Source organism: Archocentrus centrarchus, chromosome 11 (genome assembly GCF_007364275.1).
Source record: "Archocentrus centrarchus isolate MPI-CPG fArcCen1 chromosome 11, fArcCen1, whole genome shotgun sequence".
In the NCBI taxonomy this organism is placed as follows: domain Eukaryota; kingdom Metazoa; phylum Chordata; class Actinopteri; order Cichliformes; family Cichlidae; genus Archocentrus; species Archocentrus centrarchus.
In genome coordinates, this window is record NC_044356.1 from 1241609 (window position 1) to 1385787 (window position 144179).

Consider the following 144179-nt stretch of genomic DNA (forward strand, 5'->3'; position numbering starts at 1 on the left):
AGCAAGATCTTTAAATTAATTCTAAATCTTCCTGTGCAAAAATGTCCTCATGCAGTTGTTCATTAGTTTTTTGTTTTGTTTTGGGGTATTTTTGGAGGGGGGGGGGGTGCTACAGTAAAAACCTCTGCTTTTTATAAAGACTGGAACATAAAATGTATTGACACAAACACATAAATCTGAAGAGTAACACAATGAAAACAAACCAGAATCAAACTTGTTTTTTTTTCCACTTTATTTTTTGCTTGCAGACAAAAAAAAGGATCCATGAAAGTCCAGATATAATAAATAAATTAACTACTAAAAACTGTTGACTATTAAAGCAATTTAAAGAAGAAGAGCGGCAGAAACGTTACAGAGACTTTACAGCCCACCTCCACCTGCTGATTGTTCTTTGATGTTTGCATATCCCATCAGAGTCCTAACGAGGTTCAGTAAACAGGAAGAGCACAGAGAAGCAGAATAAAAGCTCATTTTTCCCCCCATATGAAAAGTTAAAAAGCTCCTGTAGGAACTGTGCCTGGTGGTTTATTGTCCCTAAAATATTGTCTTTAATTTTCGAGGAAAACCTGAAGGATATCGTTTAACTAGTTCACCCGTATTTGAGCAAATAAATGCGCTAATAACTATGTCTTCTGCTTTTCCTCTAAAGTGATCCACTGACTTTGGTGGCGAATGCAGAAAGAACGCCATCTGAAAGACATAATTATTACCATGTACTCATTTTTTCATGCATACAGTAAAGAAGAAACCTGTTGTTGAGTGTAAATGTCACAATCTTACCGAGTTGTAGCTTAACTGACTGAGGTAAAGTTGCCTGTTTCCTGAAGTAGAGCACACCTGCCTTTGTGTTGGTTTTTGGACGAGGAGACGAAACAGCGTTTTGGTTCAAACATTTTTCAACTTCGTCAGTTCTGATTTTTTTTTTGTTTTTTTTGGAAAGACCCAGAAAAAAATCTGAGCAGTGACTTAATGTGCTGCACGGCATTGAAGGAAAAATCCACTTTTATCAGAGCTTTTAGTTTTTGCTGTCACCTCCACTTCCACCCTACAGATGCTGCTGCTCCACTCCTGAGTGGACAGAAGCAAAGAAACTCTCCAAAGTCTCTGTGATCTCCACATTTTGTCTGAGCTCTGAACTGGTTCATGGTGTTAGGGATGCATCGATACTGTCCAAGTAAGATGGGGTTTAAGGACGTCCATCTGTCCTCCGCTGCTTGTCTGTTTCCAGGCCACGGGGCAACAGTGTGAGCAGAGATGTTCAACCCTCCCTCTCTCCCTGGAAAACTCCTCCTGCTCTTCTGGCGGATCACTGAGGCATTTGCAAGCCAGCTAAGATATATAACCTCTCCAATGCGTCCTGGGTATGGACATGTCTGAAAAACCTCTCCCAGGAGGTGTCCAGAAGGTTAGATGTCCAAGCCCCCTCAGCCGGCTCTTTTCATTTTGGAGGAGTAGCGGCTTTACTCTGACTCTCTGCTGAATGCCTGAGCTCCTCATCCTATCTGAGGATGAGGAGCTTATATCTGTGATCTCATTCTTTTTGTCACTACTCGGCTCATCACCAGAGCTGAGGGTAGGAACATCTATCAGTCTTCTGCTCCCTCTTGCTTGCACTCACAAACAAAATCACAAGACACCTAAACTCCTCCAAAATCATTCCCAAACTGGAGTGGGTGCACCACCCTTTTCTGGCTGAAAACCATGACCTTAGACTTTGAAGTAGCAATTCTCATCCCAATGCACACTGCAAATCAGCCCAGTGTGACGTGCAGGTCGTAACTCAAGGAAGTCAGAAGAACCACAAAAAAGCAGAGCCGAGATCTGAGACCACCGACCCCCTCCACCCCTCGGCTGAGCCAGAGGAGGAATCCCCCTGAAGGTGGGACACACTCCACTACTCCTCTTAAAGAAGGGGGCCAACACCCTGTTCTGTTCAACGACGTCAGTGGATGATATTTATCTGTTGCAATTATTAGCTGAATTTGTACAGATAGTTTGATTAACCCTTTTACTCCAAATGCATCGGCCGTGGCACAATGTACTTCAAAAGTGCCGCCGTTCGTGGACTTCCGGCAACAAATACCATAATACCCCTATATGGCTATGTTAATTTTTCTGATAGGACAAACGTCATGGAGTTACGGTAAAAAGCCAGCAAAGGAATGCTGATACGCTCTGTCTTAACCAGCTGTTTGCTGCTATTAAGCACAAGTAACGGGCGTTTCAGTGGCGATCGCCTGGCGGTAAAAGCTTAAATAACCTTTTTTTTATTTATTTATTTATAACTTAATTGTTCCCCTCGGCACAGAAAGAGGAGAAAATAACAGCAAGAACTAAAATATCATCAGTTTCTTTATCTCAAGTTTTCAGCTTTTTGTGAATTATTGATGTTTGATCTGAACAATTATTTGGGGGTAAAACTGTGATTAGACTCTGTTTTAAAGTGGATCTGCCCTTTAACGGTGCCTGTCATGTCTTCGGTGTCCTGGTTGTTTTGGGTCAGACTGAACTCACGTTGAAGCTGAATGAAGCCAAACGCCTAAAAACACAGAAATTATTATTTTTTAAATGCAGTTTTTATGGATTCAGATTCCATTATTTGTTTTATGTCCTTTAGACTTTAAGAAATCACCTGGAAAAATACAAAAAGTGAAAAGTCTGCTGTGGATCTCCATCCAGCGCTGTTTCTGTCTTTATTTAAAACAACCATAGAAACAGAATGGCACTAATCTGAGTTTAAAAACCTCTTTCCTTCAGAGGAGCTGAGTGTTTCTGGGCTGGAGGACATTCCCTTGATAAAAATGTCTGATGTTTCCTCCGTGATTCTGAAAAAAGTCCTTTTAATAAAGATGCGAGGTCTCACCTCTTAGAAATGTCGTGGATTTTTTTCTTTATACAAACGTTGATTTATTTATTTATTTTGTATGAAAAACTGAATAAAAGCCGAGTTGCTCTCAGCAGAGTAAAAGCTTGTCATTTGTACAGGAGCAGAGCTGAACTCACGGCGCCTTTTGGTCCTTCATCGTAGTGATTCTCAGCTGCACCGCGACCCAAAGCTCACCTCTGAGGCACAATCCTGCCAACCAAACATCCATCTGAGCTTCTTGCAGCCGTCTTTAGGTCCCGAACCGCCAGCTGAGAAGCACAACGTCCTCTGTCCTCTCCGCACTGGGGGAGTGATGTTAAACCTGAGGAAGTAAAGACAAGGAGAAAAGAGGCCGTTAATCAAAGAGAGAACCACTTCAGAGGCTGCGACTGTGAAGCTGGTTCGGCCTATTGGATATATAGTGGCGTGTGTAACAGTGGTTGCAGCTCTGCTCTTTACTCAAACTTGATTTTTGTTGCATTTTTATCACTTTTGTTTTTGTCAAGTACTGATGGATCCTTCTGTGGGGAGAAGAGCTTTTTTTTATTGAAATGGAACAAATCTGGAAAACAAGACCCTATTCCAGCTGAGACAAAGAGGTGCTTTAGTGTTTGCTCTGCTGGTGCAAAGGCGAAGGCTTAGAAGTGGAGATATTAGCCCTTTCTGCCAACAGTCATCACAGGACATGCCAACTCTCTGCCCAACAAAAGTGATGATCAGTGAAGACTCAAAGTCTAGACTGAGTGCAGTCTCATGTGTTTTACTGAAACATGGTAGAATCAAACATCTCAGACTCTAATGTGGATCTACCTGGTTTCACCCTCATACGGTCACACAGAGATGCTGAAGCCAGTGACAAAAAAAAAAAAAAAAGGTGGAGGTCTGGCTTTGTTTGTGAACCAGAGATGGTGCAATCCTGCACTTCTCACTGTCAGGGAGAGGATGTGCTGTCCTGATATTATTGGCAGTTGGTATGCCACCATATTATGCACCAAGAGAATTCAGTCATATCATTAACAATATTTTTGTACGTTCCACCCGAGGCAACAGCCAAAGCTCCATGTGAAGTTCTCCATGAAACTGTTGCTAGGATACAGACTCAGCATCCAGAGGCATGCTTGATAATTTCAGAAGACTTTAATCATATTTCTCTCTCATCCCACCTGACTGGATTCACAGTCCAGAGAAAACAAAACCCTTGATCTGCTCTACGCCATTGTCAAAGAAGCTTACAGAGTCGTACCACCACAGAACTGATACTGATATGGACTGGGCAAAGTGTTTGGAATGAAAGGATACCACATCATTTGACAGAAATGAATCAACCTAAGAGAGCTGAATTCAAATACAGCCTGAAAATCAAAGTGAAAAAACGATCCGGCAAAATTTCATTGCAGCAACTCAAAATGGTACTAAGTAGTTTGTATGGCCCCAGCGTTGGGGCGATGGACGGTGTCCTAAGGGATCTCCTCCCAGATCTGGAGCAGGGCATCATTAAATAAATGGTAAAATGTGAACAGGACTGGTTCTTATATAGCCCTTTTCTATTCTACCTGAGCACTCAAAGTGCTTAATACAACATGTCTCATTCACCCATTCTCACACACAATCATACAGGCACTCTTTCTAAATGCTTTCTATCTAACATCCACACACACATTCACACTCCAATGAATGCATCAGGAGCAAATCAGGGTTCAGTATCTACCAAGCATGCACTGGAATGCAGACTAGAGCAGCCAGGGATCGAACCACCAACTTTCCGATTAGTAGATGACCTGCTCTACCTTCTGGGCCACAGCCACCTCTGTTCAGTTCCTGGACAGCCTGAGGTGCAACCTGGCGGCGTCGGATGGACCGAAACATAATGTCCCAGAGGTGGTCTATTGGATTTAGGTCAGGCAAGTGTGGGGGCCAGTCAATGGTATCAATTCCTTCATCCTCCAGGAACTGCCTGCATATTCTCACCACATGAGGCCGGACCACCAGGAGGAACCCAGGACCCACTGCACCAGTGTAGAGACTCAGCAGTGGGCACAGGGATTTCATCCTGATGGTATTCAGGATGTCACTGCCTGACCTGTAGAGGTCTGTGCATCCCGCCATGGATATGACTTCCCAGACCTGCCTGACCCACCACCAAACTGATCATGGTGAACGATGTTAGAGGCAGCAAAAACGTTCTCCTTTTATTCTCCAGACCCCTTCATGTCTGTCACATGTGCTCAGGGTGAACCTGCTCTCATCTGTGAAAAGCACAGCGTGCCAGTGGTGCCAAATCTGGTATTTTATGGCAAATACCAACTGAGCTCCATGGTGCCCGTGCACACAGCCCACTAGAGGATGTCATCCAACCCTCATGAAGTCTGTTTCTGATTGAGACATTCACACCAGTGACCTGCTGGAGGTCACTTTGCAGGGCTCTGGCAGTGTTCATTCTGTTCCTCCTTGCACAAAGGAGCAGAACCCAGTCCTGCTGATGGGTTAAGGACCTTCTACAGCCCTGTCCAGCTGTCCTGGAGTAACTGCCTGTCTCCTGGAATCTCCTCCATGCTCTCAGACTATGCAGGAGACACAGCAAACTTTCTGGCAATGGCGCGTATTGATGTGCCATCCTGGAGGACCGATCGATATCCCAGAAGTTTAACTGACTTGATGCTAAACTCTGATTCAAGAGTGTTTTTTTATGAGCAGTGTATTTCCTTATTTGGATTCACTAAACCTAACAACAGGCGAGCGGTCATATGGAGGTGGCTGCTAACTCAGGAAGTCAACCCAGGGTTTACTGAGCTAGCTACAAGCGTGCTCAGGAGAGGCTGAGTTTGCAGCATCTGATCAATCAGAATCAAGGACATGTCTACTAGCAACAAAGGATATAAAACTATATTATTAGAAAAAAATGAGGAGGTCAAACACACAGCGTGTGTGTGTGTGTGTGTAATAAGAAAAGAGCTGCGCAGTGTACAGTCATGGCCAAAAGTTCTGGCACTGAGTTTCACACACTTCAGTTTTTATTTACATAATTTCTTGCATATTTCCATGACACAGTGAAGAACAATTGCAAGCATTTCATAAATCTGATTGTTGTCGGTGCTCCGTGCTGATCACAGTTTGTGGGCTTCTGCTTGTCCACGCACTTCTTGGTGACTGATCACACTGAAAACTCAAAGGCCAAATCTTTGGCTCGGTACAGGAGCAACTTGGTGACACTCTGTGCATTTTACAGCACGATGGAGCGGCAAGTCAAAGTGATAACAAAAAAAAGGGATAACTGCAGATCTTAATCTGATCCAGAATCCATGATCAGTCTTTAAAAAGTGGGCGGACAAGCAGAAGCCCAGAAACTGATCAGCCTGGAGCTCTGATAAAAAAAAACAATCGATCAGGGTGGGCTGAGACGCTAAGATCCAGCCTGCCATAGAGAACAGCAGAAGTTAAGGTCAGCACTGTGAATGACTGCACGTTTGATTTATTTGTCAATAAGACTTTAAAAGCTACGAAATGCTTGTGATTGTTCTCTATATCACAGAAGCATGAAATCATCTGAATAAAAAGGTAAAGTAGCAAAGTGCACCAAACATAAAATCTGTACAACTGCCAAAACATTTGACCGTGACTGTAGCGCACCATGCCAGGCCTCCAGCCAGTGGTTGAGAATTTCACATGTTCGCTATCGAAACTGTTCGCTATTACCAGAAAGCGGGAGCGGCTATTAGCACTAGCAAACAAATTTCTTTTTTTTTTGGCTAGTTCCCTGTATGTGCAGTTAACAGACTGCCAGCACAAGACCACTGCTGGACCCTTCCCTCAAAATAACAGTGTTGTATTTCAGCTGTTAAATGTTCTGATAGCGATAAGAACAGAATTTAAACCTGTACGAACGATTTGCCCACTTGCCAGTTTTAAATGTCACCAGTGCAAAGGGTGTCCTATTTTAGGATCAGAATGCTCACAGAACACAAGCTGTTTGCAGCCAACAGGAAAAAAAATAAAAACTTCTACCTGCTCATCTGAAGCGACCTACAAAGATCTCTTTCATTTTTTACCTGGAATGTTCTGACACTCGTTTTTCAGTAACGACTTTTCCTTAAAGAGTTTTTCTGATTTCAGCTTCTCCAAACAACAAATTTTCTACTGCTTTTTGTTGTCCGCAGAATTTCTGAAACAAACTTTCAATGACGAATAATCAAACTGAGGTAAATAAAAAACCTTTCGCATCCCTGACAACGCTCACCTGTCTGCTCATGTCTGCTCCTCTGCCTGAGGCTGTGATTGGCTGAAATCTTCAGATCCTTCCTGGAGCTCTTCATCATCATCCTCTTCTGCGTCCTTCTCCTCCTCTTCCTCGACGCAGTCGTCGTCTGATCCCTCCTCTCCTTGTTCTTTCACCTCCATCTCTCCCTCGCTGTCTGCGTGCTCGACTGCCGCCGCCGCCTCCTCCTCATCCTCCTCCTCCTCCTCCTCTCCCTCAGCCTCCTCATCGCTGAAGGGCTCCATGCCCTCCTCCACCCTCCTGGCGGTCTCAGAGAACCAATCTCTCACCTGCTCGTAGCTCATGCTGGATTTTGCCACCAGGTCGTCCAGGTCTTTCTCGCTCAGGGCTCGGTGCTTGAAGAAGTAGTCCTTCAGAAAAGCCTTACCGGACTTCACCTGCAGGAGGAAGAAGAAAATGTAAACATTTATAAAAATCATCTTCGCTATCCATATTATCACTACATTTGCTAAACAGTAACTACAGGAGAGGCTTTATTTAAGGTTCCTGTGTAGATCACTTACTATATCAGCTGACTTTTACCACACATGCAGCTCTTGGAGATTTTCCATTCAAAAATTAATAAAAATAATAAACATAATGCTACTACAGTATCTGCACTGGACAGTCCCATGGCACTTCAAGTTATAGTTTTAGATTTTTAGTTTAGTATAGTCATAATGTAAAAAACTTAATTTATTAACTCAATCAAGATGAGTTAATAAAGATGGGATTACTCAGAGTTTCAGAAAATGGCCCGGTCTAACTCAGAAATGATTAACTTTTAAGAAACTTTTGGGAGAATTCTTTACTGTCGTGAGATGGGACAAAAATGGAGATTTCACATCACATCTTAACAAAAACATCCATCTATTTACTTTACTGCTAATACACCTCATGAATAATGGACGGGTCCTCATATACTGCCTTTACTCAATTTGAGCACTCAAAACACTTTCAAGCAGAATTCATGAAGCGCTTTTGTCCATGCCTGAGAACATTTCTAACAGACACCCCCACACACACACACACACACACACCATACGACTGGTGACGATCCTGACCCATGAAGGCCAAATAAAAAAAATTCAAGGAACAGTGTTTATTTTGCTTTTAACATTTTTTGAGTAGCGACCGAGCCAATCAGCTTCCCTCTCTGGTTATTTATCAGATCTGACCCATCAGAAGTAACACACACACCTTGATGGCACCCCCGCTGCCCTGTGGAGAACGCTTGCAGGGATATGGCCGACGCGTCCTCCTGGACCAACCACGGAAACGCTTCTTGGACTTCTTCTGACTCTTTGGGCCGCCATTCAATGCCTCATCCACCTGGGAGAAAAAAGGCCAATGTTGAAGTTACTGTGTAAAAAAAAAAAAAACGCTTTAATGGAGTTTAACTGATGCCGATATGGCGTTTCTGTTAAAAATGTTTGATTTTTCTTGTGGTTATGATAAACAAAGTGTGCGCACCTTCCCACTCTGGTAGAGGTAGTACCACTTCAGGTTGCTGTTCTTGCAGGCGTAGCGCGTATCTCCAAACCAGTTTACGATGTACGTCCTCGGCAGGCCGCTCTCCTTCGCCATCTGATCATACTCCTCGGGCGTTGGCCACTGAGTGCGGACGAAGGCCCTCTTCAGGATGTGGAGTTGCTCCGGTGTCTTCTTCACCACCTTCCTGCTGACAGGTGGTGTGCTCTGTTGCTCCTGAGCCGAGGACGAAGGCGTGGTTGCCGGTTTCACCTTCTCAGCGTCTCCCTCTGTGTCACTGTCCTTCGACTGACCCGTGGACGGCATTTTCCTCCTCTCTGTGAACCAGGCATCCACCTCACGCCTCGTCAGCTTCGTCTCCGCCCGCAGCCGGCTCAGCTCCTCGTCTGAGGGCGTGTCTGACTTTTGGAAGCTGGCCTCCAGGATGAGCAGCTGCTCCGGAGTCTTTTCCTTGAACTTCTGTGGCGTGAAGTCAGGGAAGGCGTGGCGGAATTTGACACGAGGATCGCTGGAGGACCCGGCTGAGCCCGGAGCGCTGGCCGAAGTTGGAGAGGAGTCACTGGCGTCATCACTGGAGTCAATGATGATGGTGGCGGTGTTGTCGCTGTTGTTACTGTCATTGATGCTGACGCTGCTGCTACCACTGCTGCTCCTTCCTCCTCTGCCCCCACCCGATGATGCCGCTGCTGCTCTGCCGGGTGTCACTTCCCTCAGAAGCAAACTGTGATGATCCTTTGAGTTCCTCTGGTTGTAGCGTGTATCGCTGAACCATTTCTTTATTGCTCGCTTGGAGAGTTTGGTGACTTGCATGAGGCGTGATATCTCCGCCTCTGTGGCAAACTGCCGCCGGCTGTAGCTCGCCTTTAGCTCTGCCAGCTGCTCTTTGGACTTTTTCGGTTTGCTTGTGGTCGAGTCCAAACCGAGTGACGCGCTGGCTGACGAAGATGACATCTCTGCATTTGATTCAGATGCCGACGGCTCGGCGGCTTTGGGCTGGCTGCCAGGGACGCCTGCGACAGTGAGCGTGATGGGAGAGGCGACGGGGACCGTGCCACCATTCCCGGCCACCTGAGTGAGGACGAGGCCCGGCTGCCCGACAATCTGACAGGTCTGGAAGATGTTCTGCAGGCCATTTGTGGTGGCGGCGATGTTTGCGGGGATGACGGTGATGGTCTGAGGGACGGTCTGCACTGTGCCATTGAACTTCTTCCTCCGTGCCTCCTCCACCTGCAGAGAGGAGCAGCAGAGAGTCATAGGTAAGGAGTGACATCACTAACTTTCAAAAGGTGCTTGATCATTAGAAAATAGGAGATACATATGAACTTTTGGGTGGCTGTGGCTCAGGAGGTAGAGCAGGTCATCTACTAATTGGAAGGTTGGTGGTTCAATCCCTGACTGCTGCAGTCTGCGTGCCAAAGTATCCTTGGGCAAGATCCTGAACCCCAAGTTGCTCTCCGATGCAACTGTCGGAGTATGAATGTGTGTGAATGTTAGATAGTAAGCACTTAGCTGTAGAAAACAGTGCTCGCATGAATGGGTGTGAATGGGTAAATGCAAACGTGTTGTAAAAAGCACTTTGAGTGCTCAGCTAGAGAAGTGCAATAAATTAGTCCATTTACAATTTAAAGCACTCTTTGTAAAGTTTTGCTTGTATAAACTCTTAGTTATTAAGGTGTGATGGGTAATGTGCAGCATATCTTTCCCATGAAGAGAAACAGAATCAGGATGAACTGTGGGTTTAATGAGGTGCTTTGAAACCACAGGAACTTTTGTAAATCTAGTAATTGTTGGAAGGAGCTCATTTTTTCTGTCTGCACTGCAGCAGACTGGGCCCATTATAGTTATTACAGATATTAGAGTTATTTTTTTAGCTGCTGCAGTGAAGATATTTTCTCAGAATCAGAAAAACTGCATCACCTTGGAGTTCCCATTAGAGCATGAACGCAAAGAGAAGCAAGAGCACAGCTGAGCCGGTGCCAACACTCAGCTTTTTTGGATTCATAATGGGGAGCAGCAAGGTGCTGTTATAGTAAGTCGGTGAACAAGTGCGTGAAGTTTGATGGGTCTAGTTTGAAGAGCATGCATCTATGGTGTGAATCTGAACATCCTAGGTCGCATTGTTTTTGAGTTTTGGCCAACGTGAAAGTTTTTGTGGAACAGATGCCACCAAAGGTGAAAAGGCTCCTCAGGGCTGTTTGGTCTGAAAGCAGCTTTAATGTGATTGTTTCAAGCAGCAGATTTATTAACCATCTACACCACACACAGCATTTGAAAATTTCCTGGAACTTCAAGTTTTTTCTCTCTCAGGAAACTGGAAAAAAAAAAAAAAAATCATCTGCAGCCACAACAAAATCCAACCAGGACGCTTTCCAGACATCTGAATGAGAGCAGCTAAAAAGCAATGAAGCCACATGATCAATAAAGAGGTGGCTGTATACGGTCTGTGTATAAAAATGTATTTTATGGAGTGACCTGATGAAAGAGTCTGAGCCTGCCAGCCAGTCCGAGTTAATAAAACAGTTGCTGCTCATTTTTAAAGGGGAATAAAACCTGACGGAGTGCCGTGGAACACTTTGTCCTGTTTATTATTTTTACAGCCAAGCTAATTTATTTTAGAATGACTCAGGAAGGATTTATTAATAAAAAGTTATAGTTTCTGATCGCACCTGCCACAGTTTGAAGCTGAGGATGATTTTTGTTTTAAGTGACAGTCAACAGAAATGTAATCAGCAGCTGTCTGACAACATCAGGATGTTGTTTCTTTGACACACATGAGGGTAAATCTGAGCTCTGTGGCTGCTGCAGAAATTCCTCCTGGTCCAATCCAGCAGTACCCACAAAGTAAGCCTGCTCGGTAACAGCAGATAATTCTGAGGTAAAGGTGATTATTTAACACAACTGTTTAAACTGTACATAATAATATGTTTACAAATTAAACTTATTTACACAACTATAAATTCAATTCAAATGGAAAACAAATGAATTAATGAAAGAGGCGGAGCACTCAGGGTCGTCCTGTAGGCAGTCTCAGCCGAGCAGAGGGTGCTGCAAACACTGAGCGGCAGTAAAACTTGGAACAATGAGACAACTTTTATTTTGAAAGCAAACTGTCTCCATTTCGAGTTAATGTCGCACTTTTTACAGCTTCGTTACTGCTCGACGGTCAGTCAGCAACTTTTTTGCAAACTGCTGGTGACTGCAGCGACCTGTGAACAACCAAAGCAACCACAAGCAGGTTTTCGGTACCGCACTGTGTATCCCTTTGAGAACAGTTCCAGAAACCGGGCAGAAAGGAAATACACATTTTTCCTTAGTGCCTGTCCTCCAGTCCTGTGTGGCTGGGGTCCTATCACCTGACCCTACAGCATCACATGTCCAAAACGATTGACAAGTTCATGTCACGTGGTTAGCGGTCATGTGACAGCAAAACCTGAATACAGTGAACAGCCAAAATATCCACTGTGTGTATGTGTGTGTGTAGGGGCTCACACACATCACTAAAAGCACTGAGGAGCGTACTGAGAGGGGAGCTACATCACCCGAGTATCCTTCTTAGTCACTGTTGACATTTACAACTGCACTGCTGAACGGCATGCTGGGTAAAGCTCTCGATGGAGGATGAAGAGCGTCGAGATGCCCCAGGAGATGCTCTGAGCTGAACCTTCACTGTGGGTGGGGCTCAGCTCTTCATTTTAACCCTGTAACTCTGACAGCGATTACTTTACTCATCATTGCCAAAGACGGACCACAGGTCACCGTTTCATGTAGGACTTGTGTGTACTTTATTGAGTGCACACAGACTTCTGTCATTTAGTGGTGCAGACCCCCTGCTGACTGATCGGCGCTGTACAGACACCCACCCGTGGCCCATTCTGAACTTTAGATCACGCTGTCAGACGTTGAAGAGCGACATATGTGAGCCTCGATGGTGAAACGATTTCCTGTTACAACGTGCCATCTGTTCATTCTGTGGATGCCTTTGGGAGGGGTGTTTGTAGTAAAGGTTTTACTCCATATTTTCATATCATTTTATATATAAATTAATGAATCCATTAAAGAAAACATCAGGCAGATTAACTAAAATAAAAACAATCCACAGCTGCGGTGGAATTGGAGATATAGCAGGAAATGGATGTTTTCCATTTGGAGCTGATCACTGTGCAGCTACATAAGTGACAGTGTGTGTCTGAAAGACCACAAAAAAATCTTGTGAATAGCCTCCTGCAGCAAAACCAGTTTTAGTTTAGCGACACGTTTGAAGGATTGAGAGCTGTAAAATCTGCAGATACCCGCTCGGTGACTCATCCTTCAGGCTTTCACACAGAAACTCAGGATATTTTATCAAATTAAAGCTGCCTGCAGTGTCCATGTCAGTGACTCTAGCTGCAGCTAGAGTCAGCTTGTGTGTGTTTGTGAAAGCATCTCACAAAGCACCTACCTCCTCCGGCGTCCAACTGACTCCATGTTTGAGTCTCTGAGCAGAAAACCACACCTTGATCTGCTCCTCGCTGAACTTGGTCTGAGACGACAGCCCCATGATCTCTGACACCGAGGGATACGGAAACCTGCGACACAAAAATTGCACAAACATGTTGGACTCATACCAAAAAATAAATACATTTCTGTATTCCTGTGGAGCTTATCTTTAAGGTTTCCTTAACTTAAACCAGCCAAAAAAAGCCACCTCCATACTGAGAAACTGTCTGCGCTACCATCCACCTGTCAGTTAAAGAGGCCACGCCCCTAAATTTAAACCCTAACAAAATCCAGCAACATCCACCCACCATAGAGATATGAAGAGGGGACTTAGGTAGAGCCTGAAACTCTGGGTTTCTTTTGGCAGCAGGCAGTAAATGAGTTTATTTCTGATGTAAAGTTGAAATTTTCATCTGTGGCTCTTCGGGGATTCACTCCTCCAGTGGACATCAAACTACAGATTTTGGTGTCTGATAGCTGATTCACAAATGCCCTTTCAAAATAAGACAGCAGATTGTCCAATAGCAAACTGATGGCAGAAGCATCAGAGCACTGAAAAAATAAACAGGTTAAAATCAGTTGCCAGAGACTCAGGTGTGGTTACCTGTTGTAGGCGCTGACCAGCAGGACGTTGTTGTCCATGGCTGTGTTGTAGGTGGGGATGCTGCTGATGGGGATGAGCAGCTGTGTCTGTGTGCTGTTCTGCTGGCTCTGCAGGGCAGACAAAACCTGGGCCAGCGTCCCTGGAGGCAGCACGCCACTGCCGGCACCGCCACCACCACCAGAGCTGGAGGCGCCCCCTTTAATCTGCAGCACGTTGGGGCTGTTTACCACTATGCTCTGAGGGATGGCGTGGACCTGCAGCGGTGCAGAGATGGGAATGAGGCGAGGGGTGACAGGAGCGGGAGTCATCGGCGCGGGCGACAGCGTGGGCGGCTCTTTGTTGTCATCATCGTCATCGTCGCTTTCCACTTTGATGACATCGTCAACGGCCATCTTGTGCGAAGCGGTGAATTTCTTGGGCTCCGGTCGGCTCTTGATCCTCATGATGGGTGTCTTGCTGAAGGCGATGCCTCTGCGGGATGTCTCCTCCTCCTCGTCATCCTCCACTTTGACAAAGCTGCCGTCGAAGGTCAGGTCGTTGACCGTCTGCTGGAAGATGGTCTCGTTGTTGCGTTTCACCATCGTCCGTGTGAAGTTGTCCTCACCCGGGTGCAGCCGAGCATTGTGGGCCAGCAGCGTGTCATAGCTGAAAGCAGAGGATCATGGGTAAATACCTCTTTCAGTTCAGATATCTGTATCCTGAAGAAAAAATAAAATGAGCTGCTCATAGATGGACATCTGTAGTAACTGGTGGAATCAGTATTTTGAAGCTGAAGGTGATGCCGAGGTTACTTTGGGGGGTGGCTGTAGCTCAAGCGGTAGATCAGAGGTTACCCAGTAATCAGTAGGTTGGTGGTTCGATCCCTGGCTGCTCCAGTCTGTATGCCTTGGGCAAGATACTGAACCCCAAGTTGCTCTCCGACGCAACCGTCAGAGTATGAATGTTAGCTAGAAAGCAGTTAGCCATAGAAAGAACTGCTTGTGTGAATGTGTGAGAGTGTATGAATGAGGCATGTTGCATAAACTGCTCTGAGAGTCTATCTATCTACTCAAAGTAGAGTAGATAAGCACTATATAAGAACCAGTCTATTTACTTCTTCTCAGACACCAGCTGATTCTTGAAAATCCAAAAAAAAAAAAAAAAAAAACTGTGTGGGGTTCACAGAGAAAGGGCCAGGCGCCCCTGTTATACTTGCCTTTATGATCATTCAGGTTTAAAATATCCAAACTTACTGTTTTAAAGCTGCACAGTTGAGGCCTTGTGTTATGTTTTACCTTTTCAACCAATGATGTTCCTCACTGGACACACACACTGCTCATACAGTGAAAAATTTCTTGAGGAGCTAAAGCTGTAAATGGTAAATGGACTAGTTCTTACAGTGGATCACAAAAGTGAGTACACCCCTCACATTTCTGCAGATACTGAAGTATATCTTTCCATGGGTCAACACTGACAAAATGACACTTTGAAACAATGAAAAGTAGTCTGTGTGCAGCTTATATAACAGTGTAAATGTATTCTTCCCTCAAAATAACTCAATATACAGCCATTAATGTCTAAACCAGCGGCAACAAAAGTGAGTACACCCCTATGAGACTACACCCGTACATGTCCAAATTGAGCACTGCTTGTCATTTCCCCTCCAAAATGTCATGTGACTCATTAGTGTTACTAGGTCTCAGGTGTGCATAGGGAGCAGGTGTGTTAAATTTTTTCACATTCACACAAGCACTTCCATGATTAAGTTAGCTAAGTGCTTTATTATCTAACATTCACACACATTCACACTTGCGTCCGAGAACAACTTGGGATTAAGTATCTTGCCCAAGGATGCATTGGCATACAGCCTGGAATAGCCAGGAATCGAACCGTCGACCTTCCGATCAGTGGGTGACCCGCTCTACCTCCTGAGCTACAGCCACTCCGTGTGATCAATGCAGTATGTCTTCGTTTCTTTGTACTTTTCTGTACTCTTTGCCATTTTTTTGCTTATAATCTTTCAGTTGCCTTTCTAAAGAGACATATGGTTAGAGCACACTTCCTTTCCTGTCACACGGCATGAGCGTCGTACCTCTTGGTGTGGTAGTCACACTCCATGCAGACGTAGGAGGTGTTGAGAACAACGTCGGGGTGCTCCGTGTCCACATGCATGGTGAACAGGTTGAGCTCTGATGTTTGGAAGCTGCAGTATTTGCACTCGTAGCCACCCTCCGCTGCGTTCAGGTCCAGGTAGGGGTCTGACACTGTGGCGTCACGCCTGCTGTCAGCCTCCTCGCCTCGCTCCTCCAGCAGACCGGAAGCCTCAGAGGAGACGGTTGCCACACCATTGCTGTCCTCTGGCTCCACCACACACGTCACATCCTCCATCTCCTGGTCCGAGTCCACAGTCTCTTGGGGAGGAACCATGCAGGGGACGGTGGACTTCCTCCTGCTCGCCATCCTGAGTTTGGGTGAGTGCTGCGTTAAGCCGAGTGTTTGAGCTGTCTCAGTTCAAGTCACCCTGTTGTGACTCCATAAAGAAGGATGTCGCCTGTCGAAATGTTTCCTCTGCTGTCCTTAAAACCTGCAGCAGAAAAATGCATCATTACTCACAGGAAATAAACACGATTACTTTTACTGTCATTCTTTCTTTAAGATGATATATTAACAGGGTTAAATAATCATGGTACAAGTCTCTCCACTTCCTTCATCCTGAGGCAGGACTCAAAGGTATGAGTTTCAGCCTTCACCGCTCTCGCCTCTGAGTCGCTTTGTATACGGAGATGTCACAGGTTCTTAATTTTAATTGTGGGTCTGTTGCTTTCACTTTGCTTGCATTGTAAATGCTGAGACAGGTTCAAGCTGATCAAAATGCCTTTATTCCTAGTTTAGTTGGATAATCCTTCATATCTACAGCTGTGGTGGATGATCATGGAATCCTTTCCATGATTAAAAAAAGAAAAAACTTCACAATTTCATTCTAAAATCTTCAGCATCACACTGTGATATTATACAGCAGGTGTTATTGATCTGATTATTGTTTTATTAAGCCCTTAAATTAACCCACCGTCTCTCCCCTCAGGCTGATGTTTTGGTTGGGTCTGTCTGATCAGCTGCTTTTTGCAATTTTGTTTATTAATGGTTAATAAAGTTGGGAGTTTCCGGTAATCCCATTTTTGGTTTCATTGGTTTTGTTTATTAACATCACTTAAAGGGGAAGAGCCTGAGTCCACGTATGGCCTTCTTCCTCTTTTGCTTGTTTGCTTTCCTAGCTCCCTTATTTTGTTCGATCGCTCTGATTTTGTGTTACCGATTCAGTGCAACACAGCGGCATCTGGGATTTTTTTATTCTTTTCAGCCGTGGATTTAGGAAAACTAACACAGGAGTATTCAGAAAACCAGAAAGCATGGTTTTAAATACTGTGAACAAAAGAAGATTACGATAATGATGTTTATGATGGTGTATGATCACAGGATCCTTTCCATGGGCAAAGAAAATCCCCCTTACCACAACCAGCCAAGTGAAGAACAGTACAATGACTTTGGTCACCAGGAGCTCACTTTTTTAACTAGGAGATGCCACAGGAAGGCGGGAAGATGTAAAAGACTGAAAACTATGTCCCACCAAAGCCTGTTTTCTATAGAAATCATCATAATTGTGCTACTGTGCACCCTGGAGTTAAAATCTAACAGAGTGAAACGCCTAATAAACTTTTACTGCAGTATTTCCCAATTTAATATTGCTGTTGCATATCTGAGGTAAATATTTACACTTGTTGCTGCACTACTTCGCTATCTGTAGCCTTTATTAAATTAATCAGTGCTTTCCAATACTTTGATGTTTTTTCTTCATGTAAACAGCTGTAAACAGCCAATAGCTTCAGATCAGAATCACTGATTAGTTCAGTCCTCCTTTGTTCTCCTATTAATCACCTTATGACCCCCAGTGACCCTGCACTGGGGCCCAGGCCCTAGATATGAGCACCAGTTTACTAACCGTTAACAGTACTACTTCTGTGAGAGGTACATTTACTGCAGGGAAAGTACTTCTGTTACTTCTATTCAACGCTGAATGCAGTCCTTTTGCTTTCAGTGCGTTGACACGGCGGTTTGGGGGCTTGGTGTGTACTTCCTGCCCAGCACGCAGACACAAAAACATGTTCCCCAGCTCCCCGAAGGTGTCCCCCGTCCTCTCTCCACATCCTCCCCGCTAACGTTAGCTAGCCTTGCCGCTGCGCGCCGTGCTGGTAAAGTCTCCGATGCTGGCAGCGGGCTCCCTCTGACATTGCTAACAGCCTGCAGTGAGCCCCGGGTGTGTGTACCTGCACAGTCGGTTCCCGTTTTCCTGCATGTCGGAGCAAACAGTTAGCTGTAGCCGTGTCTGATAGTACGCAGTCTTCCGCCTTTTGCCTGCTTTCACCGCGGCTCCCATCTGCTTCAGCCGGACACAAAGCCGCTCCAACGGCCGGGGAACACGCTCGCTACCGCCGGCTAGCTCCGGTTTGGGCCGGCCGCCGCTCCGACTCGCATCGTTCGTTCTCCCGCTTTGTTAATGAGACGGACTGTTTAAGGAAAAAGGCTCCGACAGTTCACCGAACCCGACGATGGCCATTTTTCGTACCGCCACTACAAGCGAGCGACGGCCGTGAAATGCATCCGGTTTGAGCTTTTCAAAATAAGAGCACCGTCACAGCCGGTATTTGTGCAACTGGAAATCGTCTCACACAGCCTGTGGTTGAAGTCAACACTAAGCACACACCAACAATAACAGCTACTCAACTAGGTCCGTTATATTACAATTACAGAACCTACAACCTACCTATTACGCTGCAAATCTCCCTTATGTGAGTGTAATCTGTCACCCTAAAGCATGATGCTGAGACCCAGGTGACCCCACTGGATTGTGTGTGCGTGTGTGTGTGATTGTTAGGAATCACTTAGGCACGGATAAAAAAAGGGTCCAAGGTTTGAATCCTCCGGACAGTCTGGACCCTTTCTGTCTGGAGTTTGAATGTTCTCTCTGGGTTCTCCAGCTTCCTCCCACAATCCAGAGACACGCATGCTGGATGAACTGGGCCACAGGTGTGAATGTGTCTGTGTTTGCCCTGCCACAGAGGGTGACCTGTCCAGGGGCACCAGGCTGCTCGCCCTGTTGCAGGTGGGATCATCTCCAGACAAACCACACTCCAGATTGGATAAGTGGAAGAAAATGGATGGATGGAATATAACAATAATTACTTATGTATTTTCTTATTTAAATTAAGGAAATATAAATCTAAAATGAAAAATCTACATCTGCATAAATCTTTTTACACAAAAACATAATTACATCATAATAAGAGGATCATTAGGATGTAATTAATCTATTAATGCTTTGTGTGAAATTCCACCATGAAATTAAAAAAAATAATATTATTTGACATTATTTTATTCTCTGGGGTGTGTTGTGAGACAAATTAGGAATTATGCAATTGTGCAATCTGGGAGATGATAAAAAGCTAAAAATAGAAGCAAATGAAAGATCGCGATCCTCCCCTATCTGTACAATCATTGTGGCAACAGGCAACCGATAAAAACTTAGAAAATTACTTCATGAAAGAAAACATAATTAGTTAGTAATTATAAACACTTAATAATACTTTGTGAATTATTTCCACATATATTTTATAATGAACTAATATGTTTGATAAAGATAGAGTTAAACAATTAAATCGGCAGTAAAATAAAAGAAAAAAAACATGTGGCTCAGCTGCAGATTAATCTACTCTTACTCTCAGAAGTTTCCTCTCATCAGGTGAACTGAGCGTTTTCCAGGGTACAATCACATCTTCAGTTTAAAAAAAAAAGAGAATTAGCTGCACAGGTTTGAATCTATTTTGGATTTTCTCTGATCCGCAAAGAATACCCCCCCCCCCCCCCCCCCCCCCAAAAAAAAGAAAAGAATAAACAACACAAAACAAACAAACAAACAACAACAACAACAATCAAGCTTCAGGTATGATTCTGGCTTCATGTTTGACCGCAGCCTCTTCTTGGTGATGTCACTGTCAGGTGAACTTTATTTATCCCCAAAGTTGTGACGTAAACATGAATGCGTATAGATGGTCTTTTATTTTGAAGGAAACTCCGTAAAGCGGAAGCGTCAGTCGGCGTGCTGAGGTCAGTTTCTTATATTAATTAATTAATTTCGATTTTTTTTGGTTACACACATATGTGAGCATGCAGGGCACGAGCAGAATCATTGCGTCACATGGACGTCACATGGCTGCGCTCCAACTTTCAGAGTAAGAGAACCAACACACACACACACACACACACACACACACACACACACACACACACACACACACACACACACACACACAATGTTTTAAGAGGAACTATACTGCATCCCTCATAAACACTGAACCTGATCAAGTTTCGGGCACAAAGATTAACTTCATGTTTTTAATACCAGCCTAAAAGAATATTAAGTATCCATTAAAAGAGCCATTTTAACTATTTTAAAAAAGGTAATAAAAAACATTTTCCCTTTGAACCAAGACATCCTGAAAATGTTCCCCTTTACACTTTCACCTTTAAACTAGTTATAAAACAGCCTGAGAAGTTAAAGCAGACCTCCGTTTCCACATTCAGAGGATTATCAAACTAAAGCAGCACTTTAGCTCTGCTTCAGTTAGCCCAGGCTTCCTGTGCTGCTGGCCTCGCACCAGAAGCAGGAAGGACAGATGGCTTCTCTGCAACTTTCAGAGTCAGACCCTTTAGGCCCGGTTCAGGCCCGGCTGAGGCCCGGGGACCTGGTGTTTGACACCTCTGGTCTACAGGTTTGAGTTCACTGTGTATGAAACATGTTCAGTAAATATGGAGGTGAAACACATTCAGAGCAGTCGCTTCGCTCTAATTTTGGCTGCAGGTTTTTACTTTCAGTGGTTTTGGTTTCCGGTCACATGTGCAGCCTTTCAGAGGTCAGCTGAACAGGAAACAAAGACAACAGCTTCATTCACCCTGTGAGACTTTTATTAAAGCTGCTTCACAGTAAAATTCATTTGCACAGCACAGTGATAAATATGATATTACTCTTTGATGAACACTGAACACTCACACGATTCCTGATGAATGAACAAAGACTTTCTATTTGAATGCTTTGAGGTTTTATTGAAATCGAGCTGCTGGACATCAGGAGAAGCGATCGACTTCTTTCTTCATTTCCTGGAAAACAAAAGAGAGAAAGCTGAAAATATAAATCCACGAGGTCGCACGCCTGCCTGCTTCCTGCAGAATTGACCACACTTCACCAAAAAGCACCTGCTGTAATAACGTGATTACATGACACTGAGGTCACATGAAAATAAAATGAGCTCGGCATCTCTGCGTGGGTATCGTACCTGCAGCAGCTCTGCCTTGTTGCAGCGGTTTCTGTGTCTGTAGATGCTCTGAGCGAGCCGAGCGTAAAGCTTCTCCAGCGACTCCACCTCGGCGCCCTTCGTCTTCGCCACGGCTGTCCTCAGGAGCTCCTGAAGAACAAAACAGGTTTCAGGTTGTACCTCTGCAGACACCCAGCGGGCCTCCACAGCAGCTTAGATTTATTAATCACTGCTGGTGGGGGAGGGGACGGCTGCGCTGACTTCCTGTTTGTTTCCGGTCTGAAAGCAGCTCTTCAACCGTCAAAGCTACGAGCACGCGCTCATAAATACCACCAGACAGCTTCCTCAAGTCAGATGTGAGCAGATTACTTTATTTTCAGCTTCCTGAGTGAAGTCTCACTGAGAGGAGGAGGTGGAGAGACGACGAAGATCTTCCTCCTCATCATAACAGGACCAACAAACTGTAGCTTTTTTTTCTCTGTGTTTCAACCCCTGTTTGTGCACTGCATGTAAAGACAGATGTTGCTTCCACATCTGAAAACGTGAAGCCAGAGCCTGTACTGTAAGCCTGCATTTATTCCAGCGGCCAGCAGAGGGCTTCCAGCTGTGCTGCTGCCTGGCTCTGAGAGGTTCTGGGCTCAGTCTGTAGTTTCAGGTCTCACTGAACACAACGCAATCCTCTTTCTGGTTATAATAAAGACAATTTCATGTTTTATTCAGTAAGACCTCAGACTGAGCCTGTGGACTCATTTATTTAACTAAAACCCAAAACTTTATTGAACAGACTGATACGGACGAGCTGAGACTCACCCTCAGTTTGCTGTGGTCGACGATCAGCGGTGGAGTTTCTCCATCCGGGACCTCCTCCGTTCTGTCCCTGCTGAACAGCTGCATCTGCTCCAAGGCCACCTTGTTGGCTCTCAGCTCAAAAGCTTTGCTCTTCTCTGAGGAGGAAGACGAGGAGAAGGGGGGGGTTACACTCTGTGTGTGTGTGTGTGTGTGTGTGTGTGTGTAGACAGCCATCTTTAACTGTCCAACTTTACAGCAGAAATTATCACAGTTACAGCCTGCTAAGAGATGGTTTTGGTCTCCAGCAGGGTGGAGTTTTCAGCTCAGACTAGCTTTGTTGGAAAGCTGCATCGATAAACTGTGCGGGTGCATCACACACACACCTGCGCACGCACGCACGCACGCACACACACACACACACACACACACACACACACACACACACACATACCTGCTGAAATCAAATGAAATCCTGACATTTCACTCACCCAAATTGGAGCTCAGCCTTCCCGGATGGTCTGTTAGTACATTTAACCACACAGAAGCCATATTATTGGTATTAAAACAGGCTCCAGCAGCACAAACACAGTCCAGTTCAGGGACTCCAATGAGCTGAGGCAAAGCCCAGCTAACTCTGACACTTAGCACCATGGATCTGGATTACGTACAAAAACAGTGAATCTGCTCCAACTCACTTTTGCAGCCTCGAGTGGACATCAGAGGAGCTGCAGTTTTTTGCCCTGGAGGTTGTTGCTAGTTAACGCCTCCAGCTCTCAACTCACTGCCTATAGTACCGCAGAGCCTCAGAGTGTGAAGCCTGTCGAAGCCTGTTCAGCAGCAGCACTCTGAAGCTGTCTGATGGAGACCAGTTAGTATGGCGAGGTGCTTGCACTGCTCGTGCTCACACCGTTGTGAGACATACAGACCTAAACTGTCCAAGCTCTCCCAGGTCAGCATGGTTCCCGGGGGTGGAGGACGCCCTCCTGCAGGGTGGGCCAGCTGGAGCAGAACCGGCTCGGCGTGGTGGTACCCATTCGCGATGACTCCATTCTGGGCTCTTGTGACACGGCTTAAGGTGCGATGGTACCTGCTCAGGTGAAGCTGCTCACCTTCACTGCTCTCTGATGGGCTGGATGAGTCAGAACCAGCAGATCCACTGACGCCTCTGGTTCCAGCAGCTCTCATATCCTCTGTGCTCAACTTGCTGGACATGGAGGACAGGGAGGTGAAGGAGGAAGAGTAGGAGGAGGAGGAGGAGGCTGGGATGGGTGGCTCCTCTTTCTTCTTCTTCTTGGGTTTCTTAATGACCCCGTTGCTCCACTTGGACTTCCGGGGTCGCCTGTAAAATTTTTTCTTACCAACTGGAAAAGAGAAGTGAGGAGGGGGGTGTGGGATTTGGAGGGGAGGGGGGGGGGAGGGGGGGGGGGTAAAGGTCATTAGACAGAAACTGCTCACCACTTCAACTCTTCTCTTGACTTTTCACCTTCCTCTCGCTAATGTTTCCTCATCTCTGTGGCTTCCTGTTCTCGCGGCGCTGCCTCTCGCCTGCTTTCACTCTCGCTGTGACATTTTGAAAACAAGCTTTTTGCTGCAGCCCAGCAGATGAACGAAATGCAAAACAGTCTGTTTAAATATCAGACGTCTGACAGCATGAGCAGTAACGAGACAAACCCCAGAGACAAGGAACGGGTCTGTGAAACGTCCTGTTTGTTCTCATTTCTTTAGAGAACTGTTCTAAGGAGCGGGTCCAAAAGTAAAACTGAATTTTAGTTATAATCCAGAGCTGAGGAGGTGAATCAGGTCATCAGTTAGTTGGCTGACAGATTCAGCATTAACAACTGATTCATTATTTGAGTGTTATCTAAGACTTAAAGGTCATATTTTTGGCATTTTGAGTAAGCAGATGAGCTTTGAGAATTTATGAAGAATATTTTTGATCTTTTTTAGGGATGTAGGGATTTCCTCCAAAAATAAAATCTCATCCTCAGTCTGAATCATTTCTGTCCATAAAACAGAGAAAAGTTTAAATACTAGAAGATTTTTTTTGTAACCTGTAACTGACTCTTAGTAACAGGAGGTCTACTTACAATTAGGATCATTAGAACTCAGGATTTTAAATCAGTTTTCAACCCCTTTGTTTGGAATTTATTTCTGAGAGAATTTTCTAACCCCCCCCCCCCCTTTGTGATCCCCATTTAAAAACCGGGACGCATCTGTGTGAGAAACTGACAAAAATGAATCTGTCCCGTGCCGTTTCAGTTTCGTCTCATTCAAGATTGTTCTGTTTGTGATGAACTTACATCGGCGTCCAGGATGTAAGAACGCAGAGCTGCAGACGCCGTCGGCCTCCTCTGGGTTGGCCTCGATGAGAGCTATCACCAAAATAAAAGTCTTAATATGAGAACTGATTGTAAACAAACAGTAGCTGGAGGAGGCGTGAACATCTGGCTGAGGTCTCACCTCTCTGGATGCGCGACTCTCGGATCTCCTCGCAGGCTCTCTCTAAGTCTTCATTCAGCTCATCTCTAATGATGGTTCGGATCACGTCCTTCAGGGCGCACGCACGGTGGCGGATGCTCCGGTCTGACAAACACACATGCAGACACACACAAACAGTAAAATATATTGTTTACTAGGTTTTTACCAGCTCTCCACAGCAAGCAGGTGAATCCAGGCGAGCAATCTGCTTCTGTTTAGTTCCTCTTTTCTCACCAAACTCAACAGAGGCTCAACAGAAGGATTTTTTTCATCCAATAAAAGCTTCATAGCTCTGTTCATAGTGAAAATATCAGCTAAAAAATCTTCTCCAATCTGTGAGCTGGAGTTACCTGCTCGGTTTGTTTCATACAGACAGCAGAAGAAGAAGATAATGAAAAGACAGAAGAGCCTCGAATGCAGGAGAAAACCAAGAGAACAATCAGAGCAACATCAGGGCTGCCGCTGAGTGACTGACGGCTGTCTCACCCATTGGGTCGCTGTCCGGGTTGTAATCGAGAGCGTTCTTCCAGATGAGGTCAGCATCTGCCATGAATTCGCCGACGGTGATGTACTTCTGCTCATCGATGTTGGTGAGCAGCGTGGAGAGGTCCATGGGCTTCTTGATCACCATCAGGTAGTCTGGGACCTGGAGGAGAGGAAGCAGAGGAGGGGCAGGGAGAGTTTCTGCTGACAGTATTTGTTTTGGCCACTTAGGGGCAGCAGAGATTCATACTTTTATCTGATTTAACCATGGAGCAGACAGCGAGCAGCAGAGATGGCAGTTGTCCCACCCCTGCCACCAAAGAGCCAATCAACATTCAGAAGAAGTGACACTGGCCAATCACGATGTAATGTGCAGCTACAGCTGTGCAGCTGCAGTCTTATCTACTCGTTACTGTAGTGAAGACGCAGGTAAGTGGACTTGACTTTTTCTTTTTTATGACTGTATTCATAATGTGAATCGGCACGGCATTTACGTAGCACCGTGGTGGGAGGAGCCAGAGGTGCTGTGCGTACTGGCACTCGTGATCCAGCTGTTAATAAAGCTGTAATGCTGTGACTGTGTACTCTGCAGGGGAAAGCTTTTTAAAATACTTAAAGAGAAACACGGACATCCAAAAATTAACCAGGGTGCTGGATCCAAGCAAAACTCAATACACAAAGAGGAGGTCCGCACACCAAAGAGCTCCTTGGAAAATTTTAATCCATCAACGTTAAACTGGAGACGTTTCAGGCCGGAGTGCCATTCCTCACCGGTTTAATGTTGATGGATTAAAATTTTCCAGAAAGCGTTTTAAAACTCATTTCGGGGCTAAGTCACTAAACCTTTTGAGCATTTTTACCGTAATGAGTAATATCACAAACTAACCACCTCCTATTACCAGTTTTAATTCAATTTTTATATAAACATGTAACTATTCATACTTGTAATTTCAAACTGAATTTCTGTTATTACTGTGGCCCCCCCTGCAGTCCCTTCACTTTGGGAACCACTGGTCTAAAGGTCATATGTGAAAACAGCTTAAACCTCTTTATCACCACCACTCTGGAGTCTTTTCACCACATCTAATCTGCAGTGAATGTGTTGCACACGGCAACCTTTGAAAAATGGATTTTACAACATGTACGGCCTGAAGGTACAAAGGTCAACTGATTCTGTTTGAATGTATCTGTGACCTTTTACACAGAACAGACCCACAAACCTCAGCTTCTCTGTCTTTCAAACTCTCCTCCTCGATGTCGACCGGTTTGGTGAAGGCTTTGAAGCGGCAGTCCAGAATCAGGCGCTCGGTGATGTTTCGCAGAAAGAGGCGGAGCTTTCGCAGCACATCCTCCTCCTGTACCTCCAGGCGGAGGCGCTCCTGCTCTGACAGCTTGCGAGGAGGAGGTGGTGGAGCCAGGGGGAGAATCTCCATGGCCTGAGACACTAAGAGAGGAGGAAGAGGAAAGAATTCATCATGCTAGGGCTAAACAAACGCCACGTGAACCTGGAGTCACATACGTGTTTCTTTCTTGGAGGGAGGTGGCTCGGCCGCCTGGTTCAGAATGAGATCCTGGAAGAAGGCGGTCCTCTCCTGTTGGGTGGGAACTCCAAGGGTGTAAACCTCACCGTAGTCCTCCCGAAACAGACTCTGGATCTGGGAACAGCACAGCTGTTAAAAAATAAAATCCTCTAAGAATGTGTTTTATAAAAGTAAGTGCTTCACTCCTGACCTCTGGGTCCAACTGCTGAAAGGGGACGCTGCACGTGGCGAGGAGGAGGATGGGAGAGAAGGAAGGGATACTGCCCAGCAGGCTGAGGAAGGATGCCCTGAGCGCCGATCCCACTGTCTCCCACCACTGCTGGATGTGGGGGACATAGAGGATGCTGGGAGATGTCCGCTTGGCCTCGCAGAACACCTGATCAGCAAAAAGATCAATGTTTAAATGAGCTGGTTTTCAGCATTTAAATTCAGTGTTTTCTGGTGTTCTAAAACATTAAAAAATATTTTTTCTGCATAAAATAAATAAAATCATTGATGCTGCTGTTTGCAGTGTTGACCACCAGGTGTCACAGCTGAACATTTTATTGGTGCAGATGAGCCTGAACTTTCTTCCTTTGTATGAACCTTCACCTTCATTCAGAAAGCGAAGGTTCAAAGAGTACGACAAGATGAAGTTTTAATAACTTCATCTTTACTGTGTCAGTGTCCAAACATGGCATGAAAAATATTTTAAAACTTAAAAAAAAGGAAAAGCCTTCCAATGAATAATTTCATAATAAAGTAAAATAGTAAAAGTGTGAAAACATTTGAAGCACATCACAAGAAGGAGAACCTCAGTTATGTTCTCCAAGAGATAAAACTGAGGACAGAAGAACCTCTGAAATTTATCAGGACCACCAAGCCACCTGTATACAATTTAAAAATTATTCAATAAAGTTTTAAGTCACTACATGTGTGTAGTCACCTGTGCGCAGGCTTCCTCTGGGGAGGTGCTGCTGACGCCAAACAGCACCGCTGAGTCCAGGCTGTGGACGGTGAAACGCTCCAGAGCGTGCAGGATGGCGGGGGCCAGGTGGGAGGTCTGACCAGCGCCGGGACGCCCGACCAGCAGAATCCGGGGGCGGTGAGATGTCGGGTGTTTGACGGCGCTCCTGCAGGGGGAGGAGGAGAAGGAGAGGGATCAGAAGGGAGAAAATCTGCTGTTTGTTACAAAATATCCAGCAAAAAGACCTGAGAGAGAAAAGATGGAATTCAATGAGGATCAGAAAATATTTTTTCTTCTTATGTGACTTTAGATAATTAGAATTTGAGCAGCAAAAAAAACCTGCAGATGTCATGTTAGCTGATCAAAAGTCTTATAACAAAAAAAAACAGTGTTGAAAAAAATAAATGAATAAAGTTTTTTTTATGCTCAGTGGTTTGACAGAATCTAAAAACCCAGTGGGGTACAGCAGGTATCCAGATGGTTATTTACCATTTTATAGACCATCCCTACTTAGCAGCAGATTACACAGGCACATTTTCTGCTGAGGAAATATGCAATGCGCTGCAGTTTGTGCTGCTGTAACTTTACTGCAGGTCTTTCTTCACTGCCGTTTAACACACTGCCTTCAGCAGAGAATCTACACTGGAATCAAAAGAACCTGTGAAACTTGTGCTTTAATCCAGTTTTAAACTGAAAATCTAAATGTAACCTGCACAGGACCAGGTTACGTGATATGCATCAGTTACCGTGTGGATGACGACCGACCTGGTGAAGTGCAGGAAGTTCTTGTTCTTGGAGGGTTTGGAGATGCTGGGGCCCTCATCTGCTCCACACATCAGCCCATCGTCGAGGATACCTGAGGTCAGATCTGACACAGGAAACAGCAGATAAACGTTTGTAAACAGGAAGTGATGTGTTTGCCCAGCAGATGTTTCTTTGGCATTTGGCTCTGACTCACCTGGTTCCCTCTTCCTCTTCATGCCCTGCTCAGCATGTGGAAACATCTTCTGCAGAGCATCAAGGGTGTCCTGCAGGGCGCTGTGCAGAAGTGGTCGAACCACAGGGGACAGAGGCTTGGCCGGGGAGGCGACGGAGCGGTGCGAGGCGGGCGACATCTTCCTCATGGCTGCCACAAAGTCGCAGCTGTTGACGGCAATGGAGGAGACGTCCAGCAGGAGCTTCTGGGAGGTGCCGTAGATCTGTGGGTAGCGTCGGCGCAGAGCGCACAATGCCGCCTCAGTGCACACCGCCCTGATATCGGCACCGCAGTAACCTGAGAGGGAGGGAGCTTCAGGAAGTTACATAACCAAAAAGAAAAAAAAATCCTGACAGACAAGAAAGCTGGAGTTTTCCTCACCAACACATTTCTCAGCCAGTTGATCGAGAAAATCTTCAGAAGGAGGAGGTTTCCACTGCTGAGTGTGGATTTTCAGAATCTCTTTACGAGCCTGAAACACACACACACACACACAAGCCTCATTTAAGGTTCATCTGCAGTTCCTCTGATGTCCAGCAGAGGCTCCAGCACTGAGTCAGTGCCCACAGACTCTCATGCTAAAATGTCCCCTTCATAACAGCTGCACATCGGTTAGTTTCCTTTAACATTAACCCGTTTGGACACTGGCAGCTGTTACACTTAACAGGAATCTGTTTCTGTGTAATGCTCCCATGCAGATCATGGATGCAGCTTGATAACTCGGTTTGCTAATCTTAGCTGATGACTCCACCCTCTGGTCCAAATATGGTCACTGGTTCCCAAAAAAAAAAGAAACAGCTGACAGTCCAAAACCAACTGATAAAAAAGGGGCTGATAAACCCAGGTGAAGAATGTCAGAACAATCTGACAAATGTTTTTAATGAAGGAGACACAGAAAAAAAACCTGAGAGCAGAAGAGAGCATCAGTGCCTGAAGCTCTCAGCCTCCGCAAGCAACTGAAAAACTACATCGGACTCAAGAAAAAACACTTTGGTAGACGTAGTCACAAAATCAAGAGAGATAAAAAATACAAACAAACTCAAAAACCTCCAAATGTCAAACGAAAGAATCTGAATACAAAGATTTGCAGCTTTAATAAAATATAAAATAAAGAGTCACCTCTCTGTCAGGCAGGCCGAACATGAACTCCCGGTCGAAGCGTCCGGGCCGCCGCAGCGCCGGGTCAATGGAGTCGAGCCGATTTGTCGCTCCGATCACGACGACCTCCCCCCGACTGTCGAGCCCATCCATCAGAGCGAGGAGCGTCGACACGATGGAGCTGCGAGGACGTGGACATACACTTTCCTTTGAGCCTGCTCTGTCTGCCTTCATGTTCAAGCAGCTTTGATAGTTTTATAAATCTGGATTGTTTATGAATGTGCTAAACCAAAGTGACTTCAACTGAGCATCTGCAGGCTAAAGCAGAGGGCAAAGGTCACCATAAGCTGCGGCACAGTTTTCCTCAGGAATCGGGTTCATTTTAAAAAGACCTGAAAACCGATTATTACTGGAAGATGTTTGGAGCGTTTCAGGAGAATGAATCAAAAGTGACGTCAGTGCTTCAACTTTGTATTGCTAAACACCTCAAACTGGGTCTCGAGCACGGACACCTCTGTGGTTAAACCTGGTGACGGAGGCTCACGCTGACAGTGTGGCGGTGTCGTGTGGTTTGTTTGGGGGAGGCTGAAACAGACCTGTGGATCTGGTCCTGTCTGCTGGATCGGATCGGAGCCAGGCCGTCGATCTCATCGAAGAAGATGATGGACGGGCGCATCTGGTACGCCTGCAGGTGACAAACGCACAACAAAAACATCACTTTTAACCATCTCCTTCAGGATGAACACTGAGGGTGAAAATTAATTAAATTACTGTTTCACTGAGGTTGATTTGAAAGTTTTCAAATAATAGATACACCTTCACACATGGGTTACTGTCTACTTTCTAAAGTACTGCAAACTGCAGATACATTAATTACGGCTCAGGCAAGCAGCAGGAAGTAGCCAGCTTTCCTTCCTGCTGAGAGGCAGAAATCTCCTCCTCTGCTCAGGCAGTGTAATTAAAACCCACTGAAATGTGTCCGGTGAATCTTTACCTGCTCAAACAGCAGCCGCAGCTGCCGCTCCGATTCGCCCACCCACTTGCTCAGGACATCGGCCCCCTTCCTCATGAAGAAGGATACCTTCCTGTTGCCGTGGCTGCACTCGTTGGCCAACGCCCGGGCAACCAGCGTCTTCCCCGTCCCAGGAGGGCCGTAAAACAGACAACCTCTGGAGAGAGACACAGATGGAGTGTGTTCACACTGTGATCAGCTTTACCTTTGACCTCTCTGCCTGCTGAACTGATTCTGTCTCATGATTCCTGTGAGCTGCAGCAGGACTAAATATCATCGTCCACACTGACCTTTGTGCACAATGTGAACTCATTATGTTCCTATTTTCAGCATCACTCAGCTGATGGTTTCTTTATCACATATAATCTACTGTATACATGTAACACACGTAAATGCATAAATCTTGTGCATGCATGCGTGCGCGCGTGTATGGTGTGCGTACCTGGGAGGCTGAATCTTGAAGTTGTCAAAGACCTCAGGATAGAGAAGCGGGAAGATGACCATTTCCTTCAGAGCTGAGATGTGACCTGACAGACCTCCAATACTGCCAAAACCCACCTGAGGAAGGAAGGAAGGAAGGAAGGAAGGAAGGAAGGAAGGAAGGAAGGAAGGAAGGAAGGAAGGAAGGAAGGAGGTTAAGGAAAAGGAAAGGAGGGAGATGACAGGAGGTGGGAGAGGGAGACAGAAAATAGCAGGATCACATGGAGGAGAAGATGATAAGCAGATTTTTCAGCGCATCATCTTAAGTGTAGAACATGTGGTTGCAGGAGGCCATATTTAATGTTTAATCTCACCGACTGATCGATGGCCATGGGATCGATGTCTGCCAGAAGCGCTCCTGCAGCGATCTTCTCTTTGCCCGTTCCAAGAAGGTCCCCCGTTTGCAAGCTGAGTGGGAGACAGCTGAGAGGGAGGGACAAGTCTGAGTAACATGAGGAGGAAAACACAGTAATCTAATCTAATCTAATCTAATCTAATCTAATCTAATCTAATCTAGATTAGATTATTAACAGTGATGTATCAGGAAGTTGTTTGATGATGCAATCAGGTTCAGGAAGTGTCTCTGACCTCCCAGGGGCCTTCTCCTCTTCATCATCAGAGTCTTCATCAGACTGTTTGGACCAGGTGCTCTTAGTGGATCTTCAGGAAGAAACAAACACAAAGAGGGTGTCACAGATTTGGGGGGGGGGTTATATTACTGGACCACGTCTGTGCTGTCGGAGCCTTCTGGAGCATTTTCAGTACAATAACATGGATCCTGTGCGCTGCACTAACAGACCGTCCGAGAAGGCTGAGGTCGGGTTCTGCTGAGTGAAATTCTGGGATTTTTGGGGGCTTACTGAGCATTTAGGAGAAAAACAGCCATAAGTGCCATAAAGCTAAAGTTTAAAAGCCAGTGATGGTGATGTTACAGTATATACATCCATCTCTTACAAACAGCCTATGGTGGGTGTACAACCACATCAGACCTCTCATCTCCCTTCAGGCCAGCAGAAAACTAGAAGAATTAAATAGATACAAAATGTTTTTCAGGAGAAAAAACAAACAAACAAAAAAAACAATGTAGAAAGAAATGTGACCTCGTTTTTTTAGGGTGTATTTTCTTCAGCCGACAAAGGTTTCAGGTTATTTAAAGCAGACAGAAAAGGTTGTACAGTAGGACGTGTCAGTGCTCTGACCTGAAGGCTCCTCTGCGGTTCATGTTTGGTCCTGAGGTGCTGATCCTGAAGGTTCCTCCCAGGAATTCTAATCAATACCAGAAAAACAAGAACAAACAATATCATCAGAGCTGGAGATCATCTGGACCTTCACCACTTCTGAAACCTGTGAAATTAATTTTTCTAATGAAATTTTTATGAAGATTCCCATTTTCCCCTGGAGCTGATTTTGATTCCTCGCTGATGTTTGAACATTGTTTAATTAACATGTGCAGATGTAGCTTTCAGTGCTCTGCTGTGAGCAGGTGTTTGGAGCAGCGCCGCCATACTGACCTCTGCTCGGACCTTGGTACAGCGATGAGGCTCGGCTCAGTTTGGCGTCAACATTGCGGCTGACGCTGTCTTCATCTGCAGCTACTCCCTGCCTGCTGTCCTCGTCAGCGATGCCACCTGGAGACACCAGAGAAAATACTTGTTACGGCATCTTCCTCCCTCCTCTCATCATCATTCCTCCACTCCTAAATATCTGCACAAACCTCGGTCGCCTTTGCCGAGCTCTCTCTGTAGTGGGACTGGTGTTTTACTTCTCTGGGCTTTGGAGTAGATCCTCTGCAAATATATAAAATCGTTAGGTGTGGAAAATCCAGTCAGTAAATCATTACTGTGTTTATAAAGGTTTCTACAAGAATCTGGGATTCAAAGTCAAAGTTGTTCTTTAGTCATCTGATTGAAGCAACATTATAACACAGTTAATGTCACCGTTAATGTCTGCTGGAGTTATCGTTTGGAAACGGGCGCCATCGTGGGCGTGTGACCTTCACAGACCAATCAGTATGCACTAACAGAGACTGTGTTATGGGCAAAATCAGCTTATATCAGGAAAAACTAATGGACTTTGAATTCAGACATTAATCAACGCTGAATTAGTTAAAACTAAAATATAATGTGGGCTCGTTCAGCTCCATTCTCTTCTATTTGTGTCCCCAACTGAGTGGCGGCTAATTTCTGTACAGTGGGATATCCCCTCTCTGTGACATCACACAGAGCCAAGAGTAGAAAAAACTGAGCTTAGAGCAGTCTGAAGCCTGAGCTTTAGTTCACTGGGATTACCTGAGGCCTGATTACACTGGCCTCATTATCAGAAGGTTGAATAACATGAACATCCACTGTGATGAACAAACAGGCTCAGTCCTGCTAACGTCTCAGTCTGTCGGATGTAAACATCCACGCCACAGTTCACAGTCCTTTGATTATAAACATCATCATGTGAGGAAAAAAGCACACACATAAACACAAAAATAAGGGCTGGTTCTTGTGGGCTGCTTTCCAATATGGTGGCAGCTGATAGAGATGTTGCCCCCTCCCCATGAGCCGCGAGCAGAGGGAGGGGGGCAGGGTGCAGCCGGGTGCACCGCCCTCATAAAGACCTGATAAGGGACGACAGGGTCTGAGCTGTGGGTTTACAGCTGACACGGGATGTAAACAGTCTTTATTCTCAGTCGTCTGTAGATTATCAGCATAAAACACAGTTTCTGTCTGGTGGCGAGAGCTCCACAAACACAACACAAACAGCTCCACTGTAACACAGTGAAGGCCAGAGACACACACAGCTTATTATATAAACATCAGCACTTTAAGCCTGACATTAAAACACTTTATGCTGCAGTGCAGTCTGGGTACTGAAGGCAAAAATCTTACATCTGCTACAATATCTTATTCTATTTTATGTGTATATGCACATATATGCATGTATGTATATACATATACACACACATATAGACACACACACATATATATATATATATATATATATATATATATATATATATATATATATATATATATATATATATATATATATAATGTGTGTATATGTGTCTATCTCAGCTGTCATAGGGTGAGAGGCAGTGGAAATTACTCTGTATATGATAATGGAGACATTGACAGAGGTCACAGAGGAGCAACATCAAATTCACAGGTGAACACCGTCCATATTTACTGAACATCTGGGGACCCCGTACAGCTGTATCAGCTGCAGACACTGAACAGACTGCTGCCCCACTGTTCGGGCAGATGTCACCTCCTCTGTGATTGGGGTCGTGACCTTCGATGACCACTCGTAGTCTGAGGCTGTTTAAACTCCTTGTGGCAGAAAATTGTTGGGACAGTCCTCGATTATGAAAAAAAATCAGCATTTTTGAGCTCTTTTAATCACAATATGTACAGTATTGTGCAAAAGTCTCAGCCCTGCCCTCATCTATTTAGCCAAGTGTAATTTTTTAAATGGGTCTTGAGCAATAGCTTTTCTTTAGACATTGACTGCTTGAAGAATAAAGGCTGTGATACCAAATACTGACTTTCAAGCTTGTTAGACTTGTTCAAACTCTGTTTTTGTCTTATAGATTATATTTCCATGTGTTTGAACACGGACTGAAAATTACAACCAAAAGCAGCAGTGTGGCTTTGTTCATACTCTGTAAACTGTGACCTCTTTCACTCTGCTTATACCCCACTCTGTATTTAATCATTAATTACTATTAATCTCTGTCTCTCTTCCACAGCATGTCTTTTGTCCTGTCTCTCTCCCCTCACCCCCAACTGGTCGCAGGAGATGACCCCCCCTCCCTGAGCCTGGTTCTGCTGGAGGTTTCTTCCTGTTAAAGGGAGTTTTTCCTTCCCACTGTCATCAAGTGCTGCTCATAGGGGGTCGTTTTGACTGTTGGGTTTTCTCTGTAATTATTGTAGGGTCTTTCCCTTACAATATAAAATGCCTTGAGGCGACTGATTGCTGTGATTTGGTGAAATATTAATAATACATTGAACTGAGTTAAACTCCAGTTTGTCAGAAATAATAACAGGCAGAATTGTCCAGGCAAAGCTGGAGAGAGTACTCAGAGCCGAATGTGAATGAACACAGACTTAAATAAAAGCACTGAGGCTCCTGACATCATACAAGAGACTGAAAACTAAACAGAAACAGGAAGTATATCGAACTGACTCAGAGGCGATCGATAAGGGTGAACGGGCACGATAAATAGTGACAAACACAGAACCACGAAGTGCCACACTCACCCCTTCCTTGTTGTTACTGAGCCACCTCTTCTTCTTCATGCTGTCCATCCTCTTCAGGACCGAGCTGGCAGTGCTGCAGAGACAACAGCACGGACATCATCTGGACTGAATCTCCCATATTACCACAATCATACGAGGTTTTGTTCATGATATATATTTGTGAGATAAAAATCGGTGCAAACACAGCAACAGCCACACATGACTTTGCTCAGCACGTCACACTGAGATCAGGCTTTCAAAGACATCAGTGAAAACCAGCAGAGAAGATGAAACCCAGTTATTTTTTTGGGCGCATGGCTCCAGGTGGTCCTTTCTGATGCTGTCTCAGTTTACATTAAAGGGTCAATGACGGAAAAGCTTTCTGACAGCAAGCTCTGTGCAGGATTTATATAAAAAAGGACTTTTTAAATTTGCATTCTTGTCACTGTGAGCGCCACACACTGCACCTCCTCCTCCTCCTCAGATGTTTGGAGGTGGAGGCAGAAACGTCTCAACGTACAGCGCTGCCTTTGGACAGATATAAAAGCTGTCAGATATACCTAGAAGAATAAAACACAATGCTTTCTGTAACATGTGCAGATTGACTCTTAAAAACACCACAGTACTCAAACTGTCTCTGCACACATAAATTAACTGATCGTTAAATTTAATTGACTTTTTCTTACTTGTTGCTGATGCCGTCAAACATGTTGGAGGCCTCGTACCTGCTCGTCACTTTGCTCATCCTCGTGCTTCTCCTCAGTCTGCCACCTGACACACACACACACACACACACACACACTGATATTAAGACGTGTTTCTAATGTTTTTGTCCACTGCATTTACACCATGAGGACGTCATAATATTAGAGACATAATAAATATATAAAAAGTGTCCTCTCTGGGAAAACCCCTCAAATAAAACCAGATCACCAAATAAAATGATGCTCTTGCATAAATAAACATTCACAGAAATGCTGTTGCATTTTTCTAACTGAACAGAAATGACAGCGGTTAGTTTCTGGTCCTGCACGGTTCCTCCATGAAATGTTTTCCCGTCTTTGTGTGGAAAGTTTAATAAATGACGGCACGCTCTCAGCACAGCATAAACTCTCAGATCTTTCAGGTCTTCGTGCTTCCTGTTAGCATCTCCATCCTCACCTGAGCGGTTCTGGAGCCTCGGAGATTTCCTGTCAACACAAAACGAACCTCAGTGTGAACAAACTGAACGCACAATTCACCCTAAATTTCACATATTTATCCTCTGGCTTGGACACATTTAGATTATCTAGGTGAGAGCTGCCCACTTTGGGAGATATCAGCTGTAGAGACGCCTGCCTTCTCTTGATTATCCTGCACCTGGATGTTGATTTTATTGTGCTCAAAGTGCAAAAAATAAATTTAAAACCTCAGCAGCAACAAGACATGCTTCATGTAGGAACTATTTTCTTTATACTGTCTCCATCCTCCAACCAAAAGAAGCTGGAGCCACATCACAGCTCAGATGTACAAAGGCGGGGGTGCCGTTAATGTCAGCGTCTCTAATATACACCTGTGTCCCTCTGCACGGTGGGACGGGTGGCAGGTGGATTTTCAAACTCATGATGAATTGAACCACCTGACTAATGATTTTCAGCTCTGAGCATGCTCAATAAAACAGCTTTAACTGGTGATTTTTGCCCAACCTCATGATGGTCTGCGCTGGTCTCTCTTCTTCATCCTTGTGAGCTTCTGAGTCAGTCAGATTCGGCCCTTCATCCTCAGCTTTAAATCCCTGAGGAAGATTTGAGAGCCGCTGTCAAACACAACGAGATTACAGGAAACACCTCGAGGCAGTGAAGTACGCCTCATTTCTAAATCATTCATCTCTGACAACTGAACCCAAACGTGCTGGAAATTTTCCACCTTTACATTATAAAGAATCATCAACACACAAAAAACATGCTGCATTTTTCAGTAGTTCAACAAATAAATACAGGCTGATGGAACCTTTGTTAGTTGTTTTGTAAAACGTGGTCAGTTTGTAAGTCTCACATGTGGAAAATATTGTCAAACTAGTGTGTAACTACACTCACTGGCCACTGTATTAGGTACACCTGCTCAACTGCTTGTTAATGCCAATATCTATTCAGTCAATCACATAGCAGTAACTCAAAGCACAGTCAGACATGATTGATGACCTGCTGAGGGTCAAACTGAGCATCAGGATATGATTTAAGTGAATCTGAGCACAGTATGGTTGTTTCAGAACCTGCTGATCTGCTGGGATTTTCCCGCACAACCAGCAAGGTCCAAAACCGAGGAAATATCCAGTGAGCAGCAGCTCTCTGGGAGAAAATGCCTTGCTGAGTTCAGAGGTCAGAGGAGAATGGCCAGACCATCTCGAGCTGATAGGAAGCCAAAAGTAACTCAAATAACCACTCATTAAAACCGAGGTGTGCAGAAGAGCATCTCTAAATGCACAGCATGTTGAACGTTGAAGCAGATGGGCTGCAGAAGACCACACAGGGTGCCACTGCTGTCAGCTCAGAACAAGAAGCTCAGACAGACTCACCAACATTTCACAACTGAAGCTCAAAGAAACATTTCCTGGTGAGTCTCGATTTCTGCTGCTATGTTCAGATGGTTCATGGAGCCATCCTGTCTTGTATCCAGGATACAGGCTGCTGCTGGTGTGATGGTATTTTATTGGCACACTTTGGGCCCCTTAGTATGAACTGAGCATTGTTTAAACACCACAGCCTGCCTGAGTATTGTTGCTGAGCATGTCCACGCCTTTATGGTCACAGTGTATCATCTTTGTAGGCCAAACACGCACATCCAATAATACAAGGGTGCAGGAACAAAAAGAGTATCAATAGAAGAAAAAACTCCACACATCAGAGCGCTCCTGGGATTAAAAATTGAATCCAAAGGGACCGTGCTCTGGTGTGCAGACTTTTTTTTTCTATCACAGTGTACCATCTTCTCATGGCAGCATCCAGCAGGACAACACACCACATAAAGCTCAGATCATCTCAAACTGGTTTCTTGAACATGATGACGAGTTCACTGTACTCAGATGGCCTCCACAGTCAGCAGATCTCAGTCCCATAGACCTTCTTTGGGACGTGCTGGAACGGGAGATTCACATCATGGATGCAGCTGACAAACCTGCAGCAGCTGTGTGATGCTGTCATGTCAACATGGACCAAAACCTTTGGGGAACATTTCCAGCAGCTTGGTGAATTCAGACAGTTCAACGAGTAAGGTGTACCTAATAAAGTGTCGATCATAGAGCAGTGGTTACACTTTAAAGATCCCGGGTTTAATCCCAGGTGGAAGAAACGCAGCAAATCACACAGGAGGAGCTGTGAGGAGCTGTGTGAACACAGCTCAGAGTGTAACTGTGTGCTTTTATCTGAAAATAGAAGAAAAACTACAGTCTAGAACCTTAAAACTACAAATACTCCAACACTGATGACAATGTTTGCAAGTTGTTTAATTTTTACATCAATAATGATGATAGAAATGGAGTCAGGCTTGTTTACACGCAGTTTATACATGTGTTTTTGTTTTTCCTGAACACTGAAGCAAAGCAGCATGTACGGAGTCACGGCTTTAAGCTCGTTTCCTCTGATTTCAATTTAACATCTCCGTTTAACGGCTCTCCACAGAGGGACCCGCTCCCAGCACACTCACATTCACACTGGGCCGCCCGGACTTCTGTGGCCGGTGCGCCGTCCTCCTGCTCCGGGTCTCCGCCTCACACCGGACCGAAGTTCCGCTTCTCCGATCCGCGTCCCCTCTTCCCCGGCCGCGGAGCGTCACCATAGTAACGGCGCAGGCACAAGCTAGCCAGAGGCGGGTGAGAGGTCAGCGTTCACGCCAACGTTAAAGAGCAAAGGTCAACCCTGCGAGCGTCGCGCGGCTGCTCTGTGGATGATCCACCGTCTGCTCCGAGAGCTGCAGCTCACACACACCGAAACAGCTCCGAACAGCCGCCGCTCGTTCAAAGCCGAGAGTTCTGCCGCCGCCTGCTGACGTCAGGTCGTAACGTGCGTGAACAGCGACAACAATAATAATAATAATAATAATAATAGACCTATAAACCCTGTAATAATAATAATAGACCTATAAACCCTGTCAGAGGCTTCTTACTGCTGATTTTCAGCTGTTTGCTTCATCAGGCCGCCTGATTCCTTTGGTTTATAAAAATCCGGTCCAAACTAAAATCCGTCCATCTGTTCATGTGTTGTGCCAAAAAAGTGTTTGTCTGCCAAAAAGTGATTTCCAGTGTTTCCATGTGCATTTATGTGTAATATCTTTGCTAATATTGGTGAATAGGTTGTAGTCAACAAGAATTTTGATAAAATGAAGAAATTACTTACTGTACAAATATCTTTATGACTCTGCGTTTTTGTTTCTAGTACATTATAATCAATCCAGTATTTTTGGCCACTTAAAACATGTATTTGTTTCTGCCCTCTTGGCCAGATCTCTCTGTAAAAAGACATTTTTAAAGTCAATGACAGTTTTAAATAAACCTTGTGACAGGAGTTGCTTTTCACTCAGAATGACTTGATATCATTCATGAGAAATATCTTTGACATGTGGTTTGGAAATGTTAAGCCAAAAAATTATTTACAACAGTCTAAATACAGCCTGTCATTTTTTGGCAAGTACCTGTGGTGTGCCAAAAATTTACTGTACATTACTGTAGCATCACTATTTACATCACACTGATCTGTATGGAGCTTTAGACGCAGAACACGCTGATCGATGACCGATCATCTGTCATGTTGTAAAAGGTCACACTGATGGAAAATGATGTGAATGTTTGAGTGAAGATGAGGCTCAAATAAATTTAAGACTTGAAAACTGAACTAAGTGTTTTTAAAATGACTTAAATGGTGACAACATTTTGAAGGTTCTGGTGTCTGAAATTCAGAGTATGAATCTCTCCACTGAAAATCACCTGATGACAGGTGATCCATGACGGATCAGCAAACCGTGTCCGAGTCCACCTGTAAGTAAGTAAGAAAGTAAACTTTATTTTTATAGCACCTTTCACAGATAAAATTATACAGTGCAAGTAAAATAGATACAAATAGCTGATTAAAAAAAAACAGTAAGTAGAACATTTAACTAAAAGCTTGTCTGAATAAGTGTCTTAAGCTGCTTTTTAAAGGAATTAACAGAGTCGGCCACACAGAGAGACGGGGCAGCCATTCCACAGCCTGGGGGCTACTCCCTGAGAGGAAAGGTCACTCCAAGCTTTAAACCAGGTCTTAGGGACCTTCAGGAGGTTCTGTGTAGAGAACCAGAGTGCGGTCTGAAGAAAAAGGGGTCAGCATTTCAGTGATGTATTGGGGGGGCCTGTCCATTAAAGGCTCTAAAAGTCAAGACTAAAATTTTAAAATCAATTCTAAATTTGCCGATGTAGGGAGGATAAAATCGGTCCACTACAGAAGGCGTAGTAGAGAGGCCCTCAAAGTTTTCCTTCCACTGATTTTCAGCCACAGCCCTAGCCGAGTTCCACTTGTCCTGCCAGTACCCATCAGCTGCCTTCAGAGTCCCGAAGGCAAACCAAGCAGAATGGGACTCTTTCTTTAGCTTGATTGCCCCCTACACCTCTGGTGACCACCATCTGTATCGGGGATTACCAACACAACAGGCAGCAACCACCTTGCAGCCGCAGCTCTGAGCAGCAGTCTCAACAGTGGAGGTGCGAAACATGGTCCATTCAGACTCAGTGGACTCAGCCTCCCTCCACCCTTGGCCACCACCCCGCACACATTGGACCCAACCCCTACGATACCTCCTGCTCGGGGGTGGGCATACAGGAAGGCGGGCCCATGTCTCCTCTTCATGCTGCACCCGGCCAGGCATCATAGGTTATTGCCCGGCCATCAGACGCTGTCCCTTGACCTCCCTCCCCAGACCTGGCTCCAGGGTGGGGTCCCAGTAACCCTATCCCTGGCAGGGTAAACAGTTCCCATGGTGTGTCTTCTATAGAGGTCGCTGGAATCACTCTTTGACTGGCCACTCACCCAGGTCCAATTTGCCATGGGAGACCTACTAGGTGGCAAAGCACCCAGACAACAAAGCTCCTGGGATCACTGTTTGCATCTAGGAATAAAGACAAGTGAATGACTGTTGTATAAGCGCTTTGAGTGCTCAGAGTAGAAAAGCGAACTAGTCCATTTACCATTTACCATGATTAATTTCCAAATATATTGACAGCTCTCTAGTAAGACACTGAAGTTAAAACTATCCAGTTATGAAGCATAACTTTGATCTCAGCCAAGCCAATTTGTTCAGAAACAAATGAAACACTGAAATACACCAAATATCAGCTGTTAGATATCATCTTTATTTTTGTTTTGCGGAAGCAGCGGCGCCCGCTCCGGCAGATGGCGCCCTAGGAGATTGCCTATACGCCCAGAGCCGGGTCTGGTGGTTCTCCAGATTTTCCCGTCGTACTCAGTGGTAAATTTGGTCTCCTTGTTGTTCTTTGCATTCTGTGACTCTCATTTCCCTCCCAGCATTGTGACTAAGGATTCCCCTCCTCAATTGAAAGTCTCCGCTACAGTAGCCAGCCTGTCGCAGGGCTAACACAGAGTCTCTGTGTCAGCCCTGCGACAGGCTGCCGACATGTCCAGGTGTACACCGCCTCTCGCCCTATGACATCTGGGATAGGCTCCAGCTCACCTGTGACCCTAAACTGAAATGGAAGAAGATAAAAGGAAGGAACTCCTCAAGCTGTAAAGTTGGTTAAAAACTGACGACTAAATCACAACTTCACTCAGAACATTTTACAGGTAAAAACACATTACTGAGAACATATTAAACTCCACCATAAGAAGTGATTGTAACAGAAAAATAACAAGTGAAATAAAAATTTTATTTGAACTCATGAATGATATAATTCACAGATAATAAGTTGAGATCATTTCTTCAAAAGAAAAAATATAAAAATATCAACTTTCATTACATTTGCTTCTTTAACATTATGTCTGAAACACTTTGAAAAATAATTTGAAAAATATGACTCATGATTTAACACATAATGACATTTTAGGATTACAGGAGAATTATATGCAGAAAGTCATATAGCATATATTTTGATTTATAAAAAACTTTACTGTAAAAAACCGAATTGATTCAAATTTTGTCTACAGGAACATTTTCTATTGTTTTATACATTCATATATTGTCCTGCAACAGACTTTTAAACATTTTCTTCTGCTTGACTCTGAATCAAACTGCTGCACTAAGCAGGTTTTCAGGCTTCAGGTCTTTCACATTATCCAGTTTATATGAACCTGCAGCAGAAACCTGATCTTAAATGTTTGGCTTTGAGTAAAACCAAAAACACGTTTTCAGGTTGACCAAGCCTCCCTCTAAGTTTAAAAAACCCCTGAACTGAGGTAACCCGCCTGAGCTATGATTTATTAAACCTGATCAAAACAAGCTCATTTAAATTTCACTGTAACAAGGGATCAGTTTAAAGGAGCATTAAGACTCAAAATAATTGAAATCAAAAGAATCTAATTTTTACTGCTGATCCATCAGTTTTCTGATCTGCAAAATACAACAAAATCAAAACATGTGACACCTCATAGTCTCCATGCTGTGCATGCTGGTAAATCCTTTCTGTGCTCTTATGGAAGTTCTTGGCATCTTCAGAACGTCAGCTGGACAGGCTCCAGCAGGACTCTGGCTGAATCCGGGGCCGGGTTGTCGGAGTCATCGGCTGCAGGGATGAACAGCAGTGTTATTTTCTGTGTAGATCAGCACTGAGACCCAGCTGCTCTGGCTTGTTCTTGTATTTTTATTTTTGCAAACCTGCATTCATAGCTGTAGGAACATGTTCATGTTAGGTTTCCTGTGATGAGGACCCAGAATGAGGAAGGTAGTGCTCATAAAAAAAGAGCCGCATAAATGATATATACTGTAAAATTTTGATTGGTTATACATGTTTGCATGTTTTCTTACTTTATACAGTATTGCATCTATGAATGTATACTCATCTAATTAAACATACAGAAAATATAAGTGAAAAAAACAGACAGGGACGGGTCAAAATAAATCATTTAGTTAGCAGTTGTGGACTTGCATCTTGTTTATGGCCTCACCAGGATTCTACTTTCATTAAAACTCCAATTCAGCAACATCATGAAAACACACAGGAGTTTCTCCAGGTGGACTTTTTAACCGGTGCAGCTTTAAATCAAAGATACTTACAGGAAACAGCAGAGTCAGAGCCGGAGTCAGTGGAGCTTCGAGAGTCTGTGAAAGAAAGAAATGTATTCAAGTGGAACATGTGAGGGAAATATGTTAAAAAAATCCTTTAGTAAAAAAACAATATAATAAAATTAATGAATATGACATATTTATGCATCACTGCACAGTGCAAAAAACACACATACACACACCTAAGACTTAAAAAAACCTTCAGTCTGAATGCAGCGTGGCGCCAGGTCACTGTTTTTTATGGATGATGTGGCTGCTGATAGAAGCAGCAGGATGAACTGTGAAGTGCACAGGGCTGTACTCTCTGCTCAGGTTCAGACAGAGCTTCACAAAGCAGATGATAACGAGCCAAAGCAAACTGCAAAAGCAACCCAAGAGTTTCTCAAAGCAAAGAAATGGGATATTCTTCAATGGCCGAGTCAGTCGCCTGACAGCCCAAGAGAGCAGCTTTTCAGTTCCTGAAGACAAAACTGGAGGCAGAGACCCAGAAACAAGCAGCAGCTGAAGGCAACTCAGAGGAGGAGACGCAGCATTTGGTGACATGCATGGGTTCCAGACTTCAGGCAGTCACCGACTGCAAACGATCTTCATTCAAAAATTAAAACAATCTTTATATGCTTGTGTTAGTTTTTTCCAATGACTTCTGAGCCTCTAAAAATTATGTCTGTGTATAAAAATGCTGTAATTCCTAAACACTTATTGCAGTATTTTTGTTGAACCCCTTGAATTAAAGCTGAAGGGCTGCACAACAAACACGTATTGGTTATTTGATCCACTGTGGTGGTGTACAGAAGCAGAACTACAAAAGCTGTGTTTTTATCTACCCTAACTCTACAATCACACACGCAGGTTCAGGCCAATAACTGATTCTGAATTCAAGCATTGGTCTGAACAAAAAACAGACTGTGATCAGAAAACTGATGATGCAGGGATCTGCTGTTCCCTATTATAACTTAAAAAAAAGAAGAATGACAAACGGAAATATAAAAATGATAAAGGTTTCTTACCCCAAACCCTGTTAATGCTCACATTCGATGCCCCATGAATGACTTCACAGCTGTATGCAGACAGGTCAGACCTTAAAACCTCCACCTGCTCTCTTCTCTGGAAGGTGTCGTCTTCATTTGGACGAACTACTGAGCTCATCAGGCCGTCCTCTACAGTTAGGACACTCTCATTCTTCTTGATCCTCAGGACGATGTCTGTCGGGTAGAAGCCTGTGACGAGGCACGTCAGCCTGACGTTTGTGTCCTCCGTGGAGTTCTCTGCAGACAGGTACACCTCGGGCGGAGCTGGAAAGATAAAATGTAAAGAGGTGTATGCGGGGTGGTTCAACACACATGAAACTATACTGTACTTCTATTTGTTAGTGTGTAAGCATATCTTCATGCTGGACATGAGTAATAAACTCCTGGTATGGGTGTTTTCTTTTGGGGTCTTTTGCAGAATGATATGGATTTGCCCATTCTCTCTGCTAATGCCAATCATATTTGGTGTCATTTATTGGATTGGATGATTGAAGTCAGTAGAAACAATTAACAATTTATTTATACAAGTGTTTCTGCCCACAGCAAAAATGCACACGTGTGAGTGTGTGTGTGTGTACCTTGATGGTGATTGAACCTAGTGTTTGGAATCAGCCACAGCATGAAGCAGTTGGCACAAAGCCACCACTCTAAAGTCTAAAATAATAAATATGAAAATACAGAAACCATTTGGTGTCATTCATACAGGTGTTTCTTGGGTGCTGTTCCTCATAAGTCACAAACTTGCTCAGCCAATCAATGCACTCATTCTCCAGGTAGCCCTTGGTGTACTCTGTCAGGACCCGGACACCATCCCACTTCCTCTTGGTGGGTTCTGCCTCCTTAATCGAGGTGACCCAGACCCCATTTTTCTCATCGAAGGACAGGAAGTCGTTTCCATCGTAGCTGTACATGTCCAAGCCACGGACATACTTGAGTGTGCCGTCAGGCTGTGTTTCACCCTCACAGCCGTGCATCCACTGAAGAACATGAAGGTCTGAAAGGCAGGAGAGTGAAATAAATAAAAAAAGAACAATAAATTGGCAAATAAAAATTCAGAGGAGATGAGATGAAGTGTGTGAAGCCAGAGCACCTCATTAACAATTTTCATTTCAGTAAATATGTAAATGAGCAGGGATAACTCTGATTTCAAGTTGAACAATTTTTCTATAAAAAGATTATTTTTTGGTGTAATTCTGATCCTTTCTGCAGGGTTAGGGCTTAGTGGATCTTACCTTAGTCATTTTTTGCAAATTATTTTAAGGTCTGCATTTATGAGTAAGATTGGGCAGCAGCTGGATGGGAGTGTGGGGTCTTTGCCTGGTTTAATAAACAGGCTAATGTTAGCCTGTTAATGTTAATGTGAGTTAATTTTCGGAGATAGTGTGTGATCTTTCTGAATCTGAGTCACCATTCTGAAAAAAGCAGGTGCTAGCTCAGCCCAAAATTCTTTATAAAACTCTGCTGGAAAACCATCTGGACCCAGGGCTTTATTATTCGGAAGATGCTGTAGGGCTTCATGGAATTCAGAGGTGAATTCAGAGCGCAACCTGTTCATCATTTAGATTTGGTATATTTATATTGTTAAGAAATTCTATATACAGTACCAGACAAACGGTGTGTCCAAACCTTTGACTGTATGACTGGTACTGGTACTGTATGCTGAAGCATTTTTCTATAGGGGTTAGGGTTTAGTGGATCTTACCTGAGTCATTCTGCCTCATTCGCTCCATCAAGATTCCGATGTTGACCTTGAACCACTGCTCCTTGCTCTTACGGGACTGTGTACCTCTTTCCCAGTAATCAGCAGGTAAACGCTCTCTCATCCACTCCTGCCTGGGAACTTTTACCCGTTTCTCACTGTCATAGTAGTCAATAATCCTGTCATCCAGCAAACCCATGGCTGTGAACTGGTGGATCCCTGGGAGTCCAACAGGTTTGGAGAGTGCTGTGTAGATGTAAGTGAGTGAACGACTGTCTGAAAGGTAGGAAAACATAGAAGGATAAGACCTTCTCTCAAGCATAACATTATGACCATTGACAGGTGAAGTGAAGAACACTAATTATCTCTTCATAACACTCCTCCATGAATCACCACCTTATTGTGGTGGAGGGGTTTGTGTGTCTCAGTGATCCCAGGAGCTAGGTTGTCCAGGAGCTTTTGTCCCCTGGTAGGATTTCCCATGGAAAATTGTTCCTGAGTGAGGGGCCAGACAAAGACCAACCCTATAGGACAACCCCCTATGAAACACACATCAAAAGAACAGTTTTTCCTGACCAGTTTGTCCTGATCGGGATAGAATTTCCAGGGCTCCACCCTGGAGCCAGGACTGGGAAAGAAGCTCAAGAGAGAGAATCTGGCAGCTTCCTGTGGTGCCCAGTCTGGCACAGCCCAAAGCAGAGACAAGGGCCTGAAAGAGCTGCTTCCCTGCGCTTTTGGGCCAAAGAACAGGTCCTGACTGTTGTTGGTGCGTACGCACCAAATAACAGTTCAGATTACCCAGCTATCTTGGAGTCACCGGGCAGGGTGGACTGTGTTCTGCACCTCCATTGTTAAGGCTGCTGCAAGGAGATGCAGTTGCAAGTTGCTTGGTGCCTGTCGTGGTGGTAATGCCTGACCCAAAGGTGAAGGGAGCCACCAAGCTGAAGAAGGAGTCCTGTTAGGCTTGGTTAGCCTGTGGGACTTCAGAGACAGCTGATGGTACCGGTAGGTCAAGTAGAACACGGCTTGGGCGGTCGATGAAGCAAAAACTCAGGTGTAGGAGGAGTTTGGTGAGGCCATGGAAAAAAGACTTTTGGATGGCCTCAAAGTGATTCTGGCAAACTCAGGAGAGGGAGCAGTGCTCTACTTACACGGTATATGGTGCAGGTGGGGTGCACGGGAAGAAAGCAAGTCTGCAGAGACAGTGTGATGCTTTGGGCAATGTTCTACTGGGAGACCTTGGGTTCTGCCATCCGTGTGGATCAGTGACGTGCAGTCAGGGGAGGCAGGTGAGTCAGTGCCTCCCCTGTCATCACGACAGGTAAAATACTAACAATGATGAGAGAAAATACATTTTACCACTTGATTTTTCCATAAAACTGTCTTATAGAATTATTTCAATACTTTAATGATCAAAATTGCGGAATTTAGGCACTGCCTGTTCAAACACATGGAAGAAATACGGCGAGCCAGGACAGTGCTGTGCCTCACCTCTGGTGGTGCTGTATCACATACGGTAAATGAAGCAGGCGGTTGGCGCATGCCCGTTGCTGTCTCTCTTTATATCGCCAAGATACATGTTTGCTTACACATGTGCTGCACGTGCTGATGTTCCACAGTCTGTCTAATATACTGAATGAATGTTTATTCTTTGTGATCGGTCATAAATGCACGGTGAAGATACACAGGGTGAGGCAGAGAGGGCAGTGCTGTCCCAGCAGCAGGATAGGCAAATTGACTTCATTTTCAAATAAAGGTAAGATAATACATTTTTTTAAATTTAATTAAAAAGAGAACCCCACCCCCACCCCCAAAACAAGTTTGACCTTACAATAAATATTTTGTTTTTCTTGCCATCATTGTTGAACAGTATGGACTTGATTAAAGCATAATTAATCATTAGCATAATTCAAATTGAAATATAAGCTTCTGTTTTGGGTTCATATATGTAAACTTCCAACTTCAGACGAGTCAGTGCCTCACTGCCACACATCATTGATGTGGATATTATGTTGACATGTACCACCTACCTAAAGCATTGCTGCAGACCATGTAAACCCTTTTGTGGAAACTGTATTCCCTGATGGCTGTGGCCTCTTTGGGCACCCTGCCACAGAACAAAAATGGTTCAGGAATAGTTTGAGGAACACAACAATGAGTTTCAGGTGTTGACTTGGCCTCCAAATTCCCCAGATCTCAGTCCAATCAAGCATCTGTGGGACGTGCTGGATAAGCAAGTCCAGTCATGTAAGCCCAAACTCGCAGCTTCAAGAACTTAAAGGATCTGTTGTTAACATCTTGGTGCCGACACCACAGCACACCTTCAGAGGTCTAGTGGAGTCCATGCCTCCATGGGTCAGGGCTGTTCTGGCAGCAAAAGGGGGACCAACACAATATCACACTGGTCGTAAATAGCACCTCAAATTTCTCCTTTGGATATTTGTGACACCTGATATTCTCTAATTTCATCCTAAATAGACAGTACTGTCAATCTGTCCAAGAGTCTATTCAGTTTTTCTGTCTGTCTGTTTTTGTTAATGCTGTAATTAACAGCTGTTCTGGTAGAAATTTATAAAAATGCACTTACTTTTACTTGGTGAAGGAACAAGAACAACAGAAGATCCACCTGTTAAGAAACACAGTGTTAAAATATACAGATACAAAATGAGATAACTTAATACCAATCAATCTCAATAGAGGCAGTTCGAGAGAGAGAGAGCACAGAAGCATACTTGTTGGAGGAACAAGAACAACAGAAGATCCACCTGTTAAAAAAACAGAGGTAAAGAGAGAGTTGAAATATATGGCATCAAATTTTGCATGAACATGAAAGCAAGGATCCATGCAACGTTGCATCAGCTTTTTATCAGGGTGTTGCTGGTGTGCCATAGGGGATATTTTCTTGGCACACTTCACAAAGTTGTCACAAAGCCCAGACCATCTCAAACTGGTTTCTTGAACATGGCTATGAGTTCACTGCAATCAAATGGCTTCCACAGTCACCAGAAGTCAATCCAACAGAGCTCCTTTGGGATGTGCTGGAATGGGAGATTGTCATCATGGAAGCAACCGACAAATCTGCAGCAACTGTGTGATGCTGGTCATGTCAACATAAACAAACTCTCTGAGGAATGTTTCCAACCCCTTGTTTAATCTCTGCCATGAAGTCTATGAACCAGTGCAACCTTGTACTAGCAATATGAACCTAATATGAGGAAATTGCACTACCAGAAGGAAACCTTCAGGCACTCAGGACATCTACAAGTAACTTTGAACCCCACAAGCAAATGGGAACCATGAAGATGCCACGAGGAAAGCTGCAACTGCCAAGTACCTGCAGAGAGTACCTGCAGAGACTACGTGCAGAAAGCAAGTTCTGAAAAGTCAGATGAAGAAGGAGTCCTGTTAGGCTTGGTTAGCCTGTGGGACTTCAGAGACAGCTGATGGTACCGGTAGGTCAAGTGGAACACGGCTTGGGCGGTTGATCAAGCAAAAACTCAGGTGTAGGAGGAGTTTGGTGAGGCCATGGAAAAAAGACTTTTGGCCTCAAAGTGATTCTGGCAAACCATCGGGCAACTCAGGAGAGGGAGCAGTGCTCTACTTACACGGTATATGGTGCAGGTGGGGTGCACGGGAAGAAAGCAAGTCTGCAGAGACAGTGTGATGCTTTGGGCAATGTTCTACTGGGAGACCTTGGGTTCTGCCATCCGTGTGGATCAGTGACGTGCAGTCAGGGGAGGCAGGTGAGTCAGTGCCTCCCCTGTCATCATGACAGGTAAAATACTAACAATGATGAGAGAAAATACATTTTACCACTTGATTTTTCCATAAAACTGTCTTATAGAATTATTTCAATACTTTAATGATCAAAATTGCGGAATTTAGGCACTGCCTGTTCAAACACATGGAAGAAATACGGCGAGCCAGGACAGTGCTGTGCCTCACCTCTGGTGGTGCTGTATCACATACGGTAAATGAAGCAGGCGGTTGGCGCATGCCCGTTGCTGTCTCTCTTTATATCGCCAAGATACATGTTTGCTTACACATGTGCTGCACGTGCTGATGTTCCACAGTCTGTCTAATATACTGGATGAATGTTTATTCTTTGTGATCGGTCATAAATGCACGGTGAAGATACACAGGGTGAGGCAGAGAGGGCAGTGCTGTCCCAGCAGCAGGATAGGCAAATGGACTTCATTTTCAAATAAAGGTAAGATAATATTTTTTTTTTTACATTTATTTAAAAAGAGAACCCCACCCCCACCCCCAAAACAAGTTTGACCTTACAATAAATATTTTGTTTTTCTTGCCATCATTGTTGAACAGTATGGACTTGATTAAAGCATAATTAATCATTAGCATAATTCAAATTGAAATATAAGCTTCTGTTTTGGGTTCATATATGTAAACTTCCAACTTCAGACGAGTCAGTGCCTCACTGCCACACATCATTGATGTGGATATTATGTTGACATGTACCACCTACCTAAAGCATTGCTGCAGACCATGTAAACCCTTTTGTGGAAACTGTATTCCCTGATGGCTGTGGCCTCTTTGGGCACCCTGCCACAGAACAAAAATGGTTCAGGAATAGTTTGAGGAACACAACAATGAGTTTCAGGTGTTGACTTGGCCTCCAAATTCCCCAGATCTCAGTCCAATCAAGCATCTGTGGGACGTGCTGGATAAGCAAGTCCAGTCATGTAAGCCCAAACTCGCAGCTTCAAGAACTTAAAGGATCTGTTGTTAACATCTTGGTGCCGACACCACAGCACACCTTCAGAGGTCTAGTGGAGTCCATGCCTCCATGGATCAGGGCTGTTCTGGCAGCAAAAGGGGGACCAACACAATATCACACTGGTCGTAAATAGCACCTCAAATTTCTCCTTTGGATATTTGTGACACCTGATATTCTCTAATTTCATCCTAAATAGACAGTACTGTCAATCTGTCCAAGAGTCTATTCAGTTTTTCTGTCTGTCTGTTTTTGTTAATGCTGTAATTAACAGCTGTTCTGGTAGAAATTTATAAAAATGCACTTACTTTTACTTGGTGAAGGAACAAGAACAACAGAAGATCCACCTGTTAAGAAACACAGTGTTAAAATATACAGATACAAAATGAGATAACTTAATACCAATCAATCTCAATAGAGGCAGTTCGAGAGAGAGAGAGCACAGAAGCATACTTGTTGGAGGAACAAGAACAACAGAAGATCCACCTGTTAAAAAAACAGAGGTAAAGAGAGAGTTGAAATATATGGCATCAAATATTGCATGAACATGAAAGCAAGGATCCATGCAACGTTGCATCAGCTTTTTATCAGGGTGTTGCTGGTGTGCCATGGGGGATATTTTCTTGGCACACTTCACAAAGTTGTCACAAAGCCCAGACCATCTCAAACTGGTTTCTTGAACATGGCTATGAGTTCACTGCAATCAAATGGCTTCCACAGTCACCAGAAGTCAATCCAACAGAGCTCCTTTGGGATGTGCTGGAATGGGAGATTGTCATCATGGAAGCAACCGACAAATCTGCAGCAACTGTGTGATGCTGGTCATGTCAACATAAACAAACTCTCTGAGGAATGTTTCCAACCCCTTGTTTAATCTCTGCCATGAAGTCTATGAACCAGTGCAACCTTGTACTAGCAATATGAACCTAATATGAGGAAATTGCACTACCAGAAGGAAACCTTCAGGCACTCAGGACATCTACACACAAAAAAATAAAGGTAAATTTTTGTACCCAAAAGGTACTTTTATCAGGAAAGTTCCCTCTAAGTACAGAGATGGACCCTTGGGGTGATTTACTCTGGACCATCAGAGGTACAAAATCACTGGTCAGAGCAAATGGTACAAAAGTGTACCAGTAGAAGTCAGTGTTGGGTGTTTCCTCCCAGATGACAAAAAAGGCGCCAGAAATGTAAAATGGCGGACTCTCCGGTTTTATGCAGCCTGTCCACCGAAGAACTTATTCAAAAAATATCTAAAGCTGGAATAAAAATGAATGAAGACGAGGCAAGAAGATTCAGTGGTAAGTAATCTGACCTATTCATGTTCATGGTCTAACTCAGTCTCCATTCATTTAAAATTTCAGACTAACATGCTAACAGTACCTAGCATGTTGTGTGCACAGGGCGTTACCCAACTTCTCTGCAATTTCAGAATATTAGTATTTTAGTGAAGTACTATCACAAGAGCTAAGTAATTCCATCTTTTTTTGTTTAAGTACTTTGTTTGGGGCTGTGGGGTCTCTTTTAAAGCTCCCTTCAGCTCAGCTACACCATCTATCCTAAAAAAAAAAAACTCAGCGAAATTTACTTGAACTAGAAGCTGCATTTCTAGCTTTTGTTATTTTGGTTAGATTTGAATTACTAGCTGCCTTTAACAATAATAATTGACAATGTGTTTGTGTATTCTACAGTGTATTGATGAGGTTGACAGAATTCACCCTTCAACATCTGCCGTCTGTCATTGTTTCAAAGATGGCTTTGCTGGTGTCTTGCCAAATGTACTTAAGCTTGCACAGGGAAAGTCTGTGCTGGCAAAACAGTACTATGACGCAAGAAAAGATGCCCTGGCTGAAGATCTACCAGGTAGTCACAGTCATCTTGCTAATAAATGTGAAAGTAGATCTGCTGTAGTTACACTCTGTATGATCTTTTTTTCTTTTTCTTTTTTTGCATTTGAGGAATCGACTTAAGGGCTGGACTCATCCTCCTGCCATCCATCTTCAGAGAAAAGATTGAACACTACATCACTTTGGGAAAGGTAGGCATCTGAACTGTAGTAAGATCGTGTTCAAATAAGTGAAGAGGAAAGAAAAATGACTCGAGTAAGGAATTATTTTTACTATATTGATATTTTGATCACCATTTAACATATTTAAAGTTGTATTACTTAATATTTTAAACTTGTAACTTAACACTAAGATTTTAAAATTATTTTACATAAATTAATTGGAACAATGTCTTTTGCTGCTTGGTTATTTATTTATTTTTTATTTTTTTCTTAATTTATATAGAAAGATGCTGCTACACCCTATCCAACCATTCAACTGGTGGATAATAAGTGGAAGACGGTGATGACCAGTGCCGGGCCCAGTCTGGTGAAAGTAGAGTAGATGTTATGTCACTGCACGAGCCTAGGTGAAGCCTTTATAACAGCCTTCAGTATATATTTTGTTTTCAACATTACATTCTTCTGTCTTCTGTTCAGTTCTTGTTTTAAACTGAATGAACTGATTTTAAATTATACATTTTGATAAATAAAGAATATTTTCGTGAATCTAAGGGTTTGTTTTTGTCTCTCAAAGGTACCATTAGCCATGTCGCTCCAGCTGTACCTCATTGGGTACATAATTTGTACCTCTGTAATGGGTACAGTATGGTACCTGTACATAAAGGCACTTATTTGTCACCAGAGGTACAGAAATGTTCTTCTAAAGGTACAGAAAATAAGGTGCAAAATTGTTCCTAGATTTAGAGGTACAATGTTGTACTCCACTAGGGTACAGCTGGAGCGACAAAGCCTTCGTACCTTTTTAGGTCCAATCCTCGTCCCTCTATTTCTTAGTGTGTACAAGTAACTTTGAACCCCACAAGCAAATGGGAACCATGAAGATGCCACGAGGAAAGCTGCAACTGCCAAGTACCTGCAGAGAGTACCTGCAGAGAGTAGGTGCAGAGAGTCCGTGCAGAGAGTACCTGCAGAGACTACGTGCAGAAAGCAAGTTCTGAAAAGTCAGATGAAGAAGGAGTCCTGTTAGGCTTGGTTAGCCTGTGGGACTTCAGAGACAGCTGATGGTACCGGTAGGTCAAGTGGAACACGGCTTGGGCGGTTGATCAAGCAAAAACTCAGGTGTAGGAGGAGTTTGGTGAGGCCATGGAAAAAAGACTTTTGGCCTCAAAGTGATTCTGGCAAACCATCGGGCAACTCAGGAGAGGGAGCAGTGCTCTACTTACACGGTATATGGTGCAGGTGGGGTGCACGGGATAAAGCAAGTCTGCAGAGACAATGTGATGCTTTGGGCAATGTTCTACTGGGAGACCTTGGGTTCTGCCATCCGTGTGGATCAGTGACGTGCAGTCAGGGGAGGCAGGTGAGTCAGTGCCTCCCCTGTCATCACGACAGGTAAAATACTAACAATGATGAGAGAAAATACATTTTACCACTTGATTTTTCCATAAAACTGTCTTATAGTATTATTTCAACACTTTAATGATCAAAATTGCGGAATTTAGGCACTGCCTGTTCAAACACATGGAAGAAATACGGCGAGCCAGGACAGTGCTGTGCCTCACCTCTGGTGGTGCTGTATCACATACGATAAATGAAGCAGGCGGTTGGCGCATGCCCGTTGCTGTCTCTCTTTATATCGCCAAGATACATGTTTGCTTACACTTGTGCTGCACGTGCTGATGTTCCACAGTCTGTCTAATATACTGGATGAATGTTTATTCTTTGTGATCGGTCATAAATGCACGGTGAAGATACACAGGGTGAGGCAGAGAGGGCAGTGCTGTCCCAGCAGCAGGATAGGCAAATTGACTTCATTTTCAAATAAAGGTAAGATAATATTTTTTTTTTTACATTTATTTAAAAAGAGAACCCCACCCCCACCCCCACCCCCAAAACAAGTTTGACCTTACAATAAATATTTTGTTTTTCTTGCCATCATTGTTGAACAGTATGGACTTGATTAAAGCATAATTAATCATTAGCATAATTCAAATTGAAATATAAGCTTCTATTTTGGGTTCATATATGTAAACTTCCAACTTCAGATGAGTCAGTGCCTCACTGCCACACATCACTGATGTGGATATTATGTTGACATGTACCACCTACCTAAAGCATTGCTGCAGACCATGTAAACCCTTTTGTGGAAACTGTATTCCCTGATGGCTGTGGCCTGTTTGGGCACCCTGCCACAGAACAAAAATGGTTCAGGAATAGTTTGAGGAACACAACAATGAGTTTCAGGTGTTGACTTGGCCTCCAAATTCCCCAGATCTCAGTCCAATCAAGCATCTGTGGGACGTGCTGGATAAGCAAGTCCAGTCATGTAAGCCCAAACTCGCAGCTTCAAGAACTTAAAGGATCTGTTGTTAACATCTTGGTGCCGACACCACAGCACACCTTCAGAGGTCTAGTGGAGTCCATGCCTCGATGGGTCAGGGCTGTTCTGGCAGCAAAAGGGGGACCAACACAATATCACACTGGTCGTAAATAGCACCTCAGATTTCTCCTTTGGATATTTGTGACACCTGATATTCTCTAATTTCATCCTAAATAGACAGTACTGTCAATCTGTCCAAGAGTCTATTCAGTTTTTCTGTCTGTCTGTTTTTGTTAATGCTGTAATTAACAGCTGTTCTGGTAGAAATTTATAAAAATGCACTTACTTTTACTTGGTGAAGGAACAAGAACAACAGAAGATCCACCTGTTAAGAAACACGGTGTTAAAATATACAGATACAAAATGAGATAACTTAATACCAATCAATCTCAATAGAGGCAGTTCGAGAGAGAGAGCACAGAAGCTTACTTGTTGGAGGAACAAGAACAACAGAAGATCCACCTGTTAAAAAAACAGAGGTAAAGAGAGAGTTGAAATATATGGCATCAAATATTGCATGAACATGAAAGCAAGGATCCATCCAACGTTGCATCAGCTTTTTATCAGGGTGTTGCTGGTGTGCCATAGGGGATATTTTCTTGGCACACTTCACAAAGTTGTCACAAAGCCCAGACCATCTCAAACTGGTTTCTTGAACATGGCTATGAGTTCACTGCAATCAAATGGCTTCCACAGTCACCAGAAGTCAATCCAACAGAGCTCCTTTGGGATGTGCTGGAATGGGAGATTGTCATCATGGAAGCAACCGACAAATCTGCAGCAACTGTGTGATGCTGGTCATGTCAACATAAACAAACTCTGAGGAATGTTTCCAACCTCTTGTTTAATCTCTGCCATGAAGTCTATGAACCAGTGCAACCTTGTACTAGCAATATGAACCTAATATGAGGAAACTGCACTACCAGAAGGAAACCTTCAGGCACTGGGGACATCTACAAGTAACTTTGAACCCCACAAGCAAATGGGAACCATGAAGATGCCACGAGGAAAGCTGCAACTGCCAAGTACCTGCAGAGAGTAGGTGCAGAAAGCAAGTTCTGAAAAGTCAGCTGAATGGGAAGGACAAGATTTGGGCAGTCAGGGCCTCTACCCTGCCAGTCATCAGATACCATCAGATATACAAATGCCTGTGTGTGTGTGTGTGTGTGATGCACAATCAAACACACTGAAGCCACTGCTCTTCTAACGTGGAGCTAGTGACTATAAAATGTAGACCTTTCTATCTGCCTAGTGAATTTTCTGTCATCCTCATCACAGCAGTGTATATCCTGCCCAGTGCAAATGCCAGAGAAGCCCTAAATCAGTCATACTCATCTCACGGCCCGCGGGCCAAATCCGGCCCGTGATTGGCTGGTGACCGGCCCGTGGCCATTTCTTGTAATTGCTCAAAATTAAAATAATTTACACGTTTTCCCTTTTATTGTGTAACAAATGCTGAATAATTCCCCCTTGTGTTCACAAAGGGAACTGTCTGTAAGACGAGTCCTCTGAATCATTAGTTTGTACACGGCCCTTTAGGTCCCAATGATTTGGGCCTTTAAGGTAGTGAACAGTTTGCGCAGGTCAAGAATCACTGTTGATCTGCGAGGAAAAGACGTGTCCTTAAATGAATATCTTGGCAAAAAATGAGTGAGGTTAGTAAGCGGAGAAAGGTTGACGTCGAAAACAGACAGTTTAATAACAAATGGACAGATGATTTTGCATTCATTTTGCCACCTCATGCCAACGCAAAACCGTTGTGTTTAATTTGCCAAAAGACAGTTGCCGTATGCAAAGTTGCTAACATTAAGCGGCATTACGAGTCAAAACATGCTAGCTTCAGTGCAGCTTTCCCGGTTGGTAGCATTGCACGAAAAGACAAGACTGAGGCCTTAAAGTTGTCTTATGCTACCACATCAACAATCTTGACGACTTCCACTACTGCTGCTGAAAAAGCCACCGCTGCTTCACTGCGTGTAACCTGGGAGCTGGCTAAAAAGGGCAAGCCATTTGTGGACGCTGAGCTTTTGAAAGTGTGCACATTGGGAATCGTGGAGGAGTTGTTTGCCGGTGACAAACACAAAGAGGACATCGTTAACCGCGTGAAGCAGGTTCAGCTTTCGGATTCAACGGTGGCACAGAGACTAGAAACTTTGTATGAGGACAGTTTTTCTACTTTACTTGCTGAACTGAAGTGTGTGGATTACATGTCAATAGCTATGGACGAGTCTACAGATGCAACAGACACTGCACAGCTGTCCGTGTTTGTGAGGTATTTTAACGGGGAGCTTTTCAAAGAGGAGCTGCTGTGCCTTTTTCCCATCAAGAGCAGTGCAACAGGTGAGGCCATGTACAATTCTATGAAAAGTTTCTTTGATAAGAATTCTCTGGAGCTGGATAAAATCAACCTCCTTGTAACTGACGGTGGGCCATCTATGATAGGACGAGAGAGGGGCTTAGCATCACGTCTCATAGCGGACCACCCCACAGTTAGTTCACTACACTGCATCATTCACCAGACGGTGTTGTGTGCCAAACTGTCTGGTGAAATGAAAGGAGTGATGGACACAGTGATCAAAATTGTAAATCACATTCGCTCAACTTCAAGTTTACAGCACCGGCTTTTCAAAATGCTACTACAGGAGCAAGAAGCTCAATATTCAGACCTACTACAGCACAATGATGTCAGATGGCTGAGTAGGGGGCGAGTCCTACAGCGCTTCTTTGCACTGCGCAAAGAAATCACAGAATTTCTTTCCGGTCAAAAAACAAAGAAAGCAGATGAGTTCTCTCAGTTTATGCAAGATCAGGAATCTGTGGCTCTGGTTGCATTTCTGTGTGATATCACTAATCACTTGAACCATCTTAACCTGCAGCTCCAAGGTGGGGATTCGGATGTGGGAGAGCTCTTTGAAAAGTGAGCGCTTTTCAGACAACCTTGGGCGTATTCGTGACGGACATAGCCCTCTATGTCCGTCACGAAAAAACTTCACTTCCCTACCCTGCGTGATGTTCCTACAAATGGGATTGTGCTGTCACGAATGGTAGCACTGTTAAAAAATCTGTCAGAGAACTTCAGATCGCGGCTTCACAACTTCAAAATCCCACAGCAACTGCTACTGTTTGTGCGCAACCCGTTCGCCGTTGCTGTCACCGGGAGCTGCCCAGCAGAGGCAAAAAACGCTGTGCCTGCTATCAGTGAGGGCGCTTTCCAGCTGGAACTGGTCCAGATGCAGGCTAATGATGTCCTAAAAGCCAAGTTCAGAGAGGAGAGACTGTGTGAATTTTGGGCACACTCTGTTCATCAGTATCCGAACTCTAAAAGACTCGCTATATACATTTTGACAATGTTCGGATCCACTTACATATGCGAGTCGGGGTTTTCAGTGATGAATCTAATTAAGGACAAAAAGCGCAATAGACTCACCGACTCACATGTCAACCATATTGCCTTGATCTCTCAGAAACCAAACTTCAGTAAGCTCTCAAAGGAAATGAGATGTTACCTCACATTAAGCATGTAGTCAATAACTAATAGTATGTGATGCATGAAGAGGTTAAAACATAAACATCTGATTACATACCTGTGCTGTCTGTTCCAAACTTTAAAATAACTGAAATATAGTAAAGCAGCTTTTTTAAAAAAATTGTATTTCTGAACTTTTCCTACATTTGGTGGCTTGCACTGTGCAGTTATGTGTTTAATATATTTTATAAACAGCTTTTACACCAAAAGAGCTGAAATATGTTCATTCTATGCCTAAGAATTGTTAATAATCATTTTCATTTTTGAATTTGTCCAATATTTGCCTGCATAATAGGAAACGTTCCAGCTATGCTGTTCAAGATGGTTCAAAATATATCTTGCTGAATTGCAGTGGAGCTAATAAAATGCATCAAAATATGAGCACAAGCTATCAGTCTTTTTTAAAGTTTGCTCATTTTATATGAATGTAGTTTAATGACTGGCCCTCGGCCACTTCTCATTTTCCAAATGTGGCCCTCGGCTAGATCAAGTTGAGTATCCCTGCCCTAAATGTTCTCCACCACTCCATCAGTGAACTGCAATCTGCACATCCAGAGCGAGTTTTCATTGTGGCTGGAGACCTCAGTCAGACCAGGATGAAAACTGTACTCCCTCACTTCCACCAGTATGTGAAATCTGCAACACACTGGATCAGGCTTACTGCAACATCAAAGAGACAGCACCCCACCCCCACCTGGGCTCCTCTGACCATAGATATACATACATTGAAGGGGGGGCCTGTTGCTGTGACATGTCAGCGTGTTCGCCATATTGGACGTGGCAGATCTGCGCTGAAAACGAAGTGAATGGACTGAACTTCATAAAGTGCCTTTCTACAAAGTTCTTCAAGTTAATGCGTCTTATTCACACATTCAAATATGCACTAATATATACTGGGAAACTGACAGGTACCAAAAATAACTTTCTCTGATAATCCAAGCATGATTAGGGTACACCATCAAACCAGTGTGTGTATTTCTAATGTTTTTATGAGTGTTTACAGCTTCCGATGATAAATGTCTACAATAACCAGATCCTGACATGTAGATACAACATATGTGGGTTTTCTGAACTTAAAACAAGCATTTTTATATTCAGTGATATTTTATCAATTTAAGGATTATTAATGACATAAAGACAAAAGAAATTCCATGTATGTCCTGGCTGCTAGCATCTTGCACCCTGCTGTTATGTGCTGGATTGTCTCAGCGGCATCTCTGCATAGCCTGCACCTGGGGTCTTGCCTGGTGCAGTAGACCCCAACCTCTGTCAATCTTGTGCTCAGAGCTCGTTCCTGTGCTGCCATGATTAGTGCCTCTGTGCTGTCTGTCAGTCCAGCTTTGTCCAGTCATTGGTAGGATTTTTCAATATCAGCCACTTCTTCTATCTGCAGGTGGTACATGCCGTGCAGAGGCCTGTCCTTCCATGACTTCTTAGGACTTACCTTACTCTCTGCAGGTACTTGGAAGTTGCAGCTTTCCTAGCGGCCACTTCATTGAGTCGGCCTACAGGATGGAGGTCAAACGTCTGGCGTCCTGGTGCAGCCACAATAACCTGGTACTGAACGCCCAGAAGACAGTGGAGATTATAGTGGACTTTAGGAAGCACACAGCCCCTCTACCCTCCATCATCCTGACTGACACCCCCATCACCACAGTGGACTCTTCTCGCTTCCTGGGAACTACCATCACCCAGGACCTCAAGTGGGAGCCCACCATCACCTCTGTCATCAAAAAGGCCCAGCAGAGGATGTACTTCCTGCGGCAGTTGAAGAAATTCAACTTGCCAGCAAGGACCATGGTGCAGTTCTATACTGCCATCATTGAGTCCATCCTCACCTCCTCCATCACTGTGTGGTACGCTGGAGCCACCACTAGGGACAAACAGAGACTACAGCGCGTTGTGCACTCTGCTGAGAAGGTGATTGGCTGTAACCTCCCATCTCTCCAGGACCTGTACACCTCCAGGACACTGGGGCGTGCAGGTCGGATCACAGCCGACCACTCTCACCCTGGGCACAGACTTTTTGACCCTCTCCCCTCAGGCAGGAGGCTACGGTCCATACGGACCAGAACCTCCCGCCATAAGAACAGTTTCTTCCCCTCTGCTGTTGGACTCATGAACAATTACCCTAAGACTGTTACCACCACCCTCCACAAACGCTGATGACCCTATGTCTATGCACCTGTCTGACTGCACTGATGTACATATTAGTGGAATATAGTCTACATTCTTCTATCTTTTAATTAGTCTCTGCACTGTATATTTTGTAATTTTGTAATATTGTGCTATAGTTATAGCTCTAATATCTCTGTATATTTGCAATTTGTATACTTGTATATTGTCTTATAGTTTTTATACTTATTTGTTTTTTTTCTGTAAGCACGAAGTACCGCAGCAATTTCCTAATGCTGTGAACCTGTTCACCCATATGGCAATAAAAACCTTCTGATTCTGATTCTGATTCTGATTGTTCCCATTTGCCTGTGGGATCTCAAGGTACTTGTAGCTATCTTTGATGTCTGCAATGTTGCCTTCTGGTAGTGCAATCCCCTCAGTTCTGACTACTTTTTCTCTCCTAGTTACCATCTGACTACACTTCTCCAGTCTGAATGACATTCTGATATTGCTGTAGATCCTGGTGGTGTGGATCAGTGACTTGATGTCTCGTTCACTCTTAGCGTACAGCTTGATGTCATCCATGTAGAGGAGGTTGCTGATATTTGTTCCATTCTGGTATCCGTAGCAAGTCTTGTTGATGACCTGGCTGAGGGGATTCAGGCCTATGCAGAACAACAGTGGGGACAGAGCATCTCCTTGGTAAATCCTGCACTTGATGTTGACTTGTGCACTTGGCTTGAAGTTGGCCTATAGTGTTGTTCTCCCACTTAGTTCTTGCCCGGTTGATCTTATATAGTTCTAGGCATTCCAGGATCCATGTGTGCAGCATCGAGTCATAGGCTTTCTGGTAGTCAATCCAGGCGGGGCACAGGTTGGCCAGTCTGGTCTTACAGTCTCGAGTGACTGCTTCATCTACCAGTAGCTGATGTTTTGCTCCCCTGGTCCTCTGCCAATTCCTTTCTGGGCCCCGCTCATGTATTGTGCCACGTGCCTGCTCATCCCTGACAGGAATTTTCATGTTGTGCTGCGGCAGGTTATGGGCTGAAAGTTGGATGGGACTGGTCCCTTCTGGGGGTCCTTGGGGATCAGGCCCGTCCGGCCTTCAGTCAGCTATTCTGAGTGTGTCTTAGCCCCTAGCAGCTGGTTCATTTGTGTTGCCAGGTGCTTGTGGATTGCAGTTAGCTTCTTTAGTCATTAGGTGTGTATCATGTTAGGGCCTGGTGTTGTCCAGATCTTCCAGAAGTGGCCAAAGTACTGAAGTTCTGTGCTTAAGTAGAAGTACATGTACTTGTGTTAAAAACTACTCTGGTAAAAGTTAAAGTACTGGTTCAACTTCTGTACTTAAATAAAAGTAAAAAAGTACCGGCTCTGAAATCTACTCGAAGTAAGGAAGTAAAAATAGCTCTATGGAGGACGTTTCTACCTGTTTCTTACATCTTTCTCCATCTGAGTGAAGTTATCGCTCATTCTTTGCTCTCCCTGAAATACAGCAGCTGTTCTTTTAGCTAGAAGACACACTGTGTGACAAATTGCACACACTTTTTGTGCTTTATGTTTTCTGTCACTCATTTTCCTCACAGTTCCGGCGTGCAGCTTCTATGTAAATTGCAACTTCCTCCAGCCTTGTTGGGGGTGCTTTTCTCATATTGTTCCCCTGCCACTGAGAGTACACCTTGGATGGTTCGGTGGAGAACATCTGGTTTATTCTTCTGGCTTCTATCTGTCTCGTATACCTTTTCGGGCAACTAGCCAAGGCTGTGAGTCTTTGCTTGGCAGTTTCTAAGGCCTCAGGTATGGACAGCCTGTTGTGTAGTTGTGGTAGGCATAAGTAGACACAAGATGAGAACTGGGAGATGCGAGTGCAGCACTACGGACTATATATATATATATATATATATATATATATATATATATATATATATATATATATTTGTACTCTGCACTACACTGTATGACTGCTGCTGTTCCTCCAAAAAGAATCTGAGCCTATAGCAACGCAATTTTATTCTAATGCGCACTGTATGCTGTAATTTTGAATGACAAAGTCTGTCTATGTCTATGAATTTCAGGGCCTGAATATATTAATAATGGATTCTGAATTCAAACATGGGTCCAAAAAAGATAAAAAAACAACAGAAGTTTGACAAAAACAATAATAAGTTTCTTACCCCAATTAATGCTCACATTCGATGCCTCATGAATGACTTCACAGCTGTATGCAGACAGGTCAGACCTTAAAACCTCCACCTGGTCTCTTCTCTGGAAGGTGTCGTCTTCATTTTGACGAAATCCTGAGCTCATCAGGCCGTCCTCTCCAGCTAGGATATTCTCATTCTTCTTGATCCTCAGGACGATGTCTGCCGGGTAGAAGCCTGTGGCGAGGCACGTCAGCCTGACGTTTGTGTCCTCCATGGAGTTCTTTGCCAACAGGTACACCTCAGGTGGAGCTGGAAAGAGAAAATGTGAAGAGCTCAACACACAACAACTATCTCTGTACCTAGACTGAATCAATCACAACTATTACTGAAAACAGACACACTGCTGACACTAAAACCAGCAACACATTTCTAATGACACATTCCAAACCCTGTTTTATGGACAAGCATTTCAAGTAAAAATATTACTGGATATTACAGGTTACAAGTCAAGTATTCTTTAAAGATAACCCCAAAGAGCTGTGGCAGACTTGTGACATGCTAGCATTTAGTTTAGTTTTTGAGTTCTACACAAAAGTGTTTAGCATCTGTAGTCTCTGAGTTTTGCACGTGTCTGCTGTTTCTTCAGCAGCATCTGATCACACCGCCAGGGTACCGATGGACGATGATGTCGGGCCAATCAAAGAACTTTAGAGCTCATTTTCTCACTGATGCATGAAATTCTTGCCATGCTATCGTTTTGTGTTGCATGGTGTGCATGGGCACACACACACACAGGTTTGTGCCTGGACTTCTGCATGGTTTGAAATCAGAGTGGGTGTGTGTGTGTGTGTGTGTGAGTGTGTGTGTGTGTGTGTGTGTGTGTGTGTGTGTGTGAGAAAGAGAATGGTTATATTACAGTGACATTACATAGAGTGACCAAGCACTTGGAAAGGCACTCGTTCATTTATCTCCTCTTTGTAATTTTGTTTCCACTGGGTAAATATTATTAAACCATAATTACACACAAAGCCACCACTTTAAAGTCTCATAATAATAAAAATACAGAAAACATTTGGTGTCATTCATACAGGTGTTTCCTGGGTGTTGTTCCTCATAAGTCACAAACTTGCTCAGCCAATCAATGCACTCATTCTCCAGGTAGCCCTTGGTGTACTCTGTCAGGACCCGGACACCATCCCACTTCCTCTTGGTGGGTTCTGCCTCCTTAATCGAGGCGACCCAGACCCCATTTTTCTCATCGAAGGACAGGAAGTCGTTTCCATCGTAGCTGTACATGTCCAAGCCACGGACATACTTGAGTGTGCCGTCAGGCTGTGTTTCACCCTCACAGCCGTGCATCCACTGAAGAACATGAAGGTCTGAAAGGCAGGAGAGTGAAATAAATAAATAAAGAACAATAAATTGGCAAATAAAAATTCAGAGGAGATGAGATGAAGTGTGTGAAGCCAGAGCACCTCATTAACAATTTTCATTTCAGTAAATATGTAAATGAGCAGGGATAACTCTGATTTCAAGTTGAACAATTTTTCTATAAAAGGATTATTTTTTGGTGTAATTCTGATCCTTTCTGCAGGGTTAGGGCTTAGTGGATCTTACCTTAGTCATTTTTTGCAAATTATTTTAAGGTCTGCATTTATGAGTAAGATTGGGCAGCAGCTGGATGGGAGTGTGGGGTCTTTGCCTGGTTTAATAAACAGGCTAATGTTAGCCTGTTAATGTTTATGTGAGTTAATTTTCGGAGATAGTGTGTGATCTTTCTGAATCTGAGTCACCATTCTGAAAAAAGCAGGTGCTAGCTCAGACCAAAATTCTTTATAAAACTCTGCTGGAAAACCATCTGGACCCAGGGCTTTATTATTCGGAAGATGCTGTAGGGCTTCATGGAATTCAGAGGTGAATTCAGAGCGCGACCTGTTCATCATTTAGATTTGGTATATTTATATTGTTAAGAAATTCTATATACAGTACCAGACAAATGGTGTGTCCAAACCTTTGACTGTATGACCAGAAGGTGCTCGGTGTTGGCTCTCACTGCGGTATTGTATCACTTCCTGTTCCTGTTTCGGAGCACAGTGTTTTGCTGTCTGTTAGCTGTTATATCTGTATAACTTGATTTATCTGGATAATAACATATTTTAGTGTAATCTTCACCTACTTTAAATAGCATACTCTTTGCTGAATCACCTGTATTCACATTACTCACTTTATTTGTTTTTAGAAATTCGCTAGCTTAGCTCAGCTAGTAGCTTAGCCCTTAGCCGACTCACTACCAGCATGGCTTCTTCTCCTGTCTCTCCTGCACTTTCCTGCTCTGGGTGTCACATGTTTAGTTACTCCTCGGCCTCCTTTAGCAGTAACGGTACTTGTAATAAATGTAGTCTGTTTGTAGCTCTGGAGGCCAGGCTTTCTGAACTGGAGACTCGGCTCCGCACCATGGAAAATCCTACATCTAGCCAGGCCCCTGTAGCGGGTGCGGACCATGGTAGCTTAGCCGCCGTTAGCTCCCCCCCAGCAGATCCCGAGCAGCAGGGAAAACAGGCCGGCTGGGTGACGGTGAGGAGGAAGCGTAGTCCTAAGCAGAAGCCCCGGGTACACCACCAACCTGTTCACATCTCTAACCGTTTTTCTCCACTCGGCGACACACCCGCCGAGGAACAAACTCTGGTTATTGGTGACTCTGTTTTGAGAAACGTGAAGCTAGAGACACCGGCGACCATAGTCAAATGTCTTCCAGGGGCCAGAGCAGGCGACATTCATGGAAATTTGAAACTGCTGGCTAAGGCTAATCGTAGATTTGGTAAGATCGTTATTCACGTCGGCAGTAATGACACCCGGTTACGCCAATCGGAGGTCACTAAAATTAATATTGACTCGGTGTGTAACTTTGCAAAAACAATGTCGGACTCTGTAGTTTTCTCTGGGCCCCTCCCCAATCAGACCAGGAGCCACATGTTTAGCCGCATGTTCTCCTTGAATCGCTGGCTGTCTGAGTGGTGTCCAAAAAATGACGTGGGCTTCATAGATAACTGGCAAAGTTTCTGGGGAAAACCTGGTCTTATTAGGAGAGACGGCATCCATCCCACTTTGGATGGAGCAGCTCTCATTTCTAGAAATCTGGCCAAATTTATTAACCCTCCTAAAAACTGACTACCCAGGGTTGAGACCAGGAAGCAGAGTTGCAGTCTTACACGCCTCTCTGCAGCTTCTCTCCTCCTGCCATCCCCCCAAAACCCCATCCCCATAGAGTCGGTGCCTGCTCCCAGACCACCAAAAACCAAAGCTAAAATCAGCAAAAAGCTATTTAAGCATAAAAATTCAAAAACAATAAATAATACAGCTTCATCAACTGCACCAAAAAATAAAACAATTAAATGTGGATTGTTAAACATTAGGTCTCTCTCTTCCAAGTCCCTATTAGTAAATGATTTAATAATTGATCAACGTATTGATTTATTCTGCCTTACAGAAACCTGGTTACAGCAGGATGAATATGTTAGTTTAAATGAATCAACACCCCCGAGTCACAGTAACTGTCAGAATGCTCGAAGCACAGGTCGAGGAGGAGGATTAGCTGCAATCTTCAATTCCAGCTTATTAATTAATCAAAGACCCAGACAAAGTTTTCATTCTTTTGAAAGCCTGACTCTTAGTCTTGTCCATCCTAATTGGGAAAATCAAAAACCTGTTTTATTTGTTATTATCTATCATCCACCTGGTCCCTACTCAGAGTTTCTGTCTGATTTCTCAGATTTTTTATCTGATTTAGTGCTCAGTTCAGATAAAATAATTATAGTGGGTGATTTTAACATCCATGTAGATGCTGAGAATGACAGCCTCAACACTGCATTTAATCTATTGTTAGATTCAATTGGCTTCACTCAAAATGTAAAGGAGCCCACCCACCACTTTAATCATACTCTGGATCTTGTCCTGACATATGGCATAGAAACTGAAGACTTAACAGTATTCCCAGAAAGCCCCCTCCTGTCTGATCATTTCTTAGTAACATTTACATTTACTTTAATGGATTACACAGCAGTGGGGAATAAGTTTTATTACAGTAGAAGTCTTTCTGAAAGTGCTGTAACTAAGTTTAAGGATCTAATTCCTTCATTGTTATGCTCTTCAGTGCCATGTGCCAACACAGTGCAGAGCAGCTACCTAAACTCTGCTCCCAGTGAGGTCGATTATCTCGTCAATAGTTTTACATCCTCACTGCGTATAACTTTGGATACTGTGGCTCCTCTGAAAAGGAAAGCTTCAAATCAGAAGTGCCTGACTCCGTGGTATAATTCACAAACGCACAGCTTAAAGCAGATAACCAGAAAGCTGGAGAGGGAATGGCGTCTCACTAAATTAGAAGATGCTCATTTAGCCTGGAAAAAGAGTTTGTTGCTCTATAAAAAAGCCCTCCGTAAAGCTAGGACATCTTACTATTCATCATTAATTGAAGAAAATAAGAACAACCCCAGGTTTGTTTTCAGCACTGTAGCCAGGCTGACAAAGAGTCAGAGCTCTGTAGAGCCGAGTATTCCTTTCACGTTAACTAGTAGTGACTTCATGGATTTCTTTACAAATAAAATTTTAGACATTCGAGAAAAAATTATTCATAACCATCTCAAAGATTATTCTTCATGTTCGGCTGCTTTCAGCACTGCTGGTATTTGTTTAGACTCTTTTGCTCCAGTTGATCTTTCAGAGTTAACTTCAATAGTTACTTCCTCCAAACCAGCAACATGTTTGTTAGATCCCATTCCTACTAGACTGTTCAAAGAAGTCTTTCCAATTATTGATGCTTCAATCTTAAAAATGATCAATCAGTCTTTATTAGTTGGCTATGTACCACAGACCTTCAAGGTGGCTGTAATTAAACCTCTGCTTAAAAAGCCATCACTTGACCCAGCTGTCTTAGCTAATTATAGGCCAATCTCCAACCTTCCTTTTCTCTCAAAGATTCTTGAAAGAGTAGTTGTAAAACAGCTAACTGATCATCTGCAGAGGAACGGTTTATTTGAAGAGTTTCAGTCAGGTTTCAGAATTCATCACAGTACAGAAACAGCATTAGTGAAGGTTACTAATGATCTTCTTAGAGCCTCTGACAGTGGACTCATCTCTGTTCTTGTCCTGTTGGACCTCAGTGCAGCTTTTGATACTGTTGACCATAACATTTTATTACAGAGATTAGAGCTTGCTATAGGTATTAAAGGTACTGCACTGCAGTGGTTTGAATCATATTTATCTCATAGACTCCAATTTGTTCATGTAAATGGGGAGTCTTCGTCACACCCTAAGGTTAATTATGGAGTTCCACAGGGTTCTGTGCTAGGACCAATTTTATTGACATTATACATGCTTCCCTTAGGCAGTATTATTAGAAAGCACTGCATCAATTTTCATTGTTATGCAGATGATACTCAGCTTTACCTATCAATGAAGCCAGATGACACACGTCAATTAATTAAACTGCAGGAATGTCTTAAAGACATTAAGGCCTGGATGACCTCTAATTTCCTGCTTCTAAATTCAGATAAAACTGAAATTCTGGTTCTCGGCCCCACAAATCTTAGAAACATGGTGTCTAACCAGATACTTACTCTGGATGGCATTACTTTGGCCTCCAGTAACACTGTGAGAAATCTTGGAGTCATTTTTGACCAGGATATGTCCTTCAATGCACATATTAAACAAATATGTAGGACCGCTTTTTTGCATTTGCACAATATTTCTAAAATTAGAAACATCCTTTCTCAGAGTGATGCTGAAAAGCTCATTCATGCATTTATTACTTCTAGGGTGGACTACTGTAATTCATTATTATCAGGCTGTCCTAAAAGCTTCCTGAAAAGCCTTCAGCTGATCCAAAATGCTGCAGCTAGAGTACTGACAGGGACTAGAAAGAGAGAGCATATTTCTCCCATATTGGCTTCTCTTCATTGGCTCCCTGTTAAATCTAGAATAGAATTTAAAATTCTTCTCCTCACATACAAGGTCTTGAAAAATCAGGCACCATCTTATCTCAAAGACCTCATAGTACCATATCACCCCAACAGAGCACTTCGCTCTCAGACTGCTGGCTTACTTGTGGTTCCTAGGATACTTAAGAGTAGAATGGGAGGCAGAGCCTTCAGCTTTCAGGCGCCTCTTCTGTGGAACCAGCTTCCAGCTTGGATTCGGGAGACAGGCTTAAAACTTTCCTTTATGATAAAGCTTATAGTTAGGGCTGGATCAGGTGACCCTGAACCATCCCTTAGTTATGCTGCTATAGGCCTAGTCTGCTGGGGGGTTCACATAATGACTGTTTCTCATTCACCTTATTTACTTTGTTTATACTCCACTCTGCATTTAATCATTAATTGATATTAATCTCTGGCTCTCTTCCACAGCATGTCTTTCTCTCCCCTCAGCCCAACCGGTCGCGGCAGATGACTGCCCCTCCCTGAGCCTGGTTCTGCTGGAGGTTTCTTCCTGTTAAAAGGGAGTTTTTCCTTTCCACTGTCGCCAAGTGCTTGCTCATAGGGGGTCGTTTTGACTGTTGGGTTTTCTCTGTATTATTGTAGGGTCTTTACCCACAATACAAAGCGCCTTGAGGCGACAGTTTGTTGTGATTTGGCGCTATATAAATAAAATTGAATTGAATTGAATTGAATTGAATGACTGGTACTGGTACTGTATGCTGAAGCATTTTTCTATAGGGGTTAGGGTTTAGTGGATCTTACCTGAGTCATTCTGCCTCATTCGCTCCATCAAGATTCCGATGTTGACCTTGAACCACTGCTCCTTGCTCTTACGGGACTGTGTGCCTCTTTCCCAGTAATCAGCAGGTAAACGCTCTCTCATCCACTCCTGCCTGGGAACTTTTACCCGTTTCTCACTGTCATAGTAGTCAATTATCCTGTCGTCCAGCAAACCCATGGCTGTGAACTGGTGGATCCCTGGGAGTCCAACAGGTTTGGAGAGTGCTGTGTAGATGTAAGTGAGTGAACGACTGTCTGAAAGGTAGGAAAACATAGAAGGATAAGACCTTCTCTCAAGCATAACATTATGACCACTGACAGGTGAAGTGAAGAACACTAATTATCTCTTCATAACACTCCTCCATGAATCACCACCTTATTGTGGTGGAGGGGTTTGTGTGTCTCAGTGATCCCAGGAGCTAGGTTGTCCAGGAGCTTTTGTCCCCTTGTAGGATTTCCCATGGAAAATTGTTCCTGAGTGAGGGGCCAGACAAAGACCAACCCTATAGGACAACCCCCTATGAAACACACATCAAAAGAACAGTTTTTCCTGACCAGTTTGTCCTGATCGGGATAGAATTTCCAGGGCTCCACCCTGGAGCCAGGACTGGGAAGGAAGCTCAAGAGAGAGAATCTGGCAGCTTCCTGTGGTGCCCAGTCTGGCACAGCCCAAAGCAGAGACAAGGGCCTGAAAGAGCTGCTTCCCTGCGCTTTTGGGCCAAAGAACAGGTCCTGACTGTTGTTGGTGCTTACGCACCAAATAACAGTTCAGATTACCCAGCTATCTTGGAGTCACCAGGCAGGGTGGACTGTGTTCTGCACCTCCATTGTTAAGGCTGCTGCAAGGAGATGCAGTTGCAAGTTGCTTGGTGCCTGTCGTGGTGGTAATGCCTGACCCAAAGGTGAAGGGAGCCACCAAGCTGAAGAAGGAGTCCTGTTAGGCTTGGTTAGCCTGTGGGACTTCAGAGACAGCTGATGGTACCGGTAGGTCAAGTAGAACACGGCTTGGGTGGTCGATCAAGCAAAAACTCAGGTGTAGGAGGAGTTTGGTGAGGCCATGGAAAAAAGACTTTTGGATGGCCTCAAAGTGATTCTGGCAAACTCAGGAGAGGGAGCAGTGCTCTACTTACACGGTATATGGTGCAGGTGGTGTTCACGGGAAGAAAGCAAGTCTGCAGAGACAGTGTGATTCTTTGGGCAATGTTCTACTGGGAGACCTTGGGTTCTGCCATCCGTGTGGATCAGTGACGTGCAGTCAGGGGAGGCAGGTGAGTCAGTGCCTCCCCTGTCATCATGACAGGTAAAATACTAACAATGATGAGAGAAAATACATTTTACCACTTGATTTTTCCATAAAACTGTCTTATAGAATTATTTCAACACTTTAATGATCAAAATTGCGGAATTTAGGCACTGCCTGTTCAAACACATGGAAGAAATACGGCGAGCCAGGACAGTGCTGTGCCTCACCTCTGGTGGTGCTGTATCACATACGATAAATGAAGCAGGCGGTTGGCGCATGCCTGTTGCTGTCTCTCTTTATATCGCCAAGATACATGTTTGCTTACACATGTGCTGCACGTGCTGATGTTCCACAGTCTGTCTAATATACTGGATGAATGTTTATTCTTTGTGATCGGTCATAAATGCACGGTGAAAATACACAGGGTGAGGCAGAGAGGGCAGTGCTGTCCCAGCAGCAGGATAGGCAAATGGACTTCATTTTCAAATAAAGGTAAGATAATACATTTTTTTTAAATTTAATTAAAAAGAAAACCCCACCCCCACCCCCAAAACAAGTTTGACCTTACAATAAATATTTTGTTTTTCTTGCCATCATTGTTGAACAGTATGGACTTGATTAAAGCATAATTAATCATTAGCATAATTCAAATTGAAATATAAGCTTCTATTTTGGGTTCATATATGTAAACTTCCAACTTCAGATGAGTCAGTGCCTCACTGCCACACATCATTGATGTGGATATTATGTTGACATGTACCACCTACCTAAAGCATTGCTGCAGACCATGTAAACCCTTTTGTGGAAACTGTATTCCCTGATGGCTGTGGCCTCTTTGGGCACCCTGCCACAGAACAAAAATGGTTCAGGAATAGTTTGAGGAACACAACAATGAGTTTCAGGTGTTGACTTGGCCTCCAAATTCCCCAGATCTCAGTCCAATCAAGCATCTGTGGGACGTGCTGGATAAGCAAGTCCAGTCATGTAAGCCCAAACTCGCAGCTTCAAGAACTTAAAGGATCTGTTGTTAACATCTTGGTGCCGACACCACAGCACACCTTCAGAGGTCTAGTGGAGTCCATGCCTCCATGGATCAGGGCTGTTCTGGCAGCAAAAGGGGGACCAACACAATATCACACTGGTCGTAAATAGCACCTCAAATTTCTCCTTTGGATATTTGTGACACCTGATATTCTCTAATTTCATCCTAAATAGACAGTACTGTCAATCTGTCCAAGAGTCTATTCAGTTTTTCTGTCTGTCTGTTTTTGTTAATGCTGTAATTAACAGCTGTTCTGGTAGAAATTTATAAAAATGCACTTACTTTTACTTGGTGAAGGACCAAGAACAACAGAAGATCCACCTGTTAAGAAACACAGTGTTAAAATATACAGATACAAAATGAGATAACTTAATACCAATCAATCTCAATAGAGGCAGTTCGAGAGAGAGAGAGCACAGAAGCTTACTTGTTGGAGGAACAAGAACAACAGAAGATCCACCTGTTAAAAAAACAGAGGTAAAGAGAGAGTTGAAATATATGGCATCAAATTTTGCATGAACATGAAAGCAAGGATCCATGCAACGTTGCATCAGCTTTTTATCAGGGTGTTGCTGGTGTGCCATGGGGGATATTTTCTTGGCACACTTCACAAAGTTGTCACAAAGCCCAGACCATCTCAAACTGGTTTCTTGAACATGGCTATGAGTTCACTGCAATCAAATGGCTTCCACAGTCACCAGAAGTCAATCCAACAGAGCTCCTTTGGGATGTGCTGGAATGGGAGATTGTCATCATGGAAGCAACCGACAAATCTGCAGCAACTGTGTGATGCTGGTCATGTCAACATAAACAAACTCTCTGAGGAATGTTTCCAACCCCTTGTTTAATCTCTGCCATGAAGTCTATGAACCAGTGCAACCTTGTACTAGCAATATGAACCTAATATGAGGAAATTGCACTACCAGAAGGAAACCTTCAGGCACTCAGGACATCTACAAGTAAGTTTGAACCCCACAAGCAAATGGGAACCATGAAGATGCCACGAGGAAAGCTGCAACTGCCAAGTACCTGCAGAGAGTACCTGCAGAGAGTAGGTGCAGAGAGTCCGTGCAGAGAGTACCTGCAGAGACTACGTGCAGAAAGCAAGTTCTGAAAAGTCAGATGAAGAAGGAGTCCTGTTAGGCTTGGTTAGCCTGTGGGACTTCAGAGACAGCTGATGGTACCGGTAGGTCAAGTGGAACACGGCTTGGGCGGTTGATCAAGCAAAAACTCAGGTGTAGTAGGAGTTTGGTGAGGCCATGGAAAAAAGACTTTTGGCCTCAAAGTGATTCTGGCAAACCATCGGGAAACTCAGGAGAGGGAGCAGTGCTCTACTTACACGGTATATGGTGCAGGTGGGGTGCACGGGATAAAGCAAGTCTGCAGAGACAATGTGATGCTTTGGGCAATGTTCTACTGGGAGACCTTGGGTTCTGCCATCCGTGTGGATCAGTGACGTGCAGTCAGGGGAGGCAGGTGAGTCAGTGCCTCCCCTGTCATCACGACAGGTAAAATACTAACAATGATGAGAGAAAATACATTTTACCACTTGATTTTTCCATAAAACTGTCTTATAGAATTATTTCAACACTTTAATGATCAAAATTGCGGAATTTAGGCACTGCCTGTTCAAACACATGGAAGAAATACGGCGAGCCAGGACAGTGCTGTGCCTCACCTCTGGTGGTGCTGTATCACATACGATAATGAAGCAGGCGGTTGGCGCATGCCCGTTGCTGTCTCTCTTTATATCACCAAGATACATGTTTGCTTACACTTGTGCTGCACGTGCTGATGTTCCACAGTCTGTCTAATATACTGAATGAATGTTTATTCTTTGTGATCGGTCATAAATGCACGGTGAAAATACACAGGGTGAGGCAGAGAGGGCAGTGCTGTCCCAGCAGCAGGATAGGCAAATGGACTTCATTTTCAAATAAAGGTAAGATAATACTTTTTATTAAAATTTATTTAAAAAGAGAACCCCCCCCCCAAAAAAAACAAAAAAAAACAAGTTTGACCTTACAATAAATATTTTGTTTTTCTTGCCATCATTGTTGAACAGTATGGACTTGATTAAAGCATAATTAATCATTAGCATAATTCAAATTGAAATATAAGCTTCTATTTTGGGTTCATATATGTAAACTTCCAACTTCAGATGAGTCAGTGCCTCACTGCCACACATCATTGATGTGGATATTATGTTGACATGTACCACCTACCTAAAGCATTGCTGCAGACCATGTAAACACTTTTGTGGAAACTGTATTCCCTGATGGCTGTGGCCTCTTTGGGCACCCTGCCACAGAACAAAAATGGTTCAGGAATAGTTTGAGGAACACAACAATGAGTTTCAGGTGTTGACTTGGCCTCCAAATTCCCCAGATCTCAGTCCAATCAAGCATCTGTGGGACGTGCTGGATAAGCAAGTCCAGTCATGTAAGCCCAAACTCGCAGCTTCAAGAACTTAAAGGATCTGTTGTTAACATCTTGGTGCCGACACCACAGCACACCTTCAGAGGTCTAGTGGAGTCCATGCCTCCATGGATCAGGGCTGTTCTGGCAGCAAAAGGGGGACCAACACAATATCACACTGGTGGTTAATAGCACCTCAGATTTCTCCTTTGGATATTTGTGACATCTGATATTCTCTAATTTCATCCTAAATAGACAGTACTGTCAATCTGTCCAAGAGTCTATTCAGTTTTTCTGTCTGTCTGTTTTTGTTAATGCTGTAATTAACAGCTGTTCTGGTAGAAATTTATAAAAATGCACTTACTTTTACTTGGTGAAGGAACAAGAACAACAGAAGATCCACCTGTTAAGAAACACAGTGTTAAAATATACAGATACAAAATGAGATAACTTAATACCAATCAATCTCAATAGAGGCAGTTCGAGAGAGAGAGAGCACATAAGCTTACTTTTTGTAGGAACAAGAACAACAGAAGATCCACCTGTTAAAAAAACAGAGGTAAAGAGAGAGTTGAAATATATGGCATCAAATATTGCATGAACATGAAAGCAAGGATCCATCCAACGTTGCATCAGCTTTTTATCAGGGTGTTGCTGGTGTGCCATAGGGGATATTTTCTTGGCACACTTCACAAAGTTGTCACAAAGCCCAGACCATCTCAAACTGGTTTCTTGAACATGGCTATGAGTTCACTGCAATCAAATGGCTTCCACAGTCACCAGAAGTCAATCCAACAGAGCTCCTTTGGGATGTGCTGGAATGGGAGATTGTCATCATGGAAGCAACCGACAAATCTGCAGCAACTGTGTGCCTGGTCATGTCAACATAAACAAACTCTGAGGAATGTTTCCAACCCCTTGTTTAATCTCTGCCATGAAGTCTATGAACCAGTGCAACCTTGTACTAGCAATATGAACCTAATATGAGGAAACTGCACTACCAGAAGGAAACCTTCAGGCACTGGGGACATCTACAAGTAACTTTGAACCCCACAAGCAAATGGGAACCATGAAGATGCCACGAGGAAAGCTGCAACTGCCAAGTACCTGCAGAGAGTAGGTGCAGAAAGCAAGTTCTGAAAAGTCAGCTGAATGGGAAGGACAAGATTTGGGCAGTCAGGGCCTCTACCCTGCCAGTCATCAGATACCACCAGATATACAAATGCATGTGTGTGTGTGTGTGTGATGCACAATCAAACACACTGAAGCCACTGCTCTTCTAACGTGGAGCTAGTGACTATAAAATGTAGACCTTTCTATCTGCCTAGTGAATTTTCTGTCATCCTCATCACAGCAGTGTATATCCTGCCCAGTGCAAATGCCAGAGAAGCCCTAAATGTTCTCCACCACTCCATCAGTGAACTGCAATCTGCACATCCAGAGCGAGTTTTCATTGTGGCTGGAGACCTCAGTCAGACCAGGATGAAAACTGTACTCCCTCACTTCCACCAGTATGTGAAATCTGCAACACACTGGATCAGGCTTACTGCAACATCAAAGAGACAGCACCCCACCCCCACCTGGGCTCCTCTGACCATAGATATACATACATTGAAGGGGTGGCCTGTTGCTGTGACATGTCAGCGTGTTCGCCATATTGGACGTGGCAGATCTGCGCTGAAAACGAAGTGAATGGACTGAACTTCATAAAGTGCCTTTCTACAAAGTTCTTCAAGTTAATGCGTCTTATTCACACATTCAAATATGCACTAATATATACTGGGAAACTGACAGGTACCAAAAATAACTTTCTCTGATAATCCAAGCATGATTAGGGTACACCATCAAACCAGTGTGTGTATTTCTAATGTTTTTATGAGTGTTTACAGCTTCCGATGATAAATGTCTACAATAACCAGATCCTGACATGTAGATACAACATATGTGGGTTTTCTGAACTTAAAACAAGCATTTTTATATTCAGTGATATTTTATCAATTTAAGGATTATTAATGACATAAAGACAAAAGAAATTCCATGTATGTCCTGGCTGCTAGCATCTTGCACCCTGCTGTTATGTGCTGGATTGTCTCAGGGGCATCTCTGCACAGCCTGCACCTGGGGTCTTGCCTGGTGCAGTAGACCCCAACCTCTGTCAATCTTGTGCTCAGAGCTCGTTCCTGTGCTGCCATGATTAGTGCCTCTGTGCTGTCTGTCAGTCCAGCTTTGTCCAGTCATTGGTAGGATTTTTCAATATCAGCCACTTCTTCTATCTGCAGGTGGTACATGCCGTGCAGAGGCCTGTCCTTCCATGACTTCTTAGGACTTACCTTACTCTCTGCAGGTACTTGGAAGTTGCAGCTTTCCTAGCGGCCACTTCATTGTTCCCATTTGCCTGTGGGATCTCAAGGTACTTGTAGCTATCTTTGATGTCTGCAATGTTGCCTTCTGGTAGTGCAATCCCCTCAGTTCTGACTACTTTTTCTCTCCTAGTTACCATCTGACTACACTTCTCCAGTCTGAATGACATTCTGATATTGCTGTAGATCCTGGTGGTGTGGATCAGTGACTTGATGTCTCGTTCACTCTTAGCGTACAGCTTGATGTCATCCATGTAGAGGAGGTTGCTGATATTTGTTCCATTCTGGTATCCGTAGCAAGTCTTGTTGATGACCTGGCTGAGGGGATTCAGGCCTATGCAGAACAACAGTGGGGACAGAGCCTCTCCTTGGTAAATCCTGCACTTGATGTTGACTTGTGCACTTGGCTTGAAGTTGGCCTATAGTGTTGTTCTCCCACTTAGTTCTTGCCCGGTTGATCTTATATAGTTCTAGGCATTCCAGGATCCATGTGTGCAGCATCGAGTCATAGGCTTTCTGGTAGTCAATCCAGGCGGGGCACAGGTTGGCCAGTCTGGTCTTACAGTCTCGAGTGACTGCTTCATCTACCAGTAGCTGATGTTTTGCTCCCCTGGTCCTCTGCCAATTCCTTTCTGGGCCCCGCTCATGTATTGTGCCACGTGCCTGCGCATCCCTGACAGGAATTTTCATGTTGTGCTGAGGCAGGTTATGGGCTGAAAGTTGGATGGGACTGGTCCCTTCTGGGGGTCCTTGGGGATCAGGCCCGTCCAGCCTTCAGTCAGCTATTCTGAGTGTGTCTTAGCCCCTAGCAGCTGGTTCATTTGTGTTGCCAGGTGCTTGTGGATTGCAGTTAGCTTCTTTAGTCATTAGGTGTGTATCATGTTAGGGCCTGGTGTTGTCCAGATCTTCCAGAAGTGGCCAAAGTACTGAAGTTCTGTGCTTAAGTAGAAGTACATGTACTTGTGTTAAAAACTACTCTGGTAAAAGTTAAAGTACTGGTTCAACTTCTGTACTTAAATAAAAGTAAAAAAGTACCGGCTCTGAAATCTACTCGAAGTAAGGAAGTAAAAATAGCTCTATGGAGGACGTTTCTACCTGTTTCTTACATCTTTCTCCATCTGAGTGAAGTTATCGCTCATTCTTTGCTCTCCCTGAAATACAGCAGCTGTTCTTTTAGCTAGAAGACACACTGTGTGACAAATTGCACACACTTTTTGTGCTTTATGTTTTCTGTCACTCATTTTCCTCACAGTTCCGGCGTGCAGCTTCTATGTAAAGTGCAACTTCCTCCAGCCTTGTTGGGGGTGCTTTTCTCATATTGTTCCCCTGCCACTGAGAGTACACCTTGGATGGTTCGGTGGAGAACATCTGGTTTATTCTTCTGGCTTCTATCTGTCTCGTATACCTTTTCGGGCAACTAGCCAAGGTTGTGAGTCTTTGCTTGGCAGTTTCTAAGGCCTCAGGTATGGACAGCCTGTTGTGTAGTTCAGTGACGTGCGGTGAGGGTCGTGACTGGTGAGGCACTGACGTCATCACATCAGATTTACAAACATATAGCTTATTCACCATTTGATTGGCAACAGTTGTTTTGTTTAACATTAACATAGTCTGAAGCAAAGCTTTTAGCTCCGGTGTTGGTCTTCCTTTAATTATTATCTTCTGCTTCGATTGAAAGTCCAGTTTAGAAAATTCTTTCAGTTGAGTTATGTAATCTTCCATGTTGAACATAAGGCCAAGCAACAGGAAAAACTAACTGGCCTTGCTAACTGTTTATGGTAGCTTGCCGCCGAGGAGTCGTAGAGTCCCTGGGATCACCAGCGCCCCCTACCATGAGGCACGAGAACTGCGTGCCTCACCTAGTGTCTCTTCGCAGCAGTTTCATGATCGCTCAACACAAGAATGCATTACACACATACAGTTGTTAATGAAAAAAACAAAAAAAAAAAACTGTGCATTATATACACCAGCTAAAATATAGAAATTTAGTTCATATAGTAAAAGTGTTAGAACATTTTAATAGCCACATGCAAAGGGAAAGTAATCCGGTCTCACTGCATAGCATGCCAGCACAGTTAGTAGTCATTGGCAATGACTATACTGAGCCGCACCACGGATTGCGCAATCCGTGGTGCGGCCCGCCGGGCTGGTGCCTCACCGTTCGTCTCTTAGTATTTGACCGGCAAATGCGAAAATTCAGCGATTTTGAAAAAACTAATCTAAAAATGGTGTAGTTAAATGGAAAAGAACTTTAAAATACAAATCACTGAATGAATATAACCATTTAATTTATTCTCTGGAGCTTGAAAAAGGCGACTGGACTTCTTTTTGTTTCTTGAAGACGTTTCACCTCTCATCCGAAAGGCTTCTTCAGTTCTCAACCAAATGGTGGAGAGACCCAGGTATTTAAACCCCTGTGGGCGTAGTCCCCTGGAGGTGGTTATGACCCTCTATTGATCATGTGCGTGAACACATGTGCCCAGGTGTGAAGGGGGCGTGGGTCATATTTAATCAGTGGTTTCAGTTGAAACCAATTTAGGACTCCGCTCCATTGTTTCCTGTGGCCTATTGAGGTCACTGGAACAAAGGTGTGAATGGGGGTTGAGACGTCTGGGAAGGGAGCTCAGGACAGCACTGTAAGCGGGGGAAAGTTGGTGACGTAATCCACCTCCTCTGTTCAATGATGGTTGTTCACAGTGGACATAGATGGCTTCTTTCACTCCTCTTTCAAACCATCTGTTTTCCTTGTCCAAAATGTGAACATTGGCATCCTCAAAAGAGTGCCCTTTTTCCTTCAGATGCAGATGTACTGCTGAATCTTGTCCTGTCGAGGTGGCTCTTCTATGTTGTGCCATTCGTTTGTGAAGAGGCTGTTTGGTTTCACCAATGTAGAGGTCCGAGCACTCTTCACTGCACTGAACAGCATACACTACATCGCTGATCTTGTGTTTGGCGGGTTTGTCCTTGGGATGAACCAGTTTTTGTCTTAGGGTGTGACTTGGTTTGAAGTATACTGAGATGTCATGCTTGGAGAAAATTCTTCTGAGTTTCTCTGACAAGCCCGACACATATGGGATGACAATGTTGTTCCTCTTGTCCTTCCTATTCTCTGTAGTTTGTGTTTGGCCTTCATTCCTGTGCATCTTAGCTGATTTGATGAAGGCCCAGTTGGGGTAACCGCATGTTTTGAGGGCTTTCTTAATGTGTGTGTGTTCCTTATGCTTCCCTTCTGCCTTAGAGGGAACACTTTCCGCACGGTGTTGTAGGGTCCTGATCACCCCAAGTTTGTGTTCCAGAGGGTGGTGGGAGTCAAAGAGGAGATACTGGTCTGTGTGTGTGGGCTTCCGGTAAACTTCAATGTTGAGGCTTCCATCTTCCTCGATAAGCACCGCACAGTCCAGGAATGGTAACTTGTTATCTCTGGTGTCCTCCCTGGTAAAACGTATGTATTTATCCACTGAGTTGATGTGACGAGTGAAGGCTTCTACTTCATGGGTTTTGATTTTGACCCAGGTGTCATCTACATATCTGTACCAGTGGCTAGGTGCCATCCCTTTGAAAGAACCAAGAGCTTTACTTTCCACTTCCTCCATGTAAAGGTTGGCTACAATGGGAGACACTGGGGAGCCCATGGCACATCCATGCTTCTGTCTGTAGAATCCATCATTGTATTTAAAATATGTTGTGGTAAGGCAGAGATCTAAAAGTGCACAAATCTGATCTGGGGTGAGGCTGGTTCTGTTCAGTAAGGAATCGTCTTCCTGTAGTCGTCTTCTGACGGTCTCCACTGCCTCAGTTGTGGGTATGCAAGTGAAAAGTGAAACCACATCAAAGGACACCATGGTTTCATCTGGATCCAGTACAAGATTCTGGACCTTGTTAGTAAAATCTGTAGAGTTTTCAATGTGGTGGGGTGTGATGCCAACAAGCGGTGATAAGATGGTGGCGAGGTGTTTGGAAATGTTGTAGGTGACCGAGTTTATACTGCTGATAATGGGTCGAAGTGGGACTCCTTCTTTGTGGATCTTTGGGAGTCCATAAATGCATGGAGTGGCTTCTCCAGGGTACAGGCGGTAGTAAGTGGGGCGGTCAATGGCTTTTTCCTTTTCAAGTTGTTGCAGGCAGCAAACAACTTTTTTCTTGTAGTTGCTTGTGGGATCACGTCTCAAGACCTCATAAGTATTGTTGTCACTGAGGAGTGTAGTAATTTTGTTGTGGTAATCCGATGAATTCAGCACAACCGTGCACCTCCCCTTGTCGGCTGGCAGTATGGTGATGTTTTGATCCTTGCTTAGGGCTGTGATGGCCTTCTTCTCCTGAATGGTGAGGTTGGATGGAGGAAGTCTTGCACTGGAGAGAGTGGCTGAAACTTTCATCCTGATCTGTTCTGCTACAGGATGAGAAAGTTTGTTATTTCTTATAGCGGTTTCTGTTGCTGTGATGAGGTCTACTATAGGAAGCTGTTGTGGGGCTATGGCAAAGTTGAGTCCTTTGGCTAGCACATTTTCTTCTGGTTTGGTGAGGACCCTGTCTGATAGGTTCTTCACCCACTTTCCTTGGTTTCCATTGCTTATCGTGTCGTCCTGTTTGTTAACAGATGAATGGTATGCCTTGGTTTGCAGAGTTTGAAATTTATGTAGTTGTCTTTCCTTGCCTTTGATGTGTTGTGCGAGCTGGGCTTTGTCCACAAATGTAGAAACTTCTTCTGCGATGGTGTGAGGTAAGAGTGATGAGAGTTTCTGCTGAGTCTGGTGGATTTTGTTCTGGAGTGCATCTATGGTGAAATGGACCTGTCTTATCCTTTCACTCAAAAGGTGGTTCTGTGCTCTCCATAGAATTTGGTCAGCTCTATGTCCTTTTACTGTGGACCCAAGTGCTAGCCAAAGGACTCAACTTTGCCATAGCCCCACAACAGCTTCCTATAGTAGACCTCATCACAGCAACAGAAACCGCTATAAGAAATAACAAACTTTCTCATCCTGTAGCAGAACAGATCAGGATGAAAGTTTCAGCCACTCTCTCCAGTGCAAGACTTCCTCCATCCAACCTCACCATTCAGGAGAAGAAGGCCATCACAGCCCTAAGCAAGGATCAAAACATCACCATACTGCCAGCCGACAAGGGGAGGTGCACGGTTGTGCTGAATTCATCGGATTACCACAACAAAATTACTACACTCCTCAGTGACAACAATACTTATGAGGTCTTGAGACGTGATCCCACAAGCAACTACAAGAAAAAAGTTGTTTGCTGCCTGCAACAACTTGAAAAGGAAAAAGCCATTGACCGCCCCACTTACTACCGCCTGTACCCTGGAGAAGCCACTCCATGCATTTATGGACTCCCAAAGATCCACAAAGAAGGAGTCCCACTTCGACCCATTATCAGCAGTATAAACTCGGTCACCTACAACATTTCCAAACACCTCGCCACCATCTTATCACCGCTTGTTGGCATCACACCCCACCACATTGAAAACTCTACAGATTTTACTAACAAGGTCCAGAATCTTGTACTGGATCCAGATGAAACCATGGTGTCCTTTGATGTGGTTTCACTTTTCACTTGCATACCCACAACTGAGGCAGTGGAGACCGTCAGAAGACGACTACAGGAAGACGATTCCTTACTGAACAGAACCAGCCTCACCCCAGATCAGATTTGTGCACTTTTAGATCTCTGCCTTACCACAACATATTTTAAATACAATGATGGATTCTACAGACAGAAGCATGGATGTGCCATGGGCTCCCCAGTGTCTCCCATTGTAGCCAACCTTTACATGGAGGAAGTGGAAAGTAAAGCTCTTGGTTCTTTCAAAGGGATGGCACCTAGCCACTGGTACAGATATGTAGATGACACCTGGGTCAAAATCAAAACCCATGAAGTAGAAGCCTTCACTCGTCACATCAACTCAGTGGATAAATACATACGTTTTACCAGGGAGGACACCAGAGATAACAAGTTACCATTCCTGGACTGTGCGGTGCTTATCGAGGAAGATGGAAGCCTCAACATTGAAGTTTACCGGAAGCCCACACACACAGACCAGTATCTCCTCTTTGACTCCCACCACCCTCTGGAACACAAACTTGGGGTGATCAGGACCCTACAACACCGTGCGGAAAGTGTTCCCTCTAAGGCAGAAGGGAAGCATAAGGAACACACACACATTAAGAAAGCCCTCAAAACATGCGGTTACCCCAACTGGGCCTTCATCAAATCAGCTAAGATGCACAGGAATGAAGGCCAAACACAAACTACAGAGAATAGGAAGGACAAGAGGAACAACATTGTCATCCCATATGTGTCGGGCTTGTCAGAGAAACTCAGAAGAATTTTCTCCAAGCATGACATCTCAGTATACTTCAAACCAAGTCACACCCTAAGACAAAAACTGGTTCATCCCAAGGACAAACCCGCCAAACACAAGATCAGCGATGTAGTGTATGCTGTTCAGTGCAGTGAAGAGTGCTCGGACCTCTACATTGGTGAAACCAAACAGCCTCTTCACAAACGAATGGCACAACATAGAAGAGCCACCTCGACAGGACAAGATTCAGCAGTACATCTGCATCTGAAGGAAAAAGGGCACTCTTTTGAGGATGCCAATGTTCACATTTTGGACAAGGAAAACAGATGGTTTGAAAGAGGAGTGAAAGAAGCCATCTATGTCCACTGTGAACAACCATCATTGAACAGAGGAGGTGGATTACGTCACCAACTTTCCCCCGCTTACAGTGCTGTCCTGAGCTCCCTTCCCAGACGTCTCAACCCCCATTCACACCTTTGTTCCAGTGACCTCAATAGGCCACAGGAAACAATGGAGCGGAGTCCTCCATTAAATATGACCCACGCCCCCTTCACACCTGGGCACATGTGTTCACGCACATGATCAATAGAGGGTCATAACCACCTCCAGGGGACTACGCCCACAGGGGTTTAAATACCTGGGTCTCTCCACCATTTGGTTGAGAACTGAAGAAGCCTTTCGGATGAGAGGTGAAACGTCTTCAAGAAACAAAAAGAAGTCCAGTCGCCTTTTTCAAGCTCCAGAGACTACTATGACCTGGATGACTGAGAATCTACACAGACATTTAATTTATTTTTTAATTTTATATTTCCACGATGACAGGTGAGGCCGTGCCTCACCTGCCTCCCCTGACTGCACGTCACTGGTGTAGTTGTGGTAGGCATAAGTAGACACAAGATGAGAACTGGGAGATGCGAGTGCAGCACTACGGACTATATATATATATATATATATATATATATATATATATATATATATATATATATATATATATATATATATATATTTGTACTCTGCACTACACTGTATGACTGCTGCTGTTCCTCCAAAAAGAATCTGAGCCTATAGCAACGCAATTTTATTCTAATGCGCACTGTATGCTGTAATTTTGAATGACAAAGTCTGTCTATGTCTATGAATTTCAGGGCCTGAATATATTAATAATGGATTCTGAATTCAAACATGGGTCCAAAAAAGATAAAAAAACAACAGAAGTTTGACAAAAACAATAATAAGTTTCTTACCCCAATTAATGCTCACATTCGATGCCTCATGAATAACTTCACAGCTGTATGCAGACAGGTCAGACCTTAAAACCTCCACCTGGTCTCTTCTCTGGAAGGTGTCGTCTTCATTTTGACGAACTCCTGAGCTCATCAGGCCGTCCTCTCCAGCTAGGACACTCTCATTCTTCTTGATCCTCAGGACGATGTCTGCCGGGTAGAAGCCTGTGGCGAGGCACGTCAGCCTGACGTTTGTGTCCTCCATGGAGTTCTTTGCCAACAGGTACACCTCAGGTGGAGCTGGAAAGAGAAAATGTGAAGAGCTCAACACACAACAACTATCTCTGTACCTAGACTGAATCAATCACAACTATTACTGAAAACAGACACACTGCTGACACTAAAACCAGCAACACATTTCTAATGACACATTCCAAACCCTGTTTTATGGACAAGCATTTCAAGTAAAAATATTACTGGATATTACAGGTTACAAGTCAAGTATTCTTTAAAGATAACCCCAAAGAGCTGTGGCAGACTTGTGACATGCTAGAATTTAGTTTAGTTTTTGAGTTCTACACAAAAGTGTTTAGCATCTGTAGTCTCTGAGTTTTGCACGTGTCTGCTGTTTCTTCAGCAGCATCTGATCACACCGCCAGGGTACCGATGGACGATGATGTCGGGCCAATCAAAGAACTTTATAGCTCATTTTCTCACTGATGCATGAAATTCTTGCCATGCTATCGTTTTGTGTTGCATGGTGTGCATGGGCACACACACACACAGGTTTGTGCCTGGACTTCTGCATGGTTTGAAATCAGAGTAGGTGTGTGTGTGTGTGTGTGTGTGTGTGTGTGTGTGTGTGTGTGTGTGTGTGTGTGAGAGAGAGAATGGTTATATTACAGTGACATTACATAGAGTGACCAAGCACTTGGAAAGGCACTCGTTCATTTATCTCCTCTTTGTAATTTTGTTTCCACTGGGTAAATATTATTAAACCATAATTACACACAAAGCCACCACTTTAAAGTCTCATAATAATAAAAATACAGAAAACATTTGGTGTCATTCATACAGGTGTTTCCTGGGTGTTGTTCCTCATAAGTCACAAACTTGCTCAGCCAATCAATGCACTCATTCTCCAGGTAGCCCTTGGTGTACTCTGTCAGGACCCGGACACCATCCCACTTCCTCTTGGTGGGTTCTGCCTCCTTAATCGAGGCGACCCAGACCCCATTTTTCTCATCGAAGGACAGGAAGTCGTTTCCATCGTAGCTGTACATGTCCAAGCCACGGACATACTTGAGTGTGCCGTCAGGCTGTGTTTCACCCTCACAGCCGTGCATCCACTGAAGAACATGAAGGTCTGAAAGGCAGGAGAGTGAAATAAATAAATAAAGAACAATAAATTGGCAAATAAAAATTCAGAGGAGATGAGATGAAGTGTGTGAAGCCAGAGCACCTCATTAACAATTTTCATTTCAGTAAATATGTAAATGAGCAGGGATAACTCTGATTTCAAGTTGAACAATTTTTCTATAAAAGGATTATTTTTTGGTGTAATTCTGATCCTTTCTGCAGGGTTAGGGCTTAGTGGATCTTACCTTAGTCATTTTTTGCAAATTATTTTAAGGTCTGCATTTATGAGTAAGATTGGGCAGCAGCTGGATGGGAGTGTGGGGTCTTTGCCTGGTTTAATAAACAGGCTAATGTTAGCCTGTTAATGTTTATGTGAGTTAATTTTCGGAGATAGTGTGTGATCTTTCTGAATCTGAGTCACCATTCTGAAAAAAGCAGGTGCTAGCTCAGACCAAAATTCTTTATAAAACTCTGCTGGAAAACCATCTGGACCCAGGGCTTTATTATTCGGAAGATGCTGTAGGGCTTCATGGAATTCAGAGGTGAATTCAGAGCGCGACCTGTTCATCATTTAGATTTGGTATATTTATATTGTTAAGAAATTCTATATACAGTACCAGACAAATGGTGTGTCCAAACCTTTGACTGTATGACCAGAAGGTGCTCGGTGTTGGCTCTCACTGCGGTATTGTATCACTTCCTGTTCCTGTTTCGGAGCACAGTGTTTTGCTGTCTGTTAGCTGTTATATCTGTATAACTCGATTTATCTGGATAATAACATATTTTAGTGTAATCTTCACCTACTTTAAATAGCATACTCTTTGCTGAATCACCTGTATTCACATTACTCACTTTATTTGTTTTTAGAAATTCGCTAGCTTAGCTCAGCTAGTAGCTTAGCCCTTAGCCGACTCACTACCAGCATGGCTTCTTCTCCTGTCTCTCCTGCACTTTCCTGCTCTGGGTGTCACATGTTTAGTTACTCCTCGGCCTCCTTTAGCAGTAACGGTACTTGTAATAAATGTAGTCTGTTTGTAGCTCTGGAGGCCAGGCTTTCTGAACTGGAGACTCGGCTCCGCACCCTGGAAAATCCTACATCTAGCCAGGCCCCTGTAGCGGGTGCGGACCATGGTAGCTTAGCCGCCGTTAGCTCCCCCCCAGCAGATCCCGAGCAGCAGGGAAAACAGGCCGGCTGGGTGACGGTGAGGAGGAAGCATAGTCCTAAGCAGAAGCCCCGGGTACACCACCAACCTGTTCACATCTCTAACCGTTTTTCTCCACTCGGCGACACACCCGCCGAGGAACAAACTCTGGTTATTGGTGACTCTGTTTTGAGAAATGTGAAGCTAGAGACACCGGCGACCATAGTCAGATGTCTTCCAGGGGCCAGAGCAGGCGACATTCATGGAAATTTGAAACTGCTGGCTAAGGCTAATCGTAGATTTGGTAAGATCGTTATTCACGTCGGCAGTAATGACACCCGGTTACGCCAATCGGAGGTCACTAAAATTAATATTGACTCGGTGTGTAACTTTGCAAAAACAATGTCGGACTCTGTAGTTTTCTCTGGGCCCCTCCCCAATCAGACCAGGAGCCACATGTTTAGCCGCATGTTCTCCTTGAATCGCTGGCTGTCTGAGTGGTGTCCAAAAAATGACGTGGGCTTCATAGATAACTGGCAAAGTTTCTGGGGAAAACCTGGTCTTATTAGGAGAGACGGCATCCATCCCACTTTGGATGGAGCAGCTCTCATTTCTAGAAATCTGGCCAAATTTATTAACCCTCCTAAAAACTGACTACCCAGGGTTGAGACCAGGAAGCAGAGTTGCAGTCTTACACGCCTCTCTGCAGCTTCTCTCCTCCTGCCCTCCCCCCAAAACCCCCTCCCCATAGAGTCGGTGCCTGCTCCCAGACCACCAAAAACCAAAGCTAAAATCAGCAAAAAGCTATTTAAGCATAAAAATTCAAAAACAATAAATAATACAGCTTCATCAACTGCACCAAAGAATAAAACAATTAAATGTGGATTGTTAAACATTAGGTCTCTCTCTTCCAAGTCCCTATTAGTAAATGATTTAATAATTGATCAACGTATTGATTTATTCTGCCTTACAGAAACCTGGTTACAGCAGGATGAATATGTTAGTTTAAATGAATCAACACCCCCGAGTCACAGTAACTGTCAGAATGCTCGAAGCACAGGTCGAGGAGGAGGATTAGCTGCAATCTTCAATTCCAGCTTATTAATTAATCAAAGACCCAGACAAAGTTTTCATTCTTTTGAAAGCCTGACTCTGTCTTGTCCATCCTAATTGGGAAAATCAAAAACCTGTTTTATTTGTTATTATCTATCATCCACCTGGTCCTTACTCAGAGTTTCTGTCTGATTTCGCAGACTTTTTATCTGATTTAGTGCTCAGTTCAGATAAAATAATTATAGTGGGTGATTTTAACATCCATGTAGATGCTGAGAATGACAGCCTCAACACTGCATTTAATCTATTGTTAGATTCAATTGGCTTCTCTCAAAATGTAAAGGAGCCCACCCACCACTTTAATCATACTCTGGATCTTGTCCTGACATATGGCATAGAAACTGAAGACTTAACAGTATTCCCTGAAAGCCCCCTCCTGTCTGATCATTTCTTAGTAACATTTACATTTACTTTAATGGATTACACAGCGGTGGGGAATAAGTTTTATTACAGTAGAAGTCTTTCTGAAAGTGCTGTAACTAAGTTTAAGGATCTAATTCCTTCATTGTTATGCTCTTCAGTGCCATGTGCCAACACAGTGCAGAGCAGCTACCTAAACTCTGCTCCCAGTGAGGTCGATTATCTCGTCAATAGTTTTACATCCTCACTGCGTATAACTTTGGATACTGTGGCTCCTCTGAAAAGGAAAGCTTCAAATCAGAGGTGCCTGACTCCGTGGTATAATTCACAAACGCACAGCTTAAAGCAGATAACCCGAAAGCTGGAGAGGGAATGGCGTCTCACTAAATTAGAAGATGCTCATTTAGCCTGGAAAAAGAGTTTGTTGCTCTATAAAAAAGCCCTCCGTAAAGCTAGGACATCTTACTACTCATCATTAATTGAAGAAAATAAGAACAACCCCAGGTTTCTTTTCAGCACTGTAGCCAGGCTGACAAAGAGTCAGAGCTCTGTAGAGCCGAGTATTCCTTTCACGTTAACTAGTAGTGACTTCATGGATTTCTTTACAAATAAAATTTTAGACATTCGAGAAAAAATTATTCATAACCATCTCAAAGATTATTCTTCATGTTCGGCTGCTTTCAGCACTGCTGGTATTTGTTTTGACTCTTTTGCTCCAGTTGATCTTTCAGAGTTAACTTCAATAGTTACTTCCTCCAAACCAGCAACATGTTTGTTAGATCCCATTCCTACTAGACTGTTCAAAGAAGTCTTTCCAATTATTGATGCTTCAATCTTAAAAATGATCAGTCAGTCTTTATTAGTTGGCTATGTACCACAGACCTTCAAGGTGGCTGTAATTAAACCTCTGCTTAAAAAGCCATCACTTGACCCAGCTGTCTTAGCTAATTATAGGCCAATCTCCAACCTTCCTTTTCTCTCAAAGATTCTTGAAAGAGTAGTTGTAAAACAGCTAACTGATCATCTGCAGAGGAACGGTTTATTTGAAGAGTTTCAGTCAGGTTTCAGAATTCATCACAGTACAGAAACAGCATTAGTGAAGGTTACTAATGATCTTCTTAGAGCCTCTGACAGTGGACTCATCTCTGTTCTTGTCCTGTTGGACCTCAGTGCAGCTTTTGATACTGTTGACCATAACATTTTATTACAGAGATTAGAGCTTGCTATAGGTATTAAAGGTACTGCACTGCAGTGGTTTGAATCATATTTATCTCATAGACTCCAATTTGTTCATGTAAATGGGGAGTCTTCTTCACACACTAAGGTTAATTATGGAGTTCCACAGGGTTCTGTGCTAGGACCAATTTTATTGACATTATACATGCTTCCCTTAGGCAGTATTATTAGAAAGCACTGCATCAATTTTCATTGTTATGCAGATGATACTCAGCTTTACCTATCAATGAAGCCAGATGACACACATCAATTAGTTAAACTGCAGGAATGTCTTAAAGACATTAAGGCCTGGATGACCTCTAATTTCCTGCTTCTAAATTCAGATAAAACTGAAATTCTGGTTCTCGGCCCCACAAATCTTAGAAACATGGTGTCTAACCAGATACTTACTCTGGATGGCATTACTTTGGCCTCCAGTAACACTGTGAGAAATCTTGGAGTCATTTTTGACCAGGATATGTCCTTCAATGCACATATTAAACAAATATGTAGGACCGCTTTTTTGCATTTGCGCAATATTTCTAAAATTAGAAACATCCTTTCTCAGAGTGATGCTGAAAAGCTCATTCATGCATTTATTACTTCTAGGGTGGACTACTGTAATTCATTATTATCAGGCTGTCCTAAAAGCTTCCTGAAAAGCCTTCAGCTGATCCAAAATGCTGCAGCTAGAGTACTGACAGGGACTAGAAAGAGAGAGCATATTTCTCCCATATTGGCTTCTCTTCATTGGCTCCCTGTTAAATCTAGAATAGAATTTAAAATTCTTCTCCTCACATACAAGGTCTTGAATAATCAGGCACCATCTTATCTCAAAGACCTCATAGTACCATATCACCCCAACAGAGCACTTCGCTCTCAGACTGCTGGCTTACTTGTGGTTCCTAGGATACTTAAGAGTAGAATGGGAGGCAGAGCCTTCAGCTTTCAGGCGCCTCTTCTGTGGAACCAGCTTCCAGCTTGGATTCGGGAGACAGACACCCTCTCTATTTTTAAGATTAGGCTTAAAACTTTCCTTTATGATAAAGCTTATAGTTAGGGCTGGATCAGGTGACCCTGAACCATCCCTTAGTTATGCTGCTATAGGCCTAGTCTGCTGGGGGGTTCACATAATGACTGTTTCTCATTCACCTTATTTACTTTGTTTATACTCCACTCTGCATTTAATCATTAATTGATATTAATCTCTGGCTCTCTTCCACAGCATGTCTTTCTCTCCCCTCAGCCCAACCGGTCGCGGCAGATGACTGCCCCTCCCTGAGCCTGGTTCTGCTGGAGGTTTCTTCCTGTTAAAAGGGAGTTTTTCCTTTCCACTGTCGCCAAGTGCTTGCTCATAGGGGGTCGTTTTGACTGTTGGGTTTTCTCTGTATTATTGTAGGGTCTTTACCCACAATACAAAGCGCCTTGAGGCGACAGTTTGTTGTGATTTGGCGCTATATAAATAAAATTGAATTGAACTGAATTGAATTGAATGACTGGTACTGGTACTGTATGCTGAAGCATTTTTCTATAGGGGTTAGGGTTTAGTGGATCTTACCTGAGTCATTCTGCCTCATTCGCTCCATCAAGATTCCGATGTTGACCTTGAACCACTGCTCCTTGCTCTTACGGGACTGTGTGCCTCTTTCCCAGTAATCAGCAGGTAAACGCTCTCTCATCCACTCCTGCCTGGGAACTTTTACCCGTTTCTCACTGTCATAGTAGTCAATTATCCTGTCGTCCAGCAAACCCATGGCTGTGAACTGGTGGATCCCTGGGAGTCCAACAGGTTTGGAGAGTGCTGTGTAGATGTAAGTGAGTGAACGACTGTCTGAAAGGTAGGAAAACATAAAAGGATAAGACCTTCTCTCAAGCATAACATTATGACCACTGACAGGTGAAGTGAAGAACACTAATTATCTCTTCATAACACTCCTCCATGAATCACCACCTTATTGTGGTGGAGGGGTTTGTGTGTCTCAGTGATCCCAGGAGCTAGGTTGTCCAGGAGCTTTTGTCCCCTGGTAGGATTTCCCATGGAAAATTGTTCCTGAGTGAGGGGCCAGACAAAGACCAACCCTATAGGACAACCCCCTATGAAACACACATCAAAAGAACAGTTTTTCCTGACCAGTTTACCCTGATCGGGATAGAATTTCCAGGGCTCCACCCTGGAGCCAGGACTGGGAAGGAAGCTCAAGAGAGAGAATCTGGCAGCTTCCTGTGGTGCCCAGTCTGGCACAGCCCAAAGCAGAGACAAGGGCCTGAAAGAGCTGCTTCCCTGCGCTTTTGGGCCAAAGAACAGGTCCTGACTGTTGTTGGTGCTTACGCACCAAATAACAGTTCAGATTACCCAGCTATCTTGGAGTCACCGGGCAGGGTGGACTGTGTTCTGCACCTCCATTGTTGAGGCTGCTGCAAGGAGATGCAGTTGCAAGTTGCTTGGTGCCTGTCGTGGTGGTAATGCCTGACCCAAAGGTGAAGGGAGCCACCAAGCTGAAGAAGGAGTCCTGTTAGGCTTGGTTAGCCTGTGGGACTTCAGAGACAGCTGATGGTACCGGTAGGTCAAGTAGAACACGGCTTGGGCGGTCGATGAAGCAAAAACTCAGGTGTAGGAGGAGTTTGGTGAGGCCATGGAAAAAAGACTTTTGGATGGCCTCAAAGTGATTCTGGCAAACTCAGGAGAGGGAGCAGTGCTCTACTTACACGGTATATGGTGCAGGTGGTGTTCACGGGAAGAAAGCAAGTCTGCAGAGACAGTGTGATTCTTTGGGCAATGTTCTACTGGGAGACCTTGGGTTCTGCCATCCGTGTGGATCAGTGACGTGCAGTCAGGGGAGGCAGGTGAGTCAGTGCCTCCCCTGTCATCATGACAGGTAAAATACTAACAATGATGAGAGAAAATACATTTTACCACTTGATTTTTCCATAAAACTGTCTTATAGAATTATTTCAACACTTTAATGATCAAAATTGCGGAATTTAGGCACTGCCTGTTCAAACACATGGAAGAAATACGGCGAGCCAGGACAGTGCTGTGCCTCACCTCTGGTGGTGCTGTATCACATACGATAAATGAAGCAGGCGGTTGGCGCATGCCCGTTGCTGTCTCTCTTTATATCGCCAAGATACATGTTTGCTTACACATGTGCTGCACGTGCTGATGTTCCACAGTCTGTCTAATATACTGAATGAATGTTTATTCTTTGTGATCGGTCATAAATGCACGGTGAAAATACACAGGGTGAGGCAGAGAGGGCAGTGCTGTCCCAGCAGCAGGATAGGCAAATGGACTTCATTTTCAAATAAAGGTAAGATAATACTTTTTTTTAAATTTAATTAAAAAGAGAACCCCACCCCCACCCCCAAAACAAGTTTGACCTTACAATAAATATTTTGTTTTTCTTGCCATCATTGTTGAACAGTATGGACTTGATTAAAGCATAACTAATCATTAGCATAATTCAAATTGAAATATAAGCTTCTGTTTTGGGTTCATATATGTAAACTTCCAACTTCAGATGAGTCAGTGCCTCACTGCCACACATCATTGATGTGGATATTATGTTGACATGTACCACCTACCTAAAGCATTGCTGCAGACCATGTAAACCCTTTTGTGGAAACTGTATTCCCTGATGGCTGTGGCCTCTTTGGGCACCCTGCCACAGAACAAAAATGGTTCAGGAATAGTTTGAGGAACACAACAATGAGTTTCAGGTGTTGACTTGGCCTCCAAATTCCCCAGATCTCAGTCCAATCAAGCATCTGTGGGACGTGCTGGATAAGCAAGTCCAGTCATGTAAGCCCAAACTCGCAGCTTCAAGAACTTAAAGGATCTGTTGTTAACATCTTGGTGCCGACACCACAGCACACCTTCAGAGGTCTAGTGGAGTCCATGCCTCCATGGATCAGGGCTGTTCTGGCAGCAAAAGGGGGACCAACACAATATCACACTGGTCGTAAATAGCACCTCAAATTTCTCCTTTGGATATTTGTGACACCTGATATTCTCTAATTTCATCCTAAATAAACAGTACTGTCAATCTGTCCAAGAGTCTATTCAGTTTTTCTGTCTGTCTGTTTTTGTTAATGCTGTAATTAACAGCTGTTCTGGTAGAAATTTATAAAAATGCACTTACTTTTACTTGGTGAAGGAACAAGAACAACAGAAGATCCACCTGTTAAGAAACACAGTGTTAAAATATACAGATACAAAATGAGATAACTTAATACCAATCAATCTCAATAGAGGCAGTTCGAGAGAGAGAGAGCACAGAAGCATACTTGTTGGAGGAACAAGAACAACAGAAGATCCACCTGTTAAAAAAACAGAGGTAAAGAGAGAGTTGAAATATATGGCATCAAATTTTGCATGAACATGAAAGCAAGGATCCATCCAACGTTGCATCAGCTTTTTATCAGGGTGTTGCTGGTGTGCCATGGGGGATATTTTCTTGGCACACTTCACAAAGTTGTCACAAAGCCCAGACCATCTCAAACTGGTTTCTTGAACATGGCTATGAGTTCACTGCAATCAAATGGCTTCCACAGTCACCAGAAGTCAATCCAACAGAGCTCCTTTGGGATGTGCTGGAATGGGAGATTGTCATCATGGAAGCAACCGACAAATCTGCAGCAACTGTGTGATGCTGGTCATGTCAACATAAACAAACTCTCTGAGGAATGTTTCCAACCCCTTGTTTAATCTCTGCCATGAAGTCTATGAACCAGTGCAACCTTGTACTAGCAATATGAACCTAATATGAGGAAATTGCACTACCAGAAGGAAACCTTCAGGCACTCAGGACATCTACAAGTAACTTTGAACCCCACAAGCAAATGGGAACCATGAAGATGCCACGAGGAAAGCTGCAACTGCCAAGTACCTGCAGAGAGTACCTGCAGAGAGTAGGTGCAGAGAGTCTGTGCAGAGAGTACCTGCAGAGACTACGTGCAGAAAGCAAGTTCTGAAAAGTCAGATGAAGAAGGAGTCCTGTTAGGCTTGGTTAGCCTGTGGGACTTCAGAGACAGCTGATGGTACCGGTAGGTCAAGTGGAACACGGCTTGGGCGGTTGATCAAGCAAAAACTCAGGTGTAGGAGGAGTTTGGTGAGGCCATGGAAAAAAGACTTTTGACCTCAAAGTGATTCTGGCAAACCATCGGGCAACTCAGGAGAGGGAGCAGTGCTCTACTTACACGGTATATGGTGCAGGTGGGGTGCACGGGATAAAGCAAGTCTGCAGAGACAATGTGATGCTTTGGGCAATGTTCTACTGGGAGACCTTGGGTTCTGCCATCCGTGTGGATCAGTGACGTGCAGTCAGGGGAGGCAGGTGAGTCAGTGCCTCCCCTGTCATCACGACAGGTAAAATACTAACAATGATGAGAGAAAATACATTTTACCACTTGATTTTTCCATAAAACTGTCTTATAGAATTATTTCAACACTTTAATGATCAAAATTGCGGAATTTAGGCACTGCCTGTTCAAACACATGGAAGAAATACGGCGAGCCAGGACAGTGCTGTGCCTCACCTCTGGTGGTGCTGTATCACATACGATAAATGAAGCAGGCGGTTGGCGCATGCCCGTTGCTGTCTCTCTTTATATCGCCAAGATACATGTTTGCTTACACATGTGCTGCACGTGCTGATGTTCCACAGTCTGTCTAATATACTGGATGAATGTTTATTCTTTGTGATCGGTCATAAATGCACGGTGAAAATACACAGGGTGAGGCAGAGAGGGCAGTGCTGTCCCAGCAGCAGGATAGGCAAATGGACTTCATTTTCAAATAAAGGTAAGATAATATTTTTTTTTTTACATTTATTTAAAAAGAGAACCCCACCCCCACCCCCACCCCCAAAACAAGTTTGACCTTACAATAAATATTTTGTTTTTCTTGCCATCATTGTTGAACAGTATGGACTTGATTAACCCCTTAACTGGCAGCAAAAAAAATCACCTGAAACAACTACATAACACCCTCTGGTTATTATTGGCTCTGAACAACCCATTTCATAGCCTATTAACCGGCTGCGTCTGGTCCGCGGGCCGAATGAAGTGCATTTATATGGCAGGCTAGACCCGCCCATTTTGACTGACACCTCATTCGGCCAATCATGTTAAGAAATGGGTTTCCCAGAGCCAATAATACTCAGAGGGCATCACGTAGCTTTGTCAGGTGATTTGGTGCAGCCAGTTACATGATTGGCCGAATAACGTGTCAATAAAAATGGGAGGGTCTAGCCTGCCATATAAAAGGGACTACAAACGGCCCGTCACCGGGCCCTTGCCAGTTAAGGGGCTACAGCATAATTAATCATTAGCATAATTCAAATTGAAATATAAGCTTCTATTTTGGGTTCATATATGTAAACTTCCAATTTCAGATGAGTCAGTGCCTCACTGCCACACATCACTGATGTGGATATTATGTTGACATGTACCACCTACCTAAAGCATTGCTGCAGACCATGTAAACCCTTTTGTGGAAACTGTATTCCCTGATGGCTGTGGCCTCTTTGGGCACCCTGCCACAGAACAAAAATGGTTCAGGAATAGTTTGAGGAACACAACAATGAGTTTCAGGTGTTGACTTGGCCTCCAAATTCCCCAGATCTCAGTCCAATCAAGCATCTGTGGGACGTGCTGGATAAGCAAGTCCAGTCATGTAAGCCCAAACTCGCAGCTTCAAGAACTTAAAGGATCTGTTGTTAACATCTTGGTGCCGACACCACAGCACACCTTCAGAGGTCTAGTGGAGTCCATGCCTCCATGGGTCAGGGCTGTTCTGGCAGCAAAAGGGGGACCAACACAATATCACACTGGTGGTAAATAGCACCTCAGATTTCTCCTTTGGTTATTTGTGACACCTGATATTCTCTAATTTCATCCTAAATAGACAGTACTGTCAATCTGTCCAAGAGTCTATTCAGTTTTTCTGTCTGTCTGTTTTTGTTAATGCTGTAATTAACAGCTGTTCTGGTAGAAATTTATAAAAATGCACTTACTTTTACTTGGTGAAGGAACAAGAACAACAGAAGATCCACCTGTTAAGAAACACAGTGTTAAAATATACAGATACAAAATGAGATAACTTAATACCAATCAATCTCAATAGAGGCAGTTCGAGAGAGAGAGAGCACAGAAGCTTACTTGTTGGAGGAACAAGAACAACAGAAGATCCACCTGTTAAAAAAACAGAGGTAAAGAGAGAGTTGAAATATATGGCATCAAATATTGCATGAACATGAAAGCAAGGATCCATCCAACGTTGCATCAGCTTTTTATCAGGGTGTTGCTGGTGTGCCATAGGGGATATTTTCTTGGCACACTTCACAAAGTTGTCACAAAGCCCAGACCATCTCAAACTGGTTTCTTGAACATGGCTATGAGTTCACTGCAATCAAATGGCTTCCACAGTCACCAGAAGTCAATCCAACAGAGCTCCTTTGGGATGTGCTGGAATGGGAGATTGTCATCATGGAAGCAACCGACAAATCTGCAGCAACTGTGTGCCTGGTCATGTCAACATAAACAAACTCTGAGGAATGTTTCCAACCCCTTGTTTAATCTCTGCCATGAAGTCTATGAACCAGTGCAACCTTGTACTAGCAATATGAACCTAATATGAGGAAACTGCACTACCAGAAGGAAACCTTCAGGCACTGGGGACATCTACAAGTAACTTTGAACCCCACAAGCAAATGGGAACCATGAAGATGCCACGAGGAAAGCTGCAACTGCCAAGTACCTGCAGAGAGTAGGTGCAGAAAGCAAGTTCTGAAAAGTCAGCTGAATGGGAAGGACAAGATTTGGGCAGTCAGGGCCTCTACCCTGCCAGTCATCAGATACCATCAGATATACAAATGCATGTGTGTGTGTGTGTGATGCACAATCAAACACACTGAAGCCACTGCTCTTCTAACGTGGAGCTAGTGACTATAAAATGTAGACCTTTCTATCTGCCAAGTGAATTTTCTGTCATCCTCATCACAGCAGTGTATATCCTGCCCAGTGCAAATGCCAGAGAAGCCCTAAATCAGTCATACTCATCTCACGGCCCGCGGGCCAAATCCGGCCCGTGATTGGCTGGTGACCGGCCCGTGGCCATTTCTTGTAATTGCTCAAAATTAAAATAATTTACACGTTTTCCCTTTTATTGTGTAACAAATGCTGAATAATTCCCCCTTGTGTTCACAAAGGGAACTGTCTGTAAGACGAGTCCTCTGAATCATTAGTTTGTACACGGCCCTTTAGGTCCCAATGATTTGGGCCTTTAAGGTAGTGAACAGTTTGCGCAGGTCAAGAATCACTGTTGATCTGCGAGGAAAAGACGTGTCCTTAAATGAATATCTTGGCAAAAAATGAGTGAGGTTAGTAAGCGGAGAAAGGTTGACGTCGAAAACAGACAGTTTAATAACAAATGGACAGATGATTTTGCATTCATTTTGCCACCTCATGCCAACGCAAAACCGTTGTGTTTAATTTGCCAAAAGACAGTTGCCGTATGCAAAGTTGCTAACATTAAGCGGCATTACGAGTCAAAACATGCTAGCTTCAGTGCAGCTTTCCCGGTTGGTAGCATTGCACGAAAAGACAAGACTGAGGCCTTAAAGTTGTCTTATGCTACCACATCAACAATCTTGACGACTTCCACTACTGCTGCTGAAAAAGCCACCGCTGCTTCACTGTGTGTAACCTGGGAGCTGGCTAAAAAGGGCAAGCCATTTGTGGACGCTGAGCTTTTGAAAGTGTGCACTTTGGGAATCGTGGAGGAGTTGTTTGCCGGTGACAAACACAAAGAGGACATCGTTAACCGCGTGAAGCAGGTTCAGCTTTCGGATTCAACGGTGGCACAGAGACTAGAAACTTTGTATGAGGACAGTTTTTCTACTTTACTTGCTGAACTGAAGTGTGTGGATTACATGTCAATAGCTATGGACGAGTCTACAGATGCAACAGACACTGCACAGCTGTCCGTGTTTGTGAGGTATTTTAACGGGGAGCTTTTCAAAGAGGAGCTGCTGTGCCTTTTTCCCATCAAGAGCAGTGCAACAGGTGAGGCCATGTACAATTCTATGAAAAGTTTCTTTGATAAGAATTCTCTGGAGCTGGATAAAATCAACCTCCTTGTAACTGACGGTGGGCCATCTATGATAGGACGAGAGAGGGGCTTAGCATCACGTCTCATAGCGGACCACCCCACAGTTAGTTCACTACACTGCATCATTCACCAGACGGTGTTGTGTGCCAAACTGTCTGGTGAAATGAAAGGAGTGATGGACACAGTGATCAAAATTGTAAATCACATTCGCTCAACTTCAAGTTTACAGCACCGGCTTTTCAAAATGCTACTACAGGAGCAAGAAGCTCAATATTCAGACCTACTACAGCACAATGATGTCAGATGGCTGAGCAGGGGGCGAGTCCTACAGCGCTTCTTTGCACTGCGCAAAGAAATCACAGAATTTCTTTCCGGTCAAAAAACAAAGAAAGCAGATGAGTTCTCTCAGTTTATGCAAGATCAGGAATCTGTGGCTCTGGTTGCATTTCTGTGTGATATCACTAATCACTTGAACCATCTTAACCTGCAGCTCCAAGGTGGGGATTCGGATGTGGGAGAGCTCTTTGAAAAAGTGAGCGCTTTTCAGACAACCTTGGGCGTATTCGTGACGGACATAGAGGGGAAAAAACTTCACTTCCCTACCCTGCGTGATGTTCCTACAAATGGGATTGTGCTGTCACGAATGGTAGCACTGTTAAAAAATCTGTCAGAGAACTTCAGATCGCGGCTTCACAACTTCAAAATCCCACAGCAACTGCTACTGTTTGTGCGCAACCCGTTCGCCGTTGCTGTCACCGGGAGCTGCCCAGCAGAGGCAAAAAACGCTGTGCCTGCTATCAGTGAGGGCGCTTTCCAGCTGGAACTGGTCCAGATGCAGGCTAATGATGTCCTAAAAGCCAAGTTCAGAGAGGAGAGACTGTGTGAATTTTGGGCACACTCTGTTCATCAGTATCCGAACTCTAAAAGACTCGCTATATACATTTTGACAATGTTCGGATCCACTTACATATGCGAGTCGGGGTTTTCAGTGATGAATCTAATTAAGGACAAAAAGCGCAATAGACTCACCGACTCACATGTCAACCATATTGCCTTGATCTCTCAGAAACCAAACTTCAGTAAGCTCTCAAAGGAAATGAGATGTTACCTCACATTAAGCATGTAGTCAATAACTAATAGTATGTGATGCATGAAGAGGTTAAAACATAAACATCTGATTACATACCTGTGCTGTCTGTTCCAAACTTTAAAATAACTGAAATATAGTAAAGCAGCTTTTTAAAAAAAATTGTATTTCTGAACTTTTCCTACATTTGGTGGCTTGCACTGTGCAGTTATGTGTTTAATATATTTTATAAACAGCTTTTACACCAAAAGAGCTGAAATATGTTCATTCTATGCCTAAGAATTGTTAATAATCATTTTCATTTTTGAATTTGTCCAATATTTGCCTGCATAATAGGAAACGTTCCAGCTATGCTGTTCAAGATGGTTCAAAATATATCTTGCTGAATTGCAGTGGAGCTAATAAAATGCATCAAAATATGAGCACAAGCTATCAGTCTTTTTTAAAGTTTGCTCATTTTATATGAATGTAGTTTAATGACTGGCCCTCGGCCACTTCTCATTTTCCAAATGTGGCCCTCGGCTAGATCAAGTTGAGTATCCCTGCCCTAAATGTTCTCCACCACTCCATCAGTGAACTGCAATCTGCACATCCAGAGCGAGTTTTCATTGTGGCTGGAGACCTCAGTCAGACCAGGATGAAAACTGTACTCCCTCACTTCCACCAGTATGTGAAATCTGCAACACACTGGATCAGGCTTACTGCAACATCAAAGAGACAGCACCCCACCCCCACCTGGGCTCCTCTGACCATAGATATACATACATTGAAGGGGTGGCCTGTTGCTGTGACATGTCAGCGTGTTCGCCATATTGGACGTGGCAGATCTGCGCTGAAAACGAAGTGAATGGACTGAACTTCATAAAGTGCCTTTCTACAAAGTTCTTCAAGTTAATGCGTCTTATTCACACATTCAAATATGCACTAATATATACTGGGAAACTGACAGGTACCAAAAATAACTTTCTCTGATAATCCAAGCATGATTAGGGTACACCATCAAACCAGTGTGTGTATTTCTAATGTTTTTATGAGTGTTTACAGCTTCCGATGATAAATGTCTACAATAACCAGATCCTGACATGTAGATACAACATATGTGGGTTTTCTGAACTTAAAACAAGCATTTTTATATTCAGTGATATTTTATCAATTTAAGGATTATTAATGACATAAAGACAAAAGAAATTCCATGTATGTCCTGGCTGCTAGCATCTTGCACCCTGCTGTTATGTGCTGGATTGTCTCAGGGGCATCTCTGCACAGCCTGCACCTGGGGTCTTGCCTGGTGCAGTAGACCCCAACCTCTGTCAATCTTGTGCTCAGAGCTCGTTCCTGTGCTGCCATGATTAGTGCCTCTGTGCTGTCTGTCAGTCCAGCTTTGTCCAGTCATTGGTAGGATTTTTCAATATCAGCCACTTCTTCTATCTGCAGGTGGTACATGCCGTGCAGAGGCCTGTCCTTCCATGACTTCTTAGGACTTACCTTACTCTCTGCAGGTACTTGGAAGTTGCAGCTTTCCTAGCGGCCACTTCATTGTTCCCATTTGCCTGTGGGATCTCAAGGTACTTGTAGCTATCTTTGATGTCTGCAATGTTGCCTTCTGGTAGTGCAATCCCCTCAGTTCTGACTACTTTTTCTCTCCTAGTTACCATCTGACTACACTTCTCCAGTCTGAATGACATTCTGATATTGCTGTAGATCCTGGTGGTGTGGATCAGTGACTTGATGTCTCGTTCACTCTTAGCGTACAGCTTGATGTCATCCATGTAGAGGAGGTTGCTGATATTTGTTCCATTCTGGTATCCGTAGCAAGTCTTGTTGATGACCTGGCTGAGGGGATTCAGGCCTATGCAGAACAACAGTGGGGACAGAGCCTCTCCTTGGTAAATCCTGCACTTGATGTTGACTTGTGCACTTGGCTTGAAGTTGGCCTATAGTGTTGTTCTCCCACTTAGTTCTTGCCCGGTTGATCTTATATAGTTCTAGGCATTCCAGGATCCATGTGTGCAGCATCGAGTCATAGGCTTTCTGGTAGTCAATCCAGGCGGGGCACAGGTTGGCCAGTCTGGTCTTACAGTCTCGAGTGACTGCTTCATCTACCAGTAGCTGATGTTTTGCTCCCCTGGTCCTCTGCCAATTCCTTTCTGGGCCCCGCTCATGTATTGTGCCACGTGCCTGCTCATCCCTGACAGGAATTTTCATGTTGTGCTGAGGCAGGTTATGGGCTGAAAGTTGGATGGGACTGGTCCCTTCTGGGGGTCCTTGGGGATCAGGCCCGGCCGGCCTTCAGTCAGCTATTCTGAGTGTGTCTTAGCCCCTAGCAGCTGGTTCATTTGTGTTGCCAGGTGCTTGTGGATTGCAGTTAGCTTCTTTAGTCATTAGGTGTGTATCATGTTAGGGCCTGGTGTTGTCCAGATCTTCCAGAAGTGGCCAAAGTACTGAAGTTCTGTGCTTAAGTAGAAGTACATGTACTTGTGTTAAAAACTACTCTGGTAAAAGTTAAAGTACTGGTTCAACTTCTGTACTTAAATAAAAGTAAAAAAGTACCGGCTCTGAAATCTACTCGAAGTAAGGAAGTAAAAATAGCTCTATGGAGGACGTTTCTACCTGTTTCTTACATCTTTCTCCATCTGAGTGAAGTTATCGCTCATTCTTTGCTCTCCCTGAAATACAGCAGCTGTTCTTTTAGCTAGAAGACACACTGTGTGACAAATTGCACACACTTTTTGTGCTTTATGTTTTCTGTCACTCATTTTCCTCACAGTTCCGGCGTGCAGCTTCTATGTAAAGTGCAACTTCCTCCAGCCTTGTTGGGGTGCTTTTCTCATATTGTTCCCCTGCCACTGAGAGTACACCTTGGATGGTTCGGTGGAGAACATCTGGTTTATTCTTCTGGCTTCTATCTGTCTCGTATACCTTTTCGGGCAACTAGCCAAAGCTGTGAGTCTTTGCTTGGCAGTTTCTAAGGGTCAGGTATGGACAGCCTGTTGTGTAGTTGTGGTAGGCATAAGTAGACTCAAGATGAGAACTGGGAGATGCGAGTGCAGCACTACGGACTATATATATATATATATATATATATATATATATATTTGTACTCTGCACTACACTGTATGACTGCTGCTGTTCCTCCAAAAAGAATCTGAGCCTATAGCAACGCAATTTTATTCTAATGCGCACTGTATGCTGTAATTTTGAATGACAAAGTCTGTCTATGTCTATGAATTTCAGGGCCTGAATATATTAATAATGGATTCTGAATTCAAACATGGGTCCAAAAAAGATAAAAAAACAACAGAAGTTTGACAAAAACAATAATAAGTTTCTTACCCCAATTAATGCTCACATTCGATGCCTCATGAATGACTTCACAGCTGTATGCAGACAGGTCAGACCTTAAAACCTCCACCTGGTCTCTTCTCTGGAAGGTATCGTCTTCATTTTGACGAACTCCTGAGCTCATCAGGCCGTCCTCTCCAGCTAGGATATTCTCATTCTTCTTGATCCTCAGGACGATGTCTGCCGGGTAGAAGCCTGTGGCGAGGCACGTCAGCCTGACGTTTGTGTCCTCCATGGAGTTCTTTGCCAACAGGTACACCTCAGGTGGAGCTGGAAAGAGAAAATGTGAAGAGCTCAACACACAACAACTATCTCTGTACCTAGACTGAATCAATCACAACTATTACTGAAAACAGACACACTGCTGACACTAAAACCAGCAACACATTTCTAATGACACATTCCAAACCCTGTTTTATGGACAAGCATTTCAAGTAAAAATATTACTGGATATTACAGGTTACAAGTCAAGTATTCTTTAAAGATAACCCCAAAGAGCTGTGGCAGACTTGTGACATGCTAGCATTTAGTTTAGTTTTTGAGTTCTACACAAAAGTGTTTAGCATCTGTAGTCTCTGAGTTTTGCACGTGTCTGCTGTTTCTTCAGCAGCATCTGATCACACCGCCAGGGTACCGATGGACGATGATGTCGGGCCAATCAAAGAACTTTAGAGCTCATTTTCTCACTGATGCATGAAATTCTTGCCATGCTATCGTTTTGTGTTGCATGGTGTGCATGGGCACACACACACACAGGTTTGTGCCTGGACTTCTGCATGGTTTGAAATCAGAGTGTGTGTGTGTGTGTGTGTGTGTGTGTGTGTGTGTGTGTGTGTGTGTGTGTGTGTGTGTGTGTGTGTGTGTGTGAGAAAGAGAATGGTTATATTACAGTGACATTACATAGAGTGACCAAGCACTTGGAAAGGCACTCGTTCATTTATCTCCTCTTTGTAATTTTGTTTCCACTGGGTAAATATTATTAAACCATAATTACACACAAAGCCACCACTTTAAAGTCTCATAATAATAAAAATACAGAAAACATTTGGTGTCATTCATACAGGTGTTTCCTGGGTGTTGTTCCTCATAAGTCACAAACTTGCTCAGCCAATCAATGCACTCATTCTCCAGGTAGCCCTTGGTGTACTCTGTCAGGACCCGGACACCATCCCACTTCCTCTTGGTGGGTTCTGCCTCCTTAATCGAGGCGACCCAGACCCCATTTTTCTCATCGAAGGACAGGAAGTCGTTTCCATCGTAGCTGTACATGTCCAAGCCACGGACATACTTGAGTGTGCCGTCAGGCTGTGTTTCACCCTCACAGCCGTGCATCCACTGAAGAACATGAAGGTCTGAAAGGCAGGAGAGTGAAATAAATAAATAAAGAACAATAAATTGGCAAATACAAATTCAGAGGCAACAAGATGAGGTATGTGAAACCAGAGCATGAATCAAATCATTAAACTTCTTGATTTAAGCACATAAGCAGGGAAAACTCTGATTTCAAACTGAAGCAATTTTCTTTTTTTTTTTTCTTTTTTTTAATAAACCTGTCCTGTCTGGCAGCTTGAGCAAGCAGAATGATGGTCTGAATGCTCTATTGTTCCAAACACATTTACTGTCAAGAGTAGCTCTATAGAGTCTCTATAGGCTCCTCTAGTCTTTCTTTCTTTCTTATTTACATTCATATCACTTTCGCATTGCAGGAGCTGACAGTTGTGGAGGGGCAGATTAGGTTGATTAGAAGAAGAAGAAGAAGAAGAAGAAGAAGAAGAAAAAAAGGGGGTGTTTGGGGGAATAGAAAACGATGCAAACAACCTAAGAGCACAAGTAAAACATGATGTGTCACAAACTACTGCATCTGTAACAAAACACATTCAAGAAACAAACAGCACCTGAAAGAGAGAAAAACGAAAATGGATGCAGTTTGCTGTGGCAAAGGGCAAGAGCCTCAGGAAACCAGAGGCAACAGGGAGCCTACCTTGTCAGACGCCGGCTATCCCAGCACAAACTTGGACCATTCTGCAAACTATTGGCTAGGAAGCAGTGATAAAGCCTGTCCCAGCTGTCACAGGGTGAGAGGCGGGTTACGCCCTGTACAGGTCACCAGTCTGTCACAGGGCTAACACAGAGAACTAAACCCCAGTAACTGCATGTCTTTGGACTGTGGGAGGAATCCGGAGTACCCGGAGGAAACCCACACAGACACGAGGAAAACATGAAAACTCCTCACAGAAAGGCCCGGGCCAAGGTGGAAGCGAATTGTACAGTACCAGACAAACGTGTATCCAAATTTTTGACTGATACTGTATGCTGAAGCATTTTTCTATAGGGTTAGGGTTTAGTGGATCTTACCTGAGTCATTGTGCCTCATTCGCTCCATCAGGATTCTGATGTTGACCTTGAACCACTGCTCCTTGCTCTTACGGGACTGTGTGCCTCTTTCCCAGTAATCAGCAGGTAAACGTTCTCTCATCCACTCCTGCCTGGGAACTTTCATCTGATTCTCACTGTCATAGTAGTCAATAATCCTGTCGTCTAGCAAACCCATGGCTGTGAACTGGTGGATCCCTGGAAGTCCAACAGGTTTGGAGAGCGCCATGTAGATGTAACGGAGGGAATGACTCTCTGAAAGTCACACAGGTAGGAAAACACATCTGACTCGTGTTTAGGATGAGCTCTTATCTATTTACTGATTACTCTGAAGATAAGGTGGTGAGTCAGGTATGGGTAAGAAAAAGCTTTACATGCTGACCAAAACTGCGTTTCTGCTGTGTAAAGATGACTGTCACATACTTGACTAAACATAAAGCAGTCCTGTCTGTCTAAAAAGATCATGAACAGGCTACAAACACTCCAAAATTCCACATTAAGTGTGTGTGTATAATAATAATTAAAAAAGAAAAAACACTGTCAATGGAGGTCCAACATGAGGTTCGAGATGAAAACAGGAGGAGAGTTTTAACGCAGCTGCACTGACTCGCTGATAATGGTTAATGCAAACCATGACATTTGGAGAAAAGAGGAACTTAAAACTAATCATTTATATCCAACTTCAATTTCCCTCAGTAGATAAAGTTTTCCATCTGCTGTCTGCATCCATGAGCTCACCTTAAACTTCGTTTAGTCCAGTTTAGTTCTAGAAACTCAGGTCAGACTCATTGTCACTAAAAGCTTCACATAATCTCCAATAAGATGCCAGCATTAACATCAGTGTGAACCAACATATGATTACTCACTCATATTCACCATTTTACATATGACAAATAACATACTAACATCTAACTGGTAAAGACTTCTGCAGATTCATGGGGGGATGGGAAAATAAGAAGTATTGGACCACTCCCTCATCTCAGGATGAACTAACCCGGAGTTTCCGTGGGTACAGTTACAGATTGTGAACATCTGAGCAATAAACTGGTTTTTTCCTCTTTGTTTTTACGCACCATGTGTGCACAGCACTGTCAAAGCGTTAAAATGGGTCAAATTAACGATCCATCACAAAGTAAAATAAAACCATCGTATGAATTTTAAACAGCGTCACTTTTTACTTTCACTTTGAAGCCGCCTGCAGGACAGTAACTCACCGCTGTTTACCGTCAGCGCATTTCCCAAAAGGACAAGAACTGCGATGAGGAACATCCTGGGTCCAAAGCAGAACCTCTTCTCGTTCAGAAAGCCGCTTTTTTCAGCCTGTTGGAGCGGGTTTTCTCTCCGTGTCTGCCTGAGACGAAGGACTGCTCGCCTGCTGCCTCCTCCTCCTGAGTGCATGAGATCAGCTGGATAACGGTTTCTTTTGTCCCCCAACTTCATTTTCTACAAGTTCACATGCAACGGTGCAAACCGTGGAACTTTATATCTACTTAAATTTTTATTTTATTTTTTAATTCTTGGAAATTTTAGAGCCATTTAACTCTTTTAGTTCCAATTTATCCAACTAAAGACTACATTTTAAAAATTAGTTTATTATAATTTTATTTTTATTTTGCACCTTTGTGCCTACTTATAGGAAGTAGCCTGTTCCTACTGAGAGAAAAGGTAGGAAGGAAAAAAGATGATTAGAAATGACAGAAGAATGGCAGCACGTCATGTCTCCTGTGTGTGGCGCTATTCTCTCACAGCTGTCTACTCATCTATCAGACTCAGTCTAAAGCAGACCTGGGTTCAGTGTTTGAGGGCTCATGATGGGTCTGTGATGCACTTAAACGGGGAAATTGGTCAGTAAATTTGTCTCATTCAAGTGGTGAAATGTTTGTGTCTATCATTTGATGATGGATCAGTTCCTGTGTCAGTTCTTATAGTAATTATAGTACTATAATTAGCTGTAATTATAGTGGCATAGAAACTAGCCAAATGACCCTGTTTTAAAGTTTACATAGCCGAGATCTTAATACCGTGTATCGCCTCCTTTAACATCAATGACAGCTTGAAGTCTTGTGGTAGAGGGGATGAGGCACTTTATTTGCTCAGATGTAAAACTGCCTATTCTTCTGGGCAAAACACCTGCACTTCCTGTAAATTCTCAGGCTCTGTCGCATGAACTGCATGTTTGAGATCTTGGCTCAATGACACCGAGGGCAGGAGACTCCAGGACCTTCACTTTTTTCCTGTTGTATCCAATGAGGTTGGCTTAGCCTTGTGATTTGGATCATTATCATGTTTGCACATCCAAGTGCGTCCCATGTGCAGCTTCCATGCTAATGAATGCACATTTTCTTTCAGTATGTTCTGATAACATGTTACATTCATCTCACCATCAATTTTGACCAGGTTCCCTGTGCCTGTGTGGCTCACACAGCCAAAACATCAGCGAACCACCTCCTTGTATCACAGCGGGGGTGATGAACTTTTCATCAAAGGCCTTGTTGACTGACTCCTGTCCAGATGTAGCATTTATGGTTGTGTCCAAAACCTTCAATTTTGGTCTCATCACTCCAAATAATTTTGTCCCAGAAGTTTTGAGGCTTGTCTCTGTCCTGTTTGGCATATTGTAAGCCGGCTGCTCTGTGTGCCTCCTTACTGTGCACCTTGAAACAGCCACACCACTCAGAGTCCTGTACATCAGCTGAAGTTATTTGTGGATTTTTTGTTGCATCACAAACAATTTCCTGGCAGTTATGGCTGAAATATTTTGTTGGTGTACCTGAACATGGCTTGGTTTTAACAGAATTCCTTATTTTCAACTTTAATTAGAGTCGAACACTGTTGATTGTCATTCTCAAATCCTTGGATATCTTTTTATGTCCTTTTCCTGTTTTATAAAGTTCAGATATCTTCTCCTGCAGAGCCTTTGTCTCTTCTCTAAAAGGTGTTGTCATTATTTGACCAAACTCCTGAGCTCATCAGGCCATCGTCTTCAGTTAGAGCACGCTTGTTCCTTCAGCTCTTTTAGGTGAAAACTTGTGGCGTGGCACATCAGAACATTTGTCTCAACCCTGGAGGTCTCTGCACACCCGTATACCTCAGATGGAACTGAAGAGAAAATGTACAGTGATATGTACAGGGTGGCTCAACTCACACATGATAACTGTGATGTTCCCTTAATACACTCATTCGTAGGGCATCACAACCACAACTGTGAATTCAAACAGGAACAATGCTGATGCTGAAACTTGTAATGCACTTGCAGTCACACATTTTTCCAAACTTTTTTGGTCGGTATAAACATACACAGTAAAAGAATGGATCACAGATTTTCTCTAAAACATTCTGTGGAAGAGAATGATGCATCAGTCAGAAGCATTTCAACATCCAATATGATCAGCTTTGTTATTTTGATGAACTGGCCCTTTATATAGATCAACGCCACTTTGCATGTGAGAGGAAACAGCATTTCTGTTTCAGCTGAACAACACAATAATAACACTTTTAACACCTTTAATTTAATAACACCACATTTAATATATATATATATATATATATATATATATATATATATATATATATATATATATATATATATATATATATATATATATATATATATGAACTGTGGGCTCAGTGGAGGGCCACCAGCTGCCCTGGGGCCCCTGAGGAGATGCTGGAAACACACAGTGTGTGTGGAATGGAATGTTCAGAACTGATGTTATAATGTAGCTACTCTGCAACATTCTATAGAACCTGTCTCATAAAGAGAGATTCTTTAGGTTGGAATGATTCAATGAACATCAGATACTTTTGAGAGCTACAACAGCAAGCAGTTTTTTAAGTAACTTTTTACAGTATAGGACAGATACATCTCTGAAGTTTGTTGGTAAGTATTTACAGAAGCAGCTTTGAGGTCATTTAGATTTATACAGTGGAACATTTCAATAATACACTTGACTCTTTTCATCCACAATTTATGTTTCTACATAAATATTTTCTTGAAATATTGTTGTTGGCTGTTTGCCTTCAACTTGAACAAAAAGTGTCAAAAGTTCAGTTTGAATATATATGTATATATATGTATATTTATATGTATACATATATATACATATACAACAAGCTGTCCATACCTGAGGCCTTAGAGACTGCCAAGCAAAGACTCAGCCACAGAGAAAATAAACCAGATGTTCTCCACTGAACCATCCAAGGTGTACTCACAGTGGCAGAAGAACAATATGAGAACAGCACCCCAACAAGGCTGGGGTGCTGTTCGAGGGCTACAAAAATGACAACCGGCATAAAAGCGAGGAGAAGAAAGAGGAAAAATGAAGATCAAATGAAAATTTCAGGCTTCCAATTAACAAAAAACTCCCAGCATGAATGGTAAATACCAGCCTTCATGTATTTTGATACACAAATTGAAAATTTTATGCAAATTTTAGGGCTGCAACGATTCTGTGAGTATTTCAATTTGATTTAAAAAAATCCTCGACACAAATAAGTTCAGTAACAAGTTGCAGAGTTTTTTTGAGTTTACTCAACAAACAGAGAACTTTATGTTGGCATTTAGTTGACACAACATGTACACAGTTCAAAATCTTAAGTTGACAGAACTTTATCATTCAGACTTTTGAGTTGGCTCAACTTATTTATTTCTCTCGGGTCAGAGTTGCCCAACTTTTCTCCAAGGTGAAATGCTGAGTTGGTGCAGATTATTATAGTTGTTGGGTCAACTTAAAGTTTCTCATGGAGGTCCAGTCTGTTATACTATTTAAAACATGACGTTAGCTCAGTTTGTTGCAGTTGTTGGTCTCACTCATTGTTGTTCTCTCACAGCAAGTTGGCCTCACATAATATTACAGTGTGATTACTCCAAAAAATTAAAGACACAAACATTTCATTTTAAAAACCTTTATTTACTTTACAAATTTGAAAAACACCAAGAAAAAAACAGATTAAGAACAGACAGTTAGTTAGTTCTTCCTCGATCCTCTCGTCCTGCTGACATACTGACAGAACACACTTTTCTAGTTTGCATTTTTAATGCAAACAAAGAGGAAAATAACAACAATAACACAGTTTAATAACACAACATGATAAATTGTAGTGCTAAAAACGTCACTTCAACAAAAGTTAACAAGAAATAAGTTCAAATATTCAAAAAGTTAAATTGTAAAATGTTCTAATAAAGCTATCAAGTAAACAGTAAACAAGCTTCAATAACAATGAAAAGTTAAAGTAAATTATAAGTCAAACAGACTTAAGTCTATAGAAGACAGATCTGCATGCAGAGGAGGGATCTGTCAGCCTCAGCTGTGAAAGCAGATCAATGGCTGTGGGTTCAAAGGGTTGAAGTTCACAGGCCACTGATGTGGATGGAGGCGACTCCACGACAGTAGCCAGTGCAGGAGTCTGAAGGAGGAAATGAGGGCTCCTGAGGCTTTGTGGCAGGAAGGAGGGGATCGAGGTTTTCCAGCACTGATAGAAGATCCTCTCCAGTGTCACCAAAGAAGCTCTCCTCTCTCTGGGGTTGAATGGGTCCAGCTTTAGATTCTGCAGCACAAACAAAAATGCAGTGAGTCTCCTGAGACTTTTAAAAACTCCTTCAAGACAAGATGTTGGTTCTTAAACCTGCAGTGAGCAACATTTAATGGAAATATTGAATAAATTTGATATGAAAGTCAGAGCGAGGTCAGGTCTGTACGTCAGTTGTGTTGTTTTGGAGGACACTTGTTTTGTGATGGTGCTAAAGTTGACAGTGTTGTGAACATGTAAAACAAGCTTCTCTTGTTTTAATTTGAATGTTCAGAGTCACTCAAACTGCTGAATGAGTCTCAGTGAGGCGTAAAAATATGTCACAAATATATTTGTCATCTGTTGAAATGCACAGAATTTATAGTCTTGGATCTGATCCAGTAAGATTCCATTTGTTTTCATCACATTCCACATGAAGAAAATCCCTGTGATTCCCAGAAATCTGCTCTTACCTGTGCTGCAGGTGGACCTGCGGCTCCTCCTCCTCTTTTTGCCCTAAAAACAAACACATCAGACTTTTCATGAGCTGATACAAGTTGTGCAGTGACAGTGTTTCCTCAGCTTCAGTGCACTGATGTGGACATGTATGACGTATATGTTTTCACTTTGGACATACGTAGCTGTCCTTGTTGGACCGGTGTGGATGCTTTTGAGCCCGGAGCATTCTTTGCTGCTCGGCCTGCTCGTAGTCTGTGGCCTGCTGGTCTTCTGACAGCGACTTCCACTGTGGACAGAAGACCACACTGTCAGCATCCACACTGCTGCTACACATAACTGCAGGACAGCTGGGACACAAACACCAGTATGAAACATTTATAAATCTATGCAGAGTTACACACTTACCCTCTCTCCCATGACCGCATTCACTGCTGCGCTCCCACTGATCTTCATTTGTGCCTTCACCTTCGACCTCTGCTCTTTCAGGAAGATCATGAGGGCATTTGGAGGCTTCTTAATGTACTCGCCTTCCTGCTCGTCCTGACGCTTCCTCTTTCTACAGGCATAAAACACAGAGTAAGAGTACGTGTTACCACTGTGTACAACTGTGAACAAAGTATTTTAAAACTATGAGTAAAGCTGTATAGCTGAATCAAAGCTCCATTAAAGGAGGCTCATTACAATAATTAATGCAGGCACCTGCAGATAAATGACAGATAGCTGCAGATCATGAGCCACTCCCACTCAAAAAGAGTCTAAAAGCAGCAGAGCAAACTTACTTTGGAGTGGGTGTGTTGAGTGGAGCAGCAGATGAGGTGAAGTCACACACAAACACACCGTTCCTACACCGATACAGAGACAGATGTGCGATAAGAGAGTTTATGAAGATACAGATGTTCAGCAGCTGTGTTCACATGTGTGTTTGTGTGTTTTACTTACAGTACTCCAACAAGACGCAGGTACTGCAGCATGCTGTCAGGAATCTGCAGTATGGAAACACAAAAACCACAGAACAGGTGATCACACAAGATGCAATAGTATCACCTGTCCACCAGATGGCAGAATTTACTTGTGTATTTCTTTATTTGTTTAAGAGGGACAACACATATTGACAAACATCTGTAACAATGTAATAATGCCAGATTATAGCCTTAAGGCTAATTTCCATCCGTAGTCCTCCTAACAAAACTAATATCACCTCATTTAAAATATACGTACATGCTTAAAAAAATTTACATCACTACATCATCATCATTAAAAAAGACATATTTCAACATCATTACATACCAAAAAACAAAGCAAACAAAATTTCATCCACATTTCATCATAGGTAAATAAATAAATATAAATATTTCATTTCCCTAATTTCAATCAATGAAATAATTAAAAAAAAAATTTTTTTTCATTATCATTACATCATCATCATTAAAAAGGACATATTTCAACATCACTACATACCAAAAACAAAACAAAACAAAATTTCATCCACATTTCATCATAGGTAAATAGATAAATATAAATATTTCATTTCTCTAATTTTAATCAATAAAATAATTACAAAAAAAACAAAAAAAAAAACACTGCGTCTCTTTGAGACGCAAGCACTGAAAGTGAACATGTGACATCTATGAGATGAAAGCACATGTGGAGGACTGAAAGGTGAATGATCATAATGTGCCTGAATGTTTCTGCTGAGGCTCACAGAAGGTCAGTAACGTGTGAGAACAGGAGCTTACTGGGTCTGCAGGAGCAGCAGGAGGAGCAGTGGCTGATGTGGGGATGGTGTGGACAGGCCACTGATACAGCAGGGTCCGTGGAGGGATGGAAGAAGTTCAAAATCCATAATACTGACACTTAGTGCAGCATTTCAAAGAGCACATGATGCTATCAACACCTATGCCCTGCCAGTTGATACACAAACAGTATCAGAAACGTCAGTGATACATGGTGATATGTTATCAACATGCAGTGTGAATTTTACATTTTTATAGGAGAAAATTCTGAAACTAAATTGCTTGTAAAAATTAAAAAAACATAAACTAAAACCAGGATGGCCAAAATGAAGTTTATTGAACTACGTCAAAATAATCCACAATCTGATTAAACCAAAAGATAGAAAAACATTTTTATTTTAAAATTCCAGAAACGCAGAACCCGATTTTTCATAAATCTTCTCCCTGGCAGGAGTTTTTGAAAAGCTGTCTTCAGTGATCCTTAAACAGCATTTATGTGTGGCTGAAAGGCCCAAATGCACTGAAACAGCTTCGTTTACCAAAACACCCACGTATGTATGGATGGAGCTGTTACTATTTTCCCTAACAATAAGCCCTGGATCACCAAGGAGCTCAAGGAAGCCCTCAACAAAAAGAAGAGGATCTTCTGCATTGGCACTGAACATGAAAAAAAGAGATCAACAAAGAAGTTAAACGAGCTATAAAAATTGCAAAACGAAATTATAAAAATAAGATTGAAGAACAATTTACACACAAGAATCTTCATTCAGCTTGGCACGGGCTCAAAAACATGGCTGCTGTGAATACCGTTACCATCCATGACACTATCCAGGTAGATGGAAGCAGCCCTGAATCCCAATCATCCTTTTTGATTACAATGGAATTTTCCTTTTGTACCGTATTTTTTGGACCATAAGGCGCACCGCATTATAAGGCGCAATATCAATGAAAGGGTCTATTTTCATACATAAGGCGCTCCGGGTTATAAGGCGCATGATAAAACATATGTAGAGCGAAACAAGGTCAGGTAAGTCCAACTTTATCCAACTCATTCACAATAACTAATATTGTTCAGTTGTAACAAATACAGAAAAATACACAAATTTTAAATCATTCATCTTCCACAAATCCATCAAATTCCTCATCTTCAGTGTCTGAGTTAAACAGTTGGGCGATTTTGGCATCAAGTTCCTTTTCGTCATTATCCGAGTCAGTCTCGTTGTTGTTACTGTTTTGTTTTGGTTACGGAACACAGCAACCATTTAATTGTTAATAAAAGGGCAACTTTTGTTGGCAATCTCTCGCCATCTCCTTCAACGTCTTAACAGACGCTACAATATGTTCTTTATTAATGAGGGTAAGAACAAGTCATTTCTTCATTTTATATAGAAGCCCTTCATAAATCCTGTGCACCTGTCTATTTACCGATATCAGCAAAGAAAAAATATTAGTATAATAGTAAATAGTAAAAATAATAGTAAACCACAGAAAACGATGATGGATTTTATTCTACATGGTCCTGGGCCAGTGGCCCAGTGTTTTCTTGTTGTTTTATTTTGGTCTGTGGTTCTTTTCTAGTTATGTTTGGTGTCAAGTCTTCGTTTCTGTGCCCTTGTCCCACTTCCTGTTTTATTTTGGTATGTCTGGTTTCTTGTGTAGTGTATTTGGTTTTGCTTCCCCTTGTCTCGTCCCTGTAGTGTTCAGCTGTGTTACCTGCTGTTTCCACTTTCCCTGTTATCCCGTGATGTATTTAAGTCCTGTGTTTTCTTTGCTTGTTGTCGTGTCCTTGATGTTGCTGTGCCAGTGTGGTCCTGTCTTCCTTGTGTTATGCTCTTCGTCTCACCCCCAGAAGGATTTTGTGTTTTGTTTCTTTTCTCTCTCAATAAACACCTCTTAAGTAATGTCTTTTTCCGGAGTCCTGCATCTGGGTCCATCTCTGCCCGTCACACCGCCCGACATGACACCTGGCCTATTTTCATCTATATTTGTGGTAATCTGGCGATCAGCGGCCGGTGTTGTGCCAAAAAGTGATCGTCTGCCAAAAAGTGATTTCCGGTAATTGCCAGAAAATGATTGCCTGTATTTAAACTGTTGTAAATTACTTGTTGATCTATAATCTGTGGGAAATATGTCAAACATATCTCTCGTGAATGATATCAAGTCATTTTGAGCGAGAAACAACATTTCTGTTACAAGGTAGAAGCTGCCATCAGTTTTTGGCAGTGACTTTTATATAGTCTTTATTTATCAGGGTAAAAACTGTAATTTATCTTAAAAATGTCTTATCAAAGAAAAATCTGGCCAAGAGGGCAGCAGAAAACCCAACAAATATAACATTACACTCTATAAAGATATTTAAAGTGACTAAAGAGGACTGGATTTATTATAATGTGTAATAATGAGTCATAAACATACTTGAAAAACAGGTCATTTCTTAATTTTATATATAAGCCCTTCATAAATCATACTGACTACACCCTAGTCACCAATATAAGCAAAGACATTATACATAAAAGCACGTAGAAACATCGGAAATCACTTTATGGCAGACGATCACTTTTTGGCACAACACCGGCCGCTGATCGCCAGATTACGCACAAATATACGGGCCAGCATAGATGAAAATAGGCCAGGAACATGTAGAATAAAATCCATCATCGTTTTCTGTGGTTTACTGTGTACAGTTTCTATTTTTGGAACAATGCTTCCACTTCTTGTTGAAATTATCTCAGGCGGCTTTGGCTGCTTTCCACACCTACTGTGTCGCACTCACAGCTTGTTCCTTTCTAATATCATCAGTAGAGTCATTTTGTGACTTGATGATGGACTGTTTTAGAGAATTCAATGAGGCATTTGAACTGATCTGCCAGACCAGAGGAAATATCCCTACAGACCACGCAGTGGTGTGGATTCCTCGGCCATCGGCGGTCAGACGGCAGCGCTCAACTATTTGAAAAGCCTACGCTGGGTGTTACGCCCCTGTTGTACGCTTTGGACGCTCTGGAAAATGTCGATATTTGTTAAACGTCCCTTACCAAAGTCGCACTAAAACATTTGACAGATTTTTGAGCACAGTGTACCACATAAAATTGTTTCAAGGTCAGTAAGGACAACAAGAATTCACACATAAGGCGCACCGGATTATAAGGCGCACTGCCGATTATAGTCCGAAAAATACGGTACATACAATTTTGTGCCTTCATAATCTTTCACTGAGTTGAGATCGGCAGCATTGAATTTTTCCTTCTCTTTTAGACTGAAGACAGTTCCCAGGATGAAAAGCTCATATCATTTAATATGTTCTTGTTCTTTCATGGTTTCCTCCTTGTTGCAAGGTGTGTCATGGAGACCCCCAGTATCACAGATAATTTGAAAATTAGGTTCTTACAAAGTAGATTTTCTTTTTAGTTGTTTATTAATACATTGTGCACACCTATTGCACAGAAAGTACAGAAAACATATTTATGCGCTGGCGTCGGCAACATGCGCACTGAAACGTGAACATGTGGAGGAATGTTATGTTCAGCATTGAATCCACGGCAGTTGGATCGAAGTGTGGAGAAAACGCAGAGTTCCTGTGCTGATTGCTGCACTTTTGGTGGAGGCAGAGTGATGGTGTAGGGTGGCATCCATCTCCCTCACTGGAAAAACAAGGCCTGCCCTCATTAGAGGCAATCTCAATGCAGAGAGATATCGAAATGAGATTCTGCAACCAGTGACAATCCCATAGCTGCACAGTCTGGGACCCAACTCTATCCTCCAAGATGCCCCACAGAGCGGGGTTTATCAGAATTTGGGAGTGAAGAGGATGGAATGGCCTGCCTGCAGGCCTGACCTTAACCCCCACTGAACACTGTGGGATCAGCTTTGTTGGCCGTGCTGTTTGTGCCAGAGTGACCAACACAACCACACTGGCTGAACTGAAAGAAATGCTGGATGAAGAATGAGATGTCACCCCGCAGCAGTAGCGTGTGACCAAGTTGGTGACCAGCATGAGGAGGAGGTGCCAGGCTGTTGTGGCTGTGTATGGTTCATCCACATGCTGCTGAGGCCTCTCTCTGTTAAATGAATGAATTGTTAAATTGCCAGTATATCTTATTTCTTCAGATTTCAATCCTCCAATCCAATAAATGAAACCAAATGTCACATTCTGCAGGTGCAGGCAAAGCAGAGGACCCCAAAGCAGGACTCAGAGGCAGGAGCTAAATTTAAGCTTTGGCTTTATTTGCAAGAGGATACGTCATAAAGCTGGACTGGTTGGAAGCTGGCAGCACAAGACATAAAAAGAACCTAAATTACAAACTATGAACGTAGCATGAAACATGAAGCACACAGCAGGGCAGTGACAACGACACTGACCACACAGAGACGAGGACGCGACAAGGAACAAGTGAGAACACAAACAATAAATACACAGAGGGATGCTGAGGGAATGGGCAACAGATGAAGAGCACAGCTGAACACAATACACAGACGAGACGAGGGGAAGCAAACTAAACATAGGCACACAGGAAAAGAGACTGTCAAAATAAAACAGGAAGTACCCAAATCTAGTATATGCAGACTTAACACACAGGGAGACTGGCACACAGAGGGAACCAAAACATGACCAAAACAGAAACTTAAAAACACACAGGGAAACACCGGGAAGTCAATCTAAACACAAGACATGAGCACAAAACAGATACAGGAAAAAGGACAGAACAAGAGGACATGGGAAGCAAAACATAAGACAGATAACCAATAACAGAAAACCATGGTAACCTAAAATCCTAATTCATAACTCCAAAACATAACTCAAAGAAGCAAGGCGCACTGGGCCAGCGGCGACACCACTGGATGAAGCCAGCAGGAATCCATCATCCACAAAAAAAGCAGAGATGAGATTCTGTGGCCACCAAGGCGGAAACCTTCCACCACCTGGCTACACTTAAACACCAAACAAGAGTCAAGAGAAGAATAAGATCTGACAAGTTTTTCATGGACAGAAACCACATACTCAACTCTGCTGCTCAGCCCACAAATTCATTTTTCTCACAAACGTGGCTCCATTTAAGGGGAAATAAACAAGCTTTCCAACAGCACAGGATTTTTTCCCAAGATGCTGTTACAGCAAAGAAATGATTGACCAAATACAAAGTTCCTTACTTTTTGTGCCAAGTTTATTTACATGTAATAAAATGCTCACACACATTATTCCAGCTGTTTGCATGATTAGTTAAATGCTGTCCTGTTATTTAAAGCCAAGAGGAATGGGGTTAGATAACCACACAGACACAAGAAGTGACCATCACAGAGGAGGACCTGGAACTCATCAAGGAGAGAGAAACCAACATCGGACAACTTGAGGTGATTCTTGGCTCACTATTTCTAATCATCACCATTAGCCTGTAGTCCTGGAGTGGACACACTTGGTTCCGTTGATTCCAACGTGAGTTTTTTGGTTTCGTTTTTGTTTTTTGCCTGTCTTTATCCTTCAGTCTGATATCATGAAGGTAAACCAGACCTTCGAGGACCTGGCTGTGATGATTCATAACCAGGAAGAGATGATTGGTGAGTAGTAACAGGAAGGTTGTTATTCCCATGACTCAGTTTGTGAAATAACCACTAATCAGTTACAATATTACTATTCTGTCACCCTTGCTGAAAAACAGACGTTCATTCACAGTTCAGATCAGCTTATTTAATTAATTTACTAAGTTACTGACCTAAAAATAAATTAATTAGTGATAATGATATTTCTGGGCAGCGCAGTGGTTAGCACTGCTGCCTCACAGCGAGAATGACATCTACAAGGTCTGGGTTTGATTCCACCTTGGCCCCCGCCTCTCTGTGTGGAGTTTGCATGTTCTCCCTGTGTCTGCGTGGGTGTCCTCCCACAGTCCAAAGACATGCAGTTACTGGGGTTAGGTTCATTGGTCACTCTAAATTGTCCAAAGGTGTGAATGATTTTCTGTCTCTCTGTGTTGACCCTGCGACAGGCTGGTGACCTGTGTACAGGTGTACTCTGCCTCTCGCCCTATGACAGCTGGGAAAAGCTCCAGCTTGGAATCACAAGAAGAGCAAGAAAAGGTTTACCTGTACCAAGATGAGCAGAGCACAGATCTACAGAGGGTGAGTCAATGTGGGAAATGTAGTTATCTGAACCAATCAAGCCTGTTTATTTGTTTCAGAAACTGAATCAAATGATTAAAGAGAAAGTGGAGGTCTGGGTTGGTGCAGGGGAGCAATTTAAGAACAGAGATTCCTAAATTATTCTCACTGATACATTTCTTCTTATTAACTGCACTAACACTAGCTGTCACTGTTTTGCAAATGTAAAAATATTGTTGGAAATTATATATATAAACAAAACATAACTTGTTCAGTTAAATGGTGATATTTAGGACTGCATTGTTTTGAACATGTTGTTGTGGCCCCTTCTGATGTCTGCTGTGTGGAGACAGCTGTATGTCCAGCTGTGGCTCCTCACCTAAACAGGAGCTCGGTATTCTGTTGGTAATGCCAACAGTGATGAAACCACACATGAAATGTTAAAAATGTTACCAATATAAGTCAAATTCAAGTCTACAAAAATTCAGTTAAAACCTTGAGACTCATAAATAATGACACTTTTGAATGAAATGTTTTTACATTGATTTCTCTGAATGGTGACAGTATGCTTAAACATTTCCTCTTTTTTGTTCTGTTTTATCCTCCTACTCTGTACAGGTTGACTTTAATTGGCTTAAAATTTTGGGAAAGCAAAGAAAAAAAGACTATTATTGTGATTCTGGCTATTAAATCTGTTAACTGACACTAATCTCACTGAAAGAAATGTGGATCTGATTGTCTTTAATCATTTTTTTAATGATGATGCCAATTGGTCAATAAATGGAAGAAGTCACATTCTCATATGAATCCTTTAATTTTGCCCAAGTCCTTAAAATTGAGACAGGAACATGTGCATGCTGTTCCCAAAGTTATACAGCTCTTGGGTCAGTCCCCAGGAGAGCTCTGAAACACCCATGCAGGAAGCAAAAATGTGAAACTTAATGTAGGAAAACATATTTTGGAAATTGTTTTTTAGCTCTAGTACAGACCTGCTGAATCAAGAAATCAAAAACAAACTTCAAAAACAAATATGAATATTTCTGAGGACAGCTTTGTGTCTGTTATAATTTGGTTTCTAAGGGAATGAGGATTCTGATATGTACTGTGGGCTCAGTGGGGGCCCACCAACTGTTTTCTGCCCTGGGGTCCCAGAGGAGGCTGATGTGGCCATGATGAAGACTGTGTGGATGAGGAGATGCTGGAAACGGGAGTTCAATGTAATGTTTTGAACTGTTGCCATGTAACCTAGCAGCTCTCTATAGAACACACAAACACCTTCTTTTCAGAACTCCTAAAGAAAGAATTTTTTTAAATCAGCATCTTTCAGCTTTCACCAGAAGCATCACTGAGCATTTAATTCGATTCAATTCGATTCAATTCAATTCAATTTTATTTATATAGCGCCAAATCACAACAAACAGTTGCCTCAAGGTGCTTTATATTGTAAGGCAAAGACCCTACAATAATACAGAGAAAACCCAATAGTCAAAACGACCCCCTATGAGCAGCACTTGGTGACAGTGGGAAGGAAAAACTCCTTTTAACAGGAAGAAACCTCCAGCAGAACCAGGCTCAGGGAGGGGGGGTCATCTGCTGCAACTGGTTGGGCTGATAGGAGAGAAAAGGCATGCTGTGGAAGAGAGCCAGAGATTAATAATAACTAATGATTAAATACAGAGTTAAGTATAAACAAAGTAAATAAAGTCAATGAAAAGAAACAGTGCATTATGGGAACCCCCCAGCAGCCTAACAGCAGTTAGACTGTCTAACGCATCATAATGTCTTGAGTCACTTGGACACTTTACCTCATCTGCCATCACTTTATCCATACAGTCCATATACATTTTATTTATTACACTCACCCATATAATGCATACTGTGTATGCTGTGTACCTTACCAGCTACAAATGTATATAATGTTTTGATATCTGTATATAGTGTTTTGATGTGTGTGTATATGTGTGTTTATGTATATGTGTGTACTGTCCTGCCCCAACGCCTTGCCAGGGTCGACAGCTGGTTAACTCCTCTCCAACAAACCACACAGATGACAGGTTCCAGTTAACTCTTTATGGTAAGTTGAAGTAGGGTAAAACTGTGAAACAAAATACAATACCATTCAGAGGGCGATTTGACAGTGCTATAGAAAATAGCTTAGAAGCTAGATTAGCTTAACCAACAAATAACAAATATAGAACTCTACTAAAGGTTAGCAGGGCTCTAAACTAGGTGGATTAACATTTATCTTGTTTTATATGCATATAATTAATACATCATACCGACGATGCCTTCAAGGGCTGACTTGAGACTCAACAGACAGAAATCGCGCATCAAGCTTGTTTTCCCGCACAACAATGTCCACTGCTCATGACGTCATCAGTCGATGCCGCAAGCATAAAAACACTACCCTTGTTCCCCAGTAGATGGCAGCAAAGGAACATGAAAAACTTATAAACACCAAATTTCTCAGCAAAGACAACAGGAAGACAACATCAAACAGAACACTCCCCGCCTGATACCCAGGGGGTTTCACACTTTTCTTTCCTTTACCTACGTTATGTTAAACATCAAAATAGGCTCAGTTATGCATTCATTTAACCTTAAGAAACCTTCTCTTTACTTAACACTTGAAACATTGCACACTTATTAATCTGGGGAAATCAGCAGGACCAGTTCATTAACAGGTCTGAGAAGCAGTTTGGTTCCGTCCTTCCTGACGATTCTCAGCTGAACCTTGCGTACTCGTCCATCTTTGCTGGGGTACACCTCTGTGATGATGCCAAGAGGCCAGTCATTCCTTTTGCAGTGAATGTCCTTGAGAAGCACTACACTTCCTTCTTTGAGATTGGGGTGGTCGGATGACCACTTCCTGCGGGGCTGTAGTGTCGCCAGGTACTGCTTGCGCCACCTGTCCCAGAAAGTGTTAGACAGGCTTTGAACTCTGCGCCACTGCTGCTTGTGTAAGTCCTTGTGGTCAAACTCGCCAGCTGGAGGTGGGCAGGGGCCTACCTTTTGAGTCAGCAGTGATGCGGGTGTGAGGATAAAAGGATCTGTTGGGTCAGTAGACACAGGCACAAGTGGGCGGTTATTCACAATGGCCGTGACCTCAGCCAAAAGGGTTGTGAGCACCTCGTGTGTGAGCTTAGATCTTATTTGCATGAGCACTGAATCCAAGATGCGGCGTGTGACACCGATCATTCTTTCCCACACCCCTCCCATATGAGAGGAGTGTGGGGCATTGAAGGTCCAACTGCAGCCCTGCTCAGAGAGGAATCTCTCCAGTGTCTTCTCATCAGCATTTGAAGGGATTTTGAGGTCTTTGGAGGCGCAGATGAAATTTGTGCCCCTGTCTGAGCGTAGGTGTTTCACTGGCCCCCGTATGGCCTGGAACCTTCTGAGTGCATTAATGAAGCTGGATGAATGTAAAGACTCGATGACCTCGATGTGAATGGCTCTGACAGATAAGCAAGTAAAGAGAACTGCCCACCTCTTGCTCTCAGCGTGTCCTCCCCTTGTGCGACGTGCAGCAACAGCCCAGGGCCCAAACACATCCATGCCAACATTAGTAAAAGGTGGCTCAGTGCTGAGTCTGTCGGGTGGCAGGTCAGCCATCTTTTGAACTTCACAATTTCCTCTGAGTTTGCGGCAGACAAAGCATTCAAAAATTACTTTGTTTACGACTCTTTTGGCACCCAGTATCCAATAGCCAGCAGATCGGATGGCGCCCTCAGTAAAGTGGCGTCCTTGGTGTTGTGACTGTTCATGAAAGTGACGCACAATGAGGGTGGCTACATGGTGACCTCCAGGCAAGAGCAGCGGTCTCTTCTCACTGGGTTCTAGATCGGCAGCTGTGAGACGTCCTCCGACTCTCAGCAAGCCTGCTTGGTCAAGAAAGGGATCCAAGGACCAGAGAAGACTGCCCTTTGGAATGTTTGTGTTGGATGAGAGGCACTCTAGTTCTCTCTCAAAGGTCTCCTGCTGGACTGTTCTAATGATGACTGTTGTGCTCTGGTTGAGAACATCCACTGTTGCAGGTGTGCAGCAAAGATGCCATCCCTGACACTGTTCGCTATTCTTGTCTTTCCTGAAACACTGAAGGATGTGAATCAGCACACCATCAGCCCTTGTGAGAGAACTCCAGCGTGAAAAGCGACTGAAACGCTGTGAACCAAGAGTTTTGAACACTGTCGTAGACAGTGTGGTCACTTGCGGCCGGATTTCAGGATCTCGTTCTGGCTGTGAGAGTTCAAAGGACTGTTCAACAGGCAGCATGTCAACATGCTGAGACAAGAATGCTGATCGCGAAGGCCGTTGAGGTTGCAGCAGAAACATCTTCACGTCACGGAGACTATGCTGTAGTCACGCGAGACTTTGTGAATCTCGGCAGTATCGTTAATGGCGGCGTGACTCTATCAGCAAACATTTGCGTGATTAGCCTTTTTTTTTTTTTTTTCGCCAATTTATAACTAGACAGGCTTAAAACTAAAAAATATAGGTAGTTTCTTAGCCTAACTTAAATTATTTTCAACAATCTGGAGGACGGTGAAGAGGACCTGGATAGTTTGCTGCGGTACATCGACGGGTGTTTTGAGCGAGTCGTCATGGGGAAAACAGACAAGACGCCGACTCCCTCCACCAGCAAAGCAACGCCGTCCACAAAAAGAAGCCGCCCAGAAGATTCCCCAGAGGCAACTTCGCCACCCACCACCAATATTGTGGACATTCTGGAGTCCATTAATAACAAATTGTCCAGCTTTGACGCCCGCTTGGCCCTGGTTGAAATCCTTCACAAGGAGTTTCAGGCCCTGCGGGAGTCAGTCGAGTTCAGCCAGCATCAGGTGGAAACACTGGCTGCTGAAAACGCTGTCCTCAGAGAGTCGGTGAATTCCCTCACCGAGGAAACGACCCGGCTCTCAGAAGAAAATAAGAAAATTAAAGAATCGATTATCGAGCTTCAGGCCCGCAGCATGAGAGAAAATCTTGTGTTTTCAGGTATCCCGGAGAAGGCAGAGGAGGACCCGGAGGCTACAGTGAAGGAATTTATCCAAACTCACCTGAAGCTCCCGGAGGACGCCGTGAAGACCATCGCCTTCCATAGAGTCCACCGCCTGGGAGGGAAGCGACCCGGAGCACGCAGACCCAGACCGATCGTGGCCAAATTCGAACACTTCAAAGAAAAAGAGCTGGTGAAGAGCCGCGGCCGGGAGCTGAGAGGGACGGACTTCAGCGTCAACGACCAGTTTCCAAAGGAGATTCTGGAGCGACGCAAGGCTCTATTCCCCATCCGGAAGAAGCTCATGCAGGAAGGCTCCCGGGCTGTCATCGCCGTGGACAAACTGTATGTAAACGGACAGCTTTACCGAGACAAAAACACCACGCCATGGCTCTGCTGATCGATCAGGTGATCTGTGTCCATATTAACGTTCTTTTCTGAGTTTTTTTTTTTTCTCAACCATCTAAACAGTACCATTAAATAGTCTAAATCTGTCTAAGCAGTACCATTAACGCCGACGAGTCAGCATAGTACCGTGATCGTTTGTTTGTTTGTTTGTTCTGTTTTGTTTTCCCCTCATCCAATTTCATTCTTATGTCACTTAGGTCACTTTTTACACGTCTTTTTTCTTTCTGCACTCAGCAATATGTTTACGTCACTTACAATGCTACAGTTTACTACACTAACATACAGCGCAGATGCACACACACCAACATACAGCGCACATACACACGCACACATCAATATAAAGGGCACACGCCAACATACAGAACATATGTACACACACACACACATCCTTAGTGAGCACACAACAGTCCATCAGTTAGTTTAAATATGAGCACACTCAGATTTGTCTCATGGAATGTGCACGGGGCTGGTTCGAGGGAAAAGAGACTAAAAATTTTTAATCGGTTAAAAGACTTAAAAGCAGATGTTGTTTTTCTACAGGAGACACATGTGTCCAAAACATCTGTGCTCACTCTTTCCTCTCCACAGTTCCCTCACACGTACTCAGCCTGCTATAACTCCAAACAAAGAGGTGTAGCTATATTGATTAACAAGAAGATAAACTTTAACATTAGCAACAGTACAATAGACCCTGAAGGTAGATTTATAATACTTAATTTATCTATACAGAATACAGATTTATGTATTGCTAGTATATATGGACCAAATGTTGATGACCCCTCCTTCTTTCATGCTTTGTTCACTTCACTCTCAGATCACTCTGACACCACACTTGTAATAGGAGGAGACTTCAACCTGGTACTTAATGCAGATATTGACAGGCTCAGTACAGCAGCGAGTCAGAGGAACTGGCAGTCTGCAGACATTCTTAAACAGTACATGAAGGATTTTGGACTTTGCGATGCTTGGCGTTCACATCACCCTACTTTGAGAGATTATAGTTATTTCTCACCAGTACACAAATCTCATTCCCGCTTAGATTACTTTTTAGTTAGCAGCTCCATAATGATGGATATCACAGACACTCAGATTCACCCTATCACTATTAGCGATCATGCACCGGTGTCTATGTCTCTGACACAGAAAAGAGTCACATCACCAATCAGGAACTGGAGATTTAATACATCATTACTTAAAGAAGAAGATTTTATTAATTATTTCAAAAAGGAATGGTCAGCATACTTAGAATATAATGATATTCCAGGAATATCACCATGTGTTCTTTGGGAAGCAGGAAAGGCAGTAATGCGGGGCAAAATAATATCTTACTGCTCGCATAGGAAAAATAAAGAAAAAGCACTTGTGTTAGAATTAGAACAAAAAATTAAATCTTTAGAAACTGCCTATGCCGCTTCACCACAAGAACATACAATTATCAGCCTGAGGAAACTGAAACTGGAGCTAAATGAAATAATTGATAAAAGGACACAATTTATGTTGCAGAGGCTGCGTTTGGAAAACTTTGAGCATGGAAATAAATCTGGAAAATTCCTGGCCAAGCAATTAAAACTGAATAAAGAAAAAACAGCTATTTATTCTATTAAAGATTCAACTGGTAACATTACTCATGACCCACAACAAATAAATAACTCTTTCAGAGACTTCTATGAAGCCTTATATTCACCACAGATTAACCCATCTGATACTGAAATTGAAGAATTTCTTAATAATATAAATCTACCAAAACTAAATGACAGCCAGGCTGCAGCTCTGGATTTACCTCTTTCATTGTCTGAACTTAGTGAAGCCCTACAGCATCTCCCAAATAATAAAGCCCCAGGCCCAGATGGTTTTCCAGCCGAGTTTTATAAAGAATTTTGGTCTGAGCTAGCTCCCATTTTTTTCAGAATGGTAACTCAGATTCAGAATGACCACATCTTATCTCCAACCTTAAACTCTGCTAACATTAGCCTGCTTCTTAAACCAGGCAAAGACCCCACACTCCCATCCAGCTACAGGCCAATCTCTCTCATTAATGTAGATCTTAAAATAATTTGCAAAGCCCTTGCCAAAAGATTAGAAAGTATTACTCCATTTATTGTACATCCAGATCAAACAGGCTTTATCAAGGGTCGGCACTCAGCCAATAATACACGTCGACTGATAAATATAATAGACTATTGTTCTATTAACAAATTAGAGACGACAATCGTGTCTTTAGATGCAGAAAAGGCATTTGATCGGGTAAATTGGAAATTCTTACTAGCAGTTCTGCAAAAATTTGGATTCGGTTCATCCTTTATAAACTGGATCAGAACACTACACAGCTCTCCGAATGCGCGTGTTAGGACAAATGATCTCATTTCACAAAGTTTCAGTCTGCAGAGGGGCACTAGGCAGGGCTGCCCACTCTCTCCCTCTCTTTTTGTAATTTTCATTGAGCCGCTAGCAGCAGCAATCCGTCAAAATGCAAATATTAAAGGGATTCAAACTGAAAATATGGACCATAAACTTAGCCTTTATGCTGATGATGTATTACTTTTCCTTGGGAATTCACAAGGCTCTCTTTTGAAGACTATCACACTGATAGATAAGTTCTCATCTATATCTGATTACTCTATCAATTGGAGTAAATCAACAGTTTTGCCTCTGAATTGTAATTTCCAGAGAACCTCTAGGACCCCACTAAAGTCAGGAAATATTAGATATTTAGGCATAAATTTTTCCGCCAGGCTCTCAGACTTGGTACGATTAAATCATATCCCCTTATTAAAAACAATAGAGGATGATCTCACACGTTGGAACAGTTTACCTATATCACTCATGGGGAGAGTTGCTGCCATTAAAATGATGGTTTTACCAAAAATTAATTATCTATTTTCATTGATCCCTAATAAACCTTCTATTCCTTGGTTCAAGTCACTAGATTCAAACATCTCAAAATTTTTATGGAAAAACAAACCGTCAAGAATAAGCTTAAAAACTTTACAAAAGCCAAAACACAGTGGAGGTCTAGAATTACCAAACTTTTATTACTATTTCTTAAGCAGTAGATTGCAGTATATTTCAAAGTGGATCAAATCCAATTCATTAGACAACCCATGGCTGGATCTAGAACAGGAGTTTTGTGGAAAAATAAAAATCTCAGATTTACCTTTCATTAGTTCCAGTATTAAACATCATAACTGCTATAAAGTCCTTAGTATAAATACCTCTCTGACAGCCTGGTGGGAATTTTTAAAAATAACTAAGTCTTCACTCATCCCCTGTAAACTAACACCCATTTGGAACAATCCAGATATTTGTCAGAAAAAGAAAATGCTGAATTTTCCGTTATGGCGTGATAAGGGTATAAATAACTTAGAACATATTATCCAAGATGGAAATTTTATCACGTTCCAAGAACTTATATCAAAATATAGAATTGGCAACGGTAGATTTCTGGAATATCAACAAGTTAAGTCCGTCCTACAGGGAAGATTTAACCTTAATCAATTGAATCTAGAAATGCCTACTTGGGTAACAGAATTTCTTAACCTCTGTACCCCAAAATTGTTATCAAAATTATATAAATTATTAATAAAAACTGATGATTCAGTTTCCCTCCCAATTACAAAATGGGAGCGTGATCTTTCTGTCAACCTGGATCAAAATTTATGGACAGAAATGTGTTTAAATATCTTCAAAATGACTAAAAGACCCCAAATACAACTTGTACAATATAAGATTCTCCATAGAACATACTACACTGGACAAAGGATGTTCCAAATGGGCCTTACACACTCAAACATATGCACCCACTGTACAAGCAATTCAGAGGATAATCATCTACACGCTCTGTGGTCTTGTGTACCAGTTCAGAGATTTTGGCAGAGGATTTGTGAAGATCTATCCACATGGTTTAGCTGTCATATCCCAACTTCCCCCAGACTATGCATCTTAGGTGATGTCAGTGAATTAATTATGGAGTTAAATATATCACACATAGTTCTTACTGCCTTGTGCATCGCTAAGAAGATGATCCTCATGAACTGGAAGACAAAAAATAAACTATGTATTACTCATTACAGAAATTTATTAGTAGATCATGTTAGTTTAGAGAGAATGTCTGCTTCTTCTAAAAACAAATTGGAGGAATTTGACTCTCTTTGGTTCCCACTGCTCAGCTCCATTACTTAGTGGGGGTGGTGGGCTGCGGGCTCTGCTCCTGATGTGCTTTGTGGGGGGGTGGGGGGGGACTCCGGGGGCCTGGGTAGCTGGTAGCCTCCTGAGGCTGGGTTCCTGGGGCGACCTTCTGGTGATGTCTGTGTGCCTGTCCTGGTTGATGGTGGTGGGGGCTTGGATGGTGCTGCCTTCGGTCCTGGGGTGTGGGCGGGGTGCTTGGGGGGGTGGTGCCGGCCCTCGGTCGGTTGGCTGGTCTTCCCTGTATGGCTTGGGGGCTGGGGTCTGGGGCCCCGGCACTGGGGCCGCGCCGGCTCCCGGTGGGCCCCCCCTGGCGCGGGGGGGGCCTCTGCTGTCCCGGCCGCGCCGCCGGGTGGGGTGGGTTGGCCTGACGTCGGGATGTCCGGTCTACGCTTTTGGGGCCCTGGGGTGCCTGCATTGCAGGGGGGTGGGGTGGGGGATGGGGCCGCGGTGGGGTGGTTGGGGGGGACTGGGCACTGCATTTCCATGCCCAGGCCAGTATGTCCTGTCGCCTGTTTGTGTCTATTGTTGAGTGAATGGGCATCTAGGAGGAGCGGGCCGCCCTCTGCGGTGGGGGCGAGGGCGCCAACCTCGGGTGCTGCAGTGCTCCGGGATGCTGTCACCGCGGCCCCGGGCTCACCTCCCCCTGCCCTGTGCTGGGGTGTGGGAGGTCGGGGTGCCTATTGAGCCAGCGGACAGCTGGCTCTCTTCTTCCAGGATTTTTCCTGGTCATATGCCCCCCCCCCCTCCCCCTCCCCATACACAAACACACACACACACACACACACACAGAATACACATCACTCACAGATGTAGGATGGAGAGGCCACGTGGAGAGCTGCACCACCACTTGCCTCTCCGTTTTAATTGCACTTTAGTCATTATAACTCACAACACATACACACTTACACCCTGATACACATAGGACCTTTGGGGCAGGCATGTTACTCAGAGGTTGATGAGATGGGCCGCTGAGGTGGCCCCACTCGGATCCTCGTCACTGTCTGTCTCCAAATTTTATTTGCACTTTAGACATGGAGGGTTTTGGGGGGGCAGTGTGGGCAAGCGCTGACGACCAACAGTTGGCGCTTGTGGCATAACTGTCCCCTCAATTTTAACTGCACCCTATACACCTCATTCACTCACAAACATTAACACATAGACCTACAAGTTGGGGAGGAGGAGGGGTGGATGGGTCATCTTACACCCCGATTTCTTGCGTCTCGCCCAGGGTAGGGGTCGGGTGGTTCCTTGGGGACCGGGCTGGTGGCGTCCTGCGGTCTCTGTTGGCCCTGGGGTGGTTTCCACTTGCCCCGCCTTCAGAGGGTGGGTAGCTATGGATGAATGTGTGTCTTTGTGTATTTGTCACCGTCTCCGTGAGTATGGGTGGGTGAGTGAATGTGTATGTATGGCATATCTGTGTGTGGGTAAGTATGTATGGGCATGTATGAGTATCTGTGTATAAATGTGTACACGGGTGTCTGGGTGTGTTTGTATGTATGGCTGGACCTGGGTCTGGGCCTTGTGCCTTGCCTCCTGGCCACTCCTTGCTGGTTGCCTCCTCCCCCCTACCCCCCTGGGATGGGGGTGCCTCGGGGTTCCTGGGTGGGGCTGGGTGTTCTGGCGTGGGTACTGGCCTGCCCCCCTTGGGGGTGCGGTGCGGGGCTGCGTTGGCTTCTTCGGCGTGGGGGGGGGCTCTGTGGAGGGTCGGGCGGTCCTTGGGTGCCGTGGGCCTGGGAGCCCTGCCGCCGGCCAGTGCAGGGGGCTGGCCGCTGGGGGGGGGCTGGCTTCTCATCGCCTTGGGTTCCCTGGAGCCCTCGCTCCTCGACTGGGGGGGCTCCGTCTGAGACCACCCTCTCCCGTCTGCTGGGGTAGGTGTGCGGTTGTCTTTGGACTGAGTGGCCGGGGGTCTTCCTGGCTCTTGGTGGGCTGCTGGTGGCCTGGGGTTCCGGGGGCTTTCCGTACCTGCCTCTGGCTTCTGATGGGTGGAGCTGCAGCGTTTTGCCCTCATTGGTAAGTACGTTCCATGACACAGACACAAACATGACACAGACACAAACGCCCACTCAATCACAACTCAACAAAATTGTTGGTGTGCGTAACATGCTTTGTTAGTTTTGTTTTTCACACACAAATTTATTTTTGCAAGTATTGATAGTATTTTTTTATATGTTAAAGTGATGAAGTATCTGATTAATAGACTTGTGCTCTTTCCCCTTTTTTTTTTTTTTGCTCCCTTTCTCTCTCCCTTTTTCTTCTCTTTATTTTCCTCTTCTTCAGCCTGTCAGCTCTGGCTGTTACATAGTATGTGGAAAAATAACTCAGATAAATAAATTAAGGGTTAAAACATCAACAAGAAGAGCCTATTGAGAACCTATAGAGCTCATCTTGAAATAGCAAATATGTTTGGCACAACAACGCATTCAGATCACAGTTCTGCTTGCAAGATCTACCAGACATGACAGGCTTAAAAAAAAAAAAAAAAAAAAAAAAAAGAATGCTGGTCCAGTAAACCACATTGTGTCTTTCAGGCGGTTTGCTGGAACCGACCGTGTTGCAATGTCTGCAGGATTGTGTTGAGTGTCTACATACCTCCACTGTTGTGGCAGTGTGCTTCGCCTGATGCGCTGAACTCGGTTGCTCACGTACACATAGAATCTTCTTTTCTCATTGAAAATGTACCTGAGTACAATTCTGCTGTCTGTGTAGAATGTGACTGCATCAAATTTGATGTCGATTTCAGATATGATGGCTTCAGCCAGATTCACTGCCATGACTGCTCCACACAGCTCCAAACGGGGTATGGTGTGTTTTGGGCGTGGCGCGAGTCTCGCTTTGCTTGCGATCAGTCCTGTACGGCATTGACCATCTGCACCTACAGTTCTTAAATAAGCAACTGCAGCAACTGCCCTTTCTGATGCGTCTGAAAAGACACAGAGCTCAATTCGTTCAGCTGCAGACAAGGATATGCGGGTGTAGGCTCTGGGAATTCTTAATTTTTCCAGTTCTTGAAGAGAATCTCTCCAGCTGTCCCACAATTTCTCCTTTTCTGCAGGCAGAGGAGCATCCCAATCAGGAGAGTCGGTGGCGAGTTGGCGAAGCAGAGCCTTTCCTTGAATTGTCACAGGAGAGACGAATCCAAGAGGGTCATATAAGCTGTTCACTGTGGAGAGGACTCCCCGTCGGGTGAATGGCTTCCTCTCATCCTCCACCCGGTAAGTGAAACAATCTGAGTCCAGGTCCCAGTGTAGACCAAGGCTCCTTTGCACCGGTAGACTGTCAGCAGCCAGGTCGAGGTCCTTTAAGTCAGTGGCACGATCTTCACAGGAGAAAGCCTGCATGACCTCTTTGTTGTTCGAGGCTAGCTTGTGCAGTCTGAGATTGGAGCCTGCCAGCATGCTTTGAGTCCTTTTAAGCAGACTGATCACCTGTTCAGCTGTAGGTAGGGATTTCAGTCCATCATCCACATAAAAATCTCTGCCCACAAACCGCTGTGCATCTTCTCCATATTCACTCTGACCTTCCAGAGCTGCACGCCTGAGACAGTAAATAGCCACAGCTGGGGAGGGGCTATTTCCAAACACATGAACATTCATGCGGAATTCTGCGACCTCTTTCTCTGGGTCATTGTCCTTGAACCAAAGGAACCTGAGAAAGTTGCGGTCCTCGGGCCTGACCTTGAAGCAGTGGAACATCTGCTGTATGTCCACAGAGAAGGCGACATTCTCTTTTCTAAAACGAAGGAGAACGCCCACCAGGCTGTTGTTGAGATCTGGTCCGGTTAGGAGCACTTGGTTTAGAGACAGGCCATTGTGCTGTGCGCTGGAGTCAAACACGACTCTTATCTGAGAAGGCTTTTTCGGGTGATAAACTCCAAAGCACGGTAGGTACCAGTGTTCCTCTCCGGGTTTCAGTAGGGGAGCTTTTTCCACGTGCCCGCTCTGAAAGATCCTTTCCATGAACGTAATGAACTGCTGTTTCATTTCAGGTCTCCTTTTGAAGGAGCGCTGCAGCGAATTGAGGCGTTCCAGCGCCTGGGCACGGTTGTTGGGCAGCCGTGGTCGGGGAGCTCTGAAAGGAAGAGGAGCCACCCAGCTGTTTCCCTCGTCCTTGTAGACTCCATGGTCCATGATGCTCAGAAACTGCATGTCCTCTATGGACGGTGCCTCTGTGTCATCATCCTTTGTTGTCTGAAACGCATCACTGTCCAAAGTGTTCTGTATTGCCTTTGCATGACTGCCTCCATGCAGGATGAAGTGTGAGAAGGGTTCAGTGACACAGTATCTCTCCTTCACCGTGTAGCTGTTTGGGCATGGCTGAAAGAGAGAAGGGCGTCCGTTTCTCAGCACATTGGTGTAGTAGGAGTGGACAAGCGGCAGCTTGTGCATGTCCCCAATACACACATCACCCACAATCACCCAACCCAGATCCAGTTTTTGGGCGTAGGGTGCATTGTGTGGGCCGTTCACCTGTCTTCTCACCTTGTGGGCTCTGATTATGTCCCTGCCTAACAACAGCAAAATGGGGGCTTGTGGGTCGAGATTGGGGATGTGCTTTGCGAGATGTCTCAAATGGGTGTGGCTGGAGGCGACCTCGGGTGAGGGAATTTCCCTCCGATTGTTTGGGATTTCGTTGCATTCAATCAATGGTGGCAGTGACAGCACAATGCTGCCATCCACAGGTTCCACCATGAAGCCACATGCCTGTCTACCTTCAGTCTCTATTGTTCCCGCACATGTTTTCAGGGAGTATGGTGAGGGCTTTCCTGAAATATTGAAAATACTGAAAAACTCTGTTCGTGCAAGTGATCGGTTACTTTGATCATCTAAGATGGCATACATACGGACTGCAGCATAAGAGTGGTTGGCTGGGTATACCTTTACCAGACATATTTTCGAACAGGAGCGCCCTGAGATGTCCTTTCCACACACCTTGGTGCATGTGGCCGAGACAATTCAATTCAATTCAATTCAATTTTATTTATATAGCGCCAAATCACAACAAACTGTCGCCTCAAGGCGCTTTGTATTGTGGGTAAAGACCCTACAATAATACAGAGAAAACCCAACAGTCAAAACGACCCCCTATGAGCAGCACTTGGCGACAGTGGAAAGGAAAAACTCCCTTTTAACAGGAAGAAACCTCCAGCAGAACCAGGCTCAGGGAGGGGCAGTCATCTGCCGCGACCGGTTGGGCTGAGGGGAGAGAAAGACATGTTGTGGAAGAGAGCCAGAGATTAATATCAATTAATGATTAAATGCAGAGTGGAGTATAAACAAAGTAAATAAGGTGAATGAGAAACAGTGCATTATGTGAACCCCCCAGCAGACTAGGCCTATAGCAGCATAACTAAGGGATGGTTCAGGGTCACCTGATCCAGGGTCACCTGATCCATAGTACTCATTGAGCCAATTCCATACAGCCCTGAGTCCATGTTCTGAGTGATTCACGTGAACAGTTCTTATGCGTCTAGCATGTTCGGATGAGTCCTTGCCTAACCATTTTACAAGAAGGTCAAGCTGCTCACTAGCTGAGAGGCTGAGGTCTCTGATAGAATTCATAAAGGATCCTTTCCAAGCTCTAAAGCATTCAGGACGGTCATTAAACTGCACAAGCCCAGTGGAGATAAGCTCACGCCGGGCCATAAATCTGACAAGGTCTGATATTCCTCTGTTTTCATCAAACTGAGCATGTACAGGGCTTCTTTGTTGGTGAGCAACACTGGGTAGTAAGTGGGAATTGTCTAATGGTTGGTTATATGCAGTGTCACTGTAGTCATTTCCTAAAGGCTTCTGCATTATTTCAGGGCGAGGTGTCGTTTTAGGCACATAGTCAGTGTGCTGTGATTGTGGCATTATGTGGTTCTGCTGATGGGGTAATTCACTCGCGGTGTGGTAAGAGGCAATGGGATGGGCATATTCAGGGGTCTGAATGTCTGGGATGCTGGCGGGAGTGTTTTCTAATAGCTCTGCTGGAGAGTATTTATCTGCTCCCTCAACATAGTCCTTTGTGCGTACCTTTGAGTTCTCGGTTAGCACATCAATGTCGCTGAAAACCTGCTTGAATTCTTCTTGCACTGCTGCCTCTAGGACGTCTGCTTTGGCCGCTGTAGCTGCAGCTTGTTTTTCGAGGCGGACTCTATTCAGTGTCAGCTTTAATTTCAGTTCATTCTCTTTTGCAGCGAATGTCACTTCAGTCCTAGCAGCCACTGCTTCTGCCCACGCCTGAGCAGCAGCTAACTTGCTAGCAGAGGAGCTTGAAGACCTTTTAGATGAGCAGGCTGCGTCTGATCTGGTTTTTATGGATCGTGTGGTCAAAGCTTTTTCCGACATCTTGACGCTGATTTTAATCGTACTTGCTTGAAAAGACAATCCAGTTACTGTGATTCTGTCAGGTCCGTCACTCACACGGTGTCGTTCTGTCCTCCAGTTGCGAAGATCAGCCCGCCAGAAGACGTCGTTTTACTGTACTGTCCTGCCCCAACGCCTTGCCAGGGTCGACAGCTGGTTAACTCCTCTCCAACAAACCACACAGATGACAGGTTCCAGTTAACTCTTTATGGTAAGTTGAAGTAGGGTAAAACTGTGAAACAAAATACAATACCATTCAGAGGGCGATTTGACAGTGCTATAGAAAATAGCTTAGAAGCTAGATTAGCTTAACAAACAAATAACAAATATAGAACTCTACTAAATGTTAGCAGGGCTCTAAACTAGGTGGATTAACATTTATCTTGTTTTATATGCATACAATTAATACATCATACCGACGATGCCTTCAAGGGCTGACTTGAGACTCAACAGACTTCAAGATGGCGCCGGTGTGTGTGGCTTGCCGTCAGCTGTTACCTGTTTTGCTTATTTTCGCTTTGTTTCTCTTCAGTAATGTCTCCACTTTTTTGGTTTATGACCGCCAATTCCTTCTAACTATCAAAGTCATTGTTGAAGAGCAATATCGACTACTTCCAGGACGTCAGGAGTTTCGAGTCCCACCTGTGCTGGAGACTGTACCTCTGTACCTTCGCCGCAGCCCACTTTGTCTTCATGCAAACAAGAAACGCCACAGGAAACGAGGGAAACGAGGTGGTGTGTCAGCGAAGTTTAAACACTCCCCGATGGTCAACCCCCGCGACTTTCTGAACCGTCTTGCCCCGGACCCCAAGTGGACCATATCCTGGCGATCACTGGAACCCGCTTATCGGTGGATTGTACCTGTGGCTCCGCGACCTACTGTCCAGCTTCCTCGGCATCCCTCACCCCGTCTCCGTAGAGGTGGAGTGGATCACCGGAATCTTCGCCCCCTGGGTCGTGCATCGCAGCCGGATAGCAACTCTGTTTTAGCCAGGCTTGCCCTGGTTAATGCTAGGTCTCTAGCCAATAAGACTTTTATCCTGAATGACTTCTTCACCTCTCGAGGCTTGGATTTTCTCCTAGTGACGGAAACTTGGCTAAGCTTGGGTGAGTTGAGCCCGTTTTCTGAACTTGTCCCTCCAGGCTGTCATTATTTCAGTTCTCCTCGGTTAACGGGCCGAGGCGGAGGGCTAGCTACTGTCTATAAAAGCAGCTTCAGCTGCCGGCAGCTAACAGCTGATGTTTACTCCAGCTTCGAACTGCAGTTATTTGAAATCAAGCTGTCCACCCCTGTACTGTGCGCACTGGTTTACCGACCACCGAAATACAACAAGGATTTTATCCAGGACTTCTCTGAATTTTTGGCAGGAATTATGCCGAAATATGACAGTGTTTTAATCCTAGGTGATTTTAATATTCATGTCTGCTGCTTAAATGCGCCCATGACTAATGATTTCTTAAATGTCTTGGACTCTTTTAATTTTGCGCAGTTAGTTAAAGGCCCGACACACGAACATGGACATACTCTGGATCTTGTACTGTCTAGTGGCCTGCCTCTCTGTGACATTGAAATTTGTGAAGTTAATTTTTCTGATCACATGCCTGTAATATTTGAGATTTCACTTTCATGTCAGTCAGCCAAACCTGATGTGCCTACACACCGATCTCGTATGGTTAATTCAGTTACTGCTGATCACTTTATTCGTTGCTATCAAAATAGCTACAATGCAGTACTTCTTGATTGGCCCAGCCAGCTGAACACTGACGACTTACTTTCTCTGTTCTATTCCACCTGTTCAGCAATCCTTGACACCATTGCTCCTCTCAAAATCAGGAGACCAAAACTTAAAACTGAGCCTTGGCTGAACAGTGGCACCAGAGAACTCAGACAGATGTGTAGAAAAGCCGAACGTAAATGGAAAAAGGATAAACTTCAAGTGTCTTTTGATGCGCTCAGAGAATCTTTACTGAACTATCAGAGAGCTGTAAGAGCAGCAAAAACAAAGTATCTCTCTGAGATTGTGTCTAATAACTGTCACAGACCACGCATTTTATTTACTGTTATTAATTCTGTTCTAAATCCTCCCGGTGCTCCTCCTCTTGTTGCGTCTAAAGCTGTGTGTGAAAAATTACTAAGATTTTTTGTTGATAGGATAGCTAATATTAGGTCTCATATTATCCCTCCTGTCACCGACCCATCTGTTCACACAATAACCGCTACTACCTTTGACCACTTTGAGCCCGTGTCTCTCTCACTGCTGAATGAAGTAGTCAACCAGTTGAAACCCACAAGATGTCCTTTAGATATTATTCCATCTCGCCTACTAAAGGATGTTTTTTACACAGTGGGAAAGAGTGTGCTGTCTATTATCAATAGCAGTCTTAATTCTGGTTGTGTCCCTGCTGATTTTAAACACGCTGTGGTAGAACCTATTCTTAAAAAACAAAACCTTGACCCAACCATTTTATCCAACTTCAGACCAATTTCTAAACTGCCATTTCTTTCAAAAGTCTTGGAGAAAGTTGTCCTCCTTCAGCTCCAGACCTTCTTAGACCAAAATGGTGTTATTGAAGTATTCCAGTCTGGGTTTAAAGCATATCACAGTACTGAAACCGCACTTTTAAAAGTTTTAAATGACCTTTTAACTATTACTGATTTGGGGGACTCTGCCATTTTAGTACTCTTAGACCTTAGTGCTGCCTTTGATACCATAGATCATGGTATCCTTTTATCTCGACTGGAGCACTTTGTTGGTATTAAAGGGACTGCACTTAAATGGTTCAAATCCTATTTAACGAACAGAAGTTTTACAGTTAGGCTGGGAGAGATTTCTTCCTCTGAAAGCCTGCTCTCATGTGGGGTGCCCCAGGGGTCCATTCTTGGCCCAGCCCTCTTTTCAATTTATATGCTCCCCTTGGGTTCAGTCTTTAAAAAACACTGCATCCCCTTCCACTGTTATGCAGATGACTCGCAGATCTATCTGCCACTGAAAAAAAACTCAGTGAGTCCTTTGAAGGCCTTACTGGACTGTCTGGAGGAAGTTAAAACATGGATGGCTCAAAACTTTCTTAAATTAAATGAGCAGAAAACCGAGGTCATTGTGTTTGGTACCCCTGACCTCTATGACCTTGGCCCCTTAAAGATATATAATAAACCCTGTGCAAGGAACTTGGGGGTGATCCTTGACACAAATCTTAGTTTTGACAAGCACATTAATACCGTCATCAAATCTAGCTTCTTCCATCTTCGTCTGCTTGCAAAGGTGAAGCCATTTCTCTGTTCCACGGATTTTGAGAAAGCTATCCATGCTTTCATTTCATCTCGACTCGATTACTGTAACAGTCTCTATTCAGGTGTCAGTCTGTCGCTACTTCGTCGTCTGCAACTGATTCAAAATGCAGCAGCACGATTACTAACCGGCACTCATAAACGAGACCATATATCCCCCATACTTGCATCCTTACACTGGTTACCAGTCAGTTTTAGAATTGATTTTAAGGTTTTATTATTTGTTTTTAAGGCGTTGCATGGGTTAGCACCTACCTACCTCTCTGATCTTATAAGCCTGCACACTCCCATCAGATCACTGAGGTCTGCTGAGCAAATGCTCTTAACTGTACCGAGGTCAAGATTAAAACATAGAGGTGATCGGGCTTTTGCAGTCGTTGCTCCGAAATTATGGAACAAGCTGCCCCTTCACATCAGGACCTCCCCTACAGTTGATATCTTTAAATCTCGTTTGAAAACCCATTTTTATTCTTTGGCTTTTAAATCAAAATGAGTACTGGATACATTACTGATGTTGTTTTCTTTTATTTTTATTTTTGTTTTTATAATTTTATGCTTCCTGTTTTAACTATATCTTTTACATTGTGTTTTAAGTTATTTTATTTATCTTAAATGTACAGCACTTTGGTCAACTGCTGTTGTTTTTAAACGTGCTTTATAAATAAACTTGACTTGACTTGACAGACAGAAATCGCGCATCAAGCTTGTTTTCCCGCACAACAATGTCCACTGCTCATGACGTCATCAGTCGATGCCGCAAGCATAAAAACACTACCCTTGTTCCCCAGTAGATGGCAGCAAAGGAACATGAAAAACTTATAAACACCAAATTTCTCAGCAAAGACAACAGGAAGACAACATCAAACAGAACAATGTGTGTATTAACATTGATATATTCAATTCAATTTTCAATTTAATTTTATTTATATAGCGCCAAATCACAACAAACTGTCGCCTCAAGGCGCTTTGTATTGTGGGTAAAGACCCTACAATAATACAGAGAAAACCCAACAGTCAGAACGACCCCCATGAGCAGCACTTGGTGACAGTGGGAAGGAAAAACTCTCCTTTAACAGGAAGAAACCTCCAGCAGAACCAGGCTCAGGGAGGGGGGGTCATCTGCCGCGACCAGTTGGGCTGAGGGGAGAGAAAGACATGCTGTGGAAGAGAGCCAGAGATTAATATCAATTAATGATTAAATGCAGAGTGGAGTATAAACAAAGTAAATAAGGTGAATGAGAAGAAACAGTGCATTATGTGAACCCCCCAGCAGACTAGGCCTATAGCAGCATAACTAAGGGCTGGTTCAGGGTCACCTTATCCAGCCCTAACTATAAGCTTTATCATAAAGGAAAGTTTTAAGCCTAATCTTAAAAATAGAGAGGGTGTCTGTCTCCCGAATCCAAGCTGGAAGCTGGTTCCACAGAAGAGGCGCCTGAAAGCTGAAGGCTCTGCCTCCCATTCTACTCTTAAGTATCCTAGGAACCACAAGTAAGCCAGCAGTCTGAGAGCGAAGTGCTCTATTAGGGTGATACGGTACTGTGAGGTCTTTGAGATAAGATGGTGCCTGATTATTCAAGACCTTGTATGTGAGGAGAAGAATTTTAAATTCTATTCTAGATTTAACAGGGAGCCAATGAAGAGAAGCCAATATGGGAGAAATCTGCTCTCTCTTTCTAGTCCCTGTCAGTACTCTAGCTGGAGCATTTTGGATCAGCTGAAGGCTTTTCAGGGAGCTTTTAGGACAGCCTGATAATAATGAATTACAATAGTCCACCCTAGAAGTAATAAATGAATGAATTAGCTTTTCAGCATCACTCTGAGAAAGGATGTTTCTAATTTTAGAAATATTGCGCAAATGCAAAAAAGCGGTCCTACATATTTGTTTAATATGTGCATTGAAGGACATATCCTGGTCAAAAATGACTCCAAGATTTCTCACAGTGTTACTGGAGGCCAAAGTAATGCCATCCAGAGTAAGTATCTGGTTAGACACCATGTTTCTAAGATTTGTGGGTCCGAGAACAAGAATTTCAGTTTGATCTGAATTTAGAAGCAGGAAATTAGAGGTCATCCAGGCCTTAATATCTTTAAGACATTCCTGCAGTTTAACTAATTGATGTGTGTCATCTGGCTTCATTGATAGGTAAAGCTGAGTATCATCTGCATAACAATGAAAATTGATGCAGTGCTTTCTAATAATACTGCCTAAGGGAAGCATGTATAATGTAAATAAAATTGGTCCTAGCACAGAACCCTGTGGAACTCCATAATTAACCTTAGTGTGTGAAGAAGACTCCCCATTTACATGAACAAATTGGAGTCTATGAGATAAATATGATTCAAACCACTGCAGTGCAGTACCTTTAATACCTATAGCAAGCTCTAATCTCTGTAATAAAATGTTATGGTCAACAGTATCAAAAGCTGCACTGAGGTCCAACAGGACAAGAACAGAGATGAGTCCACTGTCAGAGGCTCTAAGAAGATCATTTGTAACCTTCACTAATGCTGTTTCTGTACTGTGATGAATTCTGAAACCTGACTGAAACTCTTCAAATAAACCGTTCCTCTGCAGATGATCAGTTAGCTGTTTTACAACTACTCTTTCAAGAATCTTTGAGAGAAAAGGAAGGTTGGAGATTGGCCTATAATTAGCTAAGACAGCTGGGTCAAGTGATGGCTTTTTAAGTAGAGGTTTAATTACAGCCACCTTGAAGGTCTGTGGTACATAGCCAACTAATAAAGACAGACTGATCATTTTTAAGATTGAAGCATCAATAATTGGAAAGACTTCTTTGAACAGTCTAGTAGGAATGGGATCTAATAAACATGTTGCTGGTTTGGAGGAAGTAACTATTGAAGTTAACTCTGAAAGATCAACTGGAGCAAAAGAGTCTAAACAAATACCAGCAGTGCTGAAAGCAGCCGAACATGAAGAATAATCTTTGAGATGGTTATGAATAATTTTTTCTCTAATGTCTAAAATTTTATTTGTAAAGAAATCCATGAAGTCACTACTAGTTAACGTGAAAGGAATACTCGGCTCTACAGAGCTCTGACTCTTTGTCAGCCTGGCTACAGTGCTGAAAAGAAACCTGGGGTTGTTCTTATTTTCTTCAATTAATGATGAATAGTAAGATGTCCTAGCTTTACGGAGGGCTTTTTTATAGAGCAACAAACTCTTTTTCCAGGCTAAATGAGCATCTTCTAATTTAGTGAGACGCCATTCCCTCTCCAGCTTTCGGGTTATCTGCTTTAAGCTGTGCGTTTGTGAATTATACCACGGAGTCAGGCACTTCTGATTTGAAGCTTTCCTTTTCAGAGGAGCCACAGTATCCAAAGTTATACGCAGTGAGGATGTAAAACTATTGACGAGATAATCGACCTCACTGGGAGCAGAGTTTAGGTAGCTGCTCTGCACTGTGTTGGCACTGAAGAGCATAACAATGAAGGAATTAGATCCTTAAACTTAGTTACAGCACTTTCAGAAAGACTTCTACTGTAATTAAACTTATTCCCCACTGCTGTGTAATCCATTAAAGTAAATGTAAATGTTACTAAGAAATGATCAGACAGGAGGGGGCTTTCAGGGAATACTGTTAAGTCTTCAGTTTCTATGCCATATGTCAGGACAAGATCCAGAGTATGATTAAAGTGGTGGGTGGGCTCCTTTACATTTTGAGTGAAGCCAATTGAATCTAACAATAGATTAAATGCAGTGTTGAGGCTGTCATTCTCAGCATCTACATGGATGTTAAAATCACCCACTATAATTATTTTATCTGAACTGAGCACTAAATCAGATAAAAAGTCTGAGAAATCAGACAGAAACTCTGAGTAAGGACCAGGTGGACGATAGATAATAACAAATAAAACAGGTTTTTGATTTTCCCAATTAGGATGGACAAGACTAAGAGTCAGGCTTTCAAAAGAATGAAAACTTTGTCTGGGTCTTTGATTAATTAATAAGCTGGAATTGAAGATTGCAGCTAATCCTCCTCCTCGACCTGTGCTTCGAGCATTCTGACAGTTACTGTGACTCGGGGGTGTTGATTCATTTAAACTAACATATTCATCCTGCTGTAACCAGGTTTCTGTAAGGCAGAATAAATCAATATGTTGATCAATTATTAAATCATTTACTAATAGGGATTTGGAAGAGAGAGACCTAATGTTTAACAATCCACATTTAATTGTTTTATTTTTTGGTGCAGTTGATATTTTACGTATTTAGTGCTTATGTATATGTGTATAGTTTTTCTATTCTATTCTATTTTAGTTCATTTGTTTTTACTCATCCTTTTCATTTTTCTCTGGACTGAGCTGCTGTAATGCCCAAATTTCCCTGTTTTTAAAGTTTATCTTATCTTATCTTATAGCAGCATAACTAAGGGATGGTTCAAGGTCACCTGATCCAGCCCTAACTATAAGCTTGATCAAAAAGGAAAGTTTTAAGCCTAATCTTAAAAATAGAGAGGGTGTCTGTCTCCTGAATCCAAGCTGGAAGCTGGTTCCACAGAAGAGGGGCCTGAAAGCTGAAGGCTCTGCCTCCCATTCTACTCTTAAGTATCCTAGGAACCACAAGTAAGCCAGCAGTCTGAGAGTGAAGTGCTCTATTAGGGTGATATGGGACTATGAGGTCTTTGAGATAAGACGGGGCCTGATTATTCAAGACCTTGTATGTGAGGAGAAGGATTTTAAATTCTATTCTAGATTTAACAGGAAGCCAATGAAGAGAAGCCAATATGGGAGAAATCTGCTCTCTCTTTCTAGTCCCTGTCAGTACTCTAGCTGCAGCATTTTGAATCAGCTGAAGGCTTTCACTCAGACCTTCAGCTGAAGGTCAGGGTTATAACATGTTCACAACACTGTAAATTTTAGCACCGTCACAAAACAAGTGTCCTCCAAAACAACACAACTGACGTACAGACCTGACCTCGCTCTGACTTTCATATCAAATGTATTCAATATTTCCATTAAATGTTGCTCACTGCAGGTTTGAGAACCAACATCTTGTCTTGAAGGAGTTTTTAAAAGTCTCAGGAGACTCACTGCATTTTTGCTTGTGCTGCAGAATCTAAAGCTGGACCCATTCAACCCCAGAGAGAGGAGAGCTTCTTTGGTGACACTGGAGAGGATCTTCTATCAGTGCTGGAAAACCTCGATCCCCTCCTTCCTGCCACAAAGCCTCAGGAGCCCTCATTTCCTCCTTCAGACTCCTGCACTGGCTACTGCCGTGGAGTCGCCTCCATCCACATCAGTGGCCTGTGAACTTCAACCCTTTGAACCCACAGCCATTGATCTGCTTTCACAGCTGAGGCTGACAGATCCCTCCTCTGCATGCAGACCTGTCTTCTATAGACTTAAGTCTGTTTGACTTATAATTTACTTTAACTTTTCATTGTTATTGAAGCTTGTTTACCGTTTATTTGATAGCTTTATTAGAACATTTTACAATTTAACTTTTGAATATTTGAACTTATTTCTTTTTAACTTTTGTTGAAGGGACTTTTTTTAGCACTACAATTTATCATGTTGTGTTATTAAACTGTGTTACTGTTGTTATTTTCCTCTTTCTTTGCATTAAAAATGCAAACTAGAAAAGTGTGTTCTGTCAGTATGTCAGCAGGACGAGAGGATCGAGGAAGAACTAACTCGTGTTTTTGTGTGTTTGGCCTCATCGCTTCATTTTATCTATAGTTGTTTTTCGCAGTATTTTACTGATCTATGAAGCGTCCCCACAAACATGTTTTGAAATTGTACTTTGTTA

At 43.4% G+C, this 144179-nt stretch overlaps 3 protein-coding genes across 11 annotated transcripts; all 3 read right to left on the reverse strand.

The window, feature by feature from the left end:
• Positions 1–214: 214 nt before the first annotated feature.
• Positions 215–18323, reverse strand: LOC115788083 (zinc fingers and homeoboxes protein 1-like). 2 transcript variants are annotated; one of them, XR_004020565.1, is made up of 9 exons: positions 17991–18323; positions 15761–16252; positions 13690–14334; positions 13048–13174; positions 8592–9836; positions 8319–8450; positions 7101–7516; positions 781–3188; positions 215–690 (listed from the first exon to the last, which is right to left on the reverse strand). XR_004020565.1 is itself a non-coding variant. In XM_030740979.1 (8 exons), the coding sequence occupies exons 2-7, from the start codon at positions 16126–16128 to the stop codon at positions 7109–7111; spliced, it is 2925 nt and encodes a 974-aa protein (XP_030596839.1). In that variant the 5' UTR covers positions 16129–16252; positions 17991–18323; the 3' UTR covers positions 215–3188; positions 7101–7108. The 2 variants fall into 2 exon arrangements, 1 of the variants encoding a protein (XP_030596839.1); XM_030740979.1 differs by having other exon boundaries at positions 215–3188.
• A 2374-nt stretch (positions 18324–20697) lies between these two features.
• LOC115788561 (ATPase family AAA domain-containing protein 2-like) lies at positions 20698–39060 on the reverse strand. 3 transcript variants are annotated; one of them, XM_030741631.1, is made up of 28 exons: positions 38746–39060; positions 36750–36838; positions 36226–36254; positions 35751–35835; positions 35086–35158; positions 32550–32622; positions 32347–32463; positions 32035–32101; positions 31424–31495; positions 31150–31258; positions 30798–30913; positions 30338–30512; positions 29940–30028; positions 29365–29524; positions 28627–28717; positions 28228–28542; positions 28035–28137; positions 27249–27435; positions 26514–26699; positions 26302–26437; positions 26003–26226; positions 24786–24945; positions 24282–24404; positions 24122–24193; positions 22748–23182; positions 21843–21976; positions 21054–21182; positions 20698–20877 (listed from the first exon to the last, which is right to left on the reverse strand). In XM_030741631.1, exons 1-28 carry the CDS (start codon positions 38875–38877, stop codon positions 20845–20847), a joined length of 3714 nt encoding a protein of 1237 aa, XP_030597491.1. In that variant the 5' UTR covers positions 38878–39060; the 3' UTR covers positions 20698–20844. The 3 variants fall into 3 exon arrangements, 2 of the variants coding, with proteins under 2 accessions (XP_030597491.1, XP_030597490.1); XM_030741630.1 differs by having other exon boundaries at positions 28035–28542; XR_004020602.1 differs by lacking the exons at positions 20698–20877; positions 21054–21182 and having other exon boundaries at positions 21844–21976; positions 22310–23182; positions 28035–28542.
• A 2869-nt stretch (positions 39061–41929) lies between these two features.
• On the reverse strand, positions 41930–106832 carry LOC115787836 (uncharacterized). 6 transcript variants are annotated; one of them, XM_030740576.1, is made up of 23 exons: positions 106606–106832; positions 105374–105646; positions 104080–104370; positions 103010–103288; positions 96639–96671; positions 96494–96532; positions 93765–93797; positions 93620–93658; positions 74760–74798; positions 69675–69947; positions 64026–64316; positions 62968–63246; positions 55582–55614; positions 55439–55477; positions 51218–51250; positions 51073–51111; positions 48762–48794; positions 48617–48655; positions 46033–46305; positions 45034–45324; positions 44310–44594; positions 43294–43338; positions 41930–42802 (listed from the first exon to the last, which is right to left on the reverse strand). In XM_030740576.1, the coding sequence occupies exons 1-23, from the start codon at positions 106829–106831 to the stop codon at positions 42732–42734; spliced, it is 3276 nt and encodes a 1091-aa protein (XP_030596436.1). In that variant the 5' UTR covers position 106832; the 3' UTR covers positions 41930–42731. The 6 variants fall into 6 exon arrangements, with proteins under 6 accessions (XP_030596436.1, XP_030596437.1, XP_030596438.1 ...); XM_030740577.1 differs by lacking the exon at positions 93765–93797; XM_030740578.1 differs by lacking the exon at positions 51218–51250.
• Positions 106833–144179: the final 37347 nt, after the last annotated feature.

What these genes read in the sequence shown, in the direction of transcription:
- LOC115788083 (XM_030740979.1), bottom strand. Translation starts at nt 16,128, where the DNA reads ATGGCGAGCAGGAGGAAGTCCACCGTCCCCTGCATGGTTCCTCCCCAA. An exon ending in TGTGACTACCACACCAAGAG is followed by an intron (nt 14,335 to 15,760) that starts GTACGACGCTCA and finishes CTCTGCTTTCAG; the next exon opens with CTATGACACGCTGCTGGCCC. An exon ending in GCAGCGGGGGTGCCATCAAG is followed by an intron (nt 7,517 to 8,318) that starts GTGTGTGTGTTA and finishes TTCCTCCTGCAG; the next exon opens with GTGAAGTCCGGTAAGGCTTT.
- LOC115787836 (XM_030740576.1), bottom strand. Translation starts at nt 106,831, where the DNA reads ATGAAGTTGGGGGACAAAAGAAACCGTTATCCAGCTGATCTCATGCAC. An exon ending in AATGAGGCACAATGACTCAG is followed by an intron (nt 104,371 to 105,373) that starts GTAAGATCCACT and finishes CCTGCCTTTCAG; the next exon opens with ACCTTCATGTTCTTCAGTGG. An exon ending in TGTTCTTGTTCCTCCAACAA is followed by an intron (nt 93,659 to 93,764) that starts GTATGCTTCTGT and finishes GTTTCTTAACAG; the next exon opens with GTGGATCTTCTGTTGTTCTT.
- LOC115788561 (XM_030741630.1), bottom strand. Translation starts at nt 38,877, where the DNA reads ATGGTGACGCTCCGCGGCCGGGGAAGAGGGGACGCGGATCGGAGAAGC. An exon ending in GCTCGGCAAAGGCGACCGAG is followed by an intron (nt 32,464 to 32,549) that starts GTTTGTGCAGAT and finishes TGGTGTCTCCAG; the next exon opens with GTGGCATCGCTGACGAGGAC. An exon ending in TTCAAGATTCAGCCTCCCAG is followed by an intron (nt 30,513 to 30,797) that starts GTACGCACACCA and finishes GTCTCTCTCCAG; the next exon opens with AGGTTGTCTGTTTTACGGCC.